Source organism: Bos grunniens, chromosome 16 (genome assembly GCF_055505025.1).
Source record: "Bos grunniens cultivar Pamir isolate PY7600 chromosome 16, Bosgru_T2T1.0, whole genome shotgun sequence".
In the NCBI taxonomy this organism is placed as follows: domain Eukaryota; kingdom Metazoa; phylum Chordata; class Mammalia; order Artiodactyla; family Bovidae; genus Bos; species Bos grunniens.
The window spans coordinates 31570369-31692264 of NC_141180.1; the positions used below are offsets into that span (position 1 = coordinate 31570369).

The 121896-nt window shown below is 57.7% G+C and overlaps 4 protein-coding genes and 1 long non-coding RNA gene across 16 annotated transcripts in view; 3 read left to right on the forward strand and 2 right to left on the reverse strand.

Moving 5' to 3' along the window:
- MEGF6 (multiple EGF like domains 6) overlaps positions 1–8617 on the reverse strand; it is a 102546-nt gene extending 93929 nt beyond the window's left edge. For 3 of the 6 annotated variants that reach the window (XM_086342565.1, XM_086342563.1, XM_086342564.1), the window contains exons 1-2: positions 8206–8610; positions 4338–4472 (exon numbers count right to left, since the gene is read on the reverse strand). In XM_086342565.1, the coding sequence (XP_086198691.1) occupies positions 4338–4472; positions 8206–8552 (482 nt within the window). In that variant the 5' untranslated portion in view covers positions 8553–8610. Of the gene's footprint in view, positions 1–4337; positions 4473–8205 lie in introns of all 6 variants that reach the window. The other 3 variants (XM_086342568.1, XM_086342566.1, XM_086342570.1) reach the window with 2 other exon arrangements.
- Positions 8618–22412: 13795 nt separating this feature from the next.
- On the forward strand, positions 22413–25369 carry TPRG1L (tumor protein p63 regulated 1 like). Its single transcript, XM_086342592.1, has 5 exons — positions 22413–22729; positions 22855–22946; positions 23024–23200; positions 24066–24219; positions 24855–25369. The coding sequence occupies exons 1-5, from the start codon at positions 22520–22522 to the stop codon at positions 25047–25049; spliced, it is 828 nt and encodes a 275-aa protein (XP_086198718.1). The 5' UTR covers positions 22413–22519; the 3' UTR covers positions 25050–25369.
- Positions 25370–26918: 1549 nt separating this feature from the next.
- On the reverse strand, positions 26919–38933 carry WRAP73 (WD repeat containing, antisense to TP73). Its single transcript, XM_086342590.1, has 12 exons — positions 38786–38933; positions 34929–35081; positions 34327–34443; positions 32175–32247; positions 31100–31203; positions 30350–30436; positions 29911–30045; positions 29758–29835; positions 28704–28803; positions 27925–28050; positions 27394–27585; positions 26919–27249 (listed from the first exon to the last, which is right to left on the reverse strand). Exons 1-12 carry the CDS (start codon positions 38852–38854, stop codon positions 27107–27109), a joined length of 1377 nt encoding a protein of 458 aa, XP_086198716.1. The 5' UTR covers positions 38855–38933; the 3' UTR covers positions 26919–27106.
- Positions 38564–39968, forward strand: LOC147356529 (uncharacterized). The gene is made up of 2 exons (XR_015142766.1): positions 38564–38788; positions 39394–39968. It is a non-coding gene; the product is annotated as an uncharacterized LOC147356529 (long non-coding RNA).
- A 646-nt stretch (positions 39969–40614) lies between these two features.
- Positions 40615–115379, forward strand: TP73 (tumor protein p73). Of its 7 annotated transcripts, none has more exons than XM_086342584.1 (14): positions 40615–41048; positions 67170–67266; positions 67612–67732; positions 94141–94383; positions 107558–107744; positions 108010–108125; positions 109584–109693; positions 110019–110161; positions 110500–110588; positions 111365–111489; positions 111910–112058; positions 112314–112452; positions 112820–112913; positions 114369–115379. In XM_086342584.1, exons 2-14 carry the CDS (start codon positions 67199–67201, stop codon positions 114705–114707), a joined length of 1923 nt encoding a protein of 640 aa, XP_086198710.1. In that variant the 5' UTR covers positions 40615–41048; positions 67170–67198; the 3' UTR covers positions 114708–115379. The 7 variants fall into 7 exon arrangements, with proteins under 7 accessions (XP_086198710.1, XP_086198713.1, XP_086198711.1 ...); XM_086342585.1 differs by lacking the exon at positions 40615–41048 and adding an exon at positions 41135–41492; XM_086342583.1 differs by lacking the exon at positions 40615–41048 and adding an exon at positions 54735–54840.
- Positions 115380–121896: the final 6517 nt, after the last annotated feature.

The window sequence follows — 121896 nt, forward strand, 5'->3', positions numbered from 1 at the left end:
AGAAGAGAAGGGAGAGGGGAGCATTACTGCCGAAGGACCAGGCTCCAGGCATTTCTATCTGGTGCTTCTGGCTCCCACCACACCTCATGTCCCAGGCCAACTCCCCCACTGTCCCCAGTTCACAGCCGAGCAGGTCAGGGCACAGAGGTGGGCGGAAGGTCAGCATTCCAGAGGCCGTGTCATATAAATGAGGGGCACTGAGGGGGGGGGGCACAGCCATCCTGGAACCAGCAGCAGGGCAACATGCCACCCCTTCCCTCTCACCCCCATGGTGGTCCGGCTCTGAGGAACCTCGGGACAGGCATCGTGTCCAGCACACAGCTCTCATCCTGAGGCCAGTCTGCAAGGGTCTGAGGGTTAGACTCAGGGCCCAGCCCAGGAGCAAGAGTGGCCCCTGGAATGACCAAGTGGGCTGAGGTGCCCAGCGCTGGCAAGCCGTGCCCCAGGCTCCCAGCCCACCAGTGCACCAAGGAGCCGGGTGGCAGGCTGGTCCTGGGATGTCCCTGGGGACGGGCCCCTTCCCCACTAAGGGCTAAGCCGGGGAGACAGGCTGATGAGGGTCAAGCATCTGTGGAAGCAGCAGGACCCGAGTGTGCTCAGCACACGGCACTGAGGTCAGAAGGGACAGGTGGGAGGGCTTCCTGGAGGAGGGTGCTCCAGAGGCCAGGGTTCCCTGAGTCCAAGGCTGGTTCCTGCTCCAATGGGACTGCTATGGCCTCACAAAGGCTGAGCAGAGAGGGGCATAGTCCTGCTTCCAGGAGTTGGAAGCAGGCAGCCAATCCAGCCAGCCTGGGGCCTGTCACAGGGAGTGGCCACAGGAAGGTGCTGCCCACATCAGAGAGAGACAAGCCCCACCCAAGGGGTAAGGGCCTCCCATCTGTCCCTACCCCAGATCCACAGGCTGCCCCCGGACACCTGCGCCTCCAGGTCCCCGGAAGCCCAGCCACTCAGGGCTACCTTCTGCCAGTCCAGCCCAACCTCTGCCCTGTATCGCCAGCCCCCACAGCGGGCAGGCTTGGGGGAGTAGTCCGAGAGGGTCCACCTCCCCCAGGCTGGAACTCCCCTGCAACCATGAACCCGGAGCAGAAGCTGGAGGGCGGGGTGGGGGTGCCCTGGTCCTACTCAGCCCATCAGACTGTCCCCCACCTGCAGTGCTCCTCCTTCCAGCCGCACCCCAACTCCTGCATCCCATCTGGACACCTCTGTGTTTGTTGCTCCAGAGAGTGGGCTTTAACAACCCAAGCAAGGATCTGCCACACCCCACCCACCTGCCTGGGGAGCCACCCCAACTCCCCGCTTCAGCCCCCAGCCCAGACGACAGAGTGGAGTAGCAGGAGAGCAAAGGGACAACCCAAGCCCACCCTGCGTGAGCGACCTCCAGGCACAACACCCCGCCCTGCTGCCATCTGCAGGGCTGCTGCCCAGGGCCTGGCCTGGTTGGGTCCAGGGCCCTTGTGGCATCAGGAGGTGTGGGAGCTTAGGCTGCCAGCTCCAGAACAGGGAAACAACACCCCCCGCACCCCCTGGCTTGCTCTTCCTGGCCCTCAGGAGCTCCAGGAAGCTCCTGGTCGCCGAGGGGACCGGGACCCCTCAAACCAACCGCGCTTCCCGGAAGCGTGAGCACGTGCACGTGACTGTGTACACGCATCTCAGGGGAGTCTGCAAAACGCCACTTTGGCAGGACATGAAACCACTTGCTTGGAGAGAGGCCTACCACGGCGCGGACAATGTCTGGCAAAGCAGACGGACCCTTCCGCCGTAAATATTTACCCGCTCCCTGGGCTACGTGCTGCTCCTCCCAGTGACCTGGCTGGTCGGCCACCCTCCCCGATGGCCCCTAAAGCCAGTGACCCTTGGAGACAGCGGGTCAGACTGCAGCCCCTGCTGCAGCTCACATGGGACACCTCATGTGGGACAGTCACATGGGCCCCCGCCACGGCCAGGAGCCAGTTTTCGCAAGGCCGGGGTGGACGGGGGACATGGCTACCAGGCTGACATCCCCTCCTCACCTTGTGTGGTCCCTGAGAAGCCCAGGCCCCGGCACAGTGGGACAGGGGAGGGGCCTGGTGGGGACTCATGTGTAAGCTTCATGCTCAAGCATCCTCTCCCTCCTCACCTGTTCCTTTGTGCCCCTGGGGGGCACACAGCCCAAGCTCCCTCACCCTGGGGCAGTCTGTGTTGGGTTTGTTGGGGAAATGCTCACTGGGGGACATAAGCAAGAACCCTCGTCCAGCCTCTCAGGTGTTGTCACAGCCTTGGCTGCTCTGGGCCAGGATGCAGACCCGTGCCACCCCACCCAGCCCCGCCAGGGCCATGCAGCAAGCCCACCAGCCCAGGAACCAGAGCAGACCCGTGCCACCCCACCCAGCCCCGCCAGGGCCATGCAGCAAGCCCACCAGCCCAGGAACCAGATACAGACGTCACTGTGGCTGCAGGAGAAACAGCAGCCACCACGGAGCTGTCACATGTGTGGCCTGGCCCGTGGCTGATCACATAAGAGTGGACCAAGGAGGGCTGGACGCTGGTCTGGCAGAGCGGGAGGGAGGGCTGGGAGCTCAACACGATAAAGCTGGAGCCTCTGTGGGGTCTTACAGGAGTGGGCCAGCCGCTGAAGCCTCCTTAACACTGGCCATAGCCTCCACAGCCACGGAAGGGCCAGCTGGACGATGCCGGCATGGAGGCCTCAGCCATGAGCATCGTGAGAGGGGACAAGACATATTAACAAAGCAGGGAGCCCTCCAGAGTCAAAATGAGACTGGGACGCCCACATGCCCTCAGCACCGACCCCAGGAAACTCTATAGGACACTGACCGCCATGGGCACCGAGGTGGTAAGGTGTCTGTGCTCACCTGGAGTGAGACAGCCCAACAGAGGAACCTGTGCCCCTGCTCCAGCCCAGAGCCAGGCAGACTGGACAGCAGTCGCCATGGAGCCGGGGCCCACACTGCTCCCTCGGAACCTGGAGGTGGCCCTGCTGAGTTTCGGGGGGTAGGGTCCCAGATACCGGGCTGAGCAGTGCAAGGAAAGGATCCAGAGCCCTGCCTGAGCCTTCCCAGGAAACTGGGACCCAAAACACGGACCCTCGACACAGGCTGCACATGGCTAGGCAGCACGGCTCCCCAGCAGATGGACGTTCCCCAGCAGTGCCCAGGTGCCCTGCCAGGAAGCTGAGGCACCAGTCACCTTGAAAAAGCTGCACCCGCCCTGCCCAGGACAGCCTGGAGAAATGGCCAGTCACAGGAGCCTCTCTAGCAGTGCCACCCACCCACCCACCCTCCAACCCAGGGACCACAGGGCTTCTGGCTGCTTCCAAAGTAGCGCCCTTTCCCCGAAAGCTATGGGGGGGTGGGGATGCAGCTGATGTGACCTCATTCCTGTTTTACAAACACACCTACACCCACACACACGTGGGGCCAGGAAAGACAAAGAGATGCACATCTCTGAGGAAACGACAGGCTAACTTCCCCTTCGCCGGCAGGGCCCAGCCTCAGCCCTCCTGACCCTGGGGGCGGGACCGTCCTGGTAGAGGGGCTGTCCTTGCCTCCACCTGCCCCGTCCTCCCAGCTCAACTTCCACAACCCACACTCTCCAGACGCTGTGAAGGCCCCGGGAGGGAGATGAACCCCTCAGCCCCCAGCTGAGAACCACGGTGAGAACTGCACAGGTGTGATGGGACAGCAAACATTTAAAACAAAGGTCACGGCCCCTGCTCCCTGGGGCAGACCCAGCAGGTTCACATCCTGAAGACCTAGCCGAGAGGCTGGACGGCACACCTCCTCGGCACACCCCCTCAGAAGAGGGAGGGACGGAAGGCCCTTCTCACCCCGCCCCACCCAGCTCTGCAATCAGGCAGATTCCAGAACCTGCCAGAAGAGGAGAAGCAGGCAAAGGCACTCCCTCCGCTTGATTTTGAAATAAAATCTTGAGCAATAGAGGTTTCACACGGGCTCAGGGGCAGGTAGCAGCCGCCGGCAGGCGGGACCTCAGCAGGCTGAGCGCCCCACTCTCACCCTCCTGCATGGATGGCCAGCACCTCTCCCTGCAGGGTCCCCTCCTCCTCCTCACAGGCCCCCTCACCACGGGGTCTGCCCCCACCCACCAGGCCCCAGGTGGCCGCTGAGCACGGGTGTACAGTCTGGGAATAGCCTCCATGGTAGCCATACCCCAAGGCAGTGTCAGGGGCCTTGACCTCAGATGTGGGGCACTGCGGGGGGGCTGTGCCCTGAGACCAGGACAGCCCCGTCCCAGCCACACTGCCCCCTCCCTGCACTCCATGCAGCAGCGGGGGTGAGCTGAGTCCCCACCCCCACACGGGGCCTTGGGACCCTTGCACATACCTGCGCTCGTGGCTGACACACCAAGCCTGCCGCCCACAACCCGGCCTCCACACGGGCACTGTGCGGCTGAAGGCCCGCACACAGGGCTGGCGGCGGCCCACCAGAGTCAGCTCCTGCTCCGCACACACGTGGGGCCTGGGACAGAGACAGACAGTCAGCACCCCCATCACCAACTCCAACCCCCCTGCATGCTTGCTCTCGGGGGTCCAGCTGTCCAGACTTGAGGCCAGGCCCCGGGTGAGGGCACCGAGCCCAGTGCCCACCCCGGGCCTGCAGAGGCCGGGCCTCAAGAGCACGGATATTCAGGAGAAAAAGGATGCACAGGGCCGCCTCTGAACCTCCACCTCAAACTTCAGCCACGTGGGCTGAGGGATGCTGACCAGCGGGATGACCACGACGAGGCGGCACGCAGCCCTTCAGCCACATCTGCTCTGGTCACTCTCCCGTCCGCTGCCCCCTGTCCCCGCCCCCTGAGGCCCCTGCGTGACTCTGGTCCCCTAGGCTGGCAGGCAGGCCGCCTGGCTACTGCGTGCTGAAAACCATTCAAGGGAGGAGGGGCGAGCCTGGAACGACTTTCTCCTCTGGGAAGTTTCCGGCACCTCAGAAGTACAAGCGGAGCTGGCTTTTCCATTTGGAAAGAAGGAGGAAATGGTGGGGGAGGGCGGAGGGGGAAACAAAGAGGCAGGTGGGAGGAGGCACAGAAAAGACTCCCGAGGTTGGGAGGTTGGGAGCAGGGCGGGCAGGAGTCCCTGCTCGGGCCCTCTGCTCCTGAAACGAACCCACTGCCCATCTGGGGGGCGGGAGGTGCTTCCTCAACTGCAAAGTGAGCAGAGCTTTGTAAGGGGCAGTGCTCATGCCAGCATGGGCCATCTGGTATCGGGGGCAGAGCAGGGCTCCTGGAGCTGCAAGGGTAGGAGTGAGACACGTCCCTCCAGGGTGGGCAGTTCCTGGACCCCAAGAACTAGACGCCAGGGTGAAGAGGTGAGGACGAAACCAGGGCACAGGGCAAGGGAGCCAGCCATGCACACGCAGCTGGGGAAGCCTGACTGCACACACCCCCGGGTCTAGGAGGGGGCTGGGTTGCTGAGAAGTGTCTCTGTCCTGTCTGTTTTTACAGGCTCCATTTTTTAGTGGCCTCCTGGCTTGGATGCAGTATGCACGAGGGGACGCTCGGCGCTCTGAGCTTGGACGAGCCCAGGTCCAGCCTTGAGGTCCCAAGGACGCTGTGACCCGGGCAGACCACCCTCAGACACCCAGGTCCTCCCACTGGACAAATGGAGAAATGATCGCAACGTCAAGCTCACGCCCGGCACCAAACACACAGCCTGGCCTGGCACAGGGCGGCTGGTGAGGGGAGTGCCCCTTCCCTGCCTTCTCCCTCCACCCAGAACAGCCTCTGCCCCCAGGAGAGGCGGACAGGCAGGGCCCAGTGACTGCGAGCTGCTCACAGGCCATGAAAGTACAGTTCAGTTTTCAAGCTCCCTGACCAGTGAGCAGGGGCCTTCGAATGGCCAGAGGAAGCCTCAGCGAATGGGGACCATGCAGTGCTCAGGGCCAATGGGTTCAGGAGTTGCTTGTAAGAGGGGACTTGAGCTTGGAGGGCCTGTTCCTCTCCAGGTGGGAGGGGTCAGTCTAATGAGCTGATTCTGGAGTACTGGACATTTTCCTAGCAGAGCTGCCCAGAGGACTCCAGCCCCAGGGAAGCAGGGCTGTGAGAAGATGCCTCTTCTGAGCCTTGCAGCCTTGGGCTGAGGTAGGTCAGAGCTCCCTGTGCTCAGACACTGCTCCCACAGCCCTGTCTTGACCAGCCCAGCACACTGTCAGCAGTCAGCCCAGGCCCTGGAGAGAAAGGCCAGCATCTTTCCGTAGCAGAAGAGGTTCACTTCGGAGATGTAATTAAGTAAATAAATAAGCATTGTCTCATTTGGAATCTGGACCCATCAGCCAGCAAGAGCCAAAGGACCAGCCACATCACCCCTGCAGGTCCCCAGGGTCTCAGAGCCACCAGTAAGTGGGAACCCCCCTTAGAGCATCCTCCCGCCTCACCTTCCCACAGGCCCATCATAGGATTGTTGAGCCAGCCAGGGAGGGTGAAGCTGTCCGTGAAGGGAAGTGACACAGGGGTCAGGACCTTCTGGGGCCCTCACTGCTCTCCAGGCCCCGCTTTTGGTGTGCAGGCAGCAAGGAGCCAATTCTGGGGCCTCCAAGGGCCCACTGGCTCCTGCCTCCTTTCTGGGCAGAATGAGCTGCAGGATGGGCCCATTCATAAGGTTTCTCAGAAGTCTAGCAAAAAAGCACCCCCAATCATTCAGCCAGCCAGCACTCTCACTGTGGTGCCACTGAGGGTCTGGGAAGGTGGCAGGTGCTTACAGACATGACTGGGAAGGTCTGCTCCCAGGCAGCAAGGAAGTCAACATGACAGGGGGCATCTGAGAGTGGAGTGACTGCGCCCCAGGACAAGAAACATGGGCACAGGCCCCAGAGGGCAGCCACCCCCCCACACACAGGTGGGAGGCTCTCCAGGAGGAGGACTGGTGGGCGGGGCCTTGAAGGGTCTGAAGAGTGGAGGTGAGGGGCCAGGAGGAGGCTTTGGGAAAAGTGAACAGAGGAAGTCTGAACTCTCCTGCAGTCCTCTGCCAGCTGGGAGAAAGCCCTCCCAGGGCTGGGTGAGCCCTGGCTGAATGGGTATACCTCAAAGGACAGGTTCACTCCCCGGGGTCGGGGAAGGGCAACCAGCGGTCCCCACCAGCCCACAGGGGCAGAAGCCCCTCTTAAGAGCAGAGTCCTCTGTTCAGCATCCACCCTGACCAGCACCCAGGGATTCTGGGGAGCCTGGGCCGACCACGTGAAGAGCAGGCAGGCTGAGAGGCCACCGCTTCCCCTGGACAAACTAAACTCCCTGGGGTCACAGCAAAGAGCAATGTCAGGGGAGATGTCACGTGGAGAGTCGGGGCTCAGGCCCCAGATCTGCTCCTTTAAAAGGCCACAGAAGAATCTTTCTTGGAGTAAAGCAAGACCCCGGGGGCCTGGGGGCATGGATTTGCCCCCTCCCCAGCTCTGCCTGGAAGCCTGTCCTTTCAGTCTGGAGAGCCAGGTGCACCCAGCCCTCAGGGCTGGCGGAGCCCGGCACAGGAAGCCCCCGCCAAGGCCCCTCGCAGTCCTCCTGTAGCCCCTCAGCAGCCTTTCCAAGCTCCGAGGGCCCCAGGCCCAATACCCTGCGGAGAGCGCGGGGCGCCAGCAGGCCCTCCCCCCACCCTCCTCCTCCAGACCGGCTCACTTCGCACCAGTTTTCCTCTGAGGCCAACACAAGGATCGATTTGCTGTTTAAAAGAGACCGCTAAAACGGCCCGCTGAGGAATCATCTTTCAAAATTAAATTCATCTCGGCTGGCTCCCTGACCCTCTCTTCCTGCCCATTCTGTAACTGAATTCCTTCTCCTGTCTCCCAGCCCCAAAGCCCGCATATTTAACACAGAAACCAAGCCCAAGCGGCCCCCTGTCTGGGCACAGGACCCCGGCCCCAGGAGACAGGCTCTGGAAGGAAGTGGGCACGCGCTGCTTCCTCTCAGCCTTCTCCAAGCTGCCCGGCCAGACCTGCCCAGACTCCCTCACCTCGCGGGGCGCCGATTCCTCCCAACGTGCAAACCCGCGGTCAGAGTTCAGGCAGACGAAGAAGGGGAAGGGGAGAGGCCGGGTGGCCCTACCACGGAGGCTCCCCCAGACCCAACCCCCGATCCTTGTCTCTTAACCTCCCCCTCCCCAGTTAAGGCAAAGAGCCCATAGTTCTTAGGGACCCGGGGGAAAAGCCGCCGAAGACTCGGGGTCTCCGGACGTCCCTCCAGCCTCCCGCGCCCGCCCCGGCTACTCACATGCCCGGTTGCAGGCGGAGCAGGGCGCCGGCGCCCGTGGGTACTGCGGGGAGCAGCAGCACCAGGGCCAGGGCCACGGCGCGCCCCGCCGCCCCCGCCTCCGGAAGGAAAGGCATAGTGCCCGCGGCGTCGCGCCGGGTCCCTCCTACGGTCCCGCGCTCACAGGCGGCCCAGGCGGGCGCTCGTAGCCGCCTCCTCCACGTGCGCCATGGCCCGGGGGACCCGGCGGGGGCAGCCACAGGTGCCGCGCCCGGTCCCGCCGAGCGTGAGGTCGCCGCAGGTGGGCAGGGCCCCGGTTTCGAGCCCGCGCTGGAGGGCAACGCGGAGTCCTGTGCGCCTGAATGCATCCAGCCAGATACCCGCCCCGGCGCGGGGAGCCCAGTGCACTTCAAGCCCGGCGAGGGAGAAGCGGCCCACCTCCGCCACGCCCCCTGCTCCGACCCCAGCCCCGACTCCGCCCACCGCCCAGACATACCCGATCCCTCCTACCCCGGTCTCGCCCCGCCCCCGGCACACCCCCGGGCGCAGACCCCGGCCCATACCCCGTCCTCGCCCAGACACTCCGCCCCAGCCCCGCCTTCCTCGGCCCACAGCCCCGCCCACAACCCGCCTAGGTCCTCGCCCCCACCCCCTCGCTGCCCACTCGCGCTTCCCCCTCCTCTCCGGCTGAAAGTCCCAGGTTCCGTGCGACTCGGGAGACCAAAGGTGGAGCAGCAGAGATCTCGCCCCTCACCCGTGGAAAGGCAGTTCTCCAGGACGCTGGGCCCCAGCCCCTCGTTATCCTGGGGGAGGTGGGTCTCTGTCGGGCCAGTCCCGCCGCCACCCTGCTGCACGAATGGGGAAACTAAGGTCAGAGCGGAAGCAGCCAGCACCCCCAAGTCGGCCCTAATAAACTGCAGATCCTGGAACTGGACAGGGCGAGCTGTCTCTGGGACCTTCACTAAACCTGTGCAGCTAAGAAAACCACTGGATCTCGGAGAGTAGAGGGAAGTCCGGCCAGTCCAGCAGCCCCTCAAGGTGTCTGGGTCAACACGACCAGACGGTGATTTATCTCCTTCTGGACACTGGACGCCCAAGGTCAAGATGCTGACTCTCTGGGTTCCTGGGGAGGCCCTCTTCCTGACCTGCAGAGACTGCCTCCTGGTGTGAGCTCACCTGGGGGGCAAAGGGGTGAGAGAGACAGCAGCTCTGGTGTCTGCTTCTTAGACAAAGCCAGACACCTGGGACCAGGGCCCCACCCCATTACCTCATTTAACTATAGTCACCCTCCTTGGGCTTCCCTGGTGGCTCAGCTTGTAAAGAATCCTCCTGCAATGCGGAAGACCTGGGTTCCATCCCTGGGTTGGGAAGACGCCCTGAAGGGAAAGGCTACCTACTCTAATATTCTGGCCTGGAGAGTTCCATGGACTATATAGTCAATGGAGTCTCAAAGAGTCGGACACAACTGAGGGACTTTCACTTTCACCTCCTTAAAGGCCAGGCTCCATATACATTCACATTGAGGAGTAGGGCTTCAACCTGTGGATAAGCAGAGACATTACTTTGCCTAGAGAGGTCCATGTGGTCAAAGCTATGGTTTTTCCAGTAGTCATGTATCAATGTGAGAGCTGGACCATAAAGAAGGATGAGCGCTGAAGAATTGATGCTTTTGAACTGTGGTGTTGGAGAAGACTCTTGAGAGTCCCTTGGACTGCAAGGAGATCAAACCGGTCAATCAATGGTAAAGGAAATCAACCCTGAATATTCATTGGAAGGGCTGATGGTGAGGCTGAAGCTCCAATACTTTGGCCACCTGATGGGAAGAGCAGACTCATTTGAAAAGACCCTGATGCCGGGAAACATTGAGGGCAGGAGAAGAAGCGGACGAAAAAAGATGAGATGGGTGGATGGCATCACCAACTTGATGGACATTAGTTTGAACAAGCTCCAGGAGATGGTGAAGGACAGAGAAGCCTGGCGTGCTGCAGTCCATGGGGTCAGAAAGAGTCGGACATGATTGAGCGACTGAACAAAAAAACAGTTCAGTCCACAGCAGGGTGATTTCACCATCTTCTGAAACCACAAACACAGGTCAGCACCCCTGCTCGGTGATGCCCCAGACATGGTCCTGTGTGCCCTCTGCTCAACCTCACCCCCCACCCCTCACTGGCATCCCAGTGGCAGGACTGGTCCACCCTAGGGCCCATGCTCCTTCTGGGCTCCCTGACACCTGGTATCTTACGAGCCTGCCCTAAGAGAGCCCTCGAGTTCCCGAGTGAATGTGAGGCCCTGCCTGGGGTTCGAGTCCCTCCACCAGAGAGTTTCCTCGTGGCCCACCTGCTGTCTACCTTCAAAGACCTGACCCCCCCCCTCCCCTCCAGAGCTGTACTTGGCATGAAACAGCTGGATAAGTGTGCACTGAATGAGTGAGTGAGCAGCTTCAACTGTTCACCAGCTCCTCGAGGGGCCCCATCCCAGCCCCCTCAACATAGGCTGAGGGGGCTGCATCCTTTCAGAACCTTCTCCAGCTCCTCAGAGGAGGGAGGAAAGAATCTGGGTGGGTCCTGTGGGTTAAAATGGAGGCTGCTGATGGGAGGGTCCCCAAGTGTGAAGGGCCCTAAAACAAATAAGATGGGTCCTTCTGTAAGAAAAGAACGGAAGTGAATTAAATAGTAGATATGTGTTCATTGTTGTTGTTCAGTTGCTAAGTCATGTTCGACTCTTGTGCCTTGTGAGCTGTAGCCCACCAGGCTCCTCCGTCCATGGGATTCCCCAGGCAAGAATCCTGGAATGGGTTGCCATTTCCTTCTCCAGGGTATCTTCCTGACCCAGGGATCAAACTCGTGTCTCCTGCATTGGTATGCAGATTCTTTACCACTGAAGCCCACATATGTGTTTCGTACACTTTTATAAATGGACTTAACTCAAACAACCTTTTTAGTAATCCATCTAATTAGAATGCAATAAATATTCCCTAAGAATTTTCCATCTTTGTCCATTTTCATGATAAAGTGACAGTTTATGGGACATTGCAAACATTTTCCTGGTCTGTAGTTTCAGTCTTGGGGTAGTTGGTGATGCTTCCAGAAAATGTAGGTTTCTGAGTGTGTGTCCCCAAGCCTACAGTCTGCCCTGCTATTTCCCCGGTGCCTAGAGATAGGCACTGAGTTGGGGAAGATCAGAAATACAGTTTTCTTTCTGTATGTCACCTTGGCATGCAAGAAGGCTTTCTTATCTCTCCTTGCTATTTTCTGGAACTCTGCGTTCAGTTGAGTACATCTTTCCCTTTCTCCTTTGTCTTTCACATCCCTTCTTTTCTCAGCTATTTGTAAGGCCTCCTCAGACAACCACTTTGCCTTTTTGCATTTCTTTTTCTTGGGGATGGTTTTAGTCATTGCCTCCTGTACAGTGGTACAAACCTCTGTCCATAGTTCTTCAGGCACTCAACCTACAAAGTCTAATCCCTTGAATCTATTTATCACCTCCACTGTATAATCATAAGGGATTTGATTTAGCTCATACCTGAATGGTCTAATGATTTTCCCTACTTTTTCAGTTTAAGCCTGAACTTGGCAATAAGGAGCTCATGATCTGAGCCACAGTCAACTCCTGGTCTTGTTTTTGCTGACTGTATAGAGCTTCTCCATCTTCGGCTACAAAGAATACAATCAATTTAATTTCATTAGAGGTCAATTGGTGATGGTCATGTGTAGAGTGGTCTCTTGTGTGGTCAGAAGAGGGTGTTTGCTGACCCTCTGTTGACCAGTCTGTTCTCTTAACAAAACTCTGTTAGACTTTGCCCTGCTTCAATTTGTACTCCAAGGCCAAATTTGTCTATTATTCCAGGTATCTCTTGACTTCCTACTTTTGGATTCCAGTCCCCTGTGATGAAAAGGACATCTTTTTTTGGTGTTAGTTCTAGAAGGTCATGTAGGCCTTCATAGAACCAATCAACTTCAGGTTCTTTGGCATTAGTGGTTGGGGCATAGACTTGGAGGCAGTCTTGGTTTGCTTTGGAAACAAACTGAGATCATTCTGTCATTTTGAGATTGCACTCAAGTACTGCATTTCAGACTCTCTTGTTGATTATGAGGGCTACTCCATTTCTTCAAAAGGATTCTTGCCCACAGTAGTAGATATAATGGTCATCAGAATTAAATTCACCCATTTCCGTCCATTCTGGTTCACTGATTCCTAAGATGTCGGTGTTCACTCTTGCCATCTCCTGCTGGACTACTCCAATTTACCTTGATTCATGGACCTAACATTCCAGGTTCCTATGCAATATTGTTCTCTACAGCATCAGACTTTACTTTCACCACAAGACACATCTGCAGCTAAGCATCGTTTGTGCTTTGGCCCAGCCGCTTCATTCTTCCTGGAGCTATTAGTAATTATCCTCCAATCTCCCCAGCAGCATATTGGACACCTTCCAATGTGGGAGGTTCATCTTCCAGGGTCACACCTTTGTGCCTTTTCATACTGTCCACAGGGTTCTCACAGCAAGAGCGCTGGCGTGGTTTGCCATACCCTCCTGCAGTGAGCACGTCCTGCAGACGGCCCTGCACAGCACAGCTCAGAGACTCACTGAGGCACACAAGCTGCTTCGCCGTGACAAGGGTGAAATCCATGAAGGGACCCGCTTCACCCTTATTTAACTGCAAATTATGCTGGGAATTTTCACCCATCTTTCTTCCAAATAAACTTTGGAGTCCCTTATCCAGCACTTTCAAAGTTGCTTCAGACTTTTCATTAGAATTTTGTTAAACATACTCATTAATTCCAGAAGATCTGGCAACTTCATAGTGATCCAACTCGGAGGAAGTCAAGAAGCGTGACGGGGGGAGATTTACTCTGACAGTGGAGGCGATGTGCATTCCTCACCAGTCCACTGAAGCCCTCCGGTCCCCACGCCTCACCCACGTGGCCTCCATAGGCTAAGGCTTTACTCTCTTTGAGCTGGAGCTGGGTTGCAGGGGATGGAATTCTGCTCAGTCCAATTTCCCATCTCCGAGGCCACTAGACCAACTATAGCCAAACCTCCCAACTCCAGCCTGGGATCACTGGCTCAGTTTACAAGGTGCAGACGGGAAGCTGGTAGTCAGGATCCCGAGTGTTTGCAGGGACACAGGCCCAGAAGGCGCCCCGAACGTGAGCCTTTCATGAAGAGCACTTTTAAAAGACACTGCTTGTTGATGTTTTGGTCCCATTCTTTGCTGGAAATGATAAAAATAGCCTTTGGCCCAAGGGAAATAAGGTGGGGCGGAGGAAGAGGCGTGCTCCCAGCCTGGCTGGCCCCTCACACAGCCACCTGCTCCCTCTCCCACGCCAAGCTGCAGCCCCTCACCTCCTCGGTGGCGCCCAGTCCCAGGAAATTGGAAGACAGGGTCCTGCAGAGATGGCCTAGCACAGCCTCTGCGGCTCCCTGAGCTGGACTTGTTGGCAATCCAAGAGAAGAATCCAGTATTCTGTCTGAATTTTTACAGACACCTCTCCTTGACAGGAGAGTAAGCAAATTACTTAGTGCCAAAGGCATTTTCAGGTTCCAGAAGAGAGGGCCTGGTATAAGCAGTGTCCACAGGGGGTTGGGCGCCTGCGATAGTGTGTGTGTATGTGTAGGGGGAAGCCCACCATTTCCCACTGGGAGGGGACCTCAAATCCAGTATCACCCCTCTCTGGACCAGATGACGAGTTAAGCAGGGCATCCAAAACCCTACGCCAAACGCCTCTCCAGCCAGATGGATGCTCTCAGGCTCTGCTTCCAGAGTCTAGTTCTAAACCTCCTCTTTCACCCCCAAGAGAGACTGACACCAAAGAGGCCACCCATGCAAACACAGTCAGGCTGTGCGACGGGGCCGGAGAGGGTGGGTGGGCCAGGATTCTGGAGCAGACGCCAGGGTCAGGGCCCCTCTACTGTGCAGCCCTGGGTGACGCCCAGTGCCTCTCTCTGCCTCCATCCACGTGGTGGGCCAGGAACGGCAGAGTATTGGCCCAGAATCCGGTTCCTGCTCGGCCACTGATCTGATGGCCTATTGGCTGGACAGCAAGTTGACTACTGCTCAGTGGACAGACAGGCTTGGCTCGCCCCCTTCACCCTTCCCTCCCTTTACCTGGGGGTGAGGGAAGGGGCATCAAGAAGGGGGTTACAGATCCCTGCCAACCTTGCGAGCAGAAAACCACCCACTCATGCACCAGTGCCAGATTGAGCTGTATCCCCTGAAAAGTCATCTTTCTAAGCCCTGGCCCCCAGGACCAGCAAATGTGACCAGACATGGGAAAAGGGTCTCTGTAGATATAAGTTAAGGATATCAGAAAGAAACTGCCCTGGACTTACCCTCAGCCCAACGACAGGTGTCCTTGTAAGAGAAAGAGGGAACTTCCCTGGTGGTCCGGGGCACAGGTTTGACCCCAGGTCAGGGAACCAAGATTCCACACGCCGCACAGCCAGAAATAGATAAATAACAAATAAATACAAGTCCAATCTGAGGTTCCTTAAGGAAGCTTCCAGAAAGAAGATACTTAGAAGGAGGCGACCTGAGACACAGGGAGACATCAGGGCAGCATTGTGGCCACATGCAGGCAGGATGGGAGGGGCACACCCACAAGCCCAGGGACGCAGGAGACTGCAGCCACCACCAGAAGCTGGGAGAGGAGCACAGAGAAGACACTCCCTGCAGCCTCCAGAGGGACCAGCCTGGCTGCTCCTCTTTCTCAGGCTCCAGCCTCCAGACTGTGAGAGAGCAGCTTTCCTTCATTTTGACACCCAGATTGTGGTCGTTTCTCACAGCAGCTATAGGGCACACGTACAGCCGTGACAAGGCGGCCCAGCGCCTGCCCTGGGGGCCCACAGAGGAGGTAGCAGAGCACGGGGCATGCCGGGGGGCCCTTCCTGCCCGCCTACTCAGAAGCACATGTCCTTGGGGGCAGGCAAAGGCTCCTCCTGACACCGAGTCTGGGAGACACGGGAATTTGCTGTTGCTGGACACACTCCCCACGGTGCAGCCCTGGCATTTCTTGGGAACAGTCAATGTGTCCCCCTTCCTGTCACCCCTTGACTCCCATGCTGACCAGAACCAGGGCAGATGCCCCAGTCCCAGGCAATGACCTTTCCAAGACCTCCTGGCCCCCAACCCTATCCCAGTATCACCCAGTGACCCTCCTGAACCCACTCGCCCAAGGGCAGCACATCCATGTGGCCAGACCTTCCCTGGGTTCCATCTTCACACCTCAGCTCCCGCCAGATGGGCACAGGGCACTAGGGGCTCCTGGGCGTGGTGAGGTGGGCAGCAGGGTATGGGCAGAGGGAGCCAGTCCTCTCCATCAGAGTGCAGGACATGATGAAAGTTACCATGGAGATGACTCAGCCTTTAGACACTGCAGGAGTACTGTGTCCATGTCTTCCTGTCTCCCCATGTCCTGCTCATATGCCTTAAAGTCAGGATGTTTGGAAGCCCGCCCCCTCCTTGCCCAAGGCCAGGGCTTCCCCCAACCCTGTCTGCTGGACGGGGTGTTTGTTTGTTGAAAGAAATCTACTAAAGATCAAGAGCAGTCTCCCCAGTGCACCACACGGCAGCTCTCAGGTGGGTCTCCAGGGCCAGGGCAGCCAGCAAGCACTGTCCGGCCTCTGACCAGCCCTGAGTCCACAGCCTGGTTCCCCAGGAGAGACAGGCCTCGCCCAGAGGGCAGCTGTCTCTGGAAGGTGAGTGTGGCCCACAGAGTAGTCCCTGGGCTCTGCCTTAACCTCTGATGCAGAGCCCCAGAACCCCCGGAACCCTGGCAGCTCTGAGGTCCTGCCCCTGCAGTTCCCACAGGCGTGCGCCTGACCTCCCTTTCCCTCAGAAGCAGACGTCAAAGGTGAGATCCTTGGATTTGGTAAAAAACCAAACAAACAAACACTAAGCCACAACATCTGGAGTTAAAAATCCACACTTCCAGCTGAGACTTGGCGGCCTTCCACTCACCTGGGGAAGAGATGACCATGGTCTATTTGCTAACGGACACCCAGGCGCAGGACGCTGCTCTGAAGGCCCCGTGTGGGCGATCCTGCCACCTGCTGGTGGGAGCGGGAACAGCCTTTCAATGGTCCCAAGAGAGAGGCAGTGCAAACCCAGGGGGACGCAGCTCGGGAGGGGCAGCCACAGCCAGACCCGGCAGGAGTTCCCTCCCGTCGACGACCACTGTGTGCAGGTGGACAGCGCTGAGCACCAGCTGAGCCCCCTCGCTGTTAGCACGTGCCCACCCCTCTCACAGGGAGAACTGCGTCACCTCCCCAGTCACACTAGAGTCCTAACCGCTGCCACTCGGGATCCGTGGCCGTGTTTGGGGGTGGAGTCTTTCAGTATCCATGGCCATGTTTCGCGGTCTTTGCAGGTGTCATCAGGTTAAGATGAGGTCACCTGGGCGGGCCTGAGTCCAACATGGAAGAGGGGAGAGAGTTATCAGGAGGAGGAGGGGGTATCAGGGTGACCTGGCCACCTGCTCAGGACCTCTGGCAGCCGCCAGGGGCTGGAAAGGGCAGCAGAGAGTTTCCCCTACAGGTTTCAGGGGGATCATGGCCCTGCAGACACCTGACCTTGGATTTCCGGCCTCAGACTGTTGTTAAAACACCCCCATCTGTGGTACTTTGGGATGATGGCCCCATGAGGTCAGCACAACAGCTGGTGCCAGGTGTCCAACGGATGCTCAGTGACCAACCCAGCCATCTCTCGAGTTTGTGGATGTTCAAGTTACCTGCCCCACCCCCTCCACATCCACTAAAGGCTCAGACACCCGGTCAGCATCTTCACTGTCATGCCTACTCCTGCCAGCATCCTGGGAACTCAGGGCCCACCCTCTGTCCAGTCCTGGCCCCTGCTCACCCATCACTGGGCACCCAGTCCCAAGACCAAGACTCAGTCCTTGTTCCCCTGCAGAGCGCTGTCTCTGTGACACTTCCGACTCCAGCACCCACTGCAGCCTCTGGCGTCCAGACGTCAGACCCTGTTCTCCATCCCTCCACACTGCTGGTTTCAAAACCAGCCACACGCCAGGGCAGCGAGAGACCGAAGGAAGAGGCAGACGCTCCAGATGGACTGGGGGCAGGTTGACAAACAGGGAACTTGCTCCTGAGGCTTGTCTTGGGCACTGCAGGTCCAGTGGGTCTCCACACCCACCTGCCAGATCATAAAAGTTCACGCAGAGGCCTTCATGGGGCTCAGTCACGTGACTGTGGTCTCACAGGCACCTCACTGTCCTATGGCTGCTTCTGAATATCTTAAGGACAGATGTTCAAGGAGCTTCCTGATGAAGGAAATCCTCACATGCCAAGGTCTGGGGAAGTCATTCTGGCTTATACAGGAGCTAGCCTGAATCTGATGCCAACTAGAACAGCCTGTTTGTGGCAGGTCATATGTCTGCTTTAATTATTTTTTATAATTTTATTTTTGACTGTGCTGGGTCTTCCCTGCTACCTCAGCTTTTCTCCAGTTGCAGCGAGTGGGGGCTACTCTCTAGCTGTGGTGTGCAGGCTTCTCATTGCAGTGGCTTCTCTTGTTGCAGAGCGCAGCTCTAAAGAGTGCGGGCTTCAGTAGTTGCGGTTCCTGGGCTCCAGAGCACGGGCTTGGTTGCTCTGCGGCACGTGGGGCCTTCCTGGACCAGGTTATCAAACCCGATTCCCCTGCATTGGCAGGCGGGTTCTTTACCACTGAGCCACCAGGGAATTCTTGTCTGCTTTAATCCCTGGTGGCTCAGACGGTAAAGCATCTATCTACAATGTGGGAGACCCGGGTTCAATGCCTGGGTTGGGAAGATCCCCTGGAGAAGGAAATGGCAATCCACTCCAGTACTATTGCCTGGAAAATCCCATGGACAGAGGAGCCTGGTAGGCTACAATCCACAGGGTCGCAAAGAATCGGACACGACTGAGCAACTTCACTTTCACTTTAATTATTAAAGGAAACATTGACCAGAAGTAAAGACTACCCATGTTAAAAATGAAGATTAAACACCTCCCCTTGTGGGACACCAATGCTGGTTACTCCCTCCACAATAAGACTCCCTTCCTAGTTGCCAAGGCCACACTGAAGCCCCGTGTATGTGCCGGTCTGTTTTTTGAAACCTTGAAGAAATGTCTCCCTGACTCCTTTGATGTTCTCTGTTCTGACAAGACAGAAAACTGTGCTAAAAATCCTGCTTCTCTGGAGCAGTTCCTCTGAGTGATCTGACAGGCAGTCTTCCGGGCTACAGTTTGGCTCTTTTCTGTTCCTATATTAGATAGCTCAATGATTATTTTCGTCAACACTCCGATTACCTGGGTCCAGCTTGAGAGTCAGCAGTGGTCCCATTCTCTCAATGACCTCCTCCCGGTCACCAGTGCCTATTAGATCTGCTGATGCCTCCGTCATACCAGAACTAGACTCAAGGTCCCCTCCATTGACCTTGCTGGGAAACTCTCCTACACATCCTGCAGGGGGCGCCAGGAGCAAGTGCCAGGCCCTGACCGCCCCGCCTGGGGCCGCTGGTCACAGAGCAGCCCTGAGGGGCAAGGACCAGGCTTGCTCACAGGCCCCAGTTTCTCTGCAGTGACGCGGCCCCATGGCAGCATCCCGTGGGAGCTGGGACTCAGGACGCATGCAACATGCTGACGCTCTGGACGTGGCTTCCCTGTGGATAACAGTCCATCATCTCTGATCCGGGGGTCACCTGTCTTCCACAGCATCCCTGAAATCTTGGCAGCTTAGCCTGTCAGCTGACAACTGGGGTGCCATCCCTGACCCCTCATGGGCCTTGGCGAATACTCACTTACAGGAGCTCGTCCTCCCTTTTCCCCTTGTCTTCGGCCACAGCTGCCCAGCAAACTCCAGTCCAGCCACTGGCTTCTCCCACTCCCACCAGCTGCTGCGTGGAAGGCTCCACTGAGAACCTGCCTGAGGACTCCCGGCACTCCTGGTGGTCCCCACACCCACCTGAAACAACTCCTTGCTCGCCACCGAAGAAAGCAGATGTCCCAGAACCGCTCCATGCTGCTCCCCCACTGCATCCGCACCCCACCACCTGTCCACCCGCAGCTCTCTCCATCTATCCCTGAGCAGGCGGAGCCCTCCTGCTCTAGGTAGACCCAAACCCCTGGGCTCTAGGTTCTGCCCACCAGCCTCCTGGAGAGCTGGGTCCATTCACACTGGCCTTTGTCCCATTTCTTCAGCCCCGTCCTGTCCTTGACTCTACCGACGCCCACGAACCACCTGAGCCAGGGATGTTCAGGTGTCTTTCTCGGCACCTGTGAGCTCGTTTGAGCCTCATGACAAACTGGGAGCCAGGTTGCATTATTCTTGCTCTCCAGACAAGGAGAGGGAGGCAGGAAGGTTAAGTACTGAGTTCAAGGTCACCACAGCTACGTGTGGATGAGCGGGCTGGGTCCTGTGGGGCTGGCTGTCCCACAGAAATGACCAGGCCTCTTCCATCCCCACACTGCTGCCGCCTGTCAGCATCACTGCTGTCCCCTCTTACTTCCTCCTCCCCACCTTCAGCCTCATCCTTTAAACCATGGCTCCTTCTCATCCCTCCTTCCTCGGCTGAGTTGACCCTGATCAAGGTCGTTGTAAAGTCATGCCATCAGCGCTCGATCGTGTCTCCCTGGTCATCGTGTCCTAGGGTGGGTGAGCACATATGGACTCCTAGTGAATCCAGTGGAGGACGGGTTTCCTCTGCCTGTTCTCATGGGCCACCAGCGGGGGGCAGGGGTGGGGGCGGGGACACAGGCCCTGCACTCCAGGGCTCTTCGTGACCTTTGCAAAGTGACAGCCTCTCTGGGACTGTTTTCTCCTTGGTTGAATGGGACGTGCACATGTGGGCGGAGCAAAGACGATATCTGCAGCACACGAGGCCCTGAGTAGCAGCTCAGCGAACAGCATGAACATGCTTAACACTGAGCTGGCTCCAGGTCTGGCGGGGCACTGAGTCCCAGGTCCTCACTCACAGACTTCTTCCAACAGCCATAGGAAGCAGGAACTGTCATTATCTCCACTCAGTAAAAAAAAAGGAGACTGAGGCAGACAGGGCTTGAGGGTCCCAGTTCAGTGGACAGAAGCAGGGCAGCCGGGATTCAAGTCCCTATGAGGCCACTCGCCCAGCTGCCATTGCTGAGCCCCTGTACTGAGGGGACTCAGGAGAGGGGCCAGCAGGTCTCCTAAGCCCAACCGCTCAGGCTGACCCTCTGGGGCCTGATTCAGGCCCACCCTGCAGGGACCAGCAGAGCAGACTCAGCTGGAGGCTCTGGATGCCAGAGAAAGCGGCTACCTCCCATTGGGTGTGACATGGCCCCTGGTCCCCCAGGGGCAGCAGTGGCTGTCCCTGCACCATCTCAGCAGGCTGGCGGGGCTAGAAGCCCTTTCCTGTCTCTGTACACTCAGCCATCTCTGAGCCCTTGGTCTTCCCAGGAAGTGAAGTACCAAAGCTGTTAATATTTCAGCATCTGTGATATTTTCATCCCTCCTGTTTCTGTGGATGACTATGTCCAGGTGGAGTGGTGAGGGGCTGCCAAGGACCTGCTGTATGCACAGCTCGGTGACCCCCCTTAACCTCCAGAGACGCCCTGGGAAGGCAGGCCAGCCATCCTAGAATCCTTCACAGCCCAGGAGCGCATCTGAGTCTGCAGAGCCAGGAGGGCCATGGCTGACCAGCCCGGCTATGCCAGCTATGCAGCCCCAGGCACCTGAGCGGCATTCTCCAGACCTGCTTCTCCAACTGCAGCACGTGTACAAGAGAGGGGTTACCTCCCCCAGCTCTTGTGAAATTCAAAGGATTGTGAATTTGGGGGTTATAAACTCCAAAGCGCAGTCATATGCCAAGGGCTGGTTTCTTGAAATTTCCTAATAGGGTATGCGCGTGTGCACGTGAGCACACACACACATACATACACACAGGATGACCTAACAAACACAAGTGAATTATACACAGGACACACACGCAGTAGGTGACTGTATGACACAGCAAAGAACTAGCAGTGAGTGTAGTTAATGGCAGTGCCTCCTTGGGAGGGGGCGCTAAACCCCAGTATCAGAGGATGGACACAGCAGGACTGAGGCAAGAAGCCTTTTGGAGTGGGGGGAGTAGCTGGAGCTGTGGCTACAGGCAGTGGAAGGACAAAATGACCAACCAGGTCAGGATCACAGGTGCTGACATTTAGGAGCAGCTGTAAACTGTCACAGCTGCAGCCCTTGGGTTTCTAAGACAACGGGACAAGGTGGACGGAGATGAGGTTGCCTTGGGGCCTGTAGGCGCCAACACCAGGGAGCTGAGGTCCCCGGCAGGGACTGCGGAGGCCCAGGATGCCGCTAGCCGCAGGCAAGCTCACTCAGGACAAGAACACATCTAACTCTCGGGAGGACAAGCGCAGAGCGACAGCAATGAACCCTGGTTCGGCCCTCAGTGGAGTGATGATGCCCGGTGCCTCCACCGTGTTCCCTTCCGTGGTGCAGGGTCGGAGCTCTGCTTCCCACGCCGCGGGGAGCACGTCTGCATTTAACACAGCGCTGGGGGCCATGTCCACGCTGCTGCATCCCTGAACCCGCGGTCAGAAAGGAGGAGGCGCTCAGGAAGGGGCTTTGCCCCGCCGGCCTCCTCTCCTCCAGTCCCCGAAGCCCGCGCTCCCCCTGCTGTGCAATGCGGACCCCTGGGAGGGGCAGAGCTAATCCAGGGGATGGTCACCCCGGGCGGGGGCGCGTCCAGGCGGCAGTCACCCCGGGCAGGTGTGACCAGGGAAGTGGTCTCCCCCTTCAGGGGTCCGCATCCAGGGGGCGGTCGTCCAGGGCGTAAGGCGAGTCCAGAGAAGTTATCAGCTCTAGCGGGGGGCGCGTCCAGGGCCCGGTCACTCTAGGCAAGGACAGGAGTCCCTCCCCGGAGATCCGCTGCACTTCAGCCGAACATGAATAGAGAAGCGTTGACCTGGTGCAGTAAGCCCCTGACTACCCTCTCCCCGCTTGCCCTCCGCGTCGCCTTGGCAACCGGCCTAGGTCCCGCCCTTCCCCGGTAGCGTAAACAGGAAGTGAGCGTGAGCGCGGCGTGCGCTTCCGGCGCAGTGGCGGGGGGGTGGGGCGGGAGCGATTGTAACGGCGGCGAGCAGGACCAATCGTGGAAGAAATCTGAGGGAAGAGCCAATCGTCAGGACCGGAGCGGGCGGGAGGGGACTCGAGACTGAGGCGGGACTGGCGAGGCGGAGCCAATCGCGCGGGCCGCGGTGCGGGGCGGGCCCTGGGGCGGGGCCGAGGGTCCGGCGGAGGTGGAAGTGGAGGCGGAGGTGGCGGCTGCTACTGCGGCCGCGTCGGGTCCGGTCCGGGGTCGCTCGGCTGCGGGCGCGGTGATGCTGCAGCTGCGGGACTCGGTGGACTCGGCGGGGACGAGCCCCACGGCACTGCTGGCCGCCGGCGAGGAGGTCGGGCCGGGTAGTGGCGGCGGCGGCGGTGGCGGGGGGCGTCCGGGGGTGGGCACGCCGCTGCGACAGACGCTGTGGCCGCTCAGCGTCCACGACCCCACGCGCCGCGCCCGCGTCAAGGAGTATTTCGTGTTCCGGGTGAGGCTGGAGGTGGGGGCGGGGGCGGGAGAGGGCGTGGGCCTGTGGGGCCGGGGGCGGGGCGGGGCGGGCGAGCGGGCGGGACCTGTGGCGACCTCCGCCCCCGCTCCGCCCGCTCTGCGCAGCCCGGCACCATCGAGCAGGCGGTGGAGGAGATCCGCGTAGTGGTCCGGCCCGTGGAGGACGGAGACATCCAGGGGGTGTGGCTGCTGACCGAGTAAGGGGGCGCGCCCTGGGGAGGGGCCCGGGCACTTGTGCGCTCCGCAGCGCCGAGGTGACCGCTGCCGCCCGTAGGGTTGATCATTGGAACAACGAAAAGGAGCGGCTGGTGCTCATCACCGACCAGGCGCTCCTCATCTGCAAATACGACTTCATCAGCCTGCAGTGCCAGCAGGTGGTCAGGGTGGCCTTAAACGCGGTGGACACCATCTCCTACGGAGAATTCCAGTTTCCCCCAAAATCGCTCAACAAGTAAGTCTTTTCAACATAGAGCCCCTCTCTAGGGCCTTCTCAACAGCCCTTCCAAAACCAGCCCCCAGTGCACGTCTTGCTTTAATATCAGTGGAGTTTAGAATAGACCCGGGGGACTTCTGCCCAGCAGGGTGCATTAAAAGGCATTCTGGCACAAGAGACAGCTATTAGGCTGGTGGTAAATGAATTCAGGGTACGGTTAGCATAGGCCTGACACAGGTATTCTTCAGATAAGAGTGAACTCAGCACTTTATCCCTGCCAAGAAAGGATTGGCAGCTGTCATGTCAAACCCTGTTGTGGTTAATTTTTAAAAGAAAAAGGTAGCACATCTCTTTGGTTTACAGATACTATTGAAGATTAAATTTGGAAATGTTTAATGGACAACTTTCAAGAGCTGATCTTCATCAGTTAGGGAGCTTTCTGAAATATGAGAAACCTAGACATGAGTATACTCAGTTGAATTAAACAGTAAATTTTAGGGTTTTGATGTGGAGATTTGGGTAGGAAATTCAGGAAGATAAGTTCAAAATTCTAAACAACAATAAAGTATTCTGGGAAAAAGGATTTGAAGTTGGAAGAGTATTATTTGTTTAGTTAGAGCACTACATGTTAAACTTTATTAACCGTGTAAAGATTAGCCTAACTAAGTACTCAGTTTGTTGTGTCTTAAAAGTGCTAAAAGCTGTCATTATTAGACATGACATTCCTGTCCAGACCCGCGGGTCCTTGGCTGTTGTGAAATGGCCATCATCAGTCTCATCTTCACCGGTGGGACCGCTTTTTGTTCCCACACCCAGCACCAAGCAGGTGCTCTGGGACACGGGCCTGCCTGTGAAGTCTGGTCCCTGTCTTCTGACCCTGCAGGCGAGAAGGCTTTGGGATTCGCATCCAGTGGGACAAGCAGAGCCGCCCGTCCTTCATCAGCAGATGGAACCCGTGGTCCACCAGCGTGCCATACACCACATTCATAGAACACCCGATGGCCGGTGTGGACGAGAAGACAGCCTCTCTGTGCCAAGTAAGGACACGGACGGCAGCAGCAGCGCTGCCCAGTGGGGACAGGCACCTTCCAGGCCTGCACTTTTCAGTATGGTGGCCACGTGGGGCTGCTGAGCACTTGAACGGTGGCTAAACTGAGAAAATAAACTTTTCAATTTTTAAAAGCTTTAGTTATGCTTAGATAGCCCTGTGTGGTAAGTGGGGACTGGTCAGTGTGGTGCTGTGACGTGGCCCCGGTGGCTGTGGTCATTTTGGAGAAGGGCCCAGAAGGGCTTCGGGGTGTGGCAGCTGACCCCCGCCCCTGCTAGAGCTGGGCAAGCTGTGCGCTCAGCAGGAGAGGAGACCTGGGGGTGATGGGCATGGGGTATGGGACTGGGGACAGGCCCCCCACTTCCAGCAAAGTGCCTTTGCTTGCTGCCTGCCTGGTGGGTGGTGGGGAGGACCAGGTGGGTCCCCGTGGCAAAACGCCTTCGAGCGGAAGAGGGAGGTCTGTGAGGACTAGCTGTCGTCTGTCATGGGTGAGCCCAGAGGTGAAAGCCACACCCAGGAGGTAAGCCCATGGGCCGCTGGGTGTGGCTGGGAAGGCCTCTTGTCCAGGGGTGGGGGACCTCGTGCAGATCGTCTGCTCAGACTCCATGTTTTCTCTCTTTGCAGTTGGATGGTTTCAAGGCTCTGTTAATCCAAGCTGTTAAGAAAGCCCAGAAGGAGAGTCCTTTGCCAGGCCAGGAGGGCGGAGTGCTGGTCCTGGAGTGTCCACTCCTCATTGAGACCTACGTGGGGCTCATGTCCTTCATCAACAACGAGGCCAAGCTGGGCTACTCCATGACCAGAGGCAAGATCGGCTTCTAAATGCTGCACGTGGGGCTCTTGCCAGGAGAGGCGGCCAGCAGGACTCTGGGAGTGACAGACCTTGGCCCAGCTCCCCTTCTGCCGGCAGGGTCAAGGCCCCCTACCTTCAGAGACCTGGGCACCACAAGTGCAATCAGGTGGACTGAATACTGTAGCTGGCTACTGGACAGATGGTCACGTGAGCTCCAGACACAGCAGAGGGAACCTGTCAGCATCCTGGCCAGGATCTCAGTCTTCAAGTCCCCTGTGTCTCCATTCGGCTCCCCGTGGTCCCTCCCCGCAAGCCCTGGAGCATGTTAACAATAAATGTCACGTGATTAGCTGTGTCGTTCGCTCCATCCAGGGATGTGCCTGGGACCGAGTGCCCGTTGTTGAAAGTGTGTGTACAGTTGGTGTCCAGTTTTGCATTTTGAGATTTAATCCATCTTCTTAAAGCTAATATGGAAGAAGCCAGCAGACCACCAGCTCAGCAAAAGTTGGCCTGCCTTGTCAGCTCCTGAATGGACTGTTGCTTTTGTGGAAATGCGTGGTTGACCTAAAGTCACACTTCTCCTAAATCTATGCTGCTAAGTCGCTTCAATCGTGTCCAACTCTGTGCGACCCCATAGACGCCAGCCCACCAGGCTCCCCCGTCCCTGGGATTCTCCAGGCAAGAACACTGGAGTGGGTTGCCATTTCCTTCTCCAATGCATGAAAGTGAAAAGTGAAAGTGAAGTCGCTCAGTCATGTCCGACCCTCAGCAACCCCATGGACTGCAGCCTTCCAGGCTCCTCCGTCCATGGGATTTTCCAGGCAAGAGTACTAGAGTGGGGTGCCATTGCCTTCTCCAAAATTTATCTATATTGTGTGAATAATACTGATGGCGTCTTTCTCAGGCCCACCCAAAAACTTCCCAGAAAATTATTTTAAGACAACTCATTTGTTTGAGAAAGTCACATTGGTAAGTTTTTTGCACATGATGCTGACATCTCTGTTAGGTTTGTCCTGTCATGGCATATTTTAAAAAGGAATTGCTTAATTTGCCTTTAAGGAAGCGCTTTCAGAAAGGAACCATGTTAGTCTCCTGAAGCAGCCTGCCCCACCTCAGTTCCTGCTGCTCCGTGCAGATCCCAGTCCGTGGGCAGTCATCGCTCACCGCCCCCGTCCATCCACAGTGGTCTGACTGCTGGCCCCCAAGTTCTTTCCTCCTCACTGCCCAGGCTGGCAGAGCTCTAGTCAGCATGGATGTGATGATCCTGATGCAGGGGCCACAACTCTGCCTGGGTCTTGATCTTTTGCTTTTGGTCTTCTAGTAAAGACATTTATAATCCAGTGAGTGTTGTTCCTTTTTTAAAGTAGGCGCAACAACCAAAAAAGGGTCTTGTTTGGTGAGAGCATCTTAGAGCCGAGATGTTCTCCGCACTGGATTTGACCCCGGCCATGTGCACTGCGGGGATTTGCACAGCCTACTCCTTTCACAGCCACAGGGGTGGTGCCCACCGTCCAGCCTCTGCCCAGGGTGAAGAACCCTTATTCCTCCAGTGTCCTTCTTAGCCCTGGCCAACTGCCTGAAGCACCTGGATCATTCCAGGCAGACACTCCCTGCAGAGACCTGACCTTAACTGGGCTGCCCTGGGACCCACAGCCCTGATCTCCAATTCTGCTCCAGCACAGGCCCACGTGACACACAGGCCATGCTTCAGAGTGTTCAGGGACGGAACACAGGCTCTCTGCAGAACGGGTCCTGTGTTGAGGGTGGGGTGGGGTGGGATGGGGGACTGGCCACTTGGGGTGAAGTTACTTCCCCTAAGACAAGTGAACCCCAAATTTAAAACTGACCTGGAAGACTTTCCTGTGACTTAAACCTTTTAAAAAAGTAAGCATTAGCCATTTTATAAATGAACAAGTATTTATTTTAAATAACAAAAATTACAGTTTATTCCATACATATTTACAAAAACACCTTGCTATAGCAAAATGAAAGCAAATCCTTTCCTCTGGAAGGAAAACTCGCCCAAGATGCTCTGCTTCTGTCCCATGGCCAATGTGTGCCACCTGGGCCTGACCACGCCCGGGTCCTACGTGCAGTCACCCCGCTGCCCAAAGGCCATACGCATGCTCTCCTCCATCTCCAGGAAGCACAGGCAGAAGTGGTCCTTGCTAAGGAGGGCTAGAGAGTCCCCGCTCGGATGCCAGCACAGGGAGAGCACCTGGAAGTCACCTGGAGAAGACAGGTGGCCAGAGGTTAGGGGAGACCCGGGTCCCAGGGTGACCCAGCTGGAATCCCAAAGTGTAGCAGCAGGCCCTGAGGTTCACGGGCAGGTGCCTCCCCAGAGCATCTGCTTGTGTCCCTGCCCATGCTCACCTTCCCCGGGCACCTGCACCGACACGCAGCCTGCCGGCGACCACAGGTACACCTTGCTGCCCCCCGTGCAGATGGCCAGCCGGGGCTGCTGTGGGCCCCACTGGAAGGCACGCACAGTGCAAAGCTGCTCCAGCACCGCCAGCGGTCTCAGCTTCCGGATGTCCCAGATCCACACGGCGTTGGGGACACTGTCTGAGGAGGAAGGGGCACCCAGGCTCACGTTCACCCCTCGCTGCTCTGCTCCAGCCCCCAGCCTTTCACCATTGAGGATGCCCACCTTCCCCAGGGGCAGGAAGGGGAAGGGGGGCGTATCCTGTGGGCCTGGAGCCCTGCTCTTTCCCAAACAGAGCAGAGAGCGTGGAGGCTTGGGCTTGAGTGGCTGCTGGTCTGATGGGGCGATGGGCCCCAGACACTATTGCTGCAGGATGTCCACCCCGCCAGCAGCAGCAGAATGGGAAGAAGCAAGCGTGGGAGGTCCGGGCCCCGGAGGAGGCCGATGGGGACAGCACACACACGGGACGGGCCACTGACCGTTCCTCGTGGCCAGGAAGTAGTTGTCAGGACTGAAGGCCAGCGCCCCAATGCCGATCCTGGGGTTGGCTCTGTCAGCAGCCGGCTTTAGGGTCTGTAAGGAGACCGGCATCGAGGCAATCTCGTCTGGGTGGGAAAAGAAAGCGCCCTGAGCCTCCCCGTGGGCGAGCGGCCTGGGTCTGCGGTGCTGCCCACAACAGGGGAGTAGCTAAGCGTAGCTATCTGTGGGGCAAGGACACGTGACAGCAGGGGCAGGCAGGGTCTGACAGAAGGCAGGGCTGTAAGGGCACCTGGCCCGCCCTCCCACGTGAGGCTGTGGTCCCAGAGCTGTGACGGGCCCGGCAACACCGCAGGGCTGGTGGTCGGCCCAGGCCCGGTGGCTCTTCTGGTGCCCCAATTACTCCCACTTTATGGATGATGAAACTGAACCAGAAGTGACCTCTGTGCCACAGATGCAGCTGCAGCTCCTCCCTGAGCCCTCTGATGGCCTCCCACTCACCCAAGAAAAGGTCAGCATTCATTAAAAAAAAAAGTCGCTCTCAGGACCAGCCAACAATCAGGAGACCCACGGCATGTATTCCATCCAAGGAGCCAGAGCCCAGGCAGCCTGCTGGCTCTCAGCTGAGGACTCTGTCCACCAGGTATCGCCAGAGAGGAAAAGGATTGAAAGGAAAAAAGGGAGTATCTGGAGTCTCCCTGGACCGAGAGGGCTTTTTCTCATAATGAAAAGAAAGGAAACGGAGAAAGACAAGGGCGGCACAACCAGCCGAGCGGCTCACATTTGCTCTCTGAGGACGTCAGGGGCCCGGCCGCTACTCGGGGCGGAGGGCAGGCCAGGTGGCCCAGTGGCGGACTCTTCTCAGCCTCCTTGTACACCACCTGGAAGAGAGATGGCCTGGGCAGCACGTGTGGCCATGGCCCCTCACTGTGCCCTCCTGGACCTTCTCCACGAGGTCCCGCCTGCAGCCGGCATTTCAGTGGAGACCGGTGACAGATGGGCCAGGGTGGGGGCACGTGTCACCAGAGGCTGGATGGGAAGGATGAACGGCTGTGGGGTGAAGGACCCGAGGCAAACCCTGTGAGGCCTCAGGTCAGTCCCACTCCCGCTCCTCCAGAAGGCCCTCCAGTCACCGCCCTTGTTGGGACGTCCGCCCACACACAGGCTCCCCAGAAACCCATCCAGACCCCAGGGCTGTATAGCGGCCCACCCACTGCTTCCTCCTCACCCCACACCTGTCTTACTTGGGTCCCTCACCTGTGGGCAACTCACCAGCGTGTCTGCCCTCATTCCTGCCCCGAGGCCAGGGTGTCTGCCCTCATTCCCACTGTCCCACCCCACCCCCCGACCCGAGAAAGGCTGTCTGTCTGGGTCCCTACGGTCTCCCACACCTTGTCAGGGGCCTGCCAAATAAACAGAGCTCGATCCCTCCTCAGGGCCTCTGCCCTGCTGTTCTGTTCACACTGCCTGAATCGCTCTTCCCCAGATCCTGCACCACTTCCTCCCAAGGTCCGCCCCGGGGCCCCTTGGCAGGCAGCCTTCCTGCCCTCCCAGGGAAGGCTCCACGGGGAAGAAGCCGCCTGCTGATCTCTGCCTGGCACAGAGCAGGAGCTGGTCCCAGAGTCGTGGAGATGGGGGTGGAGGAGGCTGGGAAGGACACCACTTGGGACCCTTTGGGAACATGGCAGGAGAAACAAGGGCCACGGGAACATCTGCATTTAGAATGTTTCAGCATCAGAAGGTCATGTAACATGAGCCCCTGTAACACTTACACTGATAGTGTAAAGTCAAAGAGCAGCTTTCTATCCCTTCCTCAAACACACTTCCAGACTTACTATTTTGGGATTATTAACAGTTGCAGGATGCCCAAACTCCGTGATCATTTTCCAAGTCACGTGGTTAAGAATCCGCACCTGGGGAGAACCACATGGTCAGAGCCTCTGGGGCGCTGGCTGTGCATGGGCTTTGCCCCACAGGCCCCCTCCCACCTTTCCATCATAGCTCCCAATCGCCAGGAACTGACTGCTGGGGCTCCAGGCCACGGACTTGATGCCCAGAGACCACTCGTAGGCACAGAAGGCAGACAGCAGCCGGCCATCCAGGGAGTAGAGCAGGACCTTGTACTGCAAAGACAGTGAAGGCATTACTGAACCTGTGGCATGTGAGACAGCCACCCCAGGGGAGTGAGACTTGGGCAGAGACCCTGCCCTCCTCCACAGTGGTGGGAAGTGGAGACAGGGATGGTACTGGAGGAGCAGAGAGAACGTTGTGGAAAAGGGGAAGCTGGGTCTTAAATCTAAAGACTTGTAATAAAAGCTCCTCAGCTCAACATCTGAAAAAGGCAGAGTTCACGCTTGAGGCGTTCAGAGAGTGTGAGAAACAGACAGCAGTGCTACAAGCAGAGAGCGTCCCGAGCGGGCTCCCTACCTCCAGGCAGGAGTCCCAGACGGCCAGCACGCAGCCGTTGGGGGCCCACTCGATCCCTGCCAGGTCCTGAGTGTCCGTGTCAAAGTGCTTCCCAGGCGGGCGAGGGGGGAACAGATGACATTGAGAACATCTTCTTCAACAAATACACGAACATCTATCTCACACCTGATGCGTTAACACAGTATTTAATCTCTTCACCTAGCCATGGGCAGCAACACCTACAACTGTGTCCTCCTGCCATGATAGGCGGAGCAACATGCATCCGCGACGTGGCTCAGGCCTCCGTGCGGCTGAGTCTCACCCCTTTAAGATCAGCTCAGGGGAGACCCTCCCAGGACATCGCTGCCCTGGTCAAGGAGGCCGCCAATCAACAGCATCCGGGATCCAGCCCCGCCCTGGGTGTCTGTGCCTGGCAGCCTCCTGCCCATCCAGGCACGTGGTCAGTATTAACCTGCAGCTCACTCCTCCTCATGTGGGCACGTGGACGCTAATACCACTGAGCCACCAAGAAGCCTAGCAGCTCCCATCTGGGGGACTGTTAACTGCTAACACCCTGTGAGCCCATGCAGTCTCACCGGATCCTGTGAACACCTGCCCGTGTGCGTGCCATGGGGTAACAGGCAGCACCCACCTTTGAAAACATGGAGCTGCCTTTCTCACACCACCCAGAAGAGCTTCTGGGATCTTCAAGAACGTACTTCCGCCCCCACCCCCGCCCCAGGGTCCTGGTGCTCCTGGTGTGCGCCTCACCCGTAGCAGCTGCCAGTCACTGCAGACGAAGATGCTCACGTAGTCCCTGCAGTCCCGCCTCTCTGCCAGCGCCAGGTAGCGGCCGTCCCTGGTGAAGGTTATTCCTGCCGAGAAGAGGGAAAGGTACTGGGATCGAGAAGCAGTAGTTTTCCCATTAGAAGGAGAGAGAGAAGGCAGAGGTCTGAAGAGGGGAGGCAGCGCACAGACCCCGAGTCTGCGGCAGAGTGTGGGCACGAGGCAGGGTCCCCATACCCTCGATCAGGCTTCTGACGTACAGAGAACCTGTGAGACGCACAGGGCGCCCCGAGCCCTGATGAGCCCCTAAATGTTACGGGGAAGTGTGGAGCCCTACAGGATGCTGTATTCTCAGGAAATCAACTGCAAGAAGCTCAGCTGGGTCAACGCAGGCTCGTCACTACAGCTCCTATTTTTACTTTTGAATTTAAATTTGGAAGAAGTCAATTTAAGGTGAGAATCTGGCTGAAACGTCAGACTGTCCCTTCCAGGTCCACATGGGTGAACTGAGTCCTCGGCCACACTTCACACCTCAAGAGAACACCTAGGTGACAGAGCTGCTGTTTCACCAAGAAGCATGCGTGTCATCTGGAGAGACACTAACATACAAACTATGAAAACAAAAAATAAATGAACAATCGCATTTCACTCACATGTGAGCTTCAAGCCGCTGATGGCAAGAGAAAGAACAGAAAAACCTCTCAAATCATGTGATGCTTCCTTCTGTTTATTAATTAGAAGACAATCAAGTAATTTCATGATTCGGGAGGGGGCACAGACGAGCTCGCAGGTGCAGTTAAACGCGTGTGGGGGGTTAACTGAGGGCACCGTGGACATACGCCCTTCGTCCCTCCTCTGAGACTAGGAGAAGTACTAGGAGATCCAGGATGTACTTTAAGTCAATCAGGGGAGGGGTGGGTATAGAGAAAAAAGATTGGCTATGAGCTGAAATATAGTTGAGGCTACTTTTGTCTGTGTTTGAAATTTTCCAGGATAAAAAGGTCTCCAAACCCCCAAACAACTACAGAGAAATGGCTTCTAAGTAGCTCTGACGACTCACCCTGCTGACAAGCCTTAGGGTATTTGATGTAGGACACAGACTTTGTGCACAAGGACCACACAGTTATCCGCAGCTGCCGGGGAAGGGGGAGGAAGAGAAAGGAAAGAGCATAACTTAGCATTCTCGGAAAGAGTTGTGAGTCACTTAGGTCCAGATTGCCTGCACCTAAGCAATGGCACCCCACTCCAGTACTCTTGCCTGGAAAATCCCATGGACGGAGGAGCCTGGTAGGCTGCAGTCCATGGGGTCGCTAAGAGTCAGACACGACTGAGCAACTTCACTTTCACTTTTCACTTTCATGCATTGGAGAAGGAAATGGCAACCCACTCCAGTGTTCTTGCCTGGAGAATCCCAGGGACGGGGGAGCCTGGTGGGCTGCCGTCTATGGGTCGCACAGGGTCGGACACGACTGAAGTGACTTAGCAGAAACGAGATTTACTGAAGTAAAAGTATCAGGAGTCCCAGGGTGTTTTCTGCCTGAAGAAATGTGTCAAACTCACATCTACAATTGCCAATTTTTTTTTTCTGGTGGTGCTATGTGGCTTGCAGGATCTTTGTTCCCTAACCAGGGATCAAACCCAGGACACGGAGGTGAAAGTGCTGAGTCCTAACCATTGGACTAGCAGAGAACTCCCACAATTGCTAAATTTAACAGTCTTAGTGTTTGGTTTTCATTTTGTGACAATATTATCTAAGTGACACAAAATTAAATATAAGTGCATTTTAGTTCAAAGTACAGTCAGCACCCCTTTCTCCCTGATAAATTAAGCTTTATTGCAGGCACAGCCACAGAAGGCAATGGCACCCCACTCCAGTACTCTTGCCTGGAAAATCCCATGGACGGAGGAGCCTGGTAGGCTGCAGTCCATGGGGTCGCTATGAGTCAGGCATGACTGAGCAATTTCACTTTCACTTTTCACTTTCCTGCATTGGAGAAGGAAATGGCAACCCACTCCAGTGTTCTTGCCTGGAGAATCGCAGGGATGGGAGAACCTGGTGGGCTGCTGTCTATGGGGTTGCACAGAGTCAGACACGACTGAAGCAACTTAGCAGCAGCAGCAGCAGGCACAGCAGCCCATGGACGGTCCAGTATTTCTGGGGGATTCAGCATCCAGGGGTCCAAGAAGGCATGCCCTGGGATGCCGGGGGTGGGGGGGTGCTACAGTCAAAGTTTTCATATAGTAGCAAACCTAAAAATGTTTCTCAGAGAAACACATCTAGGAGAGAAAGCCACACAAGATGCCCCCCAGTCTCTCAAAGCAGTGAAGGGGGTGAGTGGCTCTGCCTTGCCAGGTAGCTGGGCCTGGGGTCAGCAGGGACAGGGAGTGGTCCGACTGTCCGAGTGGAGGCTCTGCAGAGGATTTCTGGGGGACCCACTGTAGGCACGTCACACGCAGGGGCTGGAAGAAGCTGTGCCAATGAAGGACTAGCACACCCAAACCCCCCATAGTCCCCTGACATGATGTGTTTGGGAGGCATATGCACACCACCCAAGCGGTCTCTGATTTACGGTTGGATTTCAAAGGTTCTTCCCACTCAGAGCTCCTGCCCAGGGTCCTGCATCCCAAAGGAGCCCAAGCCTTGAAGAGCAAATGAATGAGGAGGTTAGAGACACACAGATCAGATGTCTCCAGGGAAAGATGTAAAGTCGTGCATTGTTGTTGTTTAGTCGCTAAGTTGTTTCCAACTCTGCGACCCCACAGTCTGCAGCACACCAGGCTTCCCTGTCGTTCACTATCTCCCCGAGTTTGCTCAAACTCTTGTCCATTGACTCAATGATGCCATCCAATCATCTCATCCTCTGTCACTCCCTTCTCCTCTTGCCCTCAATCTTTCCCAGCATCAGGGTCTTTTCCACCGAGTCGGCTCTTTGCATCACTGAAGTTCTTTTCTATTGTTGACTCAAAGGACCTGTCTAAACCCTTAAAGATACAATTTGAGATGTTCTTTTTAAAAACCTTTTTTCATTAAAACTGGGCAAAAAGATTACATAACAACACTCATGGGCTTATAATGCTCATGTATGACATAACCACTTATGACATACATCCTCCCCACTAGACCACTCCCTCCAATCCTCCCAAGTGATCAGGACAAGGGGTGAGGGGTGACTGTCCTGTGGCTGAGGCAGGTGTCTGGGGTGCCCACTCACGTGGAATTCCGTCGTGTTGAGGATGTGGCGCCCGTCGGGGCTCCAGCAGGAGGCCACCAGCCCCGCCGAGCCCTCGTCTATCTTGCAGTGCCACTCTGGCTGCTCCAAGGACCACACCTGGACTCACAAAAGAGATGAATCCATTTGCTACTCAGGCTTAAGAACAACTGGTGAGCTGCATGGAGGCAAAGATGGCCCAACTCTCAGAATCCTGCAGTGTGAAGGACAGGTCCTGGGTTGCACCACACTTCTCAGTGATGTCACTGAGTGGTTTGAAGGCTTTATTCCCTTTGCTGTCTGAGACCTCACTTAGTTAAGTGTGGGGTCTATAGCAAGACACATCTCAGCACTCCCTAAACACAGGAACCACCTGGGCTGCTTGCTGAACACTTCCTGTTACAGAATGAACTAGGTTACAGATTAAGGACATTTACATGCTTTCTTGTTTTTAAAAGTACTTAAACTATTAGAGCAGTATTACAATGTTAAAAGAAAACAGGCTTTGACCTGTGCAGCCCCTTCCTCCGTACCAGTAGGGCTCAGAACAAGGCCCTGGGCGGGGGCTGTGTTTAGGGGGAGGGGGGAAATCCATCCGGAGGTACCTGCACGAGCCCCCGCTTGTACAGGGCACACAGGATGAAGAGTGAGTCAGCCGACCACTCGAGGTGCTGGATCTGGTCCAGGCATGTGTATAGCTGGAGGATCTGCAGGGTGTTCGCATCCCTGACCACCAACCGGTACTGGACGCAGGAAGCCTGCAGGGGGAGAGGAGAGGTCATGGAGGGGTGGGCTCCGGAGGAGGGCGCTCTTGGGACGGCAGCGTACCCTCTGGTCAGGATGGTTGCCTCCTCTCCCTGCACACACGCTTTCCATCTAGATGGTCTTGTGTTTGCCATGCGGACAGTGTATTCCAAACAAAGATGAGTTAGCAGAAAGATAAAGCGTAAATGTAAAACCAGGTGCCCAGCTGTTCAGCCCCAGGAGGAAGTATTACTGCAGACCTCTACCAGCGTCATTTCTGCGCCTGTCTTCACTGCGTGGCAAATGCTAAAGCAGGACACGGCACTGGCAAAAGGCCCTCCGAGAACAACCAGCTCCCCTCTGGTTCTACCACCTGCAAACAAGCTGTGTGTGAGGCGCAAGCAGGGGGCTCCGGGCTGCGGTGAGAACGATCCAGGAACACAGCTCCCTTTGGTTCAGTGTCTAACCTGGACCCAAACCAACAGAAAGTCAACATACAGGTCTGAAATTCTGCAAGTGTAAGGACACGTCATAAATGTCCGTCTACCTGTGATGAGAGAACAGATAATACACACTGGTATCTGCTCACAGGTCCTGACACAGGCTCCTGATGAAACCCTTGGAAACTGCTGGGGGGCGGGAGCATCTCTTATTCTACTGAGGCAACTCTGAGTGGGCTCCTGGGGGGACTGTCACCAGAGAGACCAAGCCAAGACTAGAGGCTTGGAGTTCTCAGCCCTGCTCTCCTCTTCTCTTCAGCAAAGAGGGCTCAAGATAGAGTAAATGATCACCCAGGTCTATGTGGTGAAGCCTCCAAAAAATCCCAAAGATGCAGGGTCCAGAGCTTCCAGGTGGGCAAGCACACCCACATCCTGAGTGGGTAAGTGAGTGAAAGTCACTCAGTTGTGTCTGACTCTGCAACCCCATGGACTATACAGCCCATGGAATTCTCCAGGCCAGAATACTGGAGTGGGTAGCCTTTCCCTTATCCAGGGGATCTTCGCAATCCAGAGATCAAACTCAGGTCTCCCACACTGCAGGAGAATTCTTTGCCAGCTCCACGGGGACAGAACTCCTGCACTCGAGACCCCCAGATCTCACCCTCTTTATCTCTTCATATGCCTGCTCACCTGTTCCTTTATCACACTCCTTAATAATATGGTAAATCTGTTTTTCTGAGCGCTATGAGTCACTCCAGCAAACTAACGGAACCCAAACAGGAGGTCATGGAGCCTATATCCAGTTGGTCAGGAGCAAAGGTGACCGCCTGGACTTTCAATTGCAGTCTGCAAGGTGGGGGGCAGTCTTGTGGGGCTGAGCCCTTCACCTGGTGGACAGTGTCAAAACAGAGTCAAACTGTAGGACACCCAGCTGGTGTTGGGGAGAACTGCTGGGTGTGGGGAAAACCCCACATAGTAGGTGACCAGACGTTTCATAAGTGTTGAGTATGGCAGTCGTTTGAGAGGAAAAGGGACTGACAGAGGGAGGGCTGGGGGGTTTCTTACACACCTATTAACTTATTCCTAAACCTGAGTTTGGAAACATTTAACTCTTAATATAGTGTTCTTAAAAATACAGTTACTTTATGTCCACATTTGTTAATAATATCCAAATCCAAGCAAATGACTTCTATGACCGATCATACTTAACTATTAACCAGAGAGTGCATCATCATTCAAAAATCAAGAACTGACTTCTGAATGTTAATTGCCTCATGTTGGTACTTATCAAGGTCAAACTGGATTGTTAGGTTTTTGTTTTATGAACTTTCATTTTTAAAAAGCCATTGAGTCCCACCTGGGGAAAAAAGAGTGCGAGATGGACTGCTGATTAGAACAAATATACTGCTTTTTTTTTGTCCCTGCTTATTTTTTCACTTTGTAGCTTTGAAAGCTGTGATCAGTTACCACAAACTCCTAGTGAAATGAAATGTCTATAGAAACACTTGGAAAAACTGTATCAAATCTGTTGCAAGATGTTAAAAATGGCAACACGGGCCTACTTTTTTCAGCATTTAGGATAGAGCTCTGAAGAACATGGTTCCAGTAACATTACTACCTAGGCTCACAATTTTAATCAGAATGTAAAAACTAAAAGGTACCAAAACTAAATGAGGAAATGTAATCTTTGTCTCCATAATTCACTGGAAGTTTCATGTCAGTGAGTGAAAGTCACTCAGTTGTGTACAGACTCTTCACAGTCCCATGGCTATACAGTCCATGGAACTCTCCAGGCCAGAATACTGGAGTGGGTGGCCTTTCCCTTATCCAGGGCATCTTCCCAACCCAGGGATCGGACCCAGGTCTCCCACATTGCAGGTGGATTCTTTACCAGCTGAGCCACTAGGGAAGTTTCATAAATGACCAAAAAGCAAATTTATTGGGGAGTATTCTGAAAAGTATACCAAGGTTTTCGGGGTGCCATTTAAGCTAAAGATATTTTGTATTTTGTAGCTGAATACCATACTAGGTGATTCAGAATAAAGCCACCATAAAGAAAGTAAATATGTAATTTGAGGTATTAATACATCCATCCTCAGGGATAAATGGAATGTTGACAAAGCTCAGACTGAAAAGACAAAACAGGATGCATCAGTTAATAGTTAATGAAACTAAGTACAGTTTTTAAAAAGCATTTTTTTCCCTTAATGTCTTTCCAATGCCGATTATCACCCACCCACCACATTTCCCCCCAAGATTCTGAGAATGTACACTGATCATACTTGTATATTTCAAAACTTATATTTCATGTATGAGAGCTCAGTGATGTGAGAACCATTCTGCCATCCACGGAATGAGCAACTCAGATACCAGGAGTATAGACCACTCTCTTTATCTGAGCACAGAATGCTAGTTACCTAAGTCATTCATCTGGCATGTGGTAGAGACCCTCGAAGGGGGCTGGAAAAGGTGACAACAGTTAGCTGCAGCACTGAACTGTTTTATAGCCAACAGGACTATATACCTGCCTTTTGTTACAAACAAACAACAACTTATAGTCAAAGCTATGGTTTATTCCAGTAGTCGTGTATGGATGTGAGAGTTGGACCATAAAGAAGGCTGAGCGCCAAAGAATTGCTGCTTTTGAGCCATGATGTTGGAAAAGACTCTTAAGAGTTCCTTGGACAGCAAGGAAAGCAGGGCAGTCAATCCTAAGGGAAATCAACCGTAAAAACTCACTGGAAAGACTGATTTTGAAGCTGACACTCCAATACTTTGGCCACCCGATTCCAAGAGCCAACTCATTAGAAAAAAACCCTGAAGCTGGGCAAGACAGAGCAGGAGGAGAAGCGGATGACAGAGGATGAGATGGTTCGATGGCATTACTGACTCAAGGGCGCAAACTCCAGGATATAGTGAAGAATAGGGAAGCCTGGCGTGCTGCAGCCCATGGGGTCACAAAGAGTCGGACACGACTGAGAGACTGAAGAACAACAGTCCACGTTTACTGTGTCCTGAAGTGTTAAGAGAGTGTTGCTTTTACCTGCTTTTAACAGATGGAAACCGAGGTGCAGGCAGCTTCCCGGGTTCCCAGAACGCAGCAAGTGTCCAGGTACCCTGCTCGGAACCACTGCCCAGGTCACCTGCTCGAAGCCCACACCTGCTACCTCCTTCCGGGCCCCAGGTAGGCCCCACCCCCTTGGTTCCTCACCGCCCCGTGCGGACACGCGCCTCCTCGCGGAAGCCGCGCCTGCGGCCCAGGCCCGGCGGTCGCTCACCAGGTACTTGCCGTCCGGGGAGAACTTGCAGAGCAGGCTAGAGAGCTTGAACAGCTCGGAGAAGTTCATGGCGGCCGCTGCACCCGGGGGACCGCCAAGCCCCGCCACCCCGGCCAGCCGCAACCGCCCCTCCGCGACCGGAAGTGACGGAAGGGCGGGAAGCGTGCCGCAGCCAGTCAGGACCCCGGGTGACGCGTGGCATTGTGGGGCTTGTAGTTCGCTACCCCGCCCAACGCGCGCAACAGCGCTTTAAAGCAGACAAGGTGTTTGGTCTCACCCAGGATTTCCGCCGGTGCTTGCGTGTGGGAAGTCCCGATCAACTAGGGTTGCCACATAAAATGCAGAAAGTGCACTACAGCTGAATTTAGATAAACAACGAATCATTTTCCAGGATAAATATGTTCCCCAATACTATATGACACATATGCTTAAAAACTATCCGCTTGTCTGAAGTTAAAACGTGTCGTCCTCTGTATCTGTGTATTTGTATTCATGTATTTGTATACATACAAGAATATGAAATGTGGTGCATAGTACGTATATTACATTCTATATATACATAGAGTATGAATAAATATTCGTTTTTCTTCGTTTGTCTTTTGGGTAAGTCCGGCAACATGCTTCCAGCGAGGCCCTCACTTGGCGATTAGGAACTTCTCTGATCCAAGAGAGAACGAATTTGGCGCTCGCACCGCGCAGAAAGCTCCTGGATGTTGCGCGCCCGCTTGTCCATCACACGCGCGCACCTGCGCTCGGACCCGCGAGGAGAACACCACCCAGGCCGGGACCAGAGCCCCGCCGCAGCCCGCACGGCACGGACTCGAGCGAGCTCCTGCGCTGGCGCTGGCTCTGCTGGCCTCGCTCGCCGCCCCGCGCGGGCCTGTCCTCTTGCCCACTAGGGACTCCTGGTCCTCTTCGCCCTCGCGACCCTGCCAGGCCCAGCCAGCGCCTCTAGATCGCGCGGACCGGGACACCCGCCCCCGCTCTTACGTACTGAGATCCGAGATCCGGCCCTACTCGCATCCGCGCGAATCCGGCCTGGTCCTACTCGCATCCGCGCGAATCCGGCCTGGTCCTGTGCCCTGGGGAAGCCCCCTCCAGCTTCCCAGAACAAACGGGTAGAGGATGCATGTAGGCGTCCTGCTCGGCGGTGCCAGCCGTTTTTGTCCCCGGCCAGATCAAACCCTGTGTGTGATTCGTCTTTGGGTACCCCAACCCCCATACCACGCACCTTGCAAGCAGTAGGTGATCAGTAAAGGTGTGTGGGAGTCAGCCAGATGGGCCAGGTGCTGACCCGTGCACCAGCCCTGGCTGCGCGCAGTTCCAGGGTAACTCTGCCGCGCGGGTTCCCGTGGCCTTGAGGCAGGTAACGTTGAGCACCAGAAGGCAGCGCACAGCAGGTACCCGCTGCCTTGAGTAGTTCAAAACTCGCCAGCCAGTTGGTTTCTTCAGCCAAGGCCCCAGAACTAGGTGGAAGCCCTGAAGACCCCGTCTGCCCTGCGGGGGCGACCGGTCTATGGAGCCCCAGGTGTGGGCGCCCTAGGAAAGTCTTGGTCTGAAGCGGGTCTCTGCGCGTAGAAATCAATTCCCAGTGCACTACCCATGTGTCGCCGTGGACACCCGCGCATACCTGCGCAGCGCGGAACGAAACCCAGCCCCTGGCGCGCGAATCGGTGGCCGGGGGAGGGAGCAAGGTGCCGGCTTCGACACGGGAGTGTTTGTGTTCGGAATTACTCCCCGGGTGCTGTGGGCACATCTCCCGCTGGGCCGAAAGAGACGCGTCTAGAGGGTATTCCCGCAGATCCACAATGCGGACAGGAGCCGGAGCGGGGCTGTGGCCTCGGCTGGGTGAGCGATGTAGGTGGCGAGCCCCCCAGGGCGGAGGAGCCCGGCTCGTACCACCCGGAAGCGAGCGGCTTCACTTAATCCCGGTCCTGGGGTTGCCACTTTCATCTCCCCACCCCCCGCCCCCGCCGCAGGCCACAGCCAGTGCGCGCACTCCGCAGACCTGGGTGGCCTCGCTCCTACGATGCCCAGCCCTTCCCCTGCCCCGTGGATCCTTTGCTCCCGGCGCTGAGGGGTCTCGCGCCCGTGGGGGCGGAGGACTGGGACCCGGAAGATGCGGCGTTCCGGGGACAGGAAGGCGTCGGGTCGAGGGGTCAGCACCTCTGCCCTCCACGTGCGCGCTCCTAAGCCGGCCGAGAACCACTGTCCCGTTTTCGCAGCATCAGGGCCCAGGGGCCCGGCCCGCGTCCAACCCGAGGTAGGCGGCCCCGCCGGGGCCGGGAGGGGCAACGCGCGCCAAAAGACGGCGGGAAGGAGGCGGGGCAGAGTGCGCCCCGGGACCCCGACTCGGACGCGGCCAGCTGGGGGGGCGGAGCGCCGGATGGCGACCTTGGCCCTAGCCTGGCGCTGTTGCCCCTTGCTCCTCCTGCCAACGGCTGAGCGGCCCGCGCTGCCTTCCCGCCGGCCGGCTGCGGAAGGCGCTAACGCTGGCGGCTACCCCTCCCCGCGGCGCCTCCCCTCCCCGCGCCCATATAACCCGCCTTGGCGGCCGGAGCCCGCCCTGCCTCCGCGCCCGCGCCCGCCAGGCCGCACCCGCCTCTCGTCCCGCGCCCGCCCTGAGCCCACGAAGGGGTTACGCGGCGAAGCCCCGGCTAGCGCCAGGCAGCTCGGGCATCGATTCCCGGGGCTCCGACGGCACCAGGTAGGGAGCACGGGGACCTGGCGCAAGGGGCCTGGGCGTGTTTGGGCTCCGCCTGCGGGGCCTGAGTCCATAGCGGCGAGCGCATGGGCTCGCGGCTCTGAAGCTGGGAGTCGGTGAGAAGAGACCTTGTGCACGAACTCATGAGAGGCTGACCTGGGGTCTCCCTCGAGTATGACCAGCTACTGACACGGGGCGCGGTGGGGCGGCAGGGAGCCAGAGTCCAGCCGGGGAGGAAATGTGGGGTCCTGCCCCCAGCGTGGCGGCCTTTGGGGCCAGGATCAGCCTGGCTGGGATTCCCAGAGGGCCTGCCTCGGGTTAACCCCTCTCCATCCCAGCTTCAAGGGGAGGTAGGGAGTGCGACCCCCAAGAGGTTGGCTGCGGAGGGGTGCGGGTGCCGGTAGCTGACAAGCTCCTCCCCGCCGGGTGCCAGTCCGTCTGCACTCTAGAGGGCTGTTAGCAATCTGGAGGCGTTAGCCATCCTACCCTGCATGGTCGAGTGAGACCCAGGTCTTCCCTGGACCAGGGGAACTGGGCATAGCCCCTAGGCTGGTCCCAGGGGTGGTTTACCAAGGGGCCAGGTTCCAGAGTGGCATCTCTGGGTGGCCCTGAGTTGGCTGGGGTACCCACCTGTTTTCCGAATCTGTTCCAAACAGGGAAAAGAGGGGTCAGAATTAGGCCCTGGGCCGGCCTGGCCAGAGACCACACGTCTTTCCAGGACCCCTTCTCTCCTAGTCCTCCTTGCTTTGCAGTCGCCATCCTTTTAGGCCTTAGACTGGGGGGAGGGGGGGCTGGGGGGCTATTATCACCTTCTTCTTGTTGTTCAGTCACTCAGACTCTGAGACCCCATGGGCTACAGCTTGTATTTTCCTTTGGTCCCTAAGCGGCTTTGCACAAAGTATGCACGTGTTTGCATAAGTAAATGGGTGATGGGTAAGCCACCATCAACCAGCAAGGGGCGGGTGAAACAGCACGCCATCCACTTCTGACCGGAGGTCATTGGTTCAAGTATGCTGTAACCTGTTTATTGAACGCTGTACATTTGGGAGCCTTTTGTTTGTTGGTTTTGCTGTCATTGTTACTTTTGTTTCACCTTAATGTATTATTAGCTTTGGGGGGAATGCACTGTTCCCCGGAAGTCTAGCGCTCATCTTTTGACTTACTCAATAAGTTAAAGAAGAATTGTATCGAGAACGAAAAGTCAAAGTGTTTAACATTTTGCAACATATAAATGTATGGATCATGCATGTGATTTTTAAAAATAAGATAAAAAGTTGGGCTGGTACCAGAAGCTGCCAGGGTGTCAGTGGGGTGCCACCAGGTGAATGGCCACAGAAAGTTTAGCCCCGTTCCAAAGTCCTACTGAGGTTCTAGGGGATAGGGTGGTGTTGTTTAGTCTCTAAGTTGTGTCCGACTCTGTGAGCGCACGCACTGCAGGTTTCCCTGTCCTTTACTATCCACCAGAATTTGCTGGGAAAACAGGAGAACAGGGTAGCTGTCTACAAATTCAGCCTCCAAGGACAGCCCCACGGAAGGGCCAGCCTGGTGCAATGGTTAATCCTGTAGGTGTGGTGGTTAGAACATTGGGGTTCTAATCCCCTCTCCGCCACTTACTTGTCATGGACGTCCAGTGACCCAGCCATTTGGAGCCTCAGTTCACCCGTCTATAAAGAAAGGCAATAATGGCCTCTGATCCAGAGGGTTGGAGGAACAGTAACCAAGATGCCATGTCTAAGTGCTTAGAATGACGCCTGCTACACACAAGTGGGCCCCAAAGTGCTGGCTGTTGATGCTGCTCCAGAGGCCCTTGGTAGGGTAGGGGACATAGTTCTCTAGTAGCCAACAGGTCTCTCCTTGGGAGTGGGGAACGGAATGGCTGGCAGTGGGGCAGGAATCTGCCTGTGGTTTGGATGGAGGCTGCCAGTCTCTGTCGGGGGTACTGGAGCAAGGATGCCTCCCTGAGTAGTTATTTGTAGAGAACTTGGGAACCGGACCTGGGCAATTCCTGCCTGTGGCCAAGGATGGCATTCACTCAGAGATTCTGACACCTTAAAGGGAAATCCTCGGTGGGTGAAAGGAAGCTTCATGTTCATCCAGCCAGGAGACTGCTTCTGGACAACAAATTCAAGGGGAGTTTGTCCTCGAAAGGCTTGTATAAAAGACATCGAGGATACACACAATGAACTTCGGGTTTGCAAAAAAAAAAAAAAAAACAAACCCAGAAACTTTCTTCAACTGTGCATTTCTTCTACCCAGCCCCCATAAAGGGGAAGGGCATGCTTTTATTTTCCAATTTGGGCATTTCTGTTGGAGTGCTGAGTCAATGTTTAAAACTACTCATTTTCTGATGATTTAGCTTTATACACCAAAAATGAAAAAAAAAAACAAAAAACTGAGAGGAGTGTTTGAGCAAGTCCTAGTTCCCTTGGCCCCTGACCATGCTTCTGTCTGGATACTGAAAGCTTTACTCTTATGAGAACTGTGCCCCCAGAACACTGTGTGCCCGTTTACCCCTGCAAGCTGCTGTGAAGTGTTTCTGTGCCCTGCCCGGTTGTCTGGAACTGCTGCTGCTGCTAAGTCGCTTCAGTCGTGTCCAACTCTGTGCGACCCCATAGACCTACCAGGCTCCCCCGTCCCTGGGATTCTCCAGGCAATAACACTGGAGTGGGCTGCCATTTCCTTCTCCAATGCATCAAAGTGAAAAATGAAAGTCAAGTTGCTCTATCATGTCTGACTCTTCACCGCCCCATGGACTGTAGCCCACCAGGCTCCTCTGTCCATGGGATTTCCAGGCAAGAGTACTGGAGTGGGTTGCCATTGCCTTCTCCGTGTCTGGAACTAGCAGCATCCATTTGTGTGTAGCCAAAATACACAAGCCACCTGATGCAAAGAACTGACTCATTGGAAAAGACCCCAATGCTGGGAAAGATTGAAGACAGGAGGAGAAGGGGACGACAGAGGATGAGATAGATGGATGGCATCACTGACTCAATGGACATGAGTTTGAGTAAACTCTGGGTGTTGGTGATGGACAGGGAGGCCTGGCGTGCTGCAGTCCATGGGGTCGCAAAGAGTCGGACATGACACGACTAAGCAACTGAATTGAACTGAAAATATACAATATCTTTTTTTTTCTTTAAGTTTGCCTTCTTAAGTAGATTACATAGGACTCCTGGAAAACCCTTTCTGAATGTGTTATGCAGAGGAAAGTTGATTTTTTTCTATACAAGAAAAGCCTCTACTCATCGGGGCTCGAGTTAAAGACACTTTTACTGCAGCCGGCTCTGAGAGTCTGCACGAGTGGGCGGGCATTAACTTTTCATCTGCATCCCCTGCTTCGTGTCTGCTCTCAGGCTGGTATTCCTTTGCAAACCAGACATTCGCTCCTCAAAAGTATTTTCTTTTCCTAGAGATCATCCCTCAAATCAGAGACCCAAAGAAAGCAAAAACTCCTAAAGGAATCACTGATATTTTCATTGTATGTGGCAGCTGCTGTGGAAATCTCAAAATTTCGTTTGTTCTTGTCACTGAGTTGAAATAGTCGTCAGACCTGCTACCTGAAGCCCCATAATCACCATATCACGAATTGGCTTTTATCTTATTTTGGCCAAGCCATGCAGCTTGTGGAATCTTGATTTCCCGACCAGGGATTGAACCCGTGTTGTCAGTGAAAGTGCGGGTTCTTAACCACTGGACAGCCGGGGAATGTCCCTAATTTTGCTTTTAAATATCATCCTAACTGTGTTAGTGTCCTGGGGCACTAACCAAGAACGAGGGGGCTGAAAACAAACGAAAAGGACTTACTCTTTCGTGGGCTGGAGTTCCAAAGTCCAAAACGCAGGTGTGGGCAGAGCTGGTTTCCTCTGGAGGCTCTGAGGGAGAGCGCGTCTGTGTCTTACCCCTCGCCCCGAATCTTCCTGGACTTCTACACACACCACCCCAATCCCTGCCTCCGGGTTCACACGGCCTCTCCTCTGTGTCTCCCCGTTTTTGTCTCTTATAAGGACCCTTGTCATTGGATTTAGAACCACAGCAATCCGGGAGATCCCATCCTGAGATCTTTATCTTACAGGTCTACAAAGGGGAGGGGGGTGCCATTCAACCCACTAGAATAATCGTAATTCAATGTAGCTAGTTTCGTTGGTAATTTTTTGTTTGCCCATTCTGCACACGAGACCTCTGGAACCCCCAGGGCCCAAGGGTCCAACCTGGGCCACGGCACTGGAAGCACTGAGTTCTAACAACTGGGCCACCAGTGAACTCCCTGAAATATGTTTCTTTTTTTTTCCTGAAATATGTTTCTAAGAAGTGTTCCAGGGGCCAGGACATAAAAGGTGAAGAAACTTCTTCTAACCCACACCCCTCTGTGCTGAAAGAGGAACCAGACACCCCTCCCCCCAGTCTGTTCCAGGGCAGCCAAAGGTGCAGGGAGCCACTTCTCCAGCCTCTGGCGGGAGTTCTTCCCACCACCATCCCGCCCACCCCACCCGAGGCTACGTGGGCCGTCACAGCCCCCAGAGGTGGGAGAGAGAACAGACACACAAAGCAGCTTTGGGCCACCGGCGCCAAAGAGGGGCTTAGAGGTTGGCAGGCATCAACCTGGGGGAGTCCGGGGAGGAGGGGCGGCACCTCCGAGGGAATTGGACCAGGAGAGAGGCCAGGCAGCAGGGAGGGCCCTGCGGGACTTGAAGAGAGGAGACGGGGCCTCCCCGATTTCGGGCAGCTCTAGAGGGTCGGTGGCAGCGACACTCTGGCCCTTGGTTTTAGAATCCGGTCCCGCAAAGAGTGAGCCCCAGAGGGACCTGGGAGCCAGAGGGGCGGGGGCACCAGAGTGAGGACCGCGCTCCAGCCCCGCCCAGTGCTTCTGCCCTCCCATCTGTGTTTTGGGGCAAGGGTGAGTTATAACCCTGACAGTAGACATTCATAGTGCGCCCCCCGCCCCCCCAGTGTACGTTCCTCTGGGCGTTTACCACACTTGTAGGTGGGCACCGAAGCCAGAAACCTCAGACCAAGTGATTAAATCAGATGCAGGTGTGTCTGGCCACCCATGCCTGGCACACCACGGGCAGAGGGTACAACAGGCAGGGCCCTGGGCTGGTAGTCCAGACAGTAGTCCAGAGCAGACCTGGCTCCTCCATGACCTTGGGCTAGTCCCCAGGCTCTTCATCTTTGGGCGGGGGACACCCACCTGCCTCCCCGTTGTTGGAGCCGGAGCCAGGGCTCCCATGAGTGGCCCATGGGAACACACCTGAGAGCCCCAGAGGGCAGACTCAAGGTGCCCAGGGAAGACTGGTCCAGCCCCTTCCATGCCCCACCAGACAAGTCTGCCTCCCACCAGCCAGGGTTCGGGGGCCTGGGCATCAGGGCTGGGCTGGGTGCCCAGGGGTCCCTCCGCTGTGGTCCTGCTCAGGGTGGCTGCATGTAGAAGGGTCCAGTCCCTGGTGTGTCCCCGCGCAGTGCCAGCCGGCAAAGCATTCCCTGAGGCCCTGGGTGCCTGTGAGGAGGGACGGGGGCTCTAATTGCTCACCTGCCGCTCCAAGGTGCCAGGCCCGGGAGGCGGGCATCTGGGGAAGCCTCTGGCTAATTGGGGCGGGCGGCTTCTCCTGGGGCAGGGATGGACTGGGTCCTTCTGAGCAGGCAGCGAAGATGCCTCTCCCCCTCCCCGCTGACTTCCTGGGCTCTTTTCTCCGTCGGGGCTGAGCCGTGAGAAAGACGCAAGGGCCTCTCTTGTCAGCCTTGGGCCTCCAAGCTTGCTTGCGTGGTGCCCACCTGCCAGACAGAGGCCACTTCTGTGTCCATCCAGCATACACGCCAGGCTCTGGGGGACGGGTCAGAGTGGGGACCAGGAGGGCAGCCTGGGGCCCAGTGTGGGTCCTGCCATCCTGCACAGTGATGGAGGGCGGCTTTTGGGAGGGGTGCGGCTTGAGGAGTCTCTGCAGCTGTTGGGGCTACAGGAGGGGAGGCTATGCTTCCCTCTGCTTTGTGTGTGTGCGCGCGCATGAGCGCACGCGCTGAGTTTCTCAGTTGTATCCCGCAATTTTTGACCCTGTGGACTGTAGCTCACCAGGCTCCTCTCTCCACGCAAGAATACTGGAGTGGGTTGCCATTTCTGTCTCCAGGGGATCTTCCCGACCCAGGGATCAAACCCTCGTCTCTGCCAGGCAGGACACAAATAAACAGATCAAATCACCCTCTCCACATTGGGCGGTCCTGCATTTAGGGTCCTCAATCATTTGCATTATGTGCAATGCAAATTTAGCACAATTCCCCAAAAGACAGTGGGAGGGCAGGTCATTATTAGTATGCAGATCAAAAGGGGATGCCCTCGGTGTTTTCTGTGACCTACAAAACCCAGTCATTAGAGGCCCCTCTGCTTTTATTCATCTCCGTTTCCCACACCCCTCCCCCCTTCCCCTCACTCAACCAACAAAACCCCGGTAATTAGGAGACGCTCTGTCTTTTTTTATTTTTTTCACGGAGCCAGACAAGCTGCCACTTGCTCCCGGCTTCTTAGCTTCTGATCAGGGGTGCTCCTTGCCTAATTACTTGGCAGTAATGAGCAAGGAGGACGCAGGTTGTCAAAGTCCCCCCAGCTTTTAGAAGGAAGCTGCAAATTAAAAATGAGGTATTGGTAAACAAGATGCTAATTGGATTAATGTGAAAGTAATGAATTCTGATAAAAAGTGGTCCAAATAGACAGTTGGAAGATTGAGGTCGCTGTGATGCCAAGAGCACTGCCTGGCTGTCATCTGGTCCGTGTGATGTTTGAAAGAATTAGGATACTAGGAAGCGTCTGCTCTCGCGGTGGAGTGTGCAGATGAAGGAAAGTGAAAGAAAGAGCCCCGTGTGAGCAGAGCGTGGGGAAGCCGCGAGCCATCCCAGGCTGTCTCTTCGGAGTCTGGAGGAGTCTCTGGCCAGACAGGGTCATGTAAAGTGGTCAACAGAACCTCAAGTTGCTGACTTTATCTTTTCTTTCCTCTGCTGTCACTAAGCCTTCGTCCTTTTTGTTTCTCTCCTCCTGATAAATCTGCTAGATGTGTCAGCTGCTGGGCTCCCGGACTGGAGCCGGGACTGGGACGAACGGGGTTGGGAGAGACTGGCTTGGCCCTGCCTGAACCTTTTTGAATCTTTTGAAATTTTTGCTACTTAGTAGTGTTTCATTGACAAAAAAAAAAAAAAAAAAAATCCACAGAGGTAAAAAGTGACGAAAGTCATGGTGAGGGTGACCGAACTTGGAATCAGCTAGCCCAGATCTGCTGTGTGAAGATTGGCTTCGGTTGATGAGTGGAAAAATACCTTCCCCATGTAAGGAGAGAAAATGGGGCTTCCCAGGTGGCGCTAGTGGTAAAGAACCTGCCTGCCAGTGTATGCTAGACAGACGCAGGTTCGATGTCTGCTGGGTCGAGAACATCCCCTGGAGGAGGAAATGGCAACCTACTCCAGTATTCTTGCCTGGAGAATCCCATGGACAGAGGAGCCGGGCGGGCTACAGTCCATGGGGTTACAAAGAGTCAGATACGATTGAGTGACTAACACAAGGAGAGAACGTGAGGATGTGGCCAGTTCAGCCCTTGTGGTCCCAGGGAGGGACCCTTTCCTGACCCCTTATCTGGGCACCTCTGGGTATAGCCGGGCCTTGGGGATAATCAAGCCATTGTGACGGCCCTAACTTTATGGTCCAAACTAATCCTGAGCCCTGATATTTCAGAATTCAGATTACTTTTTTTCATTTTGCCTTCTCAGTTGGTAAAGAATCCACCAACAATGCAGGAGACCTGGGTTCAATCTCTGGTTGGGACGATCCCCTGGAGAAGGGAAAGGCTACCCACTCCAGAATTCTGGCCTGGAGAATTCCATGGACTGTATAGTCCACGGGGACGAAAAGAGCTGGACATGACTGAGCAACTTTCACTTTTTCATTTTAGAAAAGTAGCATAGTGTCTGAATCGTCTGTTTTATGATACCACCAAGAGGTCCGATAGGAGCACCCACGTTTCTGCAATGACGCACATGGATGTTTACCCTAAACATCAACAAAGACCATGGAGGGTCTCATGTCTGTCCACCCAGTGGTGTCAGCCCCAGACGTAAGGCAAGGCTTTCAGTTTTCTGAGTTTTTTGGATCTCAAAGTTCAGAAAAGGGATGTGGAGTGGCTTAAATCAGTATTCCGTAGAGTGTCTAACTCTTTATCCATCCATCCACCCATCACTTGTCATTCATTCCTGAGCACCCACAGTTTACCACGTTCCGTTCCGAGGGCTAAAAGCCCACAGCCTTGCCTCCCAGTGATATCAACCTAAAACCAAAATGACCACTCCTCAGAGACCAGGCACCAGAAGGGGAAGCAGGGTGCTGACTGCAAATATGCAGGGGCTTGCCAGAGCCTAAGCTTCCCCCTGCTGAGGGTCCTGGGCGCAAGCGGTGACTCAGAGCTTCCTTTGTTTAAAGACGTGGGTGGAGAGAGGTCTTGACCACCAGGGTCAGGATGGGCTGTGCCCAGAACTGAGACAGAGGCCCTCTGGGCAGCTTTGAGGCACCTGCTCCTCCAAGCTGTCTCACCAGCATTTGGAAACTAACACGGTGCTGGGGTGGGGGGTGGGGGTGGGGGAGGAGTTGAGAGAAGGTTTCAGAACACACAACAGGTGGGTCAGGAGTTTGGTTCAACTCCTGGAGTCTCCTGAATCTGATGGTGGTGGTTCAGTCCCGAAGAACAAGCACATCCCAGGAAACATGGCACACGCTTTGCCCAGGACGCGTCTGAAATAGGTGGTTTAGTCAGAGGTTCATCTGCTGGTTTTTAGGCCCAGCTCTGCTGTGTGATGTGCCTTAGTCTCACTGTGCCTCCATATCCTCACCTGCAGAATGGAGACAGTAGCTGTTCTCCAGGGCTGCTGCTGCTAAGTTGCTTCAGTCGTGTCCAACTCTGTGTGACCCCATAGATGGCAGCCCACCAGGCTCCCCCGTCCCTGGGATTCTCCAGACAAGAACACTGGAGTGGGTTGCCATTTCCTTCTCCAATGCATGAAAGTGAAAAGTGAAAGTGAAACTGCTCAGTCGTGTCCAACTCTTCGCGACCCCGTGGACTGCAGCCTACCAGGCTCTGCCGTCCATGGGATTTTCCAGGCAAGAGTACTGGAGTGGGGTGCCATCGCCTTCTCCGCTCCAGGGCTGACATGATGACTAAATGATCCCTGTTTGTAAAGTGCTTTTCCGGTGCCCCGTGCCCAGGGAGTCACATGTCGGGTGTGGCACTGAGGGTTCACGGGGATCTGGCTACTGTCTGTTGACTTCCTGACACACTTTTGGGAAGGCACCCTGAATGAGCAGGGGCTCCTGGGAAACGCTGAGAACTGGAGGAAGGATCCTCTAACAGTGGGAGGTGGGTTGGTGGGAGGTGGCCTTGAACATGCCTCTGCTGCCTCCTCCCCAACCACGCAGTTGCTGCCCCAGCAGGAAGCAGGGGTTTCTCCTTCTTTCTTTCTCTGTTTCTTTCTCTCTCTGTCTGCACTAGGTCTTAGATTCAGCATGTAGTATCTAGTTCCCTGACCGGAGATTGAACCCAGGACCCCTACATTGGAAAAGACTCTGATGCTGGGAAAGATTGAAGGCAGGAGGAGATGGGGATGACAGAGGATGAGATGGTTGGACAGCTTCACCGACTCAGTGGATATGAGTTTTGAGCAAACTCATAGGAGTCGCTGAAGGTGAGGGGAGATGGCGAAGGACAGGGAAGGCTGGCGCTGCAGTCTACTGAGCGACTGAACAACAGCAGCCCCTGTACTGGGAGCTCAGAATCTTTGCCACTGGACCCCCAGGGAAGTCCAGAGGTTTCTGTCTAAAGACGCAGGGCTGTTTTAGCTGACCCCCATACAGGGCCCCCAAAATGTGTCTTGAATAAAGGGCATTTACGGAAGGCAGAAGAAGGTCCCCCCAAAGCATCCATGTCCTGGTCCCTAGAAACTGTGACTTATTTCACAGGAAAAGGGACATGATTAAATCAAGGGCTAGAGGTGGGCAGTATCTACCCCTGGGGTATCTGGGGTATCAGTGTCATCACAAAGGTCCCTCTAAGGGGGAGGGGGGCAGGTCAAAGCAAGATGGAGGAAGAGGGTGGAGGGAGGAATTTCAGGATGGAGGAGGGGAGGGGCCAGGAGCCAAGGGATGTAGGCAGCTTCTAGAAGCTGAAGAAAGAAAGGAACAGACATTGTCCTGGAGCCTCCACAAGAAACACCTTAATTTCAGGCTCACAAGACTCTTCCTGATGCCCAGGAAGGAATAACAGAGGGCCTGTGGTCATCAGTTCTGGCTGCAATAGGGAAGTGAGGCAAGCTCACCCTGCAAGGGCCCAGCCCTCTGCTCCCCATGGAGATAACCAGAGGCCTTGCCCCGACTTCACACCTGGGCCTCCCAGGCTGACCCTGGCTCCGGTCTCAGCAAGGAGGGCTTTTCAGGTCGTGTCTCCTGAGGGAGAAGAGGCCCAGAATGCTCGTTGAGTGCCCCACCCAGAGCTGGTGGTGGTTGTCCCTTTGTGTCAATTGCTCTTTAGCCAGAGGTCCAGCTGTGACCACCACTCAAGAGTCAGCCAGCTATCCTTTGTCTCTGACCTCCTTGTTCCTGCTGAGGAAGAGGAGGGTTTGTCACCCAAGAGCCTGGGGCTGTGGATCCACCGTCCCAGTTCTGAGGGTGGGGCCCAAGCCTTCTGGAACTCAGGACTCTCCTGTCTCCATAGGGGAGGAGAGGAGGCAGCCAGGAGGTCACCCCACAGGAGCCCAGGGTGGTGAGATCACCCATTTCTCTTAAGAATGGGCAGCAGGGGTCCTTCCCAGAATTGCATGGCTTCCCTGAGGACATGCCCACTGCAGCCATCAGCTGGCTGAAGGTGGCCTGGCAGAGCCCAGAATCAGGGCGTGGGGAGCCCTCAGCATCCCTCTGGCTTCTTTGCCTCTTTTACAAGGACTAGGAAACACCTGCCTCCCACCTCCACTCACTGTTGTTTTGTAGTATGTGTGCATGTGTCTGTGTATGAGCATGTGTGTCTGTGTTTGTGTGCATGTGTCTCTGTGCATGTGCCTGAGCACATGTGTGCACGTACACACATGTATGCATGTGTGTACAGGTGTACACGTGTCTATGCGTGCATGTGTGTCGGTGCATGTGTCTCTGTGTGCAAGTGTGCACAAGTGTGTGTGTGTCCATGTGTGCATGTGTATCTGTATGTGTGCATGTGTCTGTGTGTGACGTCCCCGAAGGGCGAGGACTTTGGCTCCCAGGATGGTGTTGTCTTTAGTCAGCAGACGGGGGCTGCTATTCTGTAAAGCATCTCTCACCCCAGGGATTCCTCCTCAGACTTACTGCCATGCTAATGTCTGTCCCTGGGGCCCTGGCAAATGGGGAGATCTCTGCAATGACATTTCCTAAGCTTGTGTTGTGTGAAACTGTATCAGTCTCCTAGGCTGCTGTAAACAAATTGCTACAAATTCAGCCACTTAAAACATGCATCTGTTTTCCTACATGTTCTGGAGGTTAGATGGCTGAGGTCAGTCTTACTGGCCTAAAGTCCAGGCACTGGCAGGGCTGATTTCTTCTGCCGGCTCCGGGGAAGAACCTGTTTCTTGCCTTTCAGGGCTTCTAGAGGTGCCTACGCTCCTTGGGGCGCGGCCCCAGCCTCCCTCTGCAAAGCCACATCCAGGCACCTTCCCTCCACCCCGACCTCCTGCCTCCCTGTGAGGACCGTTGTTGTTACACTGGGTCCACCCAGATAACCTAGGGCTGCCACCTCCAGGTCCTTAATCCCACTTGCAATGTCCCTCTGGCCATGTCTACCAGGAGCTGGGCTGGGCTTTCTGTGCTGCTGCCCGCAGTGGGGGAGGGAAGGGACAGTATGTGGACACAGATTAATGTCCCAAATCTATGTTCTCCTCAAAGTCCTTCTGTGTCCTCTTCAAAGTTCTTTGGACCAGCAGTTAAAAATTGGGCCTGGAAATTCAGAATGTGGTACTGTGGCCACATATTACATTGAATTATCTGAATTTATTCCGTGTGTGTGTGTGTGTGTGTGTGCATGTGCCTGCACATGCACATGTGTGTTGGTAGGACAGAAAGAGCTGAATATCAGCACTTTTGAAATAGGTGTTGAAATAGGTGGATCCTTATCTGTTAGAAGCACCTGCTGCTGTATTAAGGGCTTCCCTGGTAGCTCATATGATAAACAGTCTACTTGCAACGCAGGAGACCCAGGTTCAATCCCTGGGTCAGGAAGATCCTCTGGAGAAGGAAATGGCAACTCATTCCAGTATTCTTGCCTGGAAAATCCCATGGAAGTGTTGTAGCAAGTGGGGAGGCCCCCCCTTCAGGGCCCCAGGAGCGGGCTCTTGTCTAACACTCAGAAAAGAATTGTCCGAGGAGACACGTGCTGACAAAGCAAGAGATTTTATTGGGAAAGGGCACCCGGGTGGAGAGCAGTAGGGTAAGGGAACCCAGGAGGAACGGCTCTGCCGCGTGGCTCGAAGTCTTGGGTTTTATGGTGATGGGATTAGTTTCTGGGTGGTCTTTGGCCAATCATTCTAATTCGGAGTCTTTCCTGGTGGCGCATGCATCGCTCAGCCAAGATGGATGCTAGCGAGAGGGATTCTGGGAGGTGGACGGACACGCGGTGTCTCCTTTAGACCTTTCCCGAACTCTTCCGGTTGGTGGTGGCTAATTAGTTCCGTATTCCTTACCAGGATCTGCTGTCATATGAAAGGTTACTAGAGAGCCTGGCCAGGGTGGGCGGTTTCAGTCAGTGTGCTTCCCCTAACATAAGGAGGAACCTGGCGGGCTGCAGTCCATGGGGTCGCAAAGAGTAGGACACGACTGAGTGACCGACAGGTGAAACAATATAATTTGTAGAATAGGCTTTGGCTGAGGGCGGACCGATGTTGAGACCGGGGGACAGATCCATGGGTTCACTATGCCATTCTCTCTACTTCTGAGTGTGTCTGGAAATTTCGACCAAGAGGAGTAGAAGAAAAACCCACAAGCACAAACACAAACGGAGTCAGTGGCTCCGATCCTGCTCCCCCGCCCCTAGTTCTGCTTCCCGCCAGGTGGGGCTGTTGTCGGGTCCCTTGCAGAGGGCAATGTGTCCACTAGAGCAGGGGGCACATGCTGGCCACAGGCCCCAGGGCTCCAGGCCACGCTCCGCCCCGTCTGCCCCAAGGCTCCAGGAGGCCACGCTGCTTCCTCGGCTCCAATGTCATCGCCTAGGCGACCGGGACGCTGCTGCCACCGCCGGCCTGCCCAGCCACGAGCTGTGGGCCTTCCGGCTGCCTTCCCTCTGCACAGACCCTCCAGGGCCCAGGCTCCGCCAAGGTAGGCTTGGCTCGGGCTGGCCCTCCTTGTTCAGTTACCGGTTGGGGCTCTTTGGGGCCACGCCAGGGTACAGAAGCCCCTCCTCACTAGCTCCCCACCTGGTGCTTGGGAACTGGGTACCCTGGGGGCGGGGGTGGCAGACGGGCCAGTGCGAGGAGGAGGCCATGCCTGTGGTTCCCCTGATGGGGCTCAGCCATTGTTGTGTGGCACTGCCGTCTGCCCCCAGGGGGGTGGCAGGGCAATTTGCATGGCCCCGGCAGTTGGGGGAGGGACAGAAGTCACTCTAGTGCCACTGCTTCCACCCCTTGGGTCCACCAGGAACTCTCTCCATGTTCTGCCGAGGAGGCCTGGAGTGGCTTGCCCAGTCCCAGCCCCAGCCGCATGGCCAGGCTTGTCCCGCTGGGGGCCACCATTCCTCAGCCCCATAGGGCCAGGCCAGAGCCGGTTTTCCCTGGTCTCCCCCACCCACCCCGGCTGCCTCCCAGGCATCACCAAGACCCGGGCAGCAGGACAGCTTCCTGTGCTGCCTGCCAGGCACTGTGGTCCCACCTGCACTCCAGGGGTGCCTCTGAAGTTGCACTCGAGTGGAGGGGCTGGGGTGGGGGATTCAGCACGATGAAAGCAGAGCATGTGTGTGTGCAGGTGTGTATACACGTGTGCATGTGCATTGATGGTGGTGGCTCAGTGGTGAAGTCTGCCTGCAATGCAGGAAACACACGTTCAGTCTCCTTGGAAAGATTCCTTGGAGGAGGAAATGGCAACCCACTCCGGTATTCTTGCCTGGACAATTCCATGGATAGAGGAGCCTGGTGGGCTACAATCCATGGGGTCACAAAGAGTCAGACACAACTGAGCGGCTAAACACACCAAACACAGACATGTGTGTTGATGGTGCTGGTGGGGTGTGTAGGCCCCGGTGGCTGGCTCTTCACCCCATGTGCTGCCATCAGGAAGCAGATTCTGAAGCCCAAGTGGAACGAGGAGTGAGGGCTTAACTGCAAGACAGCCAATAGCAGATTTACAAATGGCTCAGTGGTCAGACAGGAGCACTGAGTGTGCACCCTGAGATGCCCCAGGAATCCTGCTAGACACCCCTGTGTAGGTCAGCCCTGCATGGTGGGTGTGATGTCCCCATTCTACAGATGAAAAGACAGGGCCTCAAACCACACACAACTGGTAGGTGGTTGAAGGCGCCCGAGTGCAGCTGGTTGAGGGGCTGAACTCAGAAGTGCATTAGCCCATTGTGGATCAGTGTGGAAGGGGGTCCCAGGACAGGATACGTGTCCTCATCCCTTCTGCACCCTCCTGCATTCCTGTGGTCCATATCCCCACCTCGCTGGACCCAGCCAATCCCTGCCTCTCTGACCACCAGCCTCTAGGTTCACCAAACCCACGATGTGCCCCCGGGTGGCCTTCCCCACCAGAATCCCCCTTCATCCCTCTGAGAGCCAAACCCCTCCTTGTTCTCTGAGTCCCACAGCTGCAGGTCGACAACCCTCCCTGTAACCAAGGCCTCTGGGCCCCCTGTCCCCTCTCCAGCCCGCCTGGAAACTCCTGCCTCCCCTGACCTGATGGGCCATTAGGGCCTGTCCTTGGCCGAGCTCCACCTGGCTGGTGCCCCTTCTCCACCCTCAGTCAGCTGGTGAGACCAAAAATGACAACGCACAGGGACCTTCATCTCCCCTTGGGCTGACCCCAGGCCTGTCCGTGCCCCTTCAGCGCACCCTTCACACTGTGGGGGGAAGGCTGGTTCTCTTGTCTGCCCCTCAAGAGAGGAGGTCTCTTGGAGGGTGGGGCTGCCTGGCGGGAAGGGATTGGGTGGATCCTAACCACAGTTGGGCTCAAACCCAGCTTCTGAGTGAGTGGCCCTGGGCAAGCGGTCTGCTGTCTGTAGGAACATCTGGAAAGTGGGGTGCAGCAGTGCCTTGATCTCGTGAAGACTGAGATCAAGAAATGCAGAGGCTTCTAGGCTGGGGTTGGCACTGAGGGAGGGCACATCGTTATCAGACAGAGACCCCCAGGGCCAGGGGGTGGGGTGGGGGCACCTTGGAGATGTGGGGGCAGGGAGGCAGGTGGGACAGAAGGGCTGATGATGAGAGTTCCTGGAGTGAGTGAGGCATGGAGGGACCAGTGTTGTGACACCTTGGATGAGGTCATGTCAGATGTCAGCTAACTTCAGAGATAGAAAGCAGAATTCATGAGTCAATTGGAGCTCTCGAACTAGATCAGGGCCTCGATGGCTGGGCGCGGCAGGGTGGGTGGAGAGCTGAGTGGGGATGGGTAGAGGTAGAAATTAGTGGGGATGGTAGAAATTAGTACATCCTGAGCCCATAGCGAGGAGCCCAGGGTGAGAGTCAAGGAGTCTGTGCAGGGGGGGAGCACAGATGATGTTTCCCTTCAAGGAGTGTCGAGGTGTCCAGAGGCGGGTGGTCAGGTGGTTTGGGAATGACCATGTGGGGCAGAATTGAAGAGCATGAATGCTCGCTCAGGGAAGAGAAGATTCTGGAGGACAGAACCTGGCACACTGGCGTGTAGAGGTGGGACCCCGGGAGGGGTGGCTTGGAGGAGAAAGACAGAAACAGCAGGAGTGCCTGGCAGACTGGAAGGTGAGAGCGTTGCCGAAAGTGGGGGTCTGGCTGCTCGTCACTCAAAAGCCAAAAGGAGGCAAGCCTGGTGTAAAGGAAACTTTGCTTTTTTTTCGGAGGCTGGCAGCAGAGTTGAGGGGGTGGTGGGCAGACTCACGTCCAAAGGCTGACTCCTTCCCACTGAGTATCGGGGCAAGAGCTATTATAGGTGGAGGGAGGGGGCTACATGTGGAAACAGCACAGTCAGCTCTGACAGTCATCTTGAAATTGACCACACGGTGGTGATCAATGACATCAGTGTCATTTTGATTAAGTACAGTTAGTCTTCAGTTCCAGGTCAGTTTGTTTCCATTTCTTGAGGCCAGTTCTGTTTTTTTTGTTTTGGCATACATCTTAGTTTCCCCTAGGGATCCAGCCCGCACCCACTGCAGTATAAGTGCAGAGTCCTAACCACTGGACCGCTGGGGAATTCCCTGAGGCCAGTTCTCAGAAGAGTGGCAGCTTATGTCATGGCTACAGTCTGGTCTTCGTGTCGTTGACTTCTTCCACCTGGTGGGGGTACAGGGGTGGGGTGCATGAGCCTACATCCGGCCACTGGGGGGCCATCAGATGAGGCAGGAGCAGGGAGCCTGGCTAAAAGGCTGCTGTACTTATGGGGCAGTGGTGAGGGGATCTGGGTTGGGGTGGCCCCGTCAGGGGGAGCGCTGGATTCCAGATCCACGTGAAGGCACAGCTGGAGGTGGGCAGTGGGATGGAGGGCCCAGGATGCGCCCAGCTGCCGTCCATTCACAGCCACCTCGGCTCTCATGTGGGCCACGCCACGACCGAGAGCTCAGACACCTGCTCTGCTTGAAGCATCTCCTCCATCCTTTCCAGCCTCGTGAGGCTCCCAGCCCTGCAGCCACCCGCCTCCTGGATCCCCTCCCTGTCCTCTCTGCTATCTGAACCTTCCTCACCGACACCCTCGCTTCTGCTCCCACTCTTCTCTCCCAGCCCCCCGACAGGTGGCTGGATGCTGCCATGGAAGCCCCCTTGGCGGTGGTGCAGTTGGGCTTGGGGCACCATTCCAGCTGCCCTTGACCTGCCCCTTCTTAGACCCAGGACCCCCCAACCAGTGTGAGGTCATTCCCTCTGCCCCCCACACTGTGCCTTCTTAGAGAAAACTTCTCCCCACCAGTGCCTGTGCCTCTGACACCCCACCACTCCCCACCTACAAACTTGCCTGCCCCCGTTCTCCAGGCTGGGCAGGAACTGAGACTTCTCCGTTGGTCCTCTGCCCCTGGGGTCCAGCCTTTGAAGCCCAAGCTGGAATCCATTGCTTGCCTCCAGCAAGTGGGTTGTCTGTCACCCTGGGATGGCACATCAGCTTTCTGCTGCCCTGGGGTGCTGGGTCCCATCCATTGCTCTGCAAGTGCCTTGTTTTTAGAGAGAGAAGTGAAGAGAGGGCCCTGTAAGCGAACCAGGGACAGGGCAGCGGCCAGACCTGGCCTCTGCCTGGGACCAGGGCAGTTTTTTTCCTCCCTGTCTGCTGCTACTCTAACCCTCAGGACCCACTGGTCCATTACAGCTCGCTCCGGGATCTCGAGCTCTTCATCTGTGCCTGTATCAGAGCCCTGCTGAGTACTCAGGCTCTTCCTATGCAGCACAGGAAGCAGGCTCAGAATGGACAAGACACCTGTCTGGGGTCACACAGCTGCCAAGCAGAGCGGCAGAGTGGGGCTAAGTGGACAGAGGGGGCCGGGGGCCGGGAGTGTGGTAGGCAGTGTAGAGCTACAGAGCAGAAAGCCAGGGGACAGGGACTGTGTGTCCTGGTCTGACCTGCACATGCTGGGATGGGAGGAAAACCATGGGCAGGTCAGCGGAGGGTGGCGGTGGGGCCCGGATGTGGGTAGGGCCTCTGCATGAGGGTGAAGAAAGAGGGGTGGGCGAGGGACTTCCCAGTAGCGTGCCGGTGGGGCTGTGTGGGTGGCAATGCAGGCTGGGGAGGGAGTTGGGCCTCCTTCGCTCCCTTCCTAGAAAGGCCAGGTTGAGGGCAAGGTCAAGAGCCAGCTGACTGGGTTGGAGCTGTGACCAGCCGTGTGCCCTTGGGTGAGTGACCTGACCTCTCTGCACGTTCCACGTCACTGCACGGGCCTGCTGGGACATGGGGGGGCTCAGCCATCCTCTGGCATTTCTTTCTTTCTTTGGCTGCAAGAGTTTGTCCACCGGGAAGCTGGTCATGGCAGCCTCTCTGGTGGAGCGGGGGTGGGGTGCCCCTGGGTCCCCGACACTCAGCTTGGCCGAGCACCTCTCCCAGCAGAGGTCTGGGTGACGCCAGAGCCGCGCAGCCCTGGAGGATCTCGTCGGCCATTTCCTTCCAGAAGTGCGTGAGGCTCACGTGGTCAGAGGGCTGCTGCCCAGCTCCTGGCCTCACGTGGGTACTAAGCCAACCGTTAGATTCAAACAGAAACTGCCGGGCAACCTCAGGGTGCTCCAGGCTGGCCCAGGTGCGGAGGGAGGCCATTCTGCCCCTGGCACCAGCAAAAGTAAGAGGCCCACGGGATGAGAGGCGGCGGGGCTGGGGGATTCCCGGGCCGCTCCCAGGCTCGGCCTCCCCCGCCTGCCTGGGGCCCCAGCCCAGGGGGGAGAGAGGGTGGCTTAATCGGGCAGCTCCAGCTGTTTTCATATTTCACAAGCGCACCCTGCCCCAGGGTGGGGAGGCTAAATTTGTCTCATCAGCAGCACTGGGCTCCCCCCGAGCGGAGCCGAGAGGGAGCAGGGAGCCACCCCAGGGTGATGGAGCCGCGGCAATGCCCTCCTCCCTGGCCCTGCAGGCTCCGTCTCTCTCCACAGGAGGCCCAGGTGCCACCCTGGCCAGCCCCGGCCGAGGGTCCTGTATTGTCCTGACCGCACCCCACCCCCTGCTGGGCCAGCGGGGACAGAGGCTATCCAGCCTCCTGTGGCCACGTGGCCCGGTGCGGGCGGGAGGGGCAGGTGAAGATGGCCGCTGCCCATGCTCCCTGAGGGCGACACGCTTCCGGCCACCATTCCAGGTGGGACCCCTGTCCTGGCCCCACTGACCTAGGGCAGCCTGTTCCGGGGTGGGTGGCTGGGTCTACAAGGGGCCCCTCAGCTCCGAGGGCCCAGGAGGCTGGGCACTGGGTGTCCTTCAGGAATTCTGTTGGGCTGCTGCCCAGGGACAGCGCCATGTCACCGCAGGGCCTCCTGCGTGATGGCCGCCTGACCCCTCTGCCCGGGTAGGGGGACTTACAGGCGCTGGGATGTTCTGGGGTTCCCTCAAGACAAGCCACAGGGTATTGGAAGGGGCCGGGAAGGCCCCTGGGATCCCTCCTGTGATGGTGTAGGTTTATCTGCCCCTTAGATTTCAGTCCATCTACGTTTATGGAAATAGCCAGGGATAGAGCCACAAGAAGAACCAGTGTGTGACTGAGGACAACCGGGATGGATTGTTTTGGGGAGGGGACAGGGAGGGTTCTTCGGGTCTTTTCCCTCTAAAGTGACCGGGCTGCACCCACTCCCTGAACGCTGTGGGGAGGGCATGTGCTCCAGTTGTCCCTCCCTGTGCCCAGGCCAAGTGTCCACACCCACCATAGGTGGGTGAGGGCCCCCTCTATGAATGGGGTGTCCCTTCCGAAGGGTCACAGGGGCCCCAGTTTATGGGCCTTGGTTCTGGAGCCCTGGGCAGGGGCCGGTGGAGGGAGAGGAGAGGAGAAGCCCAAGGCCTTGAAGTCCTGCCGACCAGCGAGGCTGCTCTCTGGGCCGCACAGGGCTGTGTGTGCTCTGCCACCAGCCAGGTGATGGGGGCAGGATAAGGCTCATTCTGATCTGGAGTCAGGGAAGTCAGCAGCTTCTTGGAGGAGGCAAGGCCTGGCCTGGCAGGACCAGGGTGGGGTAGGGAGTGGACAGGGGACCAGGGCTGAACGTGGAGGCAGCCCTGGCTGGGGTGCATGGGGACGGGGCTGGGAGCCCAGGTCAGGCTGTCACTCTCGCTGGGATTTTGGAGGATGAGGTCAGAGGGTTGAGCTCCTGAAGGAAGAGTTAGCCCCCTAGGGCCTCCAGCTTCCACCAGCCTGGGGCAGAGGGGCTATGCGCCTGGGGCAAAGCCCTCAGGTGTTTTTGGGTGGGGAACAGAGTGGGGTTCTTTGGGTCTTTCCCACCTGGGCTGCAGCTGGGACCCTTGGTAGCTTGGGGCACGTTTCTTGGACCTCTGAGACCTGCCCAGGGGTGGCAGTGTGGGAGCCTGCTGGCCCCGGCAGCAGCTAGCTGGCTTCTCCCCTGCAGCACCGGGCCTCTGGGCTGGAACCTTTTCTGCTGGGGGGCACTGCAGGATGTGGGGCCACGTCTCCTCCCCCAGGTGGCTCTCAGAGACCTCGGGGAGTCCCCAAATGAAGTTGTTAGGGCGTGGGGCTGTGTCTCCACTCAAGCCTGGGTTGAAGTCTCTGGGCCACCAGCCCCCACCCCTCAGAATCACAAATATTCGCTGGAAATTCCTTGAGGTGAAGTGGTTTTGGGGGCCACAGCCCACAGTCGGGGGTGTCTGAGCATCGGGCCAGCTGCCGTGAGAACGGGCTGCACTCTGCCCTTCTCACGCTGCCGTGACTGCAGCTTCCCCTGGCCGGGTGCTCAGGGATTCCTTGAGTCCAGCCCCTACCCACGCCGCTCCCCACCCTCTCGCGTCCATGTCTCCAACCTTGAGCAGGACTGGACTCCTCTCGTTGTGACAGGATGCACTTCCTTTCCAGAGAAACTTCAACTTGATGGCAAAGCAGAGCTGCACACCATGCATTTGTGCCCTGTGGCATCATTGCTACCACCTGGGGGATATCATCGGAAGTTGGTCTCTCCCCCCTACATGCGATTTTTAACATAATTTGCATCATTTGCAAAAGCAGTTTCCATTGTGAGCACATTTCCAGATTTGCAGAGTGTGTCGGGGAAATTGGATTTAATTTGCAGGAAGTGGTTTTAGAATTCGCTTTCTTTCTCTCATGCCTGCGAACCTTGGCCACTTTGGCCGAAATGCTGCTAGTGGGTAAAGGGAAAAGATCATCCCTGCCCAGGGGAGAGGGTGCCGTGCCCATCGAGCCCAGGGCGTTCTGGTGGGGTGGGCAGATGGCCTGAGGCCAGGCATCAGTGTTGCCTCTTCCTCACGCCCCAGCTTCTGCCTGGGTGGCGGGTGGTCCCCAACACCTGTAGATACTAGGTCGGCAGCTCTGTCACACGTAGCCCAGTGCAGCCAGCTCTTCTGAGTTTTCCAAGGATGTTGGAGATCTGGGTGCTGCGTGACTTCCTGGGTAGAGTCCCCCCGGATCCTCTGAGTTAGGCAGGGCAGGTTTCTGGACCCATTTTGCAGGTAGAGAATCAGCGTGGGAATCACCCTCAGAGACTGGCGCCATCTTCGGGTTGGCAACCAAAGGGGTCCCCCCAGTGGGCCAGGTGGGCCTATATGATGCTTTCCCTTTTGGCAGAGGGGTCTATCCCAGAATCTCTGTGAGTCCCGGGGTGCTGGCTAAAAGTGGACATGGAGCCCTGCATTTGGGGTGTATTGGGGGCAGATGCAGCAGGATCTGCTGAAGACAGTGGAGTTTGGTGAGCCTGAACCTCCTCTTCCTTCAGGAAGGCTGAACTGTCTAATCTGCAGTCCTGGTGATGAGGGCTGGGGTGGGACCCCTGCAGCCTCCTGCTTCCCCAGAGGGCTGGGCACCTGCAGGTCTGTCCTGAGCCAGAACTGGCCTGCGTGATGGGGCAGGCGCCTCTGACCCCAGCAGCTTGGGGTGAAGCAGGGGGTGTGGTTAGGAAAGATGCTGGTTGTGTTGCCCAGGGTGGGGACTCTCTGTCCCACCTCCTGGCTGTTCTTAGGGGGAAGCAGGTGTATAAGTGTGGGGAGGGGGCTTCGGGGAAATTCCCAGTGCTGATGTACTACCCCAGGTGCTGGGCAGCGGGAGTTGCTGAGAACCAGGACTAGGCTCTGGGAGAGAAACTGTCTTAACTTTCACGTAACTGGCAGAGTGACATATTCCTGACATTCTTGGTGGTGCCAATTTCCCCCCAACATACTACCCCAGGCTCCTTCTCTGAAGTTCAACATTTCTTTATTGAGGTGAAACTCACACAACATAAAACTAAGCCCTTTGCAGCAAGCCTTGCAGTGGTGTTTGGCTCGTTCACAGGGCTGAGAAACCGTCACTTGGTCTATTTGCAGCAGTCACCCCACCCCCCACCCCACCCCACTCCAAACCCGCCCTCAGTCCTTGCAAACCACCAAGTGGCCTTCCGCCTCTGGGGATTCACCTTCCTAGACGTTTCATAAGACACATGACCGCTCACTCAGTGTGAGGTTCTGAGGGCATAGTGATGTAGCTGGTGTGAGAGATCATCCTTTTCATAGAGTGAAACTGCAGCGTGTGGACCTACCAGGGCTTCCCAGGCCATGCTGGTGGTAAAGAGCCCGCCTGCCAATGCAGGAGACGTAAGAGACTCAGGTTCAGTCCCTGGGTCGGGAAGACCCCTGGAGAAGGAAATGGCAACCCACTCCAGTTTTCTTGCCTGATGAATCCCACGGACAGAGGAGCCTGGCGGGCTGTGGTCCATGGGGTTGCACAGAGTTGGACATGACTGAAGTGACTTAGCACACACACAGGTGGACCTACCAGGACTGTTTATTCATTCATCTGCTGACGCTCCTGGGGGCTATTTCCACATTTCCCCTGTTGTGGGTGCTGTGACCAGAGACAGCATCTTGCTGTCCACTTGCTGCGTGACGTTAGTCAAGGCATTGTCATCTCTGGGCTTAGTTGGGCCATTGGCAAAATAGAGGGGGTAGGACCAAATGTCCTGGGCCAGTTGAGTCTCGAGCTGGCACAGCCTGCCGCACCAAGAGGCCACCCTGACTGATCTCTGTTCTCCCAGAAAGGACCACCCATGGTGAGTGGGTGACGGTGGGTTTCCACCCAGTTTCAGCTTGGCGGCCTGTTCCACGCCTGCTCCAGCCAGCGCATTCTGCTTCCTACCAACTCTACCCTGTTCTGAGTTACCTCATGGCCAACTCCAGGCCTTACTGGAGCTGCACTGGGTTTTGGACAGCTTAGCCCAGGATGGGAGTGACCTCCCCAGCACAGGAAGCATGCCAGTGAGTGCTGGCCAGCCCCTTGTAAAAACTCTGTGGATCATGTGCTAAAGGTTTGAGATGGAGTGGGCAGGAGGCATGACTAAGTTACTTTCCAGCTCTGAGAAGGCCACTTGTTATCCCCGCACTTTCAGCTGTGCTGTGTGACCTTGACAGGTCACATAACCTCTCTGAGCCCCATCTCCTGAGACGGAGTGGAACCGTCTCCGAGCCTGCTGGGGAGTTGATTTGTGGCTGGCACTTTCCAAACCACTTGTTCCGGCCGCCTTCACTTGGCCCCACCTTAACCTTCCCCGCCCAGCCCCTCCCAGCTCGTGCCACTGCCCCAGGGACGGTGGCCTGGCACGTGGCAGCCCCAGGAACATGCCACAGGCCTCAATCAGGGCCCACTGCCTGGGGACAGACAAAGCAACAGATTGCAGGCCCCACCCTTCCTCCCCTGACGGCTGTGGGCAGGTCCAGGCCTGCCCGCTTGGGCACTGCCAGGAGATGGCCGAGCTGACTCCTGTAGCCCCTTGCCAAGAACCTGGAGGCCAGCCCAGGGGAGACGTCGCCTGGGCCTCGGTGGGGGCAGTGGGCAGAGTGGGCTCTGGTTTCCCTGCCCCTTCCTCCCTGAAGAACAGGGATCCCAGATGTGCCTGGCATGGCCACTGCCGTGGTGACAGGGCTGCTTTGGGTGTAACTGGGGCATGGGTTCTCTCAGGAGGGGTGGTGGTGGGGACAAAGGCCAGCAGACACGGGGCTGGGGCCCTGAGCCCTTGGCATCTCCTGTGAAGGGAGGCCATTCATGCCGTGACCCCCCTCCAGTGACAGAGCAGATTCTCCACCTCAGCCTTGGTGGCTGCCTCACCGGGTTGGCATTGCTGTTGCATCCAGGCTGCCAGCAAGGATCCCACTACAGAGGTGAAAGACTGCCCAGCCCTGCAGCAGCTGGGCACAGCCAGGCTCCTACCCGGGCCTCGGCTCCAGCCTCGGGTGGGCCCTGCACCTACCCTTTCTTGAGGGGGACACAGGATCTGAGCCGTCACTGGCTGCTGGGGCATCAGGAGCCCGGAAACCTGGCTTGAGTCTCCCCCCCAGGCTAAACCTAGAGACACAGTTCATCATAATAATGACCACTCGTGTTCCAGTGTAACTATGACCCAGACACAGCAGAGACTTTATCTTCATGTTTTGTTTTTATTTTTTAATTTAGTTTTTATTGAAGTATAGTTGATCTATACTTCCCTGGTAGCTCAGAGGGTAAAGAACCCACCTGCAATGCTGGCGACCTGGCTTCGATCCCTGGGTTGGGAAGATCCCCTTGAGGAGGGCCACTCGGGTTTTCTTGCCTGGAGAATCCCCATGGACAGAGGAGCCTGGTGGGCTACAGTGCATGGGGTCACAAAGAGTTGGTCACGACTGAGTGATTAAGCACACAGCACGTAGTTGATCTACAATATTGAGTTAATTCCTGGTGTACAGCAGAGTGACTCAGTTATACACATATATACATTCTTTTTAATATTATTTTCTGCTACAGTTTGGAGAAGACAATGGCACCCCACTCCAGTACTCTTGCCTGGAAAATCCCATGGATGGAGGAGCCTGATAGTGGAGGAGCCTGATAGGCTGCAGTCCATGGGGTCGCTAAGAGTCGGACACGACTGAGCGATTTCACTTTCACTTTTCACTTTCATGCATTGGAGAAGGAAATGGCAACCCACTCCAGTGTTCTTGCCTGGAGAATCCCAGGGACGGGGGAGCCTGATGGGCTGCTGTCTATGGGGTCGCACAGAGTCGGACACGACTGAAGTGACTGAGGAGCAGCAGCAGCAGCAGCTGCTGCTACCGTTTATCACAGAATATTGGTATAGTTCCCTGTGCTGTACAGTGGGACCTTGTTGTCCATCTATTTTAGATACAATGGTTTACATCTACTAACCCTAAACTCCCCATCCCTCTCCACCTTGGTAATCACATGTCTGCTATCTATGTGTGTGAGTCCATTTCTTCTCTCTTCTTTCATTCTTTATTATTATTTTTTATTTGGCTGGGCTGGGTCTCTGTTGCATCGTGGGGCTTCTCTAGTTTTTCAGCGTGCGGCTGAGTACTTGCAGTGTGTGTGGACTTAGCTGTGGCCTGTGGGACTTTTGTCCCCCGACCGGAGACTGAACCAGACCTCCTGCACTGGGATCTTGTAGTCTTAACCACCAAGAAAGTCCCCCATGAGTCTGTTTTGTAGACAAGTTTATAACTTATACACGTAACTGATACCCTATGGTATTTGTCTTTCTCTTTCTGACTCACTTCACTTAGTATGATCATCTGGCTGAGACTTGAAATCAGTGCTCCCAAGGGGCCTTGCAGCAGCCCCATGAGGGGGTGCTGTCATCATCCCCGCTTCACAGTTGATGGCTCTGAGAAGGTCTAAGGCCATGCTGCCCCCACCCCTGGGTCTCGATTTCCACCCCCAGAAAGGGTAGGATGAAAGGAGCGGTGGGTGGGGGCCTGCACCAGGACCCAAGGGTGTCCCCGAGTGGTCGCCATTGGCCCCCCTGCCACTTGTGCTTGAGGACGCTGGCCAGAGGGCTCGGAGGCACCCTCCCAACCCACCCTCTTGTTCTCTCCTCGCGCAGAGTGAGCTGCCCTCTGCCTGTGCTGGAAGATGTCCCAGTCCACCCAGCCCGCCGCCGCCGACGAGGGGGCCACGTTCCAGCACCTCTGGAGTTCTCTGTGAGTGTCGGGCCCTGGGCAGGGTGGAGAGGGCTGGGTAGGAGCTGCTGCCCTGGGCTTCCTCCTGGAGTCGCAGGCTCCACAGTCTGGGCTTCTTCCTCTGGCCAGCCGTCCAGAGGACTCCGGGCAGGGAGAGGTCCAGGGGACAGAGCCTGTGGGTGGCCACCTCCCTGGCACTCACACCAGCCCTGGAGAGGCTGGTGGGGCAAGGAAGCTGGGGATTCTGAGAGCTGAGGTTAGGGGAAGGAGCAGAGGGGCAAGGGGAGGTGCGGGCTGTCCTCACGCTCTGGGCCTGGGCGGTCTGGGCTCACCGCTCCGCTGTCCGCTATGTCTTCCTCTGTCTAGGGAGCCGGACAGCACCTACTTTGACCTTCCCCAGCCAGGCCAGGGGAATGAGGAAGTGGCGGGTGGTGCAGAGGCTGGCATGGATGTCTTCCACCTGCCGGGCATGACCACGTCTGTCATGGTGAGTGGGGCTTCCCTCTGCGGGGGACTCAGGCTGGGGGTGGTGAGTGTGAACTGTCTCGGGAGCCTGCAGAACCAGGAGGCAGGCTCGCAGGTACCCAGTTTCCTCTGTGTGCTTGTTAGCACATTTCAGATCACAAAGTAGAAACTGGATCAGCTCATGTAACTGTCAGTCCAGGGGTACGAAGCTTTTCAGGCCTGGCTGGATCCAGGTGTAGCGAGACCTTCGGGTATGGCTGGATCTAGGTGTATGAATGAATTCAGGCATGGCTGGATCCAGGTGCTCAAACAGCTGCCTCTTATTCTCTTGCTTTGCCTCCTGCATGGTAGATTTGTTCTTAGGCAGTGTCTCCTCTTACGGTAGAGGCTCCAACAGCAGCACTCTCCCTATGGGGAAGGACCTTCTTTGCCCAGAATCCAGCACGTCCATCTCTGAATATGTCATGTGTCTATTCCTGAGCCGTCCCTGTGTCATTGATGACCTGGGTGCCCTGAAGCAGGGTCAGGATGGAGTGGAGTATTGTGGGCTCCCCCACCACAGGCGCTAACTTATGGGAAAGAGGCCCCCGAAAGGGATGGAGCTGCTGTTTCCAGAGCAGGGAGGCGGGAGGGGGGTTGCAGGAGCACCCAAGGCCCTGACACCTGCCTGTCTTGCTATGTCTCAGGCCCTTCCGCACTGGGTGGCCCTCTTGGCTGGAGGCAGGGCTGTGGTAGCTGGCCATACTCCTGCCAGGCATTGGGGTTCCAGGAGGTGGGGGGCAGGCAGGACACAAGAAGGGTGTGTAAGGACCCCCAGCCCTGGGGAAGCCTGGCAATGCCCCAGAACCCCGCCACGGTCACCTCCTCGGCATAGTGTCTGCTGGACCTGGGGCTGCTGAGTTCTGTCTGTGGGCTCGCTGCCCAGGGCTCCCTCAGGTGGGCACCTGTCTCAGGACCTTTGCTACGAGCACGAGGGAAGCACCTGGCTCGGATCTCAGGTGGCCTCGGACCGCAGTGGATGGAAGCAGGGTTCTGGTTGCTGGCCAGAGACTGAGATCGGGCTGTGGCAGTGAGAGTGCTGAATCCTAACCACTAGACCAGCAGGGACCAGTGGCCAGTGATGAGGCCCTGGCCCGTCAGCTGTGTGGAAATGAATTCCCACAAAGATGGAAAGTAGTGAAAGCAGAAAAGTGCTTACTAGGAGGAAGAGGGTACATGTGAATAGACACAAGGGAGAGTGCTGCGCCCTCATGGGGGTTTGAACCACTTTTATGGGGCGTTTCTTGCGGGTTTCCTGTGGCCAGTCATCATGCTTTACCTGGTCCTGAGTCCATGATTGGGTTATCTCAGGGTCCCCCACGTGTCTGGAGGCTCAGAAGGTCAGGAATCTGCCCATAATGTGGGAGACCCAGGTTCGATCCCTGGGTCAGAAAGATCCCCTGGAGGAGGGCATGGCAACCCACTCCAGTATGTCTGCCTGGAGAATCCCACAAACAGAGGAGCCTGGCAGGTTACAGTCCATGGGGTTGCAAAGACTCGGACATGACTGAGAGACTCACTTTCACTTCCTCCCATGTGTGTGTGCACATCTTTTAGCCAAGATGGATTCTAGCGAAGAGGCCTGTGGGGGGATTGACATCACACACTGTGGGGTGACACCCCTTCCCTTTCTGATCTCCAGGGAGCCTTTCTTAGCGTATGTAGTTGGGAACATCTCCTTGACCTCGAGAAAGAGGACTACGTTGTCTTCTGTGTCTTATCTGGGCAGGGCTCAGCTCTGCTCTCTCCTGCTATTTGTCCCCTGGGGACGAAGCCCAGCTGCTCAGCCTCTGTGCTCAGCTCTGCTCTCTGGGGGCTCCATGGACGGCCACCGGCCTCACACAGAGCAGCATGAGGGCCTTGGGGCACCAGTAGCAGGCCCAGGGCCAGGGCACATGTGGGAGGTGGGGCCAGGAACTCTGGAGGCAGAGCCTGCCTCCTCACCAGAGACCCCTCCAGGAGTTGGAGCTCGTATCCCAGCACACAAGCCTTTGAGAATAGTGGGGGTGGGGGGCTCCAGTCAGGGGACTGAGCCAGGGTGAAAGGGCAGCAGGGGAGGAAGGGTCCCTGTGTTCTTTGTTGTTGTCCATCTCTGATGCTGAGCTGGCCCAGGGCCCACTGGCCTGAGTGGGACAGGGGAAGGTACCTGCTCGGACAGTGGCAGCCAGGACGGGTTGGGGGTTCAGGGGGCAGCGAGACCCTGTGACATCGTTGCCTCTGAGGAGCCCCTCAGGCTGGACTGGAGGAATCTGCCTGCTCAGCCCAGCCTCCTATCTCTACCCAGGAGACTGTTGGGGCAGACACAGCTGTTGTATTCCCATTTTACAGGTGAGGAAACCAAGGCAGATGCTGGGAAAGGGTAGGCCTGTGCTGGGCCAGGTAGTGCCATCTTGTCTGTTCAGACCCTTCCCGGTCGGCCAACACCTCCCCAGGGGCCAAGGGTCCTGACCTCTCACTTCCAGGTCCGCCCCTCCTGGACATTTGCATCCTTCATAAATGGGTGGGTCTCAGCCTGTCAGTAGTGATGCTCTGGGTTATAATGCTCACCTGAACCCTACTACCTGCCTTGCAGGGGGTAGGGGAGAGTGGAAAAAGAGAAGACTGGTGGCTTTGCCTGTACTGGGGCCCAGGATGGGGTGCCTAGGGATTGGGCCTCCACTCTTTACTGGTGAATTTATTATTATTTTATTGGAATGATCTTTTATTATATTTGGCTGCATCAGGTCTTACTTGTGGCACACGGGATCTCTGTGAAGGTGCATGGACTCCCCAGGTGTGCTGTGTGGGCCCAGTAGTTATGGCCTGAAGGCTCAGTAATTGTGGTGCTCGGGCTCAGTAGTTGTAGCCTGAAGGCTCAGTAGCTGTGGCCTGTGGGCTCAGTAGTGGTGGCACACGGGCTCAGTAGCTATGGCGCTTGGGCTCAGTAGCTGTGGCCTGAAGGCTCAGTAGCTGTGGCCCGTGGGCTCAGTAGCTATGGCGCTTGGGCTCAGTAGTTGTGGCCTGAAGGCTCAGTAGCTGTGGCGCTTGGGCTCAGTAGTTGTGGCCTGTGGGCTCAGTAGCTATGGCGCTTGGGCTCAGTAGTTGCGGCCCGAAGGCTCAGTAGTTGTGCGCAGGCTCAGTAGTTGGGGCGCATGGGCTTAGTTGCCCCACGGCATGTGGAATTCTAGTTCCCTGACCAGGGATTGAACCTACATTCCCTGTGTTGCACCCCAGATTCTTAACCACTGCACCACCAGGGAAGTCCCTTTCCTGGTGAATTTAAAATCCAGCAGTGGAATTAAAGCACGGCAGGGAGATGTGGGGTCACTCCAAGACCCATTGTCTGGTCACCCAAGGTTTTCTGAGATGGGGCTGTCAGGGGTGGGGTGGCTGGGCTCTTGACTCAGTTGTGTAGCTGGTGAGGTGTTTGTTGTTGGAGATTCCTGTCTTTGAAGTGGGTGCCTCAGCTACCCAAAGCCGTGTTAGGGCTTACATCACAATCAAAAAGCAGACACCCGCCCTCTACACACCTTACGGAGCAACAGGAGCTGCCACTGAGCTCCAGGGTGGGAGGACCCCTGAACACGGTCTCCTAAGAGGTCTATCTCCAGAATTCCATGAGCCCCGCCTCCTAGCTACCCAGCTCATGCCTTTGAGGGTCAGCAGGCCTGGGAGACCCTGACGACCCAGCATCAGGAGAGGCCAGTTCTAGGGTCCTGTGGGGGTGGGACACCTCTCTCCAGGGAGGATGTCTGATGCTGGCAGGTCTGGGCTGGCTGGAGAGGACTTCCCTCACAGCCATGGGGCAATGAGGATGGGATCCCCCATCTCTGCCAGCAAGAGGACTGAGTCTGGCAGGTAGTAGCAGGCCTCTTAGTAAAAGTCCTACGGGTTCCCAGAGGGCATCTGGGGATACTTGGAACCATGCTTGCCCTGGCTGGGGGCAGGGGTGGGTGAGGGAAGCCAGGACCCTTTTGAGTGCCTCATCCTGACCCCCGGCGGCCATCCTGGGAGCAGAGACTGGTCTAGGGGCTGGCTTGCAGCCCAGCCTCACCCTCATGCAGCCTGACATCGCTCAGAGGCAAAGATGGGACTCAGAGATGCAGCTGGACAGCTGACTGCAGAGCCCACTACCAGGCTGCATTGTGGAAGGGCCGATGCCCGAGTTTTCTGGGGGCCCGGAGGGGCCCACAGAGCCCAGGGTGCTGGCAGGGAGCCCCACAGAGCTGAACTGGGCGCTGTTAAAGTCCAACCTGGAAACCGATCCCTCTGGCCAGAACGCAGCCCCTAGGACAGTGCTGCTGAGGGTGGGGACCTGCTGATGCCGGGGTGGGCGGTGTCCTGAGTGCCTCCTCCACCCCCACCCATCTGCACGTCCACACCCTCATCAGGGAAAGCCTGGGGCTAGGGCAGTGAGTTTAGCCCTCAACTCCAGGTTGGTGACAGGTCAGGTGCTCCCCAGGCCAGGCCTCAGGTCACAAGAGAGCAGCGGCGCACAGTCAAAAGCTTTCATCTCTGCCCACCCTGCAGTTGTGACTCAGGCTCCGTGTAAAGGCTTGTGCACTTGAGCACATGCACATGTGCATGCGCGCGCACGCACACACACACACACACACACACATGCCCCCAAGCGCTCCCTCTGGCCTCTGGCCTCTGTGACAGTGGGCACCAGCACCCCATCCCCAGGCTCTGGGGCCACCCCCTTCTCTGGGTTGTGGGGCTCGTCCATCAAAAGATGAGGCTTAGGCAGTCCTGGCGTTGGGGGCCCTGGGTCCCAGGGTGGTACCTACTGTGGTTGGGGGCCCTGGCTCTCCACCCCCCTTGGCTGCCCTGGTGAACAGGCTGACTCCTTCCTGCTGGACTAGAGGTACCTGAGCAGCACCCCGGCTCTATCAGGAGACGGACCACAGGGACCCACGGGTGCCCCACCCACTGCGTCAGTGGCCGGTGTTGACAAGCAGGGTGGGCAGGGCCTCACCTGAGGAGCCAGTCTGTACCAGGATCGACTCCCCCACGTCTCTGAGCCTTGGTGCCCTCACTTGTGGAGCTGGGGTGACAGGCTGCCTGGGGCCCCAGCAGAGGCTCCCCCAGCCCTGTGGGGCCTCCGACCACCCTCCTGCCACGCTGGGCAGCTGAGGAAGCTGAGTCAGGCAGTTAAAGGGGAAGGGCCTTGGCGGGAGCAGTGGGCCCCTAGCCTTGGAGGAGCCCCAGAGCACAGATTCCTGGTGGACACCCCGAGGTTGCTTCAGGAAGGGTCCAGGCACCATGGGGCCGAGATGTGCAGAGGTTGGGGTCTCGGAGGTCCCATACCAATCCCACATCTTCTTTGCTTGGAGTTATTTGACCCTTTGGGTCTCAGTTTACTTGTCTGTAAAATGGGTCAATGCAGATCTAAACCATCAGGGTTTTAAGGATGACTGCTGGTGCCCAGCCTGTAAGAGGGTGTGACAGACGTTAGATGTGATGGCGACACCAGGGATGAAGCCCGAGTTTGAGAAAGCCATTCTGTCTGGAACCTGGAACAGTGGAGCCAGGGAGGGCCCGGGAGCAGCTGCCCCCAGCCCCAGAGCCTGCGGTGCCTAGGAAGGACCAGTGCCCCGGGCCCACCTTAGGGGCCCTTTGGTGGGGCTCTTGCCCTGGGCAGTGGCCTCCAATTCTAGTCTGTGCAGAACCTGAGTGACTCACCCGAGACATAGGGCTCCACCTTCTCCAAGAGGAGAGAGGGGAGCACCTGGCCTCCTATGGGCTTGAGAGGAGGGCGGCACAGAGGGCATGAGCATCGAGGTGGCCCCTAGGCCCTGGGCAGGTGCTGTGACGAGGGGAAGCTTGTAGGGTCTCCTCTGGTCCTGGAGGCCCACTCCCAGTCTGTGTGGAGCACGGACAGGATGAAGCCCCCCGTGGTGCATGCCCGTAGGGCCCAGAACAGGCAGCGGCCGTATGCACCCTGTGCCGCGTGTGGGCCTGGGCTTTGGGTGGTCCTGGCCTTCTGATTCTCGGTGTCCCTCAGGACAAAACAGGGGCAGCGCTCTGACCAGCTGTGAAGATGCATGGAAGGGGAGCTCAGCTGATGCTGAGGCTGGCCCTGACCACCCCTCCCCCGTCTCTCCCACCCATCCTCCCAGCATCTGGGAGCCTCCTGGGCTAGCTGCCCATGCCTGCCCCCTGCCTGCAGCCCTTCCTGCCTCTCCTGGTGCCTTTGTCTGGTGACAGCTGTCATGGACCGTGGAGGGGGTGACATTTGGGGGCTGATCCACCCCGGAGCCCTGTTGCTCCTCCTCAGGTGCCCAGCAAGCTATGCAAGGGAGACGCCAGGGTTAAAATCTGCAGACTCTTGGGGGCTTGAGACCCCAGCACTCACCCGGGACAGGCCTTCCTGGCCTGGGGAGGGGGCCCAGGAGGAGGAGGGGTGTGTGCAGTCCCCGGAGCAGGAACTGTCAGGAGCGGGAACTGAGCCGGCCCCCAGAAGGGGTCAGGTGGGCGGAGGGAGGGCCTCATGTCCGGAGGAAGGGCCAGGAGCTCGGGGGCAGGGAGCCCCCACCAGCCCTTCCTTAGACTTCAGTAAGAAGACCCTCTGAGTGCACAGCCAGCCGCCAGGTCACTACCTCCTGGGGTAGGAGGGCGTGGGGGACAGAGCCACCTGCCTGTGGGTGGTCTGGAGGGATTGAGAGGAGTGGGACCCTGAGCTGTGCCCTTCTGGTGACTCACCCCTTCCTGCACAGGTGCGCCAAGCAAGAAAATACCCCCATCTTGCTGCTGTAAGTGTGAGGAAGTGGTTGGTGGGGCAGAACCCCCAGTGAGTTAAATTCAGAAGAGCAGGTGCCAAGGGCCCCGGGGGTGACCTGGGAGGCCAGAGCTGGCATCTGAGGACAGAGCTAGAAGGAGTTCCTGGGGGCAAAGGCCCAGGTCCCCCGGTCATATCCCCAGATGGTCAGGACTTTGGATACATGCACAGGAAGTGGGTGATGCTTTGGGGCAGGTGAGGAGCCTGGCACTTTGAGAGCTGAAAACGCTCTCATTCATCCTGGGACTCCCAGTCCTGCCTGGGCTCAGGCCACGGCGACAGTGCTGGTTCTCGGGCCCCAGGTGTCCCCGCAGTATGGGTAGGGTGTGGCCCCTCTGCCTTCAGGGCTGCCACCAGGGCTCAAGAGAGGAGACCTTCAGACCCGACCCTGCCTTGCGCTGGGCAGCCTTTGGTCCAAGGTACATGGTGGCTAGCTCCTCCTAGGGCCTGCCTGTATCCTGAAGGTCTGAGTGAGGTTGAAGCTGCCCTCCAGCCATCCTAGTGGCCCAAGGTCCTTCGGGTCCCTGGCCTTTCTCTCCCCGAGGTCTTCAGCCACCTGCTCATTCCCCTGGTGTATTAGTCAGCTGTGCTGTGTAGCCAGTCCCCACCTACAGAGGGGCTTAAAGCAACACACGTCTATTGTCCCACAGGTTCTGTGGGTAGGGAGTCCTGCATGTCCCCCCACTGGGCCCCCTGCTCAGGGCCCCACCAACTGCACTCCAAGCATCAGCCAGGACTACCGTCGTGTCTGGGGCTGGGACCTCCTCCGGGCTCTGGTTGTTGGCAGAATTCAGGTTTAAATTCTTGTTGGCTGTTGACCCAGGGCTGCTGTTCTCAGCTCCCAGAGACCAACTGCCGCCCCCCTCCGTGCCGTGGTCCCTCCCATCCTTGGCTCCCGAGGCCATCAGGACGACCGCTCCCTAATTAGGTCAGGCCCACCTGGAGAGTGCCACTTTTGATCAAAAATTTCCCAGTGTCTCACAATACCCTGTGGGGATGGGGGCTCAACCCCAGCCCCCTCCCCCTACTACCTGTCTCTGTGTCCCTCCATCCAGCCACCTGCCAAGCCCCCAATCCTCTTGGGGGCAAGCCTGAGTGCACCCACAGGAACCTCAATGACTGATAGCTGCCCCCAGTCCCTGGCCTTCATGCCTGCAGGCATCCTTGCCAGAACTTACAGCCTGGGCCCCACTGCAGCCCCACTTCCTGAACACCAGTCTATACCTCAAAACCTCGATTTTCCTCGATTGTCTCATTATGAGTGATGGATGCCTGTGTGTTAGAAGTAACAGCCACACCCACCCAGAGCCCTGGGGTTCAGGCCAAGGGTGCTGAGCCATGTTTCTGGCTAAAGCCACCAAGGCCCACAAGAGCCTGAGCCAGGGGCTCCCAGCCCAGACCCTCGGGGGTGGCACTGGCTACACGTCCTCTGCCTGGGCTCCCCCTTCCCCTCCTGCAGAGGACCTGGGGGGCTGGACATGCTGATGGGCTCCTTGGGCCGAGCCTCCCTCTGTGTAGCCCCTACCACTCCCAGTTCCCCAGCATGTAGCTAGAACAGGCCAGGAGTGGGATTTTAAGCTCTCCTTGCTGGGGGAAGCAGCTGGGTTTGGGGGTCTTGGAAGCTTCACATCTCCTTTCACATGGTTTGGGCTCAACTGACCTTCTAGGGAGGATCCTGGCCCCTATGCCAGGGGCAGCTTTGTGCCAAAGATGGTTACATTAGAATGCATGGTTCCTTCAGAAGGGAGAGGTGGTGATCACCGCAGAGCCCCCGGGTAGGCAGATCCCCGTCTCCGAGCCCCTGGCAGTGCCGAGGGCAGTGCCATCCAGTCCTGTGGTGGGCAGGGATGGAAGTACTCCTCCTTCTGGACCACGTCCCTCTGATTCCGGGGCCTCAGCAGCAGCAGGGGCATGGCCAGAGACAGCCTGGGCAGGGTCTGTGGTGCAGGCTGGGCTGCACTGGGCCACACCCTGCTGCTCTTTCTGTTGCCAGGCTCCCTGTGGGGTCCCAGGGGAGCGCAGTCACCCCGTGTACGTCTCATCTCCACTCAGCCCTTTGGGGCGGCCCCAGGGGACCACCATGTTCCCTGAGCAAAAGTAAAACTCACTGAGCCCCAGGCGCTGGGGCCAAGGCACCATCTCTTCCCTTCGGGGTGGCCTGGCTTTGCCTTTTGAGGTCTCGGGGGCCCAGACTGGCCCCCCAGTGCTCTGGAATGGAGGCCTGTGGCCCCCACGGCCTCCTGCAGGCAGCATCTCAGAAGGAGCCGAGTGCAGCCCCATTATGGAGCTGGCCTGCGGCTCCGCATGCCGCCCCCTCCCTGCGCAGCCTCCTTGGTGTGGTCCGACCCAGCAGTGGGCAAGCTGAGGCCTGCCCTGGACTTTGATGAACAGTCATGAGGAATAAAGGGGTGGGCCGCCCGTTTTGTTGTTAGATGCAGCTAGCTGACAGCACTGGGGAGATGGAGAGAGCCAAAGTGCCCCTGGCCAGCCCACATGCTCCAGAGCATCCCTCGCTTCTAGTCCCCTAGCCAGCGAGCTTCTCCACCTGGTCCACCCTGCCCTGCAGCTGCACCCCTGCCCCCAGCCCCCCGGCCACCCATGCCCATGCCTCGCCCCGCAGCACGCCAGCTCCCCGGCGTGTGCAGAGCCCCGCGCGCCCGCCATGCTGTTCGTCAGTGACCCCATGCAGCACTTCGCCTCGGTAGGTGCACCTCCTGGGTCCTTTGGGTTGACTGGGGTGCCTGTGTCTGTCCTTCTCGGGGGGCCTTGGTGGGGCTTTCGCCTGGTGGAAGAGTCACTGGGCATTCTCTTGCCTGTCCCCCCTCGTCCCTCTGGTCGGGCACTTGCTGCGAGATGGGGTGCCACCATCCAGGGGGAGCAGAGGCAGGAGGGAGGTGCCGGCCCATCCTGGAGATGCCCTGGGGACAAGTGCCCGCTAGCGGGGCAGAACCAGTAGCCAGGAAGAGGAGGGTGGGTGGGTGTCTGGTCAGCTAGTGGCCCAGCCATGAGATGTGGGGTTTGCCATGCTCCCCAGCTTTGGACTGTCTGAACTCGGAGTCTGCCGCGCTGCCCGCCCAGCCCTGCCTCCGGCTGCAGGAGCTCAGCGTACCCTGGAGGTTGTCTTTGCTCCCGGGACTCGGGCTGTTAGGCTGCCACCACCTGCTCCCAGGTCAAGAGCATCCTCACCTGGGACGCTGCTCTATTGGCTGTGGTGACGGGGTGTTTCCTGGCAGCTGAGTTTGCAGGTCAGGGGATGGCCACAAGCTGGCCTTGAGGCCATCCTATCGCCCTTCATGAGGGCCGTTGGCCGGCAGAGAGAAGGACGGGTCTGCAGCTTGTGCCTGGCCCCTGTGTCCTGAGCCCTGGGGACTGGGGCTCATTTCCAGACGTGCTGGGTCCCCGGGGCCAGTAGGCACCAGGCTGCTAATTGAGCAGGTGGACGTGGGGCGCAGCGGCTCCCTCAGGCCTTTCTCCTGCTGGGGAGGTGGATGCAGTGGGGTCCGTGGGTACTGTGTGCCCTGTGGGAGACCCAGCAGTGGGCAGAGGGGTGGGGGAACAGCTGGACAGAGTCCAGGTGTCCCCAAGCTCTGTGAGCGGAGGACAAGCGCCGTGTGCAGAGCCACAAAGACCTGCAGGTTCTCAGTCATGTGTGTGTGTGCAAGTGTTTGTGTGCGTGTGTCTGGGTGTGTGTGTGCGTGCAAGTGTTTGTGTGCGTGTGTCTGGGCGTGTGTGTGCACGCAAGTGTTTGTGTGCGTGTGTCTGGGTGTGTGTGTGCATGCAAGTGTTTGTGTGCGTGTGTCTGGGCGTGTGTGTGCACGCAAGTGTTTGTGTGCGTGTGTCTGGGCGTGTGTGTGCACGCAAGTGTTTGTGTGCGTGTGTCTGGGCGTGTGGGTGACAGTGGGTGTATTCGCTATTCGCACGGTGTGTTGGGACAGGTATATGTGTTTGTGCCTGCAGGTAGGTGTCCCCAGGAGACCATGGCAAGAGTGATGTCGTGGGTGTGGCCCAGGAGGGGTGAAGGGTATGTGACCTTTCTATACAGCCTGACCGGGCATTGACACCATGCTCCCACATCTGGAAGCTCCCTGGTGTCTCCACATCTTTGGTGGGAACTTTTTATCTGAAACCTGGCCCTGAGAAAGGGCAAAACCCCATGTGGCCACAGTTAGAGTCCCATCTCTGCTCACTTCACCCACCAGCCCCTGTCACTGGGCTCAGACAATGGGTTCCTGGGGAGCAGCCCCACACCCCAGACTGTCCATGCAGATGGTGAGTGAGCTGGGAGGGGCAGTCTCCTGCTGCCCAGGGTCTGTTGTCACACACAGAACTTAAGGTAGAGCCTGGAGTCCCAGGCTCTGGAAGCCAGTGTCCCTGCCCAGCCAGCTGGGGAGCCCCTCGGACACAGAGGACTCTGGTACAGCCTGTCCTCTTGCATGAAGTGGGTGTCACCGTGTAAGTCAGCTGAGGCTGCAGCTCATTGCCTTTTGAGAAGGCGGAGGCATGGTGATGCAGGGCACAGACCCTGGTTCTGGGCCATGGAGCGCCGCCTCCCTGCAGGAGCTGTAGGTGGTGGGGAGGGACCCCCTGGCATCCTCCCTGCTGCTGCTGCCCTGCCCTGGGGACCAGCAACGCCAACCCTGTCATTGCCTGGCCTCCTTGCAGACCGAGGGTAGCCGTGGGCCATCTGTTCGTTCATTAGGTCAACAGGTGCCCAGAGCAGCTCTGGTGGCAGGTGGGGGCCTCCAGAGCCCCTTCTGGGGCCAGGGAGCTGGGCTGGGTGGTTCTGATTTGTAAAAGTGCCTCCGCTTCCGTCCCGGGGGAGCTTACCTCCGGTCTACTCACTGTATGCAGAGGGGAAGTGGTATGAACACTCGGGGTTGAACTGGAGGTCATGTGGTCGCTCCTGTGGTTATCAGGAGCCCACTGGCCAGGAAGGAAGCATGGAGCTGTTGGGGCGCCCACTTGGTCTCCTGGGGGACCCGCCTTTCTGAGCTCTGGTTCTGATGCAGCGGCCTGCAGCCCTGTGCCGGTGGGTGACCCAGGAGGGCACATGTCTGACTCCCTGCTCCCTCCTACCGCCCATGGGTCAGGCAGGGCTGGACAGCCCCCTGCCATGGCCCATTTACTGGGGTCCTTCAGCTGATGCCGGGGTGGGGTTGGTACTGGTCAGAGCAGCCTTTCCCTCCTGCAGGGACCAGTAGCTCACAGAGAGGAAGGAGCTGAGGGCCCATGGGGTGCCTCAGATGGGACGAGCTCCGTTACCACCCGGACGGTCCCATAGTCCTTCAGGTGGGTGTCCAGGGGCCCCACCCAGCTGCCTCCCAGGCCCCTGTTTCACTGTGTATCAATTTAGACCCTCACAGCATGAGACGGGCATGTTGGACACCACTGGCTCCCCTGTGCCTGCCTCTATTGATGGGCCCAGGTCCACCTGGTCTGCAGGTTATGGAAGGCCGGCTCATGGGTGACTGGGTCACTGTCCTGGGGGCCAGGCCCAGGATAGGGTTTGTAGGTGTGTGCTGTGTGCTGGGCAGCATGGGAGGGCACAGTGCCTGAATCTATCATGTATCCAGGAGCAGGGTCGTCCCCACCCCCCAGACAAGACAGCTCCTACAGGAAGGGCAGCCTTGGACAGGAGGGCTCAGGAGGGAAAGGCCAGTCAGGGCGTTAAGAAATATTAGCTGAGAGCCTACTGCCTCCCCAGGCACACCGGGCACACCAGAGGAGGACGGGATCCCTCCTGAGTTCTAGAAGCAGCCCCATCTGCAGTGCTGAGAGCAGACCACAGGAGGGCAGGGCGAGGCTGGGAGCCACGGGAGACAGATGGAGAGCAGCGCAGGAGCCTTGGACCCGGAGGGAGCAGGGGAAGGGCTGAGAGCCCTGGGGTCCTGGACAGGGCTGCTGATGGGCTTGAGGTTTGGACCTAAGTGACTGGGTGAAGGGAGTCGGCATTTATGCAGCTGGGAAGCTGAAGAAGTGAGATTTAGGGTGAAAGTAAGCGTTCTGCTTTGGCTGTGTTGTGTGAGACGCGTCTTGGCCACTGTACAGGTGAACAAGAGGAGAAACAGGAGTAGAGTTTCTGAAGCTTTGGGAGGAAGTGGGAGGGGATGTCCGGTGGGGCTGAGGGCCGAGCAGTGCCACCCCGATGCCTGGGACCTGAGACACGGAGCAAGGAGGAGATGGGGAGGTGTCGGGAGGCGGCCAGCTGAGGGGGGCTTTGGAGATGACCTTCGGAATAAGGGCAGGAGAGGCACTGAGAAAAAGGTCCAGGCTTCTTGAACCTTACAGACGGGAGGACAGTGCAGAGTCTGAGTCTCGGACTGAAAGAGCCGCTTGGACACCTGGGGCAGGTGTCCCGAGTGCTGGAGGGTCTGGGCAGAGATGCCCCTGGGGAGCCCAGGGCATCAGGGTGGGCGGGGCTGCACGCTGGAGACAAGCCGGCCGCTCCCCTGAACCTCCCCAAACTGGAGCTGAGCAGAGGGAGAGACTCTGCCAGGAGACAAAAGGGGCAGCCTGGGAAGGGAGCGGGGTGGGGAAGGCTGCTGAGGGCGGGGTGGCCAGGACAGAAGAGGGAGGGCCTCAGGGGACTCGGCAGGAGGCGTTCCGTGGATGGGAGCAGATGGGTCTGAACTGGGGGGTGCGGGCTCTGGGCTAGGCTCCCTAGCTCGTGCTGCGAGGATGCAAGGCCTTGGGGCTGGGGGGAGGACTGACCGTTCCGGAAGGAGATGTCAGAGCCTGATTTGGGGGACAGAGGGGTCATCCCGTCAGCTGGGCTCACCAGCCCAGGCTCCTGCTCCTCTGCCAGGTTCCACGTCTGTCCCCAGAGCACCCACGCTTTTGGCATCCCCACCGTCCGCACAGTGACTGTCCCTCTCAGTTGGTGGAAAACCCACCCTTCCTCCCTTCGCTCGGCAACACCTGGGAGCTCTTCCTGGGCCCCTTTCTGCTGCACCCGCTCTCATCAGGAACCAGTCAGCCTGACCCTGACTGTGCCAGCTTCACGCAGCACATCATGGAGCAGCGTCCCTCCCCTCTCAGTCCCCCTCAGGCCCCCGTAGGGAGAGCTCTGCTCCTCTAACCAGTGTCCTGCCCTCGGCCCTGCAGCTCCCTGGCCTGAAGGCCCTCCCCCTCCCCAATGTCTGAGTCTAGATGTCCTGGTACCCAGTACCCGGGTAGCTGGTGGCATCTTCCACCTCCTGCCTACAGAACCCCACTGGCCAGGGTCCCCCCCAGCCCCACATCCTGGGCCACCTCTGGGCTGCTTTTGTTTTTGTCTTCCTTTGTCTTCAGCCTGTAGTGAAGCCTCACTTGCCGGTTCTCTTGGTTCCTCTACTACTCTCCGCCGTTCGAGCTAAGCTCCGGAGGGTGCAGCCAGCCGTGTGTTGGTGCCCGCACACTGCTGTCTCCCAGTGCCTGGGAGATGAGAGTTGAAGGGCTGAGCTGCCTCCCACACCGGGGGAAGCTGGACTGGGCCTCAGGGCTGGAGGGCGGGGCTGGGGTCCGCCCGCAGGACTTCTGGGTAGGTGCAGGCAGTCCCTCCCCAGCGTCCCAGGGGGCTCCCCTCCCACCACCGCCTCCCTGCCCCTTCACTGTGCTTCTCACAGTCTCTCCACTGAGGAGTCTGTCCACCCTGATGATGGCCCCTCCGTATCTTCCTGCTTAGCATCTTCAGGATGGACAGACAGACAAAAGGATGAATGGACGATACATGGGTCGGGCTCTGGGGCTGCAGGCAGTGGGGAAGGGGGCTGACCGCTCCCCAGTGGTGCTGAGGGGGAAGGCGAACCAACACCCCAACGTACCCCAGCTGGCTGTGCCTATGAGGGATCACCAAGCTCCCCACTTTCCTTGAGAATCTCTTTCTTCCAGGCACCCTGGGAGGTGTGGGACGTGGACTGGGCCCCTTTTCCAGTGGTTAAAAAAAGGCTCTGCATCGGTGGGTCACCTGCCTGTTCACGGGGCAGCTCCTCAGAGCCCAGCAGGGGCGCAGGCCGAGACCCCCGACCCACGCGGGACCCTGCGGATGCGCTTGGGTCCAGTCTGGGCCCTCACTGTCTCAGCAGCGCCATCTGCAGGCGGAGGCTCCGGCCGCGGGTCCTGCAGACACACGTCTCCCTCAGCGGCAGCGCAGCCGGAGCTTCTGGGGGCACGTTCCCCTGGTGCGATGTGTGGAAAGTTCCACACGGCCCTGGCGAGGATTGGGCAAGGCCCCGAGAGAGGAGAGCATGTGTGCATATTTTCTGGAGGAGCGGGAGCCTTTCCCCCCAAGCACAAGTCGAATCTTGTTGGCATTTCCATCCGTTTAATCACAGACTCCGGGAGACGCTGTGGGAAATAGCAGCAGGCTGGAGGTCCCGCTCTGAGTGGGACGGGTTATCTCCAACTGAAGCCCAGACAGCCCGTCAGTCACTTTCCTCTGGGCGAGGTTGTGCCCAAGCTCAGACATGCCTGCCAGGGAAGATCGGGAGTTGGAAGTTTCATGCTCTAGATTTTGAAAGTCTGGTCTTGGTATCCTCCTCTGGGGAGCAGGGGATAGAGGTCAGAGCAGACGGAGCATGCCAGAGGAGGGGGCGCCTGGCTGACCCTCCCCAAGCAGAGCCTCTGAGATCTGACCCCAGGTCCTCAAACCTGGGGTGACTTGAACCTTCCTCCAGCGCGGGGAGCAAGATGAAGGGGGTCACCAGGGTGGAGGCCTGGGTTAGGAGGTACCGTACCTGGGATGAGAATGACAGGCTGGGGTTCGCACTGTAGGAGGTGACATCTGAGCCCAAGGGAAATCGGGAGGGGCCACAGGGCAGGGGGCCCAGCACCTTGCACCCAGCCCCCATCCGATCTGGATGCACGCTGTGGTCCCATGAGGAAGACACAGATAATGCTACTGTAAGTCCCCTACATGCGAACCTTTGAGTTGCAAACTTTCAAAGATGCAGTCATGTAAGTTATTCACGTGTCTGGCGTCCACTGTCACGTGTGTGCGTCCTCTCCAAGTGGTTGAGCTTTCGTGTCTTTACTGTATCAAGTATGGTGGTGCAGTGGCTTCATTTCAAGCCCAGGAGGTCCAGAAGCAAGTGCGAAAGCAGTGGTAGTGTAGCTGGTACCGCTAAGAAGACTCAGAACGCGGGAAATGGCAGGTGGGTTTTCTTTTTCAGTGCACTTTTAAATTCTTTTATTTATTTTTGGCTGCCATGGGTCTTCGTTGCTGCGTGTGGGTTTTCTCTGGTTGTGGCGAGTGGAGGCTCCTCTCTAGTTGCAGTGCGAGGGCTTCTCTTGTTGCGGCTCGAAGGCCCCAGAGCGCCGGCTCAGCGGTTGGTGACCCTTAGGCTTAGTTGCCCCGGGACACATGGGGTCTTATTTCCTGGACCAGGGATCGAGCCTGTGTCCTCTGCGAGGGCAGGCAGGCAGATCTGTACTGGCAGGGGAATTCTCAACCGCTGGACCACCGGGGAAGTCCCGGGGGTTTTCTATGTTTGAGGAGACACTCTTCCTTTCTGAGGAACAAGACTGGAATGTAGAACGGTGCACAAAGGTTGCAGCAGCCCAACCGTTCAGAGTGCAGCCCAGTGCTGCTGTGTCATCTGAGACGAGAGGAAAAGAGCTGCTCCCCAGTCATCCCTGGATCATTTTTTCAGGAGGGTAGATAGAATTGAATCCAGCAAGGAACCAGAACCCGTGCCATCCGCGGCAGGCGGGAGTGACATTGCAGCTTGCCCTCCGTCTTGTATTGCTGACAACCCTTCTGCTCTACCATCTCCCACCTCCGCTCCTTCCTCCAGTCAATGACTCTTGCCTGTTAACTCGATGCCAGTCCCTGTGTGCCAGCTGTTGTACTGTATTTTCCAAGGTACCGTGAGATTAAAATGTTTTCTTTAATTTTTGTGGTTGTTTTTTTATACATAATTTGTGTGAAAAGTATTTTAAACATATTGCAGTACAGTAGTATATATAGCTGATTGTGTTAGCTGGGTACTTAGGCTAACTTTTCTGGACTTATGAACAAATTGAACTTAACGAATGAGCTCTCAGAACGGAACTTGTACATATGTAGGGGACTTACTATATTTACCAGATTTCCGAAGAGAAGTCCCCCGCCAGACCACGCAGACGGGTGCAGTAGGGTGATGTGGCTCCCGTGGCAGGAGGTTCCCCTACCTGGAAAGGAAAGGATGGGTCTGTGGGCCATGCCTTTTGGGCTCAGCTGTGGCCCTTTGCCTGGAGGGACCAGCCAGGCCAGGCTGCTGGAGAAGGCTTTCTGGGGATGTGGGCCTAGAGCAGGGCCTGGAGGGAGTAAGGAAGAAGCAAGAGGGGACAGAGAGCCCCTGCTGTGAGCTGGAGGGCTCAGGGCTTCCCTGGGGTGAAAGGCTGAAGTGTTCTCTGGGGGAGAACAGCCAGCCAGTGGGGAAGCCTTGCACAGCTGGAATGCTGGTGTGCAGACGAGGGCAGCCTAGAGCCTGTCCTTGGGGTGGTGAAGACTGTCTGCAGACCCTGGTGCAGTGCTAGATGCAGGGTGGGAGCTGCAGGCTTGGGGGGCTTGGGTGCAGCAGACAGGCAGGTGGAGGCAGCATGAGTGAGTCTGCCGGGAGCCAGCAAGGTTTAGAGGGAGGGAGGGAGAGAGGGAGGGAGAGAAGAAAGGAGAGAGGATGGAGGGAGGGAAGTAACGAGGGGAGGGAGGGGAGACTGGGAAGTGATGGAGGGAAGTGAAGAGGGAGAGGGAGGGAAGGATGGAAATCAGGAGGGAGTGAGGGAAGGAAGCTGAGGAAGTTGTGAAGCCTTGGGCTGTTGGGTCGCCGCCTTGCACATCTGGGAAGGACACGGGATTGTGCTGGGACCTGCGTTTAGGCTTCCTGGGTTTTTGGGAAACATCTTATCTGCCTGTTGTCAGGAGTCTTGGGGAAAGGATGGGGGACATGGATAGGGCCGACTTGGCAGCCAGACCTCCCTGCTGGTTCTCGAGGGTCCCGCACATGATCCCTGTGAACCTAGCTCAGGTCAAAAACCAAGAAGAGCTTAGGGGGGTGTTGGGGAGGGCGGCCAGGCCAGCTGTCACCTGCTTGCTCTCCACACAGAGCAGTCCTACTCCTGGCCTGACGTAAATCCAGGGAGACCCGCTTTCAGCTTCTAAAACAAACTGAGGGTCAAGGGTGTGAGACCTTTGCCATGGTTTCTACAAAGGTGCGGAGGCTTACAGCCAGAGGAAAAGGGACAGCCCCACCTCCCAATTAAAAAAAGATAAACTGATCCTTTAGTTCCTTTCAGTCTGCTGGGAACTTAAATGCCGCTGCCTCTCCCGCTGCCTCTCCCTCTCCCGGAAGGAGCAGGGACAGGGACAAAGGGCAGCCCAGAAAAGCGTCTTCCCAGGATGCTGCTAGCTTCTCTAGAATCCTGCATTTCCGCCCCAACCCACTCCCCGGGGGGGCAAACCTGCGCCCACATGGGCGCCCTGGGATGTAGCCAGCAGGCGTTCCGCTGCTTGGCCACTGTCACCAGGGCTCGTGACCTCTTGAGAACACAGTGGCCGAGCCGTGCAGCCAGGCCACCTGGAAGAGGCAGGGCTGGGATGGGCCAGTGGGGTCTGGAAGCCCTGGGATGGACAGGGGCCCCCAGCGCTCCCTGGAGGCAGGACCTGGGCGCTGCCCCATTTGGTGGAATTTCAACCCTGCCTGTGGGGGAGGGACCAGCTCTTTGTCAAACTGTTCTACCCTCTGCCGGAAGGGGGGCCGTTTTAAAGAGCCAAAGGTGTGGCAGACCCTCCCCCTCCCCCACTCCCTCCTTGAGCAGGCTTGGCTCCTGCGGGGACAGGAGCTTCAGGTCAGCAAGTGCTCCTTGCCACTTTTCCCTCCCAGATACCCCACATACTGGCTGTACTCAAGGCTCTGATAAGGTCTGCACTTGGGCCACGGCACACACTTCAGGGCCATGAACTCGGTGCTGGCCAGCTGCTTCTGTGGCTGCAGGCATGCAGGAAACTCAGCTGGCTTTTAACGTAGAAATAGGAAGTAGAGCAGGAGGAGGGCATCCGATGGATGGCCCACTGTGGTGGAGGAGCCCTGTGCTAAGGTCAGGGCTCCCATGCCGCGGGGAAGTTTCTCTCTCCCCACCCTGCTCCCTGGACAGTGGGATCCTGCAATGATGTGTCTCGTCCTGGGTCCCTGTTCACGCTGGTCCCCACCAGACAGACTCTTTGGCACTTTCTGAGTTGTCCTGTCTTTTTTGTCCCTTGCTGAGTCCCTTCTGATCTTTTCTGGGACAGACCCTCAGGGCCTTGGGAGGGCACCCTGAGTGACAGTCTTCTCCTCACCAGACCTTAAATGAATAGGAGAAACCTTAAAAGCATGAAACTTCGGTTTCTGCCGGAAATGCGGGAGAATTCAGGATGGGTGAGCTGGCCTTCCTGTGGCTTGGAAAAGGAGGAACTGGAAATGATGCTGTCCACATGGTAGCTCTCAGGACTGTGGCCTTCGTGCCCACCTGGGGCAAGTGAGGGAGAGAGAGCTGGTAGGAACAACAGCAGACGCTTCCGTGCACGCTGGGTGCTGGGCACCCTTCTCAGCTTTTTAGTATATTAACTGCTTGACCCTCAGAAGCCATTGGTGAAAGGTGGGCATGGATGCAGACCCACACAGGTGTTCATCACTGTGTCAGTTACTCTACTCAGAGAAGCAGCAGAGGAAGCCCTGGAAAACAGAAACGGGGGGAGAGAGCCTGGGAGGCTTCGGGGAAGAGGTGAGGCTTGAGAGCTGGTACGGTAGAGGAGACAGTTGGCATTGGGGGTGAGTGGGAGTGGGAGACAGCACGAGCAGAGGCCCTGGGGCACCACCTGTAGGGTCACTAGGAGGCTGGAAACGGGCTCCCTTAGAGCTGTCGTCACCGCCCAGAGGTGCAGGTGTGTCGTTGCAGCTGAGACAGATGCTCCCTGAATCAGTGTTTGAGCTCCGTGTTTCCCAGTTCCCTCTGCTCAGCCTCCAGAGTTGTTTTAAATTTTACTGACAAGTTTTTCTGTTGCCATGCTCACTAAAAAAATGTTTTACTTCAGAGATCAGTGCTTGTCGTCCCTGATTGTAAATCTGTGCTGGATCCCTGACCGTGTGGTCTGTTGGTGTCTGATCTTAGCATCCTGGAGCCTTGTTGAAGATGGTCATGGACACAGAGAGGCACGAGATTAGGAGGGGTGGGGACACAGGCTGTAAAAGGCAGTTTATTTTCCAGGGACACCCCCCAAAATCATTTGAGATGGTTTACAAATGCTAAATAGATAAACACGTGAAATGGGATACTTATAAACCTACAGAACACAGCTCACAGTGGAAGGATGGACCCAGTGGCGCCTTGGTTCTGGAGACGGATGATTAGGATGGCGATTGGTGGGGGACAGAGGAGGACGCAGAGGGGGAAGCCTCCCTGCCCTCCCTGCGAGGCAGCCCAGCCCCAGGGCAGGCAGAGGCACTTTGGGCACAGGGGCCACTCCCACCAGGGTCTCCCAGGAGGGCTGCCCTGGGCTGAAGCTGCCTTTGGCCCCAAAGTGCGCCTAGCACTCAGGTACAATGGACATGTGTGATTTGGGGGGTCTACTTGTGAGTTCCAGGATCCGGTTCGTTCAACCCAGAGCTTCTGAGCATCCAGTCTAGGGCTAATTTGTGCCGGGGAAAACCCGCAGCCAATCAGCAGGGACTGAAGGGAGGCCCCTGAGGCTGGGGGCTGGGTACAGGGGGGTGGGGTGGGGCAGGAGCTGGGACAGGATGCCACCCAGGGACAGTCCCCTTTGGACCTCTCCCCACTGCTTTTTGGGGAACCCCATCCTTTCCCTGGGACTCCCGAGGCCAAGCGGGGTGTCCATCCAGGGGGCGGGGCCGCCTCGGTCCCTGCTCTCCCTCCCCATCTAACCTCCTCCCTCTGCTGACTCGCCTGAAGTGGGACCCTTTGCCCCTCCCCTGTGTGTGCTGAGCACGTGCATGAACACGCCTTCCCCGATGCGGGACCCAAGGTCCCACACAGAGCAAAAATGGGGCCACCCTAGATTCCTGCCGGAGAAACACTGACCTCAGGAGCAAGCCCGGCTGCCCTTTGGAAGCTGGGACATAAACCTAGGCGCTCTAAACCCAGAAGCCCTGCCCGTGTGGGTTTGCAGACCGTAGGCACCCAGAGGGCAGCTCTGGCCCATCTCCCCCGGCTCAGCATCTTGCTCCAAGTAGACAGAGAGCCTCAGGAGAGCGTTTGTGGAGCAGATGGACAGGACCGTCTGGGAGGGGCTGCGTGGTCCTGGCGGGAGAGGCCCCTGGGGTATTGTCCTGTTCAGCCAGAGGCATCAAGGGTTGGAGTGGGCTGGCTTGGCCAACCTCCTCTCAGTGCTCCCACCCCACCCGCCCGCCCACTGGGCATTGAGGCCACAGAGGCAGGCCGGGCGCTTCTTCAGATGCAGGAGTAGAGGCCACCCGCCGGCTCCCGACTCCCGCTCACGGCCCTCTTTGGGTCGGGCCCAGAGCCTTGCACGCGCATGTAGGTACTTGTGGACCGCCGCGGGCCGGGCGTGTCCCGATCAGCCCACTCTCTTGGGAGTTCTTATTGAAAGCAAAACAAACCAAAAAAGTCCTGGTTTTGCCCAAGTTCCTCGCTGCTGCCAAGTGGGTCTCGTCTCAGCTTCCGGGGAGCGGGGGAGGGGGGCCTCTGGTTCTGGAGAACCCCCGTCCCCCACAGGCTCTGGTGGGTGCACCACCCTGGACCTCGGGCACTACGCTGGCCTCCCCTCCCTCCCCCCAAGTCCAGGCTCCTGTTTAGCAGCTGGGTCTGGAGGGCGGGGGTCCCCAGCAAGGCTCCTGTCAGGAGGAAGGAAATTCGAAGTTTCCTGTGGGCAGGAAAGAAAGGGCCCTTCAGGGCGGAGGTGCCTCGCTTCTAATCTTCGGGTTCCCAGCTGTGCTCAAAGCCACAGGGAAAAGCCGCAGGGACAGCTGGCTCAAGGGTATGGGCATGGTGTCCCTAGGGAAGCACGAGGGAGGAAGGGTCAGCCCCAGTGTCCCCAGGGCCGCATCTGCCCCTGTGAGCCAGACCCAGCACAGGGCCACTGTCCTCGGGCTCCCGGGCGGGTGGGGGGGCTTCCCAGGACCCCAGACCACAGGAAGCCCCTGAACCTAGGTTGGAGCAAGAAGAGGACCTGCAGAGGGGGCAGGACCCTCTCTGGACTCGGTGGTCCCACATCTCATTAAGGTCTCCTGCACAGGGGCCAGCCTGCTGGAAGTCATCCCCCTCCCTGCTTTGTGGCTGCTGGGCGTGTAGATCCTATCGGCCCGGCTCCTTTTGGTTCAATGACTAATTCCCTGGCACCCGCCTCAGATCTGAAAAGAATGTGGACAAGTTAAAATCTGAACACGTTGTCGTGGGGCAGCCTCCCGCCTCTCCTGAACTGGGAGGCAAGGGCTGTTTGCCCCGCTGGCCTGGGCCATCTTCCTGTTGGGGATGGAGCAGGGGGGGACAGACCTGAGACCCCTGGTTTGGGCCACCTTGCTCAGGACATAGGATGCTTCTGCAGCCAAGATGAGGAAGGCTCCCTGCAGCCTTCAGTGGAGGCACAGGGAAGACCCTCCAGAGGGGCCATGCTCACCGCCTAGAAAAGAAAAACAATGAGAGCAGGCTGGGACTCCTCCCCCCAGGACCCACAGGGCTCTCAGCCTCCTGTGATGGGGGAGCAGGCGTACATCCCATGCTCATTCCTGGGCATCCAGATGGTGGGAGGGGCATCCTGCTGCCCCCCACTCCTCCATCCATCCCTCCAACTATCCATCGATCCATCCCTCTGCTCCTCCCCCATCCCTCCCTTCCTCTGCCCATCCATCCACACATCCATCCGCCCCTCCATCCATCTATCCCTCCCTCCCTCCATCCATCCACCCACCCATCCCTCCTTTCACCATTCGTCCCTCCATTCTTCCATCCATTCATCCACCTATCCCTTCATCCCTGTACCTGCTCACTCTCTTGTCCAGCAACCCTCTTTTTTGAGGGGAGGAACCCTCTTGAGTAACCACACCATAATGAGAAATGCACTACACCCCTAAAGGGCGTGCTGATAATTTAATAGTAATAATAGTAATAACAATAATTTCAGCTACAAGTCCCTCATAATTAATAGTAATAACAATAATTCCAGCTGTAAGTCCCTCATCGGCTACTGATTGAGGATCCTGTGCCTAATGTCCAGGAGAAACGGAATGCAAACCGCATATATAATGTTGCATTTTCTGGTAACCACATTAAAAATGGTGAAAAGAAACAATGGAAATAATTCAAGAATTTATTTCACTTATCCCAAACTATGCTCATTTCAGCATGCCATCGATATAAAACTGTGAACAAGATATTTTATCTTATTCTTTTCGTTGGCACTAAGTCCTTGGAGTCGGTTCTCTATGCTCACAGCACAGCTCAGTTCACACCGGCTGCATTTCCTGTGTCCATGTGGGGATACATTGATGCCCGTGGGACAAGGTCTGTCCTTGTGGGGTCTGAAGTCCAGTGGGGAGGCATAAACCAGGGGGGCACAGAGCAGAGCTCTCCTGGAGAAAGGGGGTGTGAGAGCACTTGGGATCCCCAGATGGGCCCTCGGGAGTGAGTGGCTGTCAATCCCCCCCATCCCCAGAACAACCTGGGCTCAGGAGAGGCGAGGATCCGCAGGGTCCGTTGTTTTGTTTTCAATAGCTTTACTGAGTTACAATTTACTTACCACACAGCTCAGCTGTGTTCAGTTCAGTGTTTGCAGTATGCAGTTTGAAGTATGCCGTTCAGTGTTTTTTAAATATATTCACAGAACAGAATCATAGACATAGAGAACAGACTTACAGTTCCCAAGTAGGTGGTAGGTAAAGGATGGAATGATTGAGAGTTTGGGGTTAGCAGATGCAAGCTATTACGTATAGAATGGATAAACAATAAGGCCCTACTGTGTGGCTGCTGCTAAGTCGCGTCAGTCGTGTCTGACTCTGTGCTACCCCGTAGACAGCAGCCCACCAGGCTCCCCCGTCCCTGGGATTCTCCAGGCAAGAACACCGGAGTGGGTTGCCATTTCCTTCTCCAATGCATGAAAGTGAAAAGTGAAAGTGAAGTCGCTCAGTCCTGCCCGGCTTTTAGCAACCCCATGGACTGCAGCCTACCAGGCTCCTCCATCCATGGGATTTTCCAGGCAAGAGTACTGGAGTGGGGTTCCATTGCCTTCTCCCTACTATATGGCACAGGGAACCATATTCAACATCCTGTGATAAACCAGAATGGAAAAAAATACGAAAAAGATGTATAGATGTGTATAACTGAGTCACTTTATTGTACAGCAGAAATTAACACATCAGATATCAGCTATACTTCAGTTTAAAAATGCACAGATAGGTGGACCCATCACCACAGTCCATTTTAGAACACTTCCATAGTCTCAGAAGGGAGCCTGCACCTGAGCCGTCCCCCTGCAGCACCCCCAGCCCTGGCCGCCCCCTGCCTGTGTCTCTCCCCCGGGTCTGCCGCGCCTGGACCGTCATGTCAATAGAGAGAAGACATCTGAGGTTTTGTGTCTGCACCTTTGCATGGTGTGTTTCTCCTCTGGGTTGTGGCATCAGTAGCTCATTTCTTTCTGACGGTGGGGGAATAATATTCCATCACACGTACTCTGCAGTTTGTTCATCCACCTGCAAGGTGGGCAGTGGGCACTGGGCCCCCTTCGTCTTACAGGTGAGGCACAGAGGGTAGGAAGGCTGTGGCGGGGGTGGTACAGCGCTGACCAGGGAAGGAAGCTCAACGGGACAGTGAAGTGGGGTCTGCCCTGCAGGGCTCCCTGTCCCACTGGTTTACAGGGAGTAGGAATGGCCCTGGAGGTTCAAACAGAAAAGGGATCCGCTTAAGGGATCTGTCCAATGGCAGTTTCAGCCAGGGCATCATGCCTGTGCCCTGATGGCCTCACCCAGTCTGGCCGTTCCTGATGGGGAGGGTACAGGTGGGCCTGGAGGCTCTGCCTCACTGCCAGACGATCTGCACTGGGTGGCAGTCTGCCACTGGGGCTGGGGCACCCACCTCGGGGAGGCACAGTGGGCAGGAGGAGTGGGGAGCAGTGGCTTTGCTAAGAACCCGCCACCTGCTGTCCGTCACCAGTCACCTCCCGGCTCCATCATCACCAGGGCCAGCCGAAGTTCCTCCAGGCTGGGCAGACCTCAGGGGAAGAGTCACCTCTCCAGGCTGGGAGGGGCCCAGGGGAATGCATGCCTGGAGAGGAGTACTGAGCAGGAGGGGACTCTGGGTCATGGAGCCCCAGCCTCCTGAAGTGCAGAGGGGTGCTGAGCATGGGTTGCCCCAGGGCGGAGTTTCTCCTGACCATCCATGGGAGGAACTTGCTCTTATTTTTCACTGTGGAGAAGAGGACAGAGCAGGAGGGCTCCTCTCCCGCTGTCTGGTCCTGCCCCCCTCCTCCCACTGTCCCGTCCTCCCCGCCACCTCTGGTCCGCCCCCCACCCCTAACCCTCACCCCACTAGGGGGACTCCAGGCTCTCTGCCCACCAGACGCAAGTCCCCCAGTTCACAGTCCCCAGGTTATCACCCGCTCTCCAGCCTCAGTCTCCTCATTCGCAAGTGGGGGCGGCAACGCCCACCCCAGGTGGTGAGAAGGAACAGCTCCGCGGAGCGCAGCTGGCACAGAGAAGGAGCAGTTTAGCATTCGAGGTTAGAGCCGGTCTGGTCCCTGTCGGCTACTGTGTCATCCTCTGAACCACCTCCTGCTTGAAGCCTACCCCCCCCTCCCCCCGCCCCGCACCTCCCCCCACCATCGGGAGGGGGTCTTCCGTGCCAGCCCTCCAAGGGGGCTCTGCCCTGCCTTGCCCTCAAGGCACTGAATCATGGGTTGGCACCCCCTCCCTTTGCTGGGGTCTCCTTTAAGCTCCTGGCAGGGACTGATGGTCGGGACCCCGCAGAGGGTGACCCAGGGGACACGCCCACACGGTGAGGCTGAGTTCCTGTTCCTTCTTCGTGTGGAGGGTGTGGAAGATGCTAGCAGAGGGGACTGTGGGGGTGGGGGCGGGGGCGGGGGTGCGGCATTCAGATGCTGATGGATGGAGGCAGCCTGTAGGGGCCCTTCGAAAGTGACTCTTGGCTCAGCCACCATCCAGCCCCCAACCCTACAGGGCTGGATCCCCAGAGCCTCTTGGGCAGCCCCTGCATTGGACGGAGCCTGGTGTGTGCCCCCTGCACCCTGGGGCACCCTCTTTCTGCCTGGTTCCCTGGGGCAAGGTCTCCCCACTTTGAACTGAAGGGGGCGGGGGGTTGGGGTGGCAAGAAATGAGGATGCTGAGCCAGGTGCTGCCCCCAGAGAGTGCAGCCAGGGCATCAGCCCTGGGAGCCGCCCCCACAGGCAGCTCCCTCCAGGTGCGCTCAGCAGAGCCCCAGGAGCCCTGGCACCCGGGAGGCTGATGGAGAGAGGAGGGCGAGGTGAATATGTCAGTTTATCCCAACACAAGTAGTGACCTGTCGGGGTGGGGGGGTACCGAGGAAATATTTGGGATGACTGAGCCGCTGGCCCTTTAAGGCTCCTGTAACAGGACACCTCCCCGGACGGGATGGCTTCCACTCTCCAGCCTGACTGTGTGTCTCCCCCTCCCTCCTCCCCTTCCCGCCAGTCCCAGTTCAATTTGCTGAGCAGCACCATGGACCAGATGAGCAGCCGCGCGGCCTCGGCCAGCCCCTACACCCCAGAGCACGCCGCCAGCGTGCCCACCCACTCGCCCTACGCGCAGCCCAGCTCCACCTTCGACACCATGTCACCTGCGCCCGTCATCCCCTCCAACACTGACTACCCTGGCCCTCACCACTTCGAGGTGACCTTCCAGCAGTCGAGCACAGCCAAGTCGGCCACCTGGACGGTGAGTGGTGCCCAGGGCAGGGAGGGGGTGACCACATACACCCGTGTCCGCTCAGGGTTCCCACCTGGCCAGGAGGAGCATCAGGCAGGAGGCGGGTCTCAGGGCTGGGCAGTCTGGGCGTGCCCAGCCCTCGGACGCGTGGCCAGAGTGGGCCAGCCTCCCACAGAGCCGCCCACAGCACCCCAGAGGGGATGGACATGTCCCTCGTCCCCCGTGAGGACAGAGGCAGACTGTTTTCATCAAGACTGCCTGGCCAGCATCCCTGAGCTTGGGTGGGGGCTCTGGTTTGAATTCTGTCCCGGGTGGACAGGAGGCTCCCACCTCAGACACCTGAAGCCATCTGAGCTCGGTCCCTGGGTCCACAGAGGCCACCTCCTCCAGGCAGTGCAAGGCTGGCGAGAAGCCTCTGTCGTAGGCATGTTTAGGCGTTGCCCATTCTGTCTCTGGGTTGTCATCTCCAAGCGTGGGTGTGAGACAGGAGGTCGAGATGGAGCCCCAAGGCTGCGGACCCCAGGCCCTGCCGCAGCGCCCTTGGGCACATCTGCATGTTCCTACCCACCACCATCAAGATTTTGCCAACTTTGAGAACATCCCACACACCCATGGTTGCTGCTTCCCAGAATTGCTATTGTGAATTGCTATTGCCCTAAGCTCTTTGAATTTATGTTAACCCTTGAAACTGCCTACAATCCAGAAGGTAGAATCTGTTACTGACGCATTTATAGTCCAGGACTGGCCTTCCCAGGTGGCGCTAGTGGTAAAGAACCCACCTGTCAGTGCAGGAAACCCGAGATGTAAGTTCGATCCCTGGGTTGAGAAGATCCCATGGAGGAGGGCATGGCAACCCACTCCAGTATTCTTGCCTGGAGAATCCCATGGACAGAGAAGCCTGGTGGGCTACAGTCCACAGGGTGGCAAAGAGTCAAACTCGACTGAAGCGAATTAGCATGCATGCAGGATAGTCTAGACCACCTTCTCAGAGTTATGCAGAGGCCGGCGGGGTGGGGTGGGGTGGTGGTGCTGGCGTGGGAACCGCATTGTCCCTACTGTTGGCTGAGAGAGAAACAGGCTGCCTGATGTCCCGCTGGGCAGAGTAAAGGCTATAGAGACTCCGAGACCCCTGGATACACTAGCAGCTCACCTCTGAGCATTGGGTACACAGGGCATGGGGCAGGAAAGGGCACCCCAAGGACCTGCCAGTCTCCTGCCTGCCCCCAGGAAGGGAAAGTGAGCCTGGCTCTGGTTCATGCTCTGTGGACCCCTGGCAGGTCCTGGCCATGGGGCCACATCACCTTCTCCAGGAACAGCATCTCCGTGCTCACTCATAGCTCCTGGCAAAGGACCCTGGAGCAGAGGAGGCTGGGCTGTGTCCGGGGGCTGGTTCTGGCCCCCATGGGAGTGCTGAGAAGGTGACACTAAGGTTCTGCCACTTTAAGAACTGGTTCCCACTGTCCGCAGTGCCCACTGGCCAGACTGTGGTTTTCCCACACTCTGGGGAACCAGAGATGGGGCGGAGCAAAAGGCAGCCTGGGCAGCCCCCTACAGCTATTTCTGAGTTCTTGCTTGAGCAGTGGGCTCCCCCAGATGCTGACCGATTGCTGAGTCAAGGCTCAGACTGACTCCAGGGCTTGCAGTGGCCAAGGGAGCACCTGGTCCTGTTGGTGCCCAGATGGCCTCATCTGCAAATGTTCATTCCTTTGCTCTATTGGTGAAGGAGATAAGGCTTAAATGGGATGGTGCCTGTGCTGCATGGGGCTTAGTGCTGGCATGTCTTTATTATTTCCTTAGATGATGGGGTTGCCACGGAGCCTGGTCCTCCTGGACAAAGTTGTTTACCCAAAGCTGCACCTGCCAGGGATTCTTTATGGCCTGTGGGGTCCTGCTCCCCACACCCCTGCTGTGAGGTCTGGCCCTCGAGACATCACTGCACTTGCACACCTCAAGCAACAGGAGGCCCACTACCGCTCTTATTCCAAGTTCCCACTTGCTTCTTAAGCCCTTTCTCTCTCTTCTAAGCAGAAGGATCCCGGTCCCTTCTTCACTGACATTCTGTCATCAGGGCCCAAGTTGCTGGTTCTTAGGAGTCCCGGTGGGCAGCTTGTGGGGGTCCTGGCTCCCTTCCTTTCCACTGTTTGAGGATGCTGGTGGAATTTCTGTCGCATCTTGGGGGCTTGGAGCACCTGGAATGGTCTGAGCTGGTCCTCGGGGAGGGATGGGAGCTGCCCCTTGGTGCCTGGTTGCCTCTACCGTCCCCTGCCAGGCATGTGACCTTAGGGCTGGAGGGGCTCATGCCTTGGCCACAGTTGTGCTGGCCCTAAGTGGTCGCATGGGTGGTCTGTCCAGGGCGCAGAGGAAGCCTCGCTTGCCCCAGTGGCTCTGCCTCCAATCTCCAGCCCTTCTCACCCCCCAGAGCCCAAGCAGTGGATACCTCCCTCCCTCCCTTCCTCCCCGCACCTCCCACCCTCCACCATGGCTCATGGAGCTGAGTGGAGGAAGACGGTGCTCACAGATCCCCCTCTCCAGCCCTTCTCCATGCCAGGGTAGAGATGGGACAAACATTGATAATGAGATTTTTGGCACCTCGGTTCTGGGAGCGGACCCCGTCCCCACAGGCTCTCCTCCTTGCCCAGGGAGGGGGCAGATGGGCGGCCAGCTCCTGGTGAGGACGGAGACCACTGGGCATCCTCCCTGCTCACGGCTGCGGGGCCCTGGCTGTGCAGGCACTGCCCAGACTTGCCGCTCGGGCTTGCCATCCTGGCTTCCGCTGTGCCGCCCGCTGCCCCCTACGCCAGCCTGCTGGTAACTGATAGATAATTCATATTTTTCTCAAGTGCAATTCCAGATTGACTGCTGCCTTCACTCCTCTCCCTGCTCAGGAAAAACACCCTCACCAGTCCCCACACGGCTGCAGCTGTTAATGGGGTCTTTGGCTTCTGTTTGGCCGACGCCCCCTGCGAGTCCCACAGCCCTGGATGGATCTGCTCTGACCTGTGTGCCTTAGACTTCAGGTCTCATACCCACACTGAGGGCTCAGAAGGGCCTGGAGCCCTCAGCTCATAGGATATGTGCACATATGCGTGCATGAAACACTCAGATATGCATGCACAAACACGAACACGTGTGCAGACACGCTCACAGAGCACACATATGCAGACATGCACAGATGTGTGAACACACACGCAGACATGCACAGACATGTGAATACATGCAGACACGCACAGGCGTGTGAACACATGCAGACACGCACACATAACACACACATGCACACCACAGCACACGTGTGCACATGTGTGCATGTAGATGCTGTCCGCACGTGGGAGCACCTGTGCAGACATGCATACATGTTCTTAAACATGCACACGCATGCCTGTGCCTCCTGGTTGCTGCCCAGGGTTCTGACAGCCCCTCCCCTCCTCCAGGAACCAGGAGCAGTGGGTGGCAGGTAACTGAGCAGCCAGAGGAGGGGCCTGGGCTCTTCCTGAGACTGTGAACAAGGGGCAGGGCCCAGGCCAGCTGGGCGTGTGGCTGGCCAGGGCACTATCACAGGAGGTTCTGTAACCCCCGCCAGTGTTCGCTGCCTGTGAGCATCCCGGCTGGGGCTTGTCCATTTTGGGGGCCTTCTGTGCTTTGGAGAGAGACAGGCATCATGAGAGCTCACGGGTGTGAGTGAGGCTGGCGCCCTTGGGCACTGATGCTCTTTGGTCTGGTAGATGGGTGGATCCAGGCTGCGGATGGAGATGCCAGGTTCCTGGGTCCCTGTTCCACATACTCCCCAGGACATGGCGGTTCACCCTCTGTTGACCTCCGGATGGCCACTCCCACCCCGGGAGCCCCCCTACATTGTCAGTGTGGGGACAGCTGGTGACAAGAGTCCCAGGGAGCACAGAGCAGCAGCAGCCCGTGAGGGCGTCTGGATGCTATAGAGCCCAGCCCGGCCTCCCCATCTGCTTCCAGGCTGAACCTGGGAGCCAGGGAAGGGCTGTCCTTGGTGTTCTGGAGGTTTGAGAAAGGGCTTCCGAGGGCAGAAGGGCGACTTACTGTGGTCAGAGCGCTGGCCCTGTTGGGCATCTGTGGTCACCTTGGGCAGACTGGGTGGCACTGCTGACGGCCCACAGGGCAGGCTGCCGTGAGGAGAGATGGTGTGGGTACGCGGCAGTGTGAGGGCACAGCTGGCCCCTGGGGGACCTATGGACAGCCCGCCAGCCTGGACAAAGCCCCTCAGTGACCTCCAGCTTCCCTCAGACTCAGTGGGGAATGTGTCCATTTGCCTGTCTTGGGGGTTAGCTGGCCCACGAAGGCCAAGTGATGCCCCTCCTAGAAGCACACGGTGGGGGGCCAGGAAACACAAAGGCACTTCATGGGATTCCTGGGTAGAACGGGGCTGAGTCAACACTAATGGATTTGGGAGAAAGCTTTCCAGCCCCTCGGAGGTTTGCAAGCAGGAAAATAATAGTGGAGGTGTCCCAACATGATCGCGGTATCAATTGCGTTATCCTAAAAGTTTATGGAATGCATAAGTGGAATTAATACCTTTTACTGGCACCAGGAGCAATTATACGTATTTGAAACTGAAGGAAGAGTCCTAACACTGTGGAGATGAAACACGGGTTATTTAGGGGAATCGGATGCACCACACTCAGGGAGGGTCTTCAGCAAACCTCACCCTGTGTCGAGCTTGGGGTCAGGGCTTCTTGTGGCTGGACTTGGGGCATCAGTGCCTGGCTCGCGGCCCGAGGTAGGGGTCACCTCTTCTCCTTCTGTCCCCTCAAGCAGCCAGGGAGCCCTGCGCCTGGAGGTCACAGAGCTCAGCTTGGGGACTCCTGAGAGGAGCCCTGAGTCCCTGCTGCTGAGGGGTGCTCCCAGGGCAGCTGCCACCTCCCACCCCAAGGTTCTTGTAGAGGAACCCCTGGGTTTGGGGGTCCATCTCGGAAGTGTGGGGCTGTGGAAGGGACACAATGCGATCCATGTCATTTCTCATCTCCTGGGACTTTTTCTGAGTTGGACACAGCTCTGTGAATTTTGGGGTGACCGGTTTGTGGATCGACAGTGCCCCTGCAGGGTCCCCCTGTGGGCAGGCCCCACCAGGAGCACCCTGGTACATGCTGTAGGCTCTCAGGGTCTCCCCACTTTACTGATAAGGCTTAGGTGGCCAGGTCCCTGCTCAAGGTCACCCATCAGCACAGGGAGAGAGGGGTTGGAACCCCAGCAGCCTGACCCCTGGCTTTCATTACTTAGCTTGTAGGCACAGCCTGTGTACCTCTGTGGGGCACATCTAAGGACTAGCCTTCTCCCAGCTCCGAGGGCTGGGTCTGCAGACACCCCCAGGACCCAGGGGACCAGTGGTAAGGGGAGCTGATCCCTCAGAGGTACAGGGCCTGCCAATGGCTACGGCAGGAAGCACCCAGGCCCCTAGCAAGCCTGTGATCACTGTCAGCGCGTGAGTGACAGCTGCCCCTGGGCGGGTGGAGTCTGCCTGACCACTTTCTCTGTCTGCTTCTTATTGACCAATGAAAACTCCTCAGGAGCATTCTATAAGATCGGGTCTGACCAGGCTCAAAAGTAAAAGTAGCCACAGGCCAGGAGAGCTTGGGGTCAGGGGAGCTGGGCAGGGGACCCGCCCCTCTTCCTCTCTTGCCACACCTCAGCCAGGCCCGCCATCCTCAGCTCACTCTCAGGCTCCCTTAGCCCCCTTTCTGGGTGGGAAAGTGAGGCCAGAAGGGGAGACCCCACCTCGGTTTCTCCTAGAACCGCTGCTGCAGCAGCAGGGGGCTGAGTGCCCTGGACCTTGGCCATGGGGAACTCGGGATGAAGGTCACAGCTGAGCAGTGAGTGGGGGCTTTGCGTCCAAGCCAAGTGGGTCCTTGTGGTTGCTTGTCAGGGAAATCTGCTTTGGGGTTTTCTCAGATCCCGAACTTGGAAACCAAGCTCAAGTTCATGGATCCCTCAGAATTTCTAGGGCAGGAAAGCCCCTGTGAAAGGTACACAGGGTTGGGTGAAGTAGATGATCAGAGGCTGTTGGGAAAACCACTCAGTGGCCTGGAGGCAGAGTCCTCAGGATCACAGACCTACCAGGGCGAGGCCCTCTTCCTCTGTGGGGTCCTGGTGTTGGGGAGGGGAGCAGCCAGAGCCTCTAGTGCCCAGGGAGGATGAGCCCAGGTGGTGCTATGTAGTGGGATCGCCTCATGCTGCGCTGCACGGGACCGGATGTTCAGAAGTCAGTACTCCCTGCCTCGGACCCTTCACTGGCCAGTTACAAGTTCCAGCGAAAACTTCGATTGCAGCCATCTGTACTAAAAGCTGAGAAATGGCTACCCACCGTGTCCAGGGCATGCAGGTCCCGGGGCTTCTCTCCTGCTGGCCGGGAGTGGGGTTTGTTTAGTGAAGAAACGCTCTCACTGCTTCCTGACTGGAGGGCGTGGCTTTAACTGTGGTTCCCAACTGGGGGCTTACCTGTGGCAGCCGTGGCAGGAAGGTCAGAGGCAGGAGGGTGCTTCCTTAGGGCTCCTGCTGGGACCAACGTGACAGCCCTCCAGGAGGCCACCTTGAGCGTCTGCCACTGCCGTGGCCACTGCCCAGCCTCCCCTCCCTGAGTCCCCTCAGCCTCCTGCAGCTGGTTCAGCTCTGGCCCTGATGCCCCCAGGCCATCCAGAAGCTGCAGGGAGCTGGGGGAAGGACTGCCTGCACTGCACAGCCCAGTATCCAGAATGGCATGCCCACAGGCAGAGGCTCTGGGACTGTCCTGTGAGTGGAAGCTGGCCACTGACCCTTGCCTTCACCATGCCGACAAGGCCACGACAACTCAAAAAGGCACAAGGGGGTAGGGTGAGCATAGTGGGGGCCTCTTCCCCCGGCCGTCCCAGGGGCCCTCCCAGCACTGGATCAGAGCTGGGCTGGTAGGCAGCCTCCCCACGCTGCCTCATGTCGGGCAGTTCCGAGGCCTGGCCACGGCCCTGCTAGCCGGGTTCTGGCCAGAGCGCTGTCTCCATGAGGCCAGCCTGTGGGGATACCCACTGCAGGCAGGGACACTGGACTTCAAAGGAGGCCAGCACAGACAGGCTTGCAAAGTCAGAAGCCAAGTTTGTGGGCAGAGGAACTGAGTTTGGACCCGGCAGAACCAAAGTTTGGTGCTTTGGATGGTGACGCTGTTTGTGCCCTGGGAGTAGGGGGTGGGGGCACGTCCTTCTCCTCCTCAGGGTTCACTGGGGCCACGGGCACGGCCGGCCTCTGGGCAGCTTCCTCTTCCTGGAGGGACCAGAGTGACCGAGGAGACAACAGGACCCCCTGTGTGCCAGGACCCCCCAAGCACTGTTCACAGGGGAGCTGGTGACTCGACAAGGCCCTTCAGGGTCAGAACTGAGGCTCATCACACAGCATCTCAACAGAAAAGTGGGGGCTGGAGCATCCAGGCCAGCTGCCTCCCCCCAGCTAGCTGTTCCCCAGCAATCCCCACCTGGAGACCCCTCACTGCACCAGGAGGCTGTCTTATGCTCCTTCTGCAGTCGAGGGAGATGCCCCCCCTCCCCAGCAGGACAGGGCAGGTCAGGCTCCCGCCTGTTGGTTCCCTTGTCCTGAGAGGCTGGAGCTCAGCCCAGCTGGGATGAAGGGTGTCACAGCTGGCCCTGTGTCCTTGTCCACCTGCCTCTTTGAGCTACGTGGTCTTCACGGCCCCAAGTCAAGCCCAGTGGTGACAAGGGCTCTGGAGATGGAGCTCAAGGGCCCAAGGCGGCGCTACCCCAGCTTTTGGAAGCAGAGCTCTGTGTTGCTAAAACAGGGTGAGAGGGTGACCTCGAGGGGGGGGTTGTGTGCGAGTGGACCCAGCACGGAGAAGGTGTCAGTAAACGGTGGCCATGCAGGTGGCCCCGGGAGCCCCGTTGAGAGTGCGGGGCAACGGCGCCCACTCACGGGCCTCCTGGCCTCGACACCAGCGGACATGGCCTCCCCAGACCCACCTGGTCTGTCCCCTCCGTCTGGCCAGGCTTTGGGTGGGCCCTCGGCTCCTGCCCTGCTGGCCACCCTGCACAGCAGGCCCAGTGCCCACTGGAGCCTCTCTCTTGGGTCAGCTCAGTGCACTCCTGCTGTCCACCTTGCCCCTGATCTTAGCCCAGGACAGAAGCCACTTCCCCTGGCAGCCCACAGCCTTGAGTGGGACGAGGAGTGCTGGTTTAGGGGTGCAGCTGAAGGGGGCACACTCACTGAGGCTGTCAGGGGCCTGCAGCCTCTCTCTCTCTCCAGGGGACAGCTTCTAGAACACAGCCTCCAGGGCCTCCCCAAGATGGTAGTCAGGGTCTCTCAGCACCAGCACAGCCTGTTTCCACCTCCCGGTCCGCTGGGCTCCTGGCGAGGGGAGCCTGGGCCATCCAGGTTCACAGAGGTGTCAGCAGAAGCATCTCCCACACCACCCCATCCCAAGCTAGGAGCTGTTGAGGAATCATAGAGGCCTGCCTTCTCTGCCGGCCAGGCACCGGCTGCTGCCCTGGCGTCCCAAGTTCCCTGGATCTTCCAGCCACCAGGCCCGCATCCAGGGTGGAGTGTTGGCCATGGGTTTCCTTGTGTGTGGGTTTCCAGCGAAGACCTTCACTGCCTTCTGAGCGTGGGTGCCCTGAAGCAGGCTGTGGTGATGGTCATAGGTGTCCCCGCATCCCCCAGGCCGGTCACCTCGCTGACGTCTGTCAGAGCTCCCCGTGTCCCCAGTCCCTCTTGGCTGAGTGAAGATGGGATTGTGGAAGTGGATCTGTGCCAGTGAGGGGGGTGGCCAGAAGTAGGGGGCACTGTCCCTGTGGTTTGTGTCACCCTGGGAGGCCTCCTCCCTTGGAGGGAGAAAGGAGGCTGAACCGGGGGTTCCTATGAGCTTTGGAAGCTTCCTGGAACCCCATGAAGCTTCTTGCCAAGCGCTCTGCTGATCTACTCGAGAGCTTTTCTAGGGTGAGTGAGGGTCTGTGGTCTTGAGGAGGTCCTCAAAGGGTCCGTAGCCCAAGAGCAGGGAGAAATGTGGGTGTGAGCACCAGCGCATGCATGCACACACATACAGAAAGCAGATAAAAGTGGTCTATAAAAAAATCATTAAAAAAAATAAAGCCCCCACTGAGGGCCCCGTCTCCCAGAATCTGTTGTAACAGATTCACCCAAGCTGGTTAACGGTATTTGCGGTTTGCAAGACGCTACACGTCCCTGGAAAATGACAGACAAGTTATTATCACCTCTCCACTCTGCTCCTGCCCAAACCTGCCCATGCTGGGCACCCAGCTGCCGGGGAGCGGGTGCGAGGAAATTAACAGCCACCACACCGCGCCCGCCACCCGCCACCCTCTCCCCCATCACCCCCGCACCAGCCCTGCCAGGCCTGTGGCTTCCAGCCAGGCCGGGCCCATCGTGAGCTGGGCGGGGGACGGGGAGGTGTGGATCTGAGGGGAAGAGTTGGAGGGGGCGGGATGGGCACACACCAGCGTTTGGGAGAACCATTTCCTGCAAACACGAAGGAACACACGCATCCCCGAACAGGCAAGTCCTGACGGCTCCGTGTCAACAGCCGAAGATAAATAAGATTTTATCAGCTCGGAATCTGTTGAAACACATCCATCTAGCGGTCCTAGAGAAGGAGAGGCAGGCGGGAGGGAGAGAGGAACTGTCTCCACGTGATCTTTCTTACAGAACCGAGGAGGACCCAGGAGCCCTCCTTCTCCCTGCCCCGTGCCCAGGATGGCCTGAGGCCCCGGAGCTCTGGGAGGAGGGGGGGCTCCTTCATTCCCTCCAGGTCCCACTCTGCACCCAACCACTGGTTTGCCCCCAACCCCTCCGGCCTGCCCCCTCCCCTCCCAGGCTTCCCTCCTGCCCTGCAGGCCGGCGACTACAGGTGTCACCACTGATGCTACCAGGCTGCGGAGACCTCAGGTCTCGCTCCCTGACGCTACCGGGCTCTGGCCAGGCTGGACATCTGTGGATCCACCCCCTGCTGGAGTCGGGTCCTGACCTGTGTGTGTGCCCGAAAGCCACAAGAGCAGCCAGTAGGGAGGGCAGCACTGGGTTGGGGGCACCCCTGTGGGGAGCGGTGGACAGCCAGTGACTGGCCTTGCTAGGACCACAGAGGGAAGAGTGTCCTCTGCACCCTCACCGCTGGCCGGTGAGGCGCCCCAGGCGGCGGTGTGCTCCCAGCCGAGTCGGCTTTTGCCTTTCACCGGGGCGGTTGGGCTGCTGCTGCCCGGCGGTACCAGGGACAGCTCCCGGCAGCTCCTCCCAGAGGGTGGGGCGTCCTCAGCTCTGGCGGAGGTGGCCAGTGGGGCTGGGGCAGGCAGCCCAGGGGGAAAGGCTGTGTGGGTGGGGCGGGGGTTCTGAAGCCAGGGGGTGATCAGGGAGCCTGGGGGGTTGGGGTAGGGGGGGCAGCAGTTTTGTACCTCCCCAGGCTGCGCCTGGAGCCTGGCTGCACCCTGTTGTCTCCATTCCCTCCTCAGTGGGGCTGCCAGGAATGCCTGGTCTTGGTAGACCTTACCCATCTCAGGGCTTGGGTGGGAGCACAAGTCAGAAGACGAATGGGACTCCCGGAGGGGGACCTGCACGGCCGACGGTCACGCCACAGAAAGGTCTGTCCAGTGGTTAAGGTGCCCCAGCTGTCCAGCCCAGAGCTGAAACTGGGACACAGTGGCCAGACCTCAGGCAGTCTCCCCTTGCAGACCACCCCCAGTAGTCCAGGCCAGCTCTCTGCAGTCCTCCGCATGCCCCTCCCAGTCCCGGGTCACCTTATTCCCTGAGCCTTCCGAAGGCAGGTGGGTCACCTGCAGGGGAGGAAGCCCCGTCTGGGATCCAACAGCCACAGCAGGAGGCCATGAGGCTGCGTGGCCTTTGGGCATGAGCCGTGAGCCTCAGCTAAGTCTAGAGTTTTCTGGGGGTGGAGGGCCTCTCGGCTCATTTCCTTAATGAGCCAAGAGCTGGGCAAACACTAGGCGTTCAACAAAGGCTTGCCGAGTGGATGGCTCCCGGCATCCCAGCTTCTTACTCCATCACTGCTTGTGTTCAGGTCCCTGCAATCCAACTGAGGCCTCCCATTCCTTGTGGGGCCCTCCTCCACCAGGAAGACCCCCTGGGTAGCCCTCTGAAGCTCCTCCATGACGATGACCAGGCAGTTTCATCCCGAGACTAAGTGCACACTTGTCTCACGTCAGGGACGGACACTGAAGCCTCGTACGTGGGTGGACAAGAGAGCTGGGCCCTCGGCTGGCACCTGGAGTTTGCTTTGGGCTGGGCTAGTGCTGCCTGGGCACAGATCTCGAGACGGGGCACTCAGCTGATCTCCCAAACTGGTGAAGGGGCAGCATTTATCCTGATGGGGACACAGGAGGTCAGCGGTCACCTCCCTGGGATGCAAGCTGCCCCCTGCCGTGTGGCCTCTGAGCCTGCTGTCTAGCAGCTGAGGGCCCACCTGCAAACATAGCGGGTGTGCCTGCCTGCAGCAGTGGGGTTGCGGCACAAGTGGACAGAGCACCTGGGAGGGGACAAGCCCTGTGGGCATCCGATCCCTTCCGTGACAGGGGTACAAGGGCGCTCGTCCTGTAACCAGCGCCGAGGGAGTTGGGCAGGGTCCCCATCCCCCAGGACGTCACTAGGAAGACCCTCCCACTTGTTCCCCAAGCCCCCCAGACCCACTGCAGGGACAGGGCAGCGTTTCTGGCTGGGTTTCAGTTCATCAGAGGAAGGACAGCTGTGCTGCTCAGGGCTGAGGGTGCTGAGGGGCAGGGACCCCTTCCCCCTGGGCTCAGGGTGAGCTCCATCTCCCTTGCTCTTCCTGGACTTGGAGTTGCTGAGGTTAGGAGGCCCTGAGGGTCCACTGTGTCCCTTGGTGGCCAGAGAGGCAGCGCAAGTGGCCAGGGTGGCCTTCATCTATGGGTCATGGTGTCAGGCGCCAGCTTCCTTGGCAAAGGTGGGCTCAGACCTGCTCATCCTCTGGACTGCAGCAGCCCCGTCTCCAGCCTGACCCCACACACCATGGTGTGATGTGCTGGGGGCTTCCCAGAGTCTTCTGGCTGGGGTAACTCCAAGTCCCCCGGGCTTGTGGGGGGACCCAGGGATGTGGCATGGGGACAGGAAGCCTCCTGTGACTCTAAGAGCTTGATGTTCCCCACTGTCCCTGTGGATAGATAGGGCCATGGGCCCCCAGGAGCCAGTCACTGGAGAACAGCCAGCTTAGAAATGAGTGGACACCCCTGTTTCCAAGGGGCCCTTCCAAGGTCACTTTGGGCTCATGAGAGCCAGCCTGGGTCCTCAGGTGGGCCACCTGGACCCCTGGGCACTGGCCCTGGGGGTCCCTGCAGGTGGTGTGGGCATCATCCCATCCTCCCTGGGTCAGGGGCTTCTTTTAGGCATCCTGGGGCTCCGTGGTCAAAGCCCCCCACTTGCAGTGGCCAGAACCCAACTGCAGGGCTGGCCCCTCCGAGGAGGGTCCGGGGAGTCCCTGTGCCTGTCTCCTCTGCACAAGTGCCAGAAGACCTGACTCCAGGCTTTTAAACCCGACGCGGGATGCTGCACCTCACCCCTCAAACCACTACGGCCCGGAGGCTTAAGGTCCACAGGCTTGAGGCACCAGACCTGGCTCCCAGCCCCGCTCTCCAGCAGCTCCTTCTCACTTTCCTATCCTTCACTGTCTCCCAGAGTTCGTTCAAACTCACGTCCACTGAGTCGGTGATGCTATCTAACCACCTCATCCTCCGCCACCTCCTTCTCCTTTTGCCTTCAGTCTTTCCCAGCATCAGGGTCTTTTCCAGTGAGTCATCTCTTCACATCAGGTGGCCAAATTATTGGAGCTTCAGCTTCAGCATCAGTCCTTCCAATGAATATTCAGAGTTGATTTCCTTTAGGATTGACTGGTTTGATCCTGCAGTCCAAGGGACTCTCGAGAGTCTTTTCCAGCACCACAATTTGAAAGCATCAATTCCTCAGCACTCAGCCTTCTTTATGGTCCAATTCTCATCCTCCTTCTCCAACTAGTGAGATCCAGACAGAAAGCGCCTCCTCCCGGCAGCACAGGACACTCGGCACCTGCTGAGTGGGGCTGGGGAGAAGCTGGGAGGGAAAGATAGCCAGAAGTGTCCAGCGAGGGCCGTCAACCCAGGGCTTGGGGCTGGGAGTCCTGGCGGGGCGCAGCAGGAGGAGGTGTGACCAGCCTCACCGAGACCCCCATCCCCTGCAGTACTCCCCGCTGCTGAAGAAGCTCTACTGCCAAATCGCCAAGACGTGCCCCATCCAGATCAAGGTGTCCGCCCCGCCGCCCCCAGGCACCGCCATCCGCGCCATGCCCGTCTATAAGAAGGCGGAGCACGTGACCGAGGTTGTGAAGCGCTGCCCCAACCACGAGCTCGGGCGGGACTTCAATGAAGGTGAGTGTCCCCGCCCCCTCCTCTGCCCCTCTGCACCCTGGAGGGAAGAGGAGGGCTGGCCCGGCCTCCTACCTGGAGGCAGCAGGTCCAGTGGGAGGGCGCGTGGAGCGGGGTAGGGCTGCTGAGTCAGATGCCCCGGGCATCTGTGAGAGCTGCCTGCCGCCTGCGTCCCCCTGGGAGGCCCCGAAGCAACTACGTTGTACCCGGCAAAGGGGTGCAGCCCCTGGCTGGCAGGGTCTCTGAAGCGGCTCACTCCTCTCGGCAGGACAGTCCGCTCCCGCCAGCCACCTCATCCGCGTGGAGGGCAACAACCTCTCGCAGTACGTGGACGATCCAGTCACCGGCCGGCAGAGCGTCATGGTGCCCTATGAGCCCCCGCAGGTAGGGAGCCAGGCGGGGGCGGGGCACAGGCCCCGCAAGTCACTTCCTTAGTGTCCAGAGTTAAGTCCAGCTGTGGGGCTCCTCCCTCGTCTTCTCATCTGTCTGTCCATCAGTCCCTCCTAGCCTGACCCCCGGCTTGGGGGCAGCCCCTCCAGCCTTCTCTGGGCATCTGCACCCCCAGCTCTACAGCATGGGGGGGGCCCAGCGACCCCTGAGCCTCAACCCAGCCCTTCGTCCCTCTTCCTGGTTCTGGCCTCTGGGGAGGGAGGGACTCAGGTTAGGGGGAGTCAGCCGGGTGGAATGGGTTGTGGGGAGCCCCCGAGGAGAAGAGGACAGACCTGCAGTCGGCGGCATGGCACTACTTCACCCCGACCCTGGATCCGAGACCCTCCCCCAGTGCTGTAGCCAGTCCTCTAGGCATTCCCACTCCAGGCCTCATTCCTGCACCTGGTTCCCCAGAAGCCCTCGTGCTTCCCCACGGAACAGCCCTTATGTCAGTGGGACCAGGGCCCTGGGAGGGGTTTCCACCCCGGCTTCCCTCCCCCAGCCCTCAGCCTCCAGCCCGGCTCCACCTCTAGGACTGGCCAGGAAAGCAGGTCTCTCCCGCCCCCTGGTGGCGGCCACGTGCTAGGAGTTCTGTGAAAGGCCAGGTTTCCTAAGCCATCCTCCAGACCCAGGGAGACCGCGACAACTGCACATTTTGTGGTCCTAGGATGCCCCCGGGGTCACGAGTCCTAGGTCCGTAAACTTCCAGGAACCAGTGTATGTGGAGCCCACTCGGACAGCTCTGGTCCCTCCCTCTGCCAGAGCAGTGCCCAGAAGAGCCCACACTGCAAAACACACACCTGTGCCCACAGGGGCCTGTGCTCATACCCAGCTGCCTGGGCAACCTCCAGCCTGTGTCAGGGTGGGGAGGTGGTGGGGGCAACCGCCATGGCTCTCTTGGTTCCCACAGCCAGCACAGCACATGGCACTCAGCGTAGTGTGTGAATGGATAGGTTGTAGTCACACAAGTGGATGCATGCATGGGGAATGGATGGATGTACGCCTGGGTGCACGGATGATGGACAGATGGTGGGTGGATGGATGGAAGGATGGGTGGGTGAAGGTAGATGGATGATGGATGGATAGGGGCTGAGGGATGGATAGATAGATGTATGGATGGATACATGCATGGATGATAGATGGTGAATAGATAAATAGATGGATGATGAATGACCCATAGGAGGATAGGTGGATGGAAGTAGATTGATGGATGGATGGTGAATGGTGGAAAGATGGGTGGATGGAGGCAGGTGGATGGTGAATGGGTGGATAGATGGCAGAGGACCAGAGGGCCCAGCAGCCTCTTGCCCACCGGAGATGTGAGGGATGGGTGCTTGGAAGCCCAGGAGCCCCCACACCTGTGGGTTGAGGCCACCTGCTGACACCACAGCCTCCCCGCCTCCCTGTGTGCAGGTGGGGACAGAGTTCACCACCATCCTGTACAACTTCATGTGCAACAGCAGCTGTGTTGGGGGCATGAACCGGCGGCCCATCCTCATCATCATCACCCTGGAGACACGGGAGTGAGTCTGCTGGAGGTGGGAGTAGGGGGGTGGGAGGGCAGGGATTTGGGCCAGTGCTGCTGGGGGTCTTGCTGGGGAGACATTCATGACCTAGGAGGGATGCTGGCCCTGGAGGCAACTTTGGGGAGGGCCCCTGCAGGCCATGTGCTGGGAGGGGCTGCAGGGGCAGGCACCACCCTGGGAGGGAGGCAGAAGACCTGGTGTCCTGGAGCAGCTGTGCTCTCAGCCCTGAGCCCTGGGCCCATCAAGGCCAGTCCCATAGGGTTCAAGGTGGGTGGGGAAGGTGGGCCCCTAGAGCTCACGGTTCTGGCTGTACCCTGGACAGCGGACAGGTGCTGGGCCGCCGGTCCTTCGAGGGCCGCATCTGTGCCTGTCCTGGCCGGGACCGCAAAGCAGATGAAGACCACTACCGTGAGCAGCAGGCCCTCAACGAGAGTGCTGCCAAGAGCGGGGCTGCCAGCAAGCGCGGTGAGCGGGGCGGGGGCAAGGGCGGAGGGCAACTCCGGACTGTCAGAGCCAGGCCATCCTCCGGACGAGCTGGACCGGTCTGGAGACTTTCAGGAAACATGCAAGCCTGTGTCCAGGGGACAGAGTGAGCCCCACCCATGTGGCTGCCCCCCAGTCCACTCTGTCCAGCCTGGGTGGCCGCTCCAGTTTGCTCATCCAAGTGGGTGACTGGTCTTCGGGCCTGTCCACGAGGGACACCTCAGGGAGGGTGGTGGGGTGGGGTGAGGGGGTTAGCTTGGCTCACCTGCGTGTGCCCCGCCTCCTCCCTGCCTGCTCACAAAGCCCCCGACCCCTGTCAGCCTTCAAGCAGAGCCCCCCTACCGTTCCTGCCCTGGGCACCAATGTGAAGAAGAGGCGGCATGGTGACGATGACGTGTACTACATACACGTGAGTCCCACGGCTGCGGGGCCCAGGCCGGGGCACGGCGGTGCTAGGGGGAGACCCAGGGCCCCGCGGGTGGCAGGTGCCATCCAGCATGCCCTGACAGCTGAGACCCCAAGCTCTGTGGATCCCAGAAAGAGAACCAGGGCCCAGAGAGCTGGACTAGCCACAAGGGGAGCAGGTCCACTGATGGAGCTCCCAGAGCAGGAGGGCTCATTACGGATACAGTGGTACAGTGTGCAGGGCGATGCAGTCCCCCACCCAAGGGAGCATGTGGGAGGAATCCCACAGCCTGGTGGGCCCCAGCGCATCACCGAGCCGGGAGTATAGGCTGCCCTGTGATGCGGCCACCCCAGCTCAGATAAACCCTCACCTGCTTTGCTAGGTCTGGTCTCCATGACGTGAGCTTGTTGTTTGTCCTTCAAGGACTTGTCTTGAGTCCTTCAAGAATGAGTTCCTTGTTCTAGAAGCCCCATGTTTGTCCAGGGCCCCCCCCCAGTACCCCAGGTCTGCTGAGCTCTGAAAAGAGGGAGGGGGCAGTGTGGCAAAGACTCAGGGGTAGTAAGGGATGGGTGTGGTTTGCATGGACAGGAGCCAGCCCACCAGCTTCACTCAGACCTACTTCTGGAGAGGAGAGCAGGACCAGGGGACCCCATGGCTGCAGGGGCTGGGGAGCCCTGAGAAAGAAGAAGCACTCCCCTGCGCCAGGAGGTGGGGGGTTCTGGGGCCAGGCGGTGTCTACATATCCTGGGCAGGCAGAGGGTCCACTTGTCTGTGCTCAGGTGCGGGGCCGGGAGAACTTTGAGATCCTGATGAAGGTCAAGGAGAGCCTGGAGCTGATGGAGCTGGTGCCCCAGCAGCTGGTGGACTCCTACCGGCAGCAGCAGCAGCAGCTCCTGCAGAGGCCGTGAGTGCAGCCCCTCCACCTCCGCCCCCAATCCCAGTCTTCCGGGTCTTACCTACCTGTCTGATGTGGGGAAAGATGGGGCTGGATGACCCAGTAGGGAAAACACAGCAGCACCAGGCAGTACCCCTCCTCCAGGAAGGCTCCCTGAACTGCAGCATCTCAGCCTAGAAGTCTGCTGAGTGGAGGCCAGGAAGGGGTGGTCGGGGTGACAGTGACCCACCAAGAACAGGTCTGGTTCCAGGGTCAAGAACGGTGCCCCTCTGGCTCCTACTCATTGCCCAGGTCTTGCCTTTGAGTGAGTGTGGCCACTGTCAGGCAGGGAGGGTGGGCTGGAAGTGGGCACTCTGACCCCAGTGTAGGCGGGGTCTCCAGGCCCCTGCAGCAGGGGGCTTCACTCAGAGTGCTGTCCCTTCTGAGCAGGAGCCACCTTCAGCCTCCATCCTATGGGCCTGTCCTCTCGCCCATGAGCAAAGCGCATGGGGCCGTCAACAAGCTGCCCTCAGTCAACCAGCTGGTGGGCCAGCCTCCCCCGCATGGCTCAGCAGCTGGGCCCAACCTGGGACCCATGGGTGAGTGGCTCGGACAGGGTGGCTGGGGTGGGGAGTGGGGGAGCCTGGCTCCAGACCCTCCTGCCCAGCTCAGGACCGCTCGGGGCTCTTGATGGCTGGACCCTCCAGCAGTTCTGGCTGGAGAGCAGGAGGCATGGTCCCCTCTGTCCACTCCAGGTCTCAGTGGGGGCTGAGCCTTACAAGCCTCCCTCACACAGCCTGGGACACCTGGCCTGGCCTGCCCGCCTCTGACTGTCCCACCTGCTTTCTGCCCAGGCCCCGGGATACTCAACAACCATGGCCACACCCTGCCGGCCAACGGGGAGATGAATGGTGGCCCCAGCTCCCAGTCCATGGTCTCGGGGTCCCACTGTACCCCGCCACCCCCCTACCATGCTGACCCCAGCCTGGTCAGGTATGTGGGCTGCTGCTGGGTGCTGCCACAAACCCAGTAACCTCAGCCCTGGTGGCTCCTGGCCGCCTGGCCCCAAGCCCAAGGTAGGGCTCTGTGCCTGCTGCCCCTTGCAGCTGGTGCCGTCCCTGCTCCGCTGTCTGGAGAGCAGATAGAGGGAGGGGGATAGTGAGCCTCCAGCAGGTGCTTGGAAGGCGGGCACAGAAAGCCAGGGGCTCCCTGGAGGCTGCACCCAGGTGAGCGTGGGCCGGAAGCTGTGGCCACATTGGGCCGGGTGGGGAGACCTGGGGGTGGCCGGTTCCCACTCAGACGGGCCATACAGCCAGGTTTTTACAAGTTAACGCTGCTCTGTTTCCCCAATTCTCTGCAGTTTTCTAACAGGATTGGGGTGTCCAAACTGCATCGAATATTTCACCTCCCAGGGCTTACAGAACATTTACCACCTGCAGAACCTGACGATAGAGGTAACTGCCTGCTGGGGCAGGCATGGAGAACCCACCCCCAGACCAGCCTGGGACCTGTCTGCAGGCCAGGGAACTTTCTCCTCTTGCGGTGCAGTCCCTCCATTTCCCGTCTTCCCGTGTAAGGGGGGCTGGGGAGTTTGGAAAACCCTTCTTCCTGCAAGTAGCCAAGTCTACTTGCTTACACCCAGCATCACGTAGCTGGACAGGACTTGCCCCGAGTCCCTCATCTGGACTTGAGTCTCTATCCTGTGGCCTTTGATCTAGGGGTGGGCTGTCTCCAAGGCATGATGAATTCCAGAAGGGGAAGTCCAGAAGGGACCTGGTGCTGGTTTAGCTCAGCACTGTTTACACAGGGTGGGGGCAGGGGAGGACTGAGGCCCAAACTGCTTGCCATGCACCCACAGCAACTGAATGTCCGGTCCCGGGTGTGTAGGGCTAGAAGTGCCCCACCCTTGGCATCCTGACCCCTGACCCACAGCCAGGGTTGGTCTTTGGGTTAAACCAGAGTCCCAGCAACAAGCACTCATAGGGCTTTCCAGATGACTCTAGTGGTAAGGAATCCATCTGCCAATGCAGGAGATGTAAGAGACACGGGGTCAGTTCCCGAGTCAGGAAGATCCCCTGGAGGAGGGAATGGCAACCCACTCCAGTATTCTTGCCTGGAGAATCCCATGGACAGAGGAGCCTGGAGGGCTACGGTCCATGGGGTCGCAAAGAGTCAGACAGGACCGAAGCGACAGCACAGTGTACAGCCTGGAGACGTCTTGAGTGTAATGACTGTTAGCTGGAGGCCGGGAGACACAGCTGTTGGCGGGCTGGATCCCAGGGCTCCAACTCAGTGGCCTGGAGCCTCCATTGGACCTGCTCCACAGTCGACCCTGGGACAGAGGCCTCCTCCCCGGCCAAGGGATGCGGGTTTGCCAGAGGGAGCGGGGCCAGTGGCTCAGAGGGCAGCCTTGTCCTCTGTCCACTACCCTCTCTGACCTGTCGCTGGTGGCCCCACTGGACTAGCTCAGGGCCTGTTAACCCTGCCTCACCAATTGATGCGTTGCTTGGTGGGGTGGGGGTTGGGTGACAGGAACCTGAGGCTTTGCTTTGTCCTGAAGTGGGGGTCCCGGCCCTAAGGCTGGGAGGCAGGTGTCCTCCAGCACCCGGTGTCAGGGAGCTCCATCTGTTACTCTGACTGTGATCAGAGTAACCAGGCCCTACCTGGCCCACATGACCTCAGTGCCCCACTCCCACCCATGTCATTTCTTGTCTCTCCTGTCCTGTCGACGGCAGAATTGGGTGTGGCCAGACCACCAGGCACAGGGGCATCCAGCACTGTCTACTTCTGTGCCCCCCACCCCCACCCCGGTGAGGGCTCCTCCCCTCCCTCCTGGTCCCCCAATGGCTGTGCAGGGCAGGTGATGTCCCTGGTAGGGGGAGGGCGGAGCCTGACAGCTGCTCCTGCAGGACCTGGGGGCCCTGAAGATCCCCGACCAGTACCGCATGACCATCTGGAGGGGCCTCCAGGACCTGAAGCAGAGCCACGACTACAGCGCCCAGCAGCTGATCCGCTCCAGCAGCAACGCGGCCACCATCGCCATCGGGGGCTCGGGGGAACTTCAGCGCCAGCGGGTCATGGAGGCCGTGCACTTCCGCGTGCGCCACACCATCACCATCCCCAACCGCGGGGGCCCCGCCGGGGGCGCGGGGCCCGACGAGTGGGCCGATTTCGGCTTCGACCTCCCGGACTGTAAGTCCCGCAAACAGTCCATCAAAGAGGAGTTCACGGAGAGCGAGGCCAACTGAGTGGGGAGGACACGGCCGGACCCCCTGCCCCCGTGCTACCTACGCGGAGAGCGGAGAGGGCGGAGTCTCCGGGCTGGCGGCCCAGGAAGCCTCGCTGGATGGCTGCTTCCTCCAAGTCACCATCTGGCCTGGGAGGCAGGATCCTTGGGCTGCGCCGGTGAAGTGGGGAGGACCCCGGAGCTGTACTGAGGACGCGCATCCAAAGTCCGTTCTCTGGGGGGCTCACCTTCCCTGCCTCTCCTTCCTGGGGGGCTCAGCTGACAACTGCCAAAAAGTGTTTTTCAATGTCTGGGTAGGGATGAGGGGCTCGGTGCTTGTCCCTAACACGTTTGTTCTCCAGTCCAGTCTCCAGATTACATCTCCGCCCGAGGCTGGTCCCTCTGCTGGTCTTGAGGGTCTGTCTGCCCCTTGCACCCTTGTCCACTGGTGTAAAGCCCACTGCAGCCACTTCCCATTTCCTGCCCCAAACAAACTCCCAAGTTTCACTGGAATTAGGAAGACTGGTCCCTCCTGGGAGGCAAGGAAACTTCGGGTGGATGGCCTGCAGCCAGGCCCCATGCCAACACCTCTGGCCACAGTGCCCTTCCTCCAGTGGCCCCCTGAGCACGGACACAGGTTCCTCAGACCACTGGGAATTGTCAACATTTGATAAAATGATGCCCTTTTTCTACATGTGGGTGAGCCTTTTCTTTTTTTTAACTTTCGTTCTGAACGTGCGTGTAAACAAAATGGGCTAAGAAAAGGGCCAGCCAGGTGGGATCCACAGCAGGGAGGGGTCAGTCACTTGCTCCCCCATTACGGGATGGGAGAACAGAGCCAGCTGCAGCCGCAGCCCCACCCTGCTCCTTGGGAGGCTGTGTTCTGTGTGGGAGGGGCCCTCCTGTCTTCACAGTGCTGAGGCCAGTGGAGGGGGTCCTGGCCTCTGTGGGCAGCTAGAGGAGTCAGCGGGCTGGGAGAGACAGTGTCTGTACCCCCCACGGCGATGGGGCTGGTTCTGTCTGCAGGGAGCCTTCTGAGCCAGAAGCAGGACCACAGGGGATCATGGGCGAGGGGATGAGGCAGGAGGGATGCAGGGAAGCTTGACTCCTGTGTAAGCTGAGACATCACCTGGTATTTTCCTAACACCTGTCTGTCCCTCACTCTGCATGGTTACCCGTGGTTAGCTGGTTATCATCTGAGCCCTCCTGTCTCTAAGTCATGGGGAAGTGCAAGGCTCCCAGACCAGGGGCTGATGCGGACAGAGCCCTAACCGCTCTTTGGGTTCTTTCCCTTGCCATAATCCCCACCCTGCCCCCAGCCCTGGGAAGTCAGGAAGCAGCAGACTGTGATCACTCAGGTCCACTCTGAAGCCAGGCTCTCAGTCCTGGGGGTTCAAGTGTCAGTTCCTGTGTTCAGTTCCCAGGCTCTTCAGAGGAGGGCACTGGGTGGAGGTAAGGGGCACCAGGGGGTGGGGTGGGAGGGGTGGGGTGTCTCCTGTACTCAGTGGCTCGGAGCCCAGTCTGGAATGGAGCCCCAGAGCCAGCTCCACCCCTGACTGGCCAGCAGTGGCCCTCCAGACCAGGGCTTTATCCTGGACATGGAGTTTGCACACTGCCTGGTTCTGCTTATTTAAAAAGCATTGTGTGAATGCAGGTGCCAGAGTCTAGGGTGACACCCCCCTCCCCCAACACCATAAGCTCCCTGTGAAGCTCCTTGAGGTGGGAGGGGGCATCATCAGCACCTGGAGGCCCCGCCTACAGCCAGGCCTGAGAGCCTGGGGACAGGAGCCAGCTCCCGTCCTGGGGGCCTACAGCCCCCCTGGAGCACACACCCTGGTGGCATCATCACAGCAGCCATAGGATCAGGGCTGCTGGGCTGGTGGGGGCGGGGGGAGGGGTGTGGGCATCGGTTTCCCTTCTCACCCTCACAGGGCCTGGGTAAGTACACTGTTCATGCAGTTCAGATGAGGAGATTGAGCCACAGACCTTGGGTCTGAGCCCAGGGTCACAGCCGGCTGCTGTGGGGTAGGGCATGTGCTCCAGCGCACGTGCTGGGCCCCCCAATCATGGCCCATCAGGAGCCATAGGCCTTTCCTCCAGGTCCTGGGGGTCCATGAACCCAGCTGAGAAGTAGCTGAGCTCCTGGAGCTCCCGTGGCTGTCCCTCAGGCTCATTCCATTGGCCGGTGGGGAGGCCCTTGGGTGCTCCTGAAACTGGGAGGCTGCAACATGCAGGCAGAGGGCAGGCAGAGCCCCAGTACGGAGGCAGAGGAGGCACATTCCTGTGGAGGGCCAAGCACAGGCTCCCCACTCCCATGCCACAGGTGGTGAGCTCCAGTGGTCCTGGACCTTTGTTCTGGCACTGATGGAGGAGCAACCTTGAGAACCGGTTCAGTGGGGATTCCATCATGGTCACAGGAACACACACAGGAGCAATGGCCCTTACAAGCCCTTAAAAATCAAGAGAAGACAAACCTGTGAGCTGTGAGGTTTCCCAGCCGGGAAGAGGAGGGCAGGAAGCTGGCCAGGCCCAGCACAGCTGCTCAGTCTCCACCAGCCCTTCCTGGCTGCTGGGGGGTGGTCACCCACCCAGGTCTGGGTGGCACCTTTAGTGGCTTTCGTCCGGGGATATGCAGGGACCGGGGACATGGTCTCACTGTCCCTTAGGACATGCCAGCCTTGCAGACACAAACACTTGCTTCTGTTTTATTGGCTAAAGCACTTTAAGGTTTAAAAAAAACACACCACTCCCGTCGGTAATGTAAGGCAATGCTTCTTCCAGCAGCATTGATGGATCTATTCTGACCGTATTATTACCCTCTCTTGGGAATGTAATCTCGGGAAAACGTGTTTTTTTAGCTGTGTTTTGATGGGATTTTTTGGTTTTGTTACATAATAAAGCCTGGGTTCCAATGACTGACGCTTATGACTGAATCGGATTCAAAGCCAAGAGCACAAGTTATAAACCACCCAGCGGGCTTCCCATCGGAGTTTGTCCGGTGTTTTCAGTGTGTGACACACCCGGGAGCCCTCCTCCCCTGCACCTCAGAGCCGAGTGCTCCGTGGGGATATGCAGGGACTTGAGTCCAAGCATGACCTGAGGGGTAACACCGGGTTCTGTCCCCGTGCTGCTGGTTCAGCTCACAGGACTGGCTGCGGCCCGGCCACCGCAGGCCTCCTGGGAGCAGGGTCCAGAGTCCCTCTTAGGAAGGTTTCCCCCGCCTCAAGTGTAGACAGCCCTCCCTCTGTTTCGAGTTGAGGTTCACGTTTCTCTGCAAAACTCAGGAGCTCGTCCAGTCAGCCAGGCTCAGTCTCCAGGGCTCGGGGCTTCATTCTGTCCCTCAGGTCTCGGGACTGGGGTCCTGTCATGGCAAAAGGACAGCACTCAAAACCCGTTCAACCTTGAGACAGGCTCGGGGTTTTCTAGACACGTGGCTGAAACCAAGCGGAACAAGGTGAGGCGGAGCCCCGCCCACCACCCGGGCCCGCCCTCGCCCCGCCTTCCTGGGCGGGGCTCTTGGCGTGCCCTCCTCCACACACCTCTCAGAACTAGATGAGATAGAGCCCCACCCACTTCCCCGGCCCCGCCTTCCTGGGCGGGGCTCTTGGCATCCCCGACTCCTCCAGAACTGCCATCCTCCAGGTCAAAGCGAAGTGGTCCCACCCCATCGCGGTGACAGGAATCCTCATCACAGATGCCAACACCTCAGGAAAGGATGGAACAAGGACTTAGAAACAGGCTGCGACAGACAAAGTCGCGACAGGGACTTGCAACACGCACTTGAACACGGTAATGCTCACGTGTTCAGCACAAGATGATTTTAGTATCTAGGTTTAAAAACTCTTCACAAGTGGAGCACAAGGAATAACACACGATTGTTTGCAAATATACAAAAACATATCCAATAGGCTGGCATGTAATTTTAGAAAGAGAGAGCCTGGGCTCAGAGCAGATCTGCCGTGTTGCAAGGCACAGTGCTCCGGGGACAACCTCCCGACTCCACCCCCCCACCCAGCAGCTGCCAGAGAGCACAGGAGGCCACGGCCCCCTCGGGAGGAACAGCATCAGCTCCGCTTCCCACATACACCCAAAGAAAAGGGCTATCTTCAGGCAAAAATTTTTAAATGATTCATTAATATCAGTATGGTACGTGTGCTTCCCAGGTAAAGAACCTGCCTGCCAATGCAGGAGACATAAGAGATGCTTTCCTGAGCCACCAGGGAAGCCCAATCAGCCCCAGAAATGGCTCCTAAGTGCAGGACGGCCCCAGGCAGGAGTTCTCCAGGGATTTAGACTCACAGCTCTACTCAGCAGCTGCTATGTTTTGTTGACTCAGGTGATAAAGAATCCATCTTCAATGTAGGAGACCTGGGTTTAGTCCCTGGGTTGGAAAGATCCACTGGAGAAGGGAATGGCAATCCACTGCAGTATTCTTGCCTGGAAAAGCCCATGGACAGAGGAGCCTGGCAATCTACAGTCCATGGGGTCGCAAAGAGTGGGACACAACCGAACGACTAAGCACATGCTTTCTTCAAGGACATGTGAAATTCGCTCGATCCCAGGAACTTGGAAGTAACTGTCCTATTAGATGCTTCAAAGCTAAAACAGTGTTTATGGCACTTCAGGCAAAGGGGTATATTCACATAACCCTAAAGGGACACCTGCAGCATGGTACCTAAAATACAAGGCTAATGATTATTCAAAACAAACAACTTTGAAACTAATTCTAGCATTGGCAATGTGAATTCCACTTTGAAAATGACACGCCCACTGCACCACCCATAACTTAATATTCTTGTTGAAAGTCCGCACAGTCCCAAGACTTCCCTGGTGGTCCAGCGGCTAAGATTTCGTGCTCCCGAGGCAGTGGGCTTGGTCAGGGAACTAAGATTCCTCATGCTGCAGCTGAGAGTTCTCATGCCACAACTAAAGATCCTGAATGCCACATGAAGCTCTAAGATGCCACATGCCACAACTAACACACAGCGCTGCCAAATATTTAATATTTTTTAAAAAGTCAGCACATCCCAGGCTGCTCCTGAGAATGTCACCAACCTTGAAGTTTCCTGAGAAAGTGTCTGTAGAGCTCTTGGCATGCCTCCAGGTAGCCCTCAACCTGGGCCTGGGAGTCCAGGGAGAGGGGAGAGGCTGGCTGGAGATGTCCAGGGGGACCTGATTATACGCCTGTAAAGGTGCCCCTAGCTGTGCATTTGAAAAGTGGTCAAGGGGGACTTGAAAGGGCAAATGGCTAGAGATGCACTGTCCAGGTGGTGACAGCTTGTACAGGGCAGGGCACAGGAGGGGGGACATATGACACTGACCTTCCAGGCCTGTTTCCACTCTATACTACAATGTGCCATGATGCAGATTAAGCTCTGTGTGTAATGACCGAAAGACCACGGGGATCTTTGATACAACAACCCATGTAAATAAAGGATAAGCACCTTCAGGAAGCCAATTTTTTTAAACATCATTAGGACCAAAGAGTGAATCTCAATCATCAAAGCGTAAGAAACTTTTAAACAGAAGAGTTTAAAAGTACTTTAAAAAAAAGTACAATAGGGACTTCCCTAGTGGTTCAGAGGTTAATGTTCCATGCTCCCAATGCAGAGGGCATGGGTTCGAGTCCTGGTCAGGGAACTAAGATCTGGCATGCCGCACACAACTAAGACCTGGTGCAACCAAATAAATAAACAAAAGCTTTTTTTTCTAAAGTAAAGTATTTACTGAGCACCTACTGCATACAAGGTGCTGCCCTAGTACTGCCCCTCCTGCGTGCACTCTGAACAGAGCACGGCTGGATCAGAAGAGCTCTTCCCTTCGACCCGTCAGAATGAAATACTTTATGTTTCACAGTTACAACTGGTTGGGGGGTGGAGAGGAGATAGGGAGTCACCTCCAGTCTCTGGTCACAGATCCCCGTGTGGAGCTGGCTGATGTTCAAAGTGACCAGAGACTCGCCAGGGAATTTGATGGTGATCACCACAGTGTCTGTGCTGTTTATTTGCCTGTGACGGGTCTCAGTTGTGGCGCGTGGGATCTTCGTGACATCATGTGGGACCTTTCATGGCATCACATAGACTCTCTAGTTGTGGCCTGTGGGCTCAGTAGTTGTGGTGCCTGGGCTTAGCTGACCAGTTACACATGGGATCTGAGTTCCCCAACTAGGGGTGGGATTGAACCTGCATCCTCCGCATTGCAAGGTGGATTCTTAACCACTGAACCACCAGGGAAGACCTATCTACATCTTTTAAGGAGGTCATATCTATTAATGGATAGAAGAACATTTTAGATGTCATAGGAGTTAATCTGGGCGAAGTATAGAGCTTCTGATATCCAAAGGGCAAGTAAGTTTTCTACACAGGGTACAGCTTTACAGCAAACAGGAAACTGAGAGAAAAGGGGGGTTATGGCTGGTGAACCAGTCAATCTAAAAGTGTCTCCTAAGCACAGGTGTGTGGCTGCCCCAGGCTCAGTGCGGACAGTGCTGTACGGAGACTGAGTCACCATCCTGCCCTGGGGAGGGGGCCGCCTGGCCCAGGACAGCACAGAGTCCCCACCACATGCAGTAAAGATGCAAACAACTGAAGATCGAATGCCACAACTGAAGGTCCTGCGTGCAGATCACTGCAGCTCAGTGCAGCCAAATAAACTGTTGTTCAGTCGCTCAGTCGTGTCCGACTCTTTGCGACTCCATTGACTGCAGCACCCCAGGCTTCTCTGTCCATCACCAACTCCCAGAGCTTGCTCAAATTCACGTCCATTGAGTTGATGATACCATACAACCATCTCGTCCTGTGTCGTCCCCTTCTCCTCCTGCCTTCAATCTTTCCCAGCATCAGGGTCTTTTCTAATGAGTTGGCTTTTCGCATCAGGTGGCCAAAGGATTGGAGCTTCAGCTCCAGCATCAGTCCCTTCCAATGAATATTCAGGGTTGATTTCCTTTAGGATAGACTGGTTTGATTTCCCTGCAGTCCAAGGGACTCTCAAGAGTCTTCTCCAACACCACAGTTCAAAGGCATCAATTCTTCAGCACTCAGCTTTCTTCACAGTCGAACTCTCACATCCATACATGACTACTGGAAAAACCACTTGACCACATGGACCTTTGTCGTCAAAGTAATGTCTCTGCTTTTTAATACACTGTCTGGGTTTGTCATAGCTTTTCTTCCAAGGAATGTCTTTTAATTGAGGAGCCAAATAAATAAATA

Excerpts from the sequence above, each read along its gene's own strand:
- TPRG1L (XM_086342592.1), top strand. The coding sequence starts at position 22,520 with ATGCTGCAGCTGCGGGACTCGGTGGACTCGGCGGGGACGAGCCCCACG. Across the intron at positions 22,730-22,854 it reads AGGAGTATTTCGTGTTCCGG|CCCGGCACCATCGAGCAGGC; the intron begins GTGAGGCTGGAG and ends CGCTCTGCGCAG. Across the intron at positions 24,220-24,854 it reads AGACAGCCTCTCTGTGCCAA|TTGGATGGTTTCAAGGCTCT; the intron begins GTAAGGACACGG and ends CTCTCTTTGCAG.
- WRAP73 (XM_086342590.1), bottom strand. The coding sequence starts at position 38,854 with ATGAACTTCTCCGAGCTGTTCAAGCTCTCTAGCCTGCTCTGCAAGTTC. Across the intron at positions 28,804-29,757 it reads CTGTTAATAATCCCAAAATA|GTGGTGTACAAGGAGGCTGA; the intron begins GTAAGTCTGGAA and ends TCTCTCTTCCAG. Across the intron at positions 27,250-27,393 it reads GGTGCAGGTGCCCGGGGAAG|GTGACTTCCAGGTGCTCTCC; the intron begins GTGAGCATGGGC and ends TGTCTTCTCCAG.
- TP73 (XM_086342584.1), top strand. The coding sequence starts at position 67,199 with ATGTCCCAGTCCACCCAGCCCGCCGCCGCCGACGAGGGGGCCACGTTC. Across the intron at positions 94,384-107,557 it reads CCAAGTCGGCCACCTGGACG|TACTCCCCGCTGCTGAAGAA; the intron begins GTGAGTGGTGCC and ends CATCCCCTGCAG. Across the intron at positions 111,490-111,909 it reads CAGCAGCTCCTGCAGAGGCC|GAGCCACCTTCAGCCTCCAT; the intron begins GTGAGTGCAGCC and ends CCTTCTGAGCAG.